This window comes from Aphelocoma coerulescens, chromosome 5 (assembly GCF_041296385.1).
Source record: "Aphelocoma coerulescens isolate FSJ_1873_10779 chromosome 5, UR_Acoe_1.0, whole genome shotgun sequence".
NCBI lineage: Eukaryota > Metazoa > Chordata > Aves > Passeriformes > Corvidae > Aphelocoma > Aphelocoma coerulescens.
The window spans coordinates 41,885,018-42,028,234 of record NC_091019.1 but is presented as its reverse complement, the minus strand read 5'-3'; the positions used below and the strand labels follow the sequence as shown (position 1 = coordinate 42,028,234).

Below are 143,217 nucleotides of genomic sequence, written 5' to 3'. Positions count from 1 at the left end.
TTGAGAGCAGGACCATAATTAGAGTATTTTTGCTGTTGTGCCTTTCAAAGGGAAAATGTAATAGGAGTGTACTGCCACACCACTATGGCCAAGTGCTCCTTTCAGTGGTTAGGATGGTTGTCTCCTGATTTTTTGACGTAGCTGGGGAAATGGTAGGAAGCTTGTGCTCCAACTGTGTTGATTTCTCTCTCAGATAAATGAAGAGCTGAATAATTTTTTGTAGACGCTTGGATGGTGAAGTCATGTGTAAATTTTGCAAGCTGAAAGTATATCAGTGCTTGAATGTGTAACACAGATCAGTTTATTTTTCGATTTATGCATTTTCCTCATACAACAGTCTCAAAATTTAAAAGAACTGAAATGCATTCTGAATTTTTCTGATGTAAAAGAGCACAAATTGCTTCAGAGATTTTTAGTTTGGACCGATTCAATTATTTTGGCTTAGTTTTGGCCTGTTTCTGATCAATTTAAATTTGATTTCAAATGAAGGAAGGGGACCCATATGCCTTTTGTTTAACTAGATAAACTGGTATGCCTTCTTGAGGAGGCAAAGCTCAGACAAGGAGATATTCTTCTGGATTGTAAGCACTCATGTCCTTCCTAAGGAAAGGCTTTCATCTATGGAAATATTTTAGTGAACTTCTGGTTCCAACCTCTCATTTATTTGAATGTAGAATTTTTTAAGATGGCAAGGACATTTAGAAATTACCTAGTCCAACATCTGCTTAAATAACTGCAAAGTTTTCTGATGCTGCTTTAGGCCTTTCCTTTATAGGAGATGGGGACACGAGAATTTCATGTTTTCCATTAAATTTGAGTGTCCACATTATTGCACAACAAGTATTGTTCATGTGCTTGGAATGACAGCATAGAATGAGATAACAGCTGATCAGCATCAAAGCTGCTTCCTCTCTTGTGTGGACAGAAACTACAGCTTCTAGAAGTCTAGTTAAGACGCATTTTCACAATGTGAAAAGGTAGCAAAATACCAAGTACTGTGAAAAATGAACCTTCTCAGTATGTTGAAGACCCTGGGGACCAGCTTCACTGCATTTGTTTGCTGGGTAGAGACATTGCTGGTATGTGCAGTAGCTCTCTGTAGAAGGAACCTAGCCCATTTTCAGAATATTATAGGAAAATACAATAAAAATATTTCTTTTTACTACTATCCACTTGGTAAGAGTAAGGAACATTTTTCATTTCATTCACTTACGATTCTAGTTTTCCTGTTTATTCAATTAAAACAGTAAGACCCCCTTTTATTTGTTAGCCTGTGTGTGGGCTGACAGGCATTATCTGTCCACAGAAAGTGGAAATTTGTATCCTGTTGTTCTTCTACAGATGACTGCAAAGAGATCGCATCTCTTCAGGCAGCAGCATTTATTATCATTTAAAGTTCAGTTTAAGCTGTGTAACTGAAGTAAAATCTGAACAAAACACAGAAATACTATATAGGTTTCAAATGTATTGACTGCAGTAATTCAGTAATAACTAAATACTTAAAGATCACTTATTTAAAGGTTTTTACTATCACAGATACTTCACGGTTGTGTGCCACACCTGGTTGTGACATGCTTTTATTAACCAGTCATTACTAAATATGTTGCTGTAATTATATGTTGGAATCAGTTCTCATCTTTATATGTCAATTGATAGAAACCAGTAAACAAGTAATAACCTTCTGTAGACTCATAAAAGCAGATATATTTAACTTTATTACTGTGTTGACAACCTTGTAAAACATGTCTAATTCTTAGGCTTGAAACTGTAAAGAACTTTCTGTAAAGAACTTTCAAGTGTTTGAATATCTGGTTGGTGTGGAAATAATTCAGTCTTCATAACAATATCTTTTTCATATGGTAATTATAAAAAGATCAGTCTGTTTATCAGTTAAAACTAATATTTTACAAAAGAAAAAATAACTTAGGTTTGTTTTTTTCCTTTACAGCTTTTGAAAAAGCTAAACTAAAACAAGAGAAGGCAAATGCTATAGAAGCTAGGAAAAAGGAGAAAGAAGATAAGGAAAAGAAGAGAGAAGAATTAAAGAAAATAGTGGAAGAAGAAAGGATGAAAAAGAAAGAAGAGAAAGAGAGACTCAAAATAGAAAAGGAAAAAGTAATGCACTTGAAGTATATGTGTTTCATATAGGAACAATATAATGGCTTTCTAATTTCCTTGTTTCTTAGTCGCTGTTTCGAGTTATTTGCCATTAATCATTTTCAATTCCTAGAAGTGCACTTCAAAGGAATAGGCAATTACAAGATTTTATTATGGGTTTGTGTTTCTGGATAACATTCTCTATAATTTTAGTTTACCAAAAGTTCATTTTGAATTTAAACTTACTTCTGAAGTAGTATGGTGGGTTTGGGTTTTTTTTGCTAATAATGCATAAAACTATTTGATTTGATGGTTGTCTTCTTTTTGAAGAATCTCTACTACATCAGACTGACAGCTTATCTGATGCTTGGGGATTTCTGTGTGCATTCTCTTTGGATGTAAATTGCTAAATAACTTTTTGTCAATTGAATATGAAGAAATTACATATTCTACTATATTTTACCACAGCCACATTCACTATCTTATTTTGATGGTCCTTCTGAGGCAACTTTCATAAATGCCATCTAATTTTTGATATTTTTTTCTTCAGCCACTTCCATTAAAAAGAAAACAAAACCCAAAACACCCCCCAACAAAAGCAACAACTAGTCCAACAAAGTATCACCACATTTAAATATTTTTGCCAGTATCATTTTATACAAAATAAAAATTAATAGATCACTCCATTCTAATTAAATGTAATGTTTTACTTTTCAGTGAGTTTGAATAGTAAGTGGTGCAGTTTTAGAAATTGCAATGGGGCTATGTAACGATATTTTATACACAATTGTGACTTTTTTTTCAGGAAAGAGAGAAGCTGCGTGAGGAAAAAAGAAAATATGTGGAATACCTTAAACAGTGGAGTAAGCCTAGAGAAGATATGGAGTGTGATGACCTTAAGGTATGATTAAATTTGGAATAGCTGAAGGTTGTAGTTTGCAGGGTCTCCAGATTGATTAGATTCCCTAATGCAGAGGCAAACCTAGATCTGATTGGAATGCTTCAGGCTGTGAGTCACCTGCAGTGTGTAATACTTATTTCCCAGTGGCAATGTTAATAGGATCATCTGCATCTGCATTTTCAACCTCCAGAAAAGCTTTTCAGGCTGTGCTCAGTCTACAGTGGAGTATTTCAAAGTGCTGGCATTACTGTGTGGTGGGTATTGAGTATACCTGATTGTTCTGTTAAATATACAAGATGAGCTCACTTAGAATAAATGTGACTTGCTTAAAAGATTTGAGTAATGAAAAAACTAAATTTTTGGCTGCAAAAGGTGGAAAAGACATTGGCTTGTTACTTCCTGTGGCATTCTTTCGATTTAAACTATAGCAGTATACTATGTATACTATAATATACTATATATATCATGTTTAATGAGCATCTTTCATGATGGTACTGGAAACCTGTAGAAAGTAACAAGAACTTGCTACTCAAGTAACTTAGGTTTCACCCAAGAATATAGTGTGGCTATACATAACAGAAGATCTTCCAGTGTTACACATTTATGTACACTTTATTTGGATTAATTTTGGCAGTAGATAGTGAAAGGAGGCAAATTGTCAGAAACACAAGGATGAGAGTTTGAGATACACAAGGAAATGTAACAGAAGTGCAAGGAGGGCAAGTGGAAGTAAAGGAGAGTGTTACATAAATTCAAGTGAAAGCACTGATTGGGAGGAATATGAGAGCTGTATATATTTGCAAGGAGAGCTGTATGACATTGAAGATGGGAGTGAAAACTTTTAGCTGTGTAGAAAGGGAAAGGAAGCTGAAGAAAGGGAAAAAGACCATTGCTGAAAGGAGAGCAAGCTGTGAAAACAGTGCTGCTGTGTTTCTACTGGAAAGAAAAAAGGAGAGGTGGAAAAGCAGTGTCATCATTACAGTGAGACACTGCTGCTCTACTCTGCCCACCCTACTCTGCCGGTGCAAGCCTCACCTTGAGTGCTGTGTGAGTTTCTGGGCACTACAATGTAAGAAAGACATTAAGCTATTTGAGAGTACCCAAAGGAGGGAAAAAAGGATGGTGAAGGGCCTGGAGGGGAAGCCATATAAGGAGCGGCTGGGGTCACTTGGTCTGTTCAGCCTGGAGGAGACTGAGGGGACACCTCATCACAGTCAACAGTTTCCTTGTGAGGGGAAAGGGAGGGGCAGACACTGATCTTTCTCGCTGTGGTGACCAATGATGGGACCCGAGGGAATGGCCTGAAGCTGTGTTAGGGGAGGTTTAGGTTGAATATTAGAAAAAGGTTCTTCACTCAGAGGGTGTTTAAGCACTGGAACAGGCTCCTAAGGGCAGTGGTCACAGCACCAAGCCTGACAGGGTTCAAGAAGCATTTGGACAATGCTCTCAGGCACATGGTGTGATTCGTTCTTTACATGGATGGTTTTGAAGAGATTCCCTTCTCTGGAAATCTATGAAACACCCTACTATGTTCTTCTGAAGCACAGTATTCAGCTTTCTTCTTTTTAATATTTGTAAACTACCACAGTTGTGGAAAGGAGACATCATTCTGAAAATTGTTCAACTATGTCTGCTAAGAAACAGGAAGTGAAGACAAATCTTAAAAGAGTTACATGAATATACAGTAATTTCAAAATCAAACTTGATGTTAGGCACTGTCATCTGTGATTTGGAGGTGGTGTCTCTGTTAAGTGGTCTTGTTATATATGGTTACATCAGCTCCCTTTAACATGTCTTCAGCTGCCGTAAGTGCCTTACAAATGCAATAAACCCAGTACCAGAACACACAGTTGTTAGACATGATCTTGCATATCCTAGTATTAGAAGGGCGTGTTTTACGTGAATGTGTTGGGTTTTTGTTTGCTTGTCTTTGCGAGCAATCATAAGTAATTTTTAAGAGTATGTTTATTTTTGCTTGTCTGGACAGTTCAGGAAGCTGAAATTCAAAACTCTTGTGAAATAATACAGGTATAAAGCAAAAATCTCAACAGCCCATGTTATTAAGTTGTGGCAGGATTAACTTCATTTAATAAAGATACAAACTTTGTGGACGTGAATAAACTTCTTTTTGAAAATTTTACATTCAAGTTGCATGCTCGTTGGTTTCCAAAGTTAGTACTATCACCACTGTTACCATGATAAATGATTATGTGTCCTGTGGGACTCTTTTTAGTAAAATGTAAAGAAATTCAACAAATACATTCCTTAGAATAATAGACTCTTTGGTTTTAATCACTTGTGTGCTCTGCAGAAACCAAGTACTATATTAAGTGGTCCCATTTGGTTTGCAGGAACTTCCCATTCCAATGCCAGTGAAGACGAGACTTCCTCCTGAGATCTTCGGTGATGCTCTGATGGTTTTGGAGTTTTTACATGCTTTTGGGGAGCTTTTTGATCTTCAAGATGAATTTCCTGAAGGAGTGACTTTAGGCAAGTTGTCATTTATGTGGCAAGATGCCCCATTTTGATGGTTTCCCTTCTACCAACCAACCAAACATTTTAAGTACACACAAGTACCACTGCTAGAGAATTTTCTGTGTGGCTTTAATCTGTCAGTGCTAACACATGCACATCAATCCAGTTTTCAGTTCACGGTCAGCTCCATGGGGTTTGTAAAATGAAAATTAATTTTGGTGTACAAGTTGTTACTCACCAAAATATCTACTTGTACTTTTTTTCTTGCAGTTGTATATTAAGAAAACGATGTTTTGTCAGCACACTTTCTGACACCATCATTTTAGGAATATATGCAGTAAATTATGTAAAAGTAACTTAATTATCATACCTGAAGGAAAAAAAATGTTTTCATTTTTCAGTACATAATTTTTTTTCCAACTTCGCGGCAAAAGTGACGCTTCTTAAACTTTATTCACAGAGGTTTTAGAGGAAGCTCTTGTAGGAAATGACACTGAAGGCCCACTATGTGAATTGCTGTTTTTCTTCCTGACTGCCATCTTTCAGGCAATGGCCGAAGAGGAAGAGGAAGTGGCCAAAGAGCAAATAGCTGATGCTGAGACCAAAGGTCAGATCCTTAATTTTACTGCTGAAAAGCTGAAATTGCACTGGAATTAACTTTAAGCTGCATGATTTACGGCATTCCTTTGTTACCCTTGCCTTATTATGCATGGATATTATATGTAAATGGGATTTTTTTTTCTCTTTTATCTGAAATTAAAGCCTTAAACTGGGCATGGACCACAGGGTCTGCAGGGAGTAGAGAAAAAGGAAGCTCATTGTTACTATGATTGTATCCAGCAAAGCATAATAAGCTTTTAACAGCATTGCTTGTGTTTCGGAGGTGCAGGGAAGCATCTTTACCTTCCTCCTCTTCCTCCAGCACTGTTATGTGTTTCTCCTGAGGGTCAGGAAACAACTAATTTTCCTAAGTCTTCTCAAGGTATCTGTATCTATAAAAAAATCTGTACCTAACTAGATTAAAAACTAAAACTCGCCAGCACAACTATAATGGAGAATGGAATATTCATTGTCCTTCAAGACTTGAAGGTATGCATCCACAGCTCCTGGATACTACCATGTGTGTTCTTTCAGTAAAGAGTCTCACAGTCACTCTGACTTTGGTCTTTGCTCTAAGGCTGATGATACGCCCATTTTCAGAGGCATTCGGTGTGTACCCACCACTGATCAGAAGGAAGCGCAGGCTTTGTTCAAATTTGTGGTCCTGTGTTTATGGGTTGCCAGATTGCTGACTAAAGGAGAAGCTTTGACCCATCCTACTAGCCTTTATTTCATTAGAGGTAGATAGATGCATAAGAGCACTCCCTGTTTGAGGTCGAGTGAATTCCATGGTGCCCCTACAAGCCAGATGTGGGTGCTATCTTCAGTAACAGAGGCTGCTCGTGGTAGTTGAATAAAGTTACAGATTTGATACGTTGTTAGTAAATTTAGACTGTATTTTAATTACTGTTGAATTTAGCAATTAAGCTATATTTGTTAACTGCTGAGAATATTGCCTTGGCAGTACAAGCAAGGATTCCATTATCAGGTAATCATAGAATAGTTGATTAGATTCTGTATTCGTATGGCTGATCAGAAAAAACATAATGTAACTTTCTTATTTTAATTTGACTTCATGGGACTGCCATGTGCAAAAGTCTGCCATTTTCTTTGTCATTTAGCCGAGTGTGGGTAAGGCACTTCATTTCTTATGTTTTACTTACCTCAAAACTTTCATTTCTTGTCACTCTTGTTTAGACATCTTCTTTCCCATAAAAGAATTACACGGTCTTGGCTTTGTAATTCTGGCTAACCAAACTAGCAGTAGTCAGCATGTTTGCTCAGTTAAATTCTGTACAGGCAGCATTTCTGCAACAGAGAACACCGTGGATGTGTGGTTTTGGAGTGTACAGTACTTTCTCAAACTGTGTTATATAGTTAGAGTGAGAGGGGAGGTGCAGAGATTGATTTTGCAGTGTCTGGGTGACAGTTTTCAAGCAACATTAATCATCATAGGGGACTGTTGTGGATTTGCGTTTTATGCAGTCTTTGTGTTTGTGGTTTTATTTTGACTTGGTGACTTTAACTGCTTGATAATTTGGATTTAAATAAAGTGAAATTGTTGAAACAGCATACAGTGCTGAAAATACTCTGTCAACCCTCTGGAGAAACCTGTAAGTGCTGAGGAAACCTTTGTTTAAGAAAAAGGAATTTGCTGTTTCTCCCTTTCACTTCCCTGCTTTCCTGGTCAGTTTGCTTATGTATGGTGATCATTAAGTGCAGGTGCTTGGTTTGGTGAAATATGATTTATTTGTAATGTCTTAGTAATTGTGTTTGTGCAGAACAGGCTGTATCGAAGTTACAGATAGAAAGTATAAAGTGAATGGTGATAGCCAGTATCAAAATATGTGATTGGTTTGAGTTATGCTTCCTAAAAACAAAATTATGATAAGAAAAACAGTTCATTTGAGGAAAGGAAATACAGGTGTTCTTGCATTGCTGCTTGTCTGCGCTTTCGAGCGTGTTCCTGGATTTGCTTTTGCTGCCTTTTATGTTGCCATTGTGCATGTTTTGTGTGTTGCGGTTGCTTTAACAGCTGATATGGTGTTCTTACTATATATAGCATGTGATGCATGTCCTTAGCTTTTAGCTGGATTTTTTTTAGTTGCATTTAAAGATCTGTAAATTTTCATTTGGATGTTGAATTGAGTTTTGAATACATTGATGCATCTGTAAATATCATCCCTCTTTTTGCTTTGTCTGCAACTCTTAAAACACAGCTTCCTTTCCTCCCCTCCACAGTACAAGTTTTAATTTGCACTAGAATAAAGTGTTTATTTCCTTAAAGATTTAACAGAGGCTTTGGATGAAGATGCAGACCCCACAAAATCTGCACTGTCTGCAGTTGCAACTTTGGCAGCTGCATGGCCCCAGTTACATCAGGGTATGTGTGGGTTTCACTTCTTGTTTTGTTACTTTTATTATTTTCCTCTGTATTTAAAGCACTGTTTTTATATTTATGTACATTTAAATGTCTATATAAAATGACTGTTCATTCTTCTCAACTGTAGGCTGCAATTTGAAAAACTTGGATCTCGATAGCTGCACTCTTTCTGAGATTCTCAGACTTCACATTCTAGCGTCAGGTGCTGATATAACATCAGCCAATGCAAAATACCGTTACCAGAAACGAGGAGGGTTTGATACTACTGATGATGCTTGCATGGAGCTGAGATTAAGTAATCCTGGTCTCTTGAAGAAACTTTCAAGTACCTCAGTATATGATTTGTTGCCAGGTAATAAAAGACAATACATGTTAGAGATTATTAGATTGCTCATTAAGGGATCAAGTTTGCAACTGCTTCAGACCAGTAATGGTCAAAATTTACTGTATCATAGAATAATTGAGTTTGGAAAGGATCTCTGGGGATCATATGTAGACCAGCAGTCATCCCCTATGCTTCAGTTCCGACAAACACATCCCACCCCATCAGAGATTGCAGAGCTAGGCAGTCTCATTACTTCTGAGTAGCTTTCTTTTCATCCCATTTTAAAAGTGTTGGTGTTACTTGCAGAAGGGGATCTCCCTGGAGGAAGAACTGAAGTGTTTGATTCAGCCCCTGCTTTTTTCCCCCTGTTCTTATTTGGTCTTTTGTTCACTATTTGGAAATGGGGAAAAATTTCTGTCTACTGTTCCTTTATCTCTGTTTTGAAGATAATACTGCATTTTACTACTTCTTTTGGTGGCAAAAGTTAATAAATTAAAAATAAAGGCTTGTGTCTGAGCAAAGCAGATATGCTTTCAGGAAATGTCTCTGCAAGTGCAGCTGGTGCACTACAAATGTTTGTTCACTTGTTCTTGAGTGAGAACAAATCCAGTCTGGAGTCTGTAGGAGTTAGGCTTATTATCAATTGTATCAATAGCGAAATATAAACATTGGTCCAAATTTTATTAGGAGAAAAGATGAAGATCCTTCATGCTCTCTGTGGGAAACTTCTGACTCTCGTCTCCACTCGGGATTTCATTGAGGACTCTGTTGATGTGCTACGACAAGCAAAACAGGAGTTCCGGGAATTAAAGGCAGAACAGCATCGCAAAGAACGAGAGGCAGCAGCAGCAAGGTAGAACTAGGATATGGAAAACTAAATTTTGGTGCTGCAAGTGAGATTAACTCCTCAGTTGCAGAAGGCATATGAGAAACAATAGTAATGTTTCTGTTCTGTGCTGGTTTCCTGGGACTGTAGACAGGAGTGAAACAGTTATGCTAAATGTTGTGTTTTCCCATGTTGCTGCTATTTTTGGATGATGTTTTAATATAAAAGAAAAAAGATGTAGATAGATCAGATAGCAGATTAATTGCAACTAGTTTTCTTTGTCCTTCTTACTATTAGGATACGTAAGAAAAGAGAAGAAAGGTTAAAAGAACAAGAGTTAAAAATGAAAGAGAAACAAGAAAAGCTGAAGGAAGAGGAGCAAAGAATTCCTGCTGTAGAAATATCTGTTGGGTATGATACATAGTATTACTGTTACATAGATCATAGAGCACTTTTACAGCTTCATGGCCAGACCCCACATGTGTAGTTTCATTGACTTGATCATATACAGAGGTATGTTTTAAGTACATAGTCCTTATTGTTGATTTTATTTTTCTTTATAGTGCTGTAGAATTGGTTTATGAAAGTGATTTATTTTTAAAATCAACTTGTGTTATACTCGTAATTCTGTTGAAAGCTTGACAAGAGAAAATTGTAATATCTAGGTTTTTTTGCGTTGATTTGTCTTGCATTGATTTCACTTCTCTAAATATCTTCATACAGACCATTATAGTTCATTTTTGAGGAATTGATCTGATCTCAGCTAGATAGTACTAACCTCATGTAAAGATTTATTAATCAAATTTAATAGCATTTTTTAAAAAAATGCTGTGTTGTGCCAGGTGATCTCCATACAACCAGAGGGTTTTTGTTATGTTAATAAAACTGTATGGGCTCAGGTGGTAAGATTCAGGCATATGCAGCTGTATATGATTCCAGGAAGAAAATCAAACAACACTAAATCTTTGCCTGCATGACGAAGATTGTTAGGTAAATAAATCTGCTTGTAAAGGGTGAGCATGGGCCAAAGATGGATTTGTGCTATGCTTTGGAAATTATAATAAAGAAAAAAAATAGTTGCCCTGTAAAAACTGCCTGTGTTTTCTGAAGGTTTTAACTTATATTTGCTAGATGAGGCAAAAATGTGTTATCAAGCATTTTACAGAATGGTATACATTTTGGGGAGGAAACCTTTCTTAGACATGAAAAAAATTTATATCTATAGAAGTACACTAAGATGTCTCCAAAAATGACCTGATTATAATAATACTCTTCAAATGAAAGGGTACCAAAGAGCAGGTTTTAGTCTTTAATACAGAACTTCACATTTACAGTTCAGTGGATTTCTTTTGGGCTTTAATATAGCCCGTGACTTACAGTTTATTTTTTAAAAGCAGTATAGGTATTTTACTAGCTTAAGTACTTGGGAGAGAAAAGTACTCTTTGTGTCAAAGATGCCATATTTTACTGTGTATTTTTCATCATTTAGCTTACATTGCACGGTTGGTTAGTGAGTCAGCTTTTGTTTATTTTGTTGTGTCAGGGAGGAGGAACGGGAAGACCTCGATACTAGTACAGAGAGCAAAGAGATGGAACGTAAAGAGCAAGACATGGACACAGTCACAGAGGATGAAGAAGAGCTGGGACCAAACAAAAGGCGACGAAGAGGTAATGCTATAATGAATTTGTTTGCATACCTGTATACCTGCATGCATGCACCTGGCAAGCTCTTGTGTTTTATAGTAAAAGTATCAATCTTTGCTGTAATTAGTTTTTAAGGAAAAATACCCACACTCGAACATGATCATAATGGGCTGTTCAGTACATTGAGCCAACCTGGTGTAGTTCTTACGGTCCAGCTCTATGTTCTTCCACACTTCTATTTTTTCTTGTCTTCCATACTTGTTGTGTGGATTCCTCTTTTTTCTAAAAAATGTTAGGATGTTGCCTAACAAACCATTACAGGTACTTGCCCTTATAGAGACTGTTGTAGGAGTTTCATCTAATAGGAGTTGGTGTAGGTTTGATACATTGTTTTAATATATATATATTTTTTTTAGTAAACTGCAAAACCAACTGGTATTTCAAAAGAAAATGTTAGATCAGGCATTTGGGTGTAGTTTGCCTTTGCTAATGAAGCAGCGTGCCTCCTATGCAAGAATAAAATCAGACTTATGTCTAGATTTAATTTCCTCAGCAGTGTGCTAGTAGGAGCTGCAGTGCAGTAAATGGTGCAGCCTGCTGTTCCTAACAAAACATAGATGTCACCACAGGAGGATGAATTGTTGATGGCTTTGGGCTGCTAGCTCATCTCTCTTTCTGCTGGGAAGGCTTTGTGCTGGCATCTTTGCCAGTGAAAGTACTGGATGATTGTAGACTTAAGTTGAGAACTTGTGCAGTTCCTAGCAGTACCTGGGATGGAAATTCTGAGTCATCCAGTAATACAGATTTACATGTTTATTACAGCTTTGTCATGAGATCCTAAACAGAATTTCAGGTTTCTCAAATACCCATGTTTGAGCCGTTGTGACTGGATGACAAAGAAGTGTTTTTATTTCATTCCTACAACTAGGGAATTGAAGGTCACACTGGAAACATGTAGAACTTGAATGTTGACAGCACATTTCAGGTTGCATGTATCAATTGTGAGACATACTATTGTAGATGACTACCAGGACGTAATACTTTGTTAAACTAAAGACGGGAGCTTGTACAAATTGAGGGGGGGAAATAATAGTTAATACACTTAAAAATTTAAGTGGTCAAGTAAGATACCTGAGTTTGCCATGAGAGCTGTTATGTAGAGATTCTGGTCTTTTTGAGACTTTTGGGGTTTTAAGATCTCATCATTTTGAGTATGATAAATTAAGTCTAACTCATAGCTTGTATTCAATAGTGAAATTGCTAGAATTTTACTTTATCATCATAAGATGTTTCTATAATATATTTTTGAGTTCTTAAAATTTTGGTTCTTTTTGTATGATATTGAAGATGACAGTGTCAGTAAATGAGACTTAGTCTAGTTTCTGCAAAGTGAAGGTGTATTTAAAGTGGCTACCTATTCAGTCAAGGGAATGGGGGTTAATCACTTGAGTTTTTCTTTAATAAAACCAGTATTGTCTCTTGACTGAGCTGATGGTCTTTGACGGTGTAAATCTAGATAACCAGAAAGGGACCAAACTAAAATTTGCTCTTTATTTGAGTTTTTGCTTTAAAAAAAAAAAAAAGTTGTAAATTAATTGCTATCATACTTCTTCTTTTAACTTTAGGAAGGAAAGGGCAAAATGGATATAAAGAATTTACAAGACAAGAAGAGACCACTTGTGAAAAGAGTGAACCCCTTACTGCTGAAGATGAAGAAGCTTTAAAACAGGAACAGCAAAAGAAAGAGAAGGAACTGTTAGAAAAGATTCAGAATGCAACAGCCTGCACAAATATCACCCCGTTAGGTCGTGACCGTCTGTACCGACGCTACTGGATTTTCCCTTCTGTTCCTGGATTGTTCGTAGAGGAGGACTATTCTGGTCTCACAGAAGACATGTTGTTGCCTCGAACCTCTTCCTTTCAGAATAGTGGACAGTCTTGCACAAATGAACCTCAGGTATTCAGTAAAACTGGAGAGTCTTTGAAATCCTCTGAATCTACCTCCAATATTGACCAAGATTCACACACCAGTGTTGTCGTAGAGGTGCCAAGGCCAGTATACAAACCAAACCGTTGGTGCTTTTACAGTTCTCGGGAACAACTGGACCAACTCCTAGAGGCTCTCAATTCCCGAGGACATAGGGAGAGTGCCTTAAAAGAAACTCTTTTACAAGAGAAAAGTAGAATATATGAACAACTAAGCAGTTTTCCTGTGGAGAAATTCCATATTCCAGGTACATGAAAGGGTCTTAATTTGCTTCTACAGATATAAGTTCTATGTAATAGTATAGAAACCTCTAATTCTAAGATCTAAGAATTATTCTTTAGCTTTCTTTCACTCGATGGAAAACATGTTTGGTTTTTTTCCTTCTTTCCTTTTTTTTTTTCCCCCCACCACTTTGTGGTATTTTCTGGTTTCTCATGCTAAAAAAAAAAAGCAGTGATTTGTCTGTTACCTTACTGCTTAGTAAACTGGGATTGGCTTTTAAACAAACAACTTTAGGAAGTAATTTTAGCTTTGGAAAAAGATTAATTGGGGAATAAAATTTAATATGAGCTAAAAAGTAGCGTAGCTGCGTTGGTTGTTACACGGATTAACTTCAGTGCAGTGGCTTTTTGTGATGTTACTCTTTTCTGGGTTTTTTTTTCCCTTTTCTTGCTTTGGCAGACACTCAGGACAGAAGGAAACAGCAGGATAGCAGATGTTTTTATGGGTTTTTAAACATAGGAGTGTACTGAAAACCATCCTAGACCTAGGATTCAGGGTTTTTTTCCATTTTCTCCTAGCCAAATATTTTGCAATTTATTGGCAAGGCGTTGGCTCCCATCACTGATACAATTTTACACATACAAGCTTACAGCTGGCTTATTTATGGTGTGTTGGTGGGTAGAGAATATTACCAAGGTGAGACTCCCTTGGGTAATGTTTAAGAAATTGCATTTTGTTTTTAATTGTGACAAATTACCATGAGGATTTTGGGTTATCTGTATTGGGACAAAGGAAAATTATTCAGAGCAGACACAAATTCTGTTTTCCTGAAGTGTATATGGTAGGACATGCTGTGGGCACATCAGATACTGCTAAATTTATAACTGACCTACCATTTCTTTTGGTGGAAACTAGCAGAGGACAGAGGTTTTGTGTAGTAATTAAGCTATATTTTGAGCCCTTTCTTCTATATTTGGGGTTTTTTTTGTGAGAAAATCTCCATCATCTTCTGATACATTTGAGTTTCTATGTATGGTTCCTTATTTTCTTAATTGCTGCACCTTTATCTGTATTTTGTGTGTTGCTTTCTGATGTGAAGCAACTTGATTTCCACAGTCATAGGTTTTTCTTCAGTTTCAATGTTAGAATTGTAGAATAACATTGGAAAAAAAAAAAAAAAGGCAGCTTTGAACTTCACTTTAATAGAGATCATGGAAATTCAGATGCAGTGGTCCAGTACCAGTGGTGCCACCACTGTGTGATAAGCAGGAATAATAGCCACATGTAGATGTGCTTGGTTGGGAGTTTTTTTGCTGTGGACTCCAGATGCTGCCCTATTATCTTCACTCAAATGACTTGCAGGACTAGAGGGATTCTCCTGCACTGCAGGCTGTGCTTCTGCCTTTTCCAGTTCCCGCTCAAAAGAGCATGGAAATAAAATTGATATGTGCTGTTAACTTGATTTTATTCCAGTATCCACTAACTTTTCCTTGTCAATTGTTTGAAAAGCAGTTGCTGCTTTTCTGATTCTGCTCAAGAAAGAATACTGCATTTTTTCTTTGCTTTTAAACTAGAAAGGACATTTCCCACATCCAGGCATTAGAGTCTACATTTTGAGAGTATTTGCGTTATTACTTTCAGTTACACGGAATTGTTTCAGCAATTGAGAGCACCTTAGGAATTCATTCTGTGCTTTCTTAACAACAGCTTTATGGTATGGTATTTATTCAATACCTCTTAAATTCTTGCATGTACCTTCTCATCACTGCACTCAAAGGTTTTAAGGTAAATCCTGTGAACAAAAATGTTCACCACCTATGCAGACTTGCAAGCACTAATTTAGAATTTGGGCAAACTTTCAGCTCTTTACTGTGGCTTTTGAGTTTTTGCATGAACTTTGAGTTCTCTTAGGAAGAGGTTTTTACTTGACAGCCTGTCATCAGCTCTCGCCTTGTTTTCATAAATTATTGTGATATCTTGCTCATTTTCCGCCTGCGTTTAATTAGAGGACACAGTCAGTCTCGTCTGTGCCTGTATCATTATTTCTTTTTGTTTTAAGGTTACGTTTTTAAATGAGATTTTGTCTTGTCTCATTCCGTTAGGTTTTATGATTTTCAGTTGCACATGCTTACTGTAAGTGTTTCTATGGTAAAGATACATGCAGGAAAGACAGTTGAAGAGTTCTCTTGTAAGAGCTATCAAGTAATAGAAATGTGACTATTTTCTTTTTTGTTTTTTCTTCTTGCACTTAGAGCAGGGGTGGTGTTACTTACCTACTACTTTCAAAAGAATTTTAAGACAAAAGAACTACTTCTAAATTAGTGAGGATTTCTCTCATGTTGTTACGAGTGGATGCCAATCTATTGGTCATCTCTTGAAAGAATACCCTGCTTGGTTGAATCGGATGGGTTAGTTGGTACAGATTGGTGTTGGCAGCTTGCTACAGGAAGGGAATTTTGAACCCATGAATTCAGCTTGCTCTGGCTTGTACTGTTGTTTCCTCTGCCAACAGCTGCTTTAAAAGAACAAAATCTACTGACACCAGATTACTTGCTGTTCTTGCAGAAAAACCTCAGAGTGACATCAGACCTCCTGTAGGACGGGGAAGGATGCAGAATATCCACGATGGATCTCACCTACCTGCAGAGAAGCAGCTTGAACTGAGACTTAGAGACTTCCTTTTGGACATTGAAGACAGAATCTACCAAGGAACATTGGGGGCTATTAAGGTATTTGTAAATGGTAGCATGTAGGAACACAGTGGTGCCGTCAAGTCTGTAACTTAAATGAGAACTCTTGAATGCTGTGGTTTTACTAAAAGCATAATTAAATTAAATGTAGACAGTAATGGGTACTAAAAGTTTGTGTCCTTTGATTCTTTAGAAACCTCAAATTTGTATGTTTGCTTCAGGTTACAGACAGACAGGCTTGGAGAGCAGCCTTAGAGCATGGACGATATGAGTTTCTGAATGATGAAAACAAAGAAAATGGTATTATTAAAACTGTGAATGAAGAACCTGAAGAAATGGAAACTGATGATCAAGATAAGTTCATTGTGAAAGACAGGTAAGAGCTATAGCTTAAATAATGGTTCTTCTCTTTGAGTTTTATAGCAGTGCTCTGGTTTTGTTTGGTTGGGGGTTTTTTGACCTTCAAATTATTATTACCCTCAAATTCTTCCACATGGTGATTTTTAAGATTATGAATCTTAAAATGTGAGATTTTGCATTGGTTTATAGTCTCTAAATGATGCTGTTCTATTACCATGTAAGACTAAGGCACCAATTTTTACAACTTTCAGTATTCAGATATTACACTGTTCAAAGTGAACATTAATTATCAAAGAAGGAACATGTGGATTCATTTTAAAATAATTTTAAGTGCAGGGAAAAATTAAACTGGCAATTGATGTTTTGTTTTCCAGAAGAACCCCCCTCCAAAAACCCCCCAAACCAAAAAAACCTCGCACAAACAAAAAAACCTCCAACATGACACAAAACCAAAAACCACCAAACAAAACAACAAAACAAAAACTCCAATTTCTGAAATGAGTAGTAGTGTTGAAAAGGAAAAATGGTAATAGCACCATGTCGCTGGTTGAACTGGCCAGTGTACCTCACGAGTCACAGTAAGAACCACCAGGGCAACAGGCCATGGTCTGGAATAACTTTAAGCATGGCAGCGAAATGGAGATGTGATCTTACAAGTTTAGGAATGATAATACTTCTATAGAGCAAGCTGCAACATAGTAGAAGAAAGGAAACCTCAAATCCTACAGTGTTGTAGCTGTTTTGTGGTGTTCTGTTTGGTTTTTAAACAAAGACTTGAGACAGATGTGGGTCTCTGATACCAGTTCACGTTGTAAATCGAACTTCAGAAATCACAGAAATGGTGAAGATTTCCAAATTCTTAATTCTCAGAAGTTATATACCTCTTAGAAATAAAGGTCCACCTTAATACAGTTAATACATACAAAATTGTATGTCTTGATAGGTTGTGAATCTTGAAATACTTCAGGAAAAAAGATTCATTCAAGACAATTATTGTACTAACATACTGTTTGCCTTATGTATTTTGTGAGGCTTTCTGCTGTTAGACTTTTATAAAAGCCATATTTCTGAGTGGACTAATGAGTGCTGTGTTGGATGTTGGGAATTTAAAGTTCTTCAAGTTGTTCTCCCATTTTATTTCAGTTCTTGTTCATCACTCTGAATTAGAATTTTCCTTTAAGACTATCTTTTGAATCAAAGTTCTCTGGTTGCATGCAAAATGGATGGGGTCATCCTTTATATTAATCACACAATTTACAGACGTTTGGTTCCTGAAAACCACAATAGAGAAATAATCCACTGTTTTAACTGAGAAGCTGAAATTTATGTTTCCACTTATGCTGGGTACTTGTTCAGTGCCACCTCTCAGCTCAACTGCAGAAGTTTGTAGCTTAATTTTTTTCCATTCGATACTGACTCCATCAGAGTTTCTGAATAAAGTCTACTCTAATAAAGTCTTGCATATTAAATCAGACTATGGAATTCTGAAATCATGTGACAGATTGCTTTTGATGCAGGGCTTTTTATCCATCTCAGAGCAAGTGACATCTCATTAAGACCTTGGAGTTTGACTAGTGAAATGTAAATAACTATGCAGCTTTCTTTCTGTTTGCTTTCAGGCTCTCAAAATGTGTGTGACTGCAAAATACAATGAACAGCTTTTAAGTGTGAAAAAAGAACAGGGACAACCAAAAGCATTGCTTATTCACGAGAAAAAAGCAGAATCCAGACAGTCTTAATTAGTTGTTTTTTTATAAACCCCAAGTAGAAATTGAATTTTATTTTCAGTGGTGTGAGTTGCTCTCGTACATGTTGCTTAATGCTTGTGGTTCAGAATGATTAACTACACTTTGAAATGACTACTTAGTCTTTTGGTCCTGTTTTATTGGAAAACTACCTCTTTGGTGCTTTGTTTGTTTGTGGGGTTGGTTTGATTGGTTTCAGGGGGTTTTTAGGTTTTTTCTTTATTGTTTGGGAGGTTTTTTTACCACCCTTACATAAGAAGTTAGTATTTTAGGGAGATCCTCCAAGGATGAGAACATACAAGTTAACAATTCTTGATTTACATTTTTAAATTACTTTGTTTTTGTTTTGTTTATTTCCTTTTCAAAAATCTTTTGAATTGTAGGGATCTGTGTACTTCTGCAAATGGATGTGTTCTAAAAGGCTACACTTCACCACTGAAAGTGTTTTCACCGATGAATGATTGGGACTATATTCTTCACTGAAATCTGTCATAATCTAGCTGATGGATGTTGCGTCAGATTTTCTGGAAACGTTAATAATTGTTTTGAAATTTGTCATCCACATTTCTTGCAATTTAGATAACTGTTACCTAAAGATGATTTATCTAGATGAACTAGGCTAACTGAGCAAACATAGGAACTGGGATAACTAATGTGTCATATCGGTTCATGTCCGTAATCCATGCCTGTACATGAAGTTAAAATAAGAAGCTGCTGTGGATACATATATGTGCAAGTATCTCTGGTGTTAAATTCAGAGCCAAAGATAATTTAATACATTTCTCTTTTAGACTTGTTGGGTTAAAAACCGAAGCTCCGAGTGCTGCATCAACAAGTACAAGTACTCCTCAGCCAGTCAGTAACGTGGTCCACTACTTGGCATCTGCACTGCTTCAGATAGAACAAGGAATTGAGCGGAGGTTTCTCAAGGCACCTCTTGGTAAGGCTCAGAATTGAAACTATGTCTCTAATCTTGTGTAAGGTTTTGTAACTAACAAACCAACCAAGCACATCCACCCCAATACTGCAGTAAAACCCCTACCGCGAACCCTCTTGTTTTTTTTGTAAGACTGGGTGCTTTAGAAGGAAAAAAGTTAACACATCCAAGTATATATGTATATATTAAAAATATATATATATAAAATGTATTAATTAACAGCAAATTTTACTCTTAAGTACATGCTTATTTAACATAGATTGTTTCAGTGAGTTTATGTGGCTGTACAGTTTTATTGATGCATTGGGAGACAAATTATGCCCTTAGGCAGAAATGATCAAGCTTTGTGGGGGAATACTATAATTCAGAATTACTGTTGAGGCTAGTTCTAGGTTGTAAAAATGTGTGCTGCTTTTTATACCATTTCAGTAAAAGCAACATAGGCCTGGTGTATCTGGATCACCTTGTTCAGCAATAACAGAATACTTATAGTAAGTGTAGGAAAGATTTACATTGCAAACTTTAAGATTCTTAGGTTTTGCATTTGTACTGTAAAACTTGGAAATAAAAGGTTGCAAGAAAAATTTAAACCAAAGCAGGATTATAGCTTGACTTTGACACATATTCCTTACTTGGCTTCCTCTGATGGGGCTCCAGATGTGAGAGAGAGGGTCCAAAGTGCATAAAGTCACTTTGTTTTCCTGTGATCCCTCAGGTCTGGATTCCTTAGAATCCTTTTACAGCTCAGAAGTGGAGTTGTATCTTAGAGAAATGTGTAAAGGTGGTTCCTACTTCCCAACGTGGCTGTCTTGGTCAGATTTCCTGTCTGGATGGCACACTGGGGATGAGCTGTGCTCTGTGCTTGCCGGGCTGCTTTACCTCTCAGCTCTGGTTTGTCAGCACAGCGCACTCCAGGATCCTCCAGAGCACCAACTGCTACACACCCTGGTAGACTGATACTCTCCTCTCATAATCTCTGTGTATAAAATCCTTATGCTCTGGCAGACTCTGCCGTAGTAGTTGAAGACGAAGATGCAGGTTTTGGTGCATTAACACAAGATATTAGTGCCCTGTGGCGCAGTTGACCTGAAGTTGTTTCTGCATTTTGGCAGCTCCTGCATGTGGAGCCTGCTGTCTGGGTATCAGTTGCCACTGAAGATGAGTTTGTGCCAGATCTGTGCCAGAGACTGACACATGGGCATGGGTTCCCTTCCACAAGCTTTTGATACCGGTGTGATGACCTCTAGAAGAGGGAAGTGCAGCAAATGGTTGAGATGAAAGGGGAGAGCACAGGAATAGTTTAAACCGCAGCTGTTTAAAAGCTTTACTTGGCTTAGTGTTTGGTCAACTCAGATATGTGTGCAGTTTCTAAGCCAGGCATGATACAGCTTATTTCCTGCTATATGACTAGATTTGCAACCTGTGCAACAGTTAACTGACAGTACCTCTAGCATTTGTCCTACTTTTCATATACAAGTTGTAAATACGTTGTTCATTATATGCCTCCATTTCCACCCGGGGTGTGAGAGTGTTTTGCCAACAGCCCCTTTCTGCCAGTTGTAAGTTCACTATTCCCCTAAGGGGAAAAACATGGTTATTAGAGGTTATGGCCATTGATCATGGATCCTGAGTTAGAGGAAAAACACTAAAAGAAGAAAAATGTCCTAGAAGTATTGGAGAGAAAGTTTCTGTGTCTTTTTTTTGGTAGTTTCAACTCTACCATAACCTTATGTTGTTTCGTGTTTTTGCCTTACCTTTGGAATGATGGTGTTTTGTTTTTTTTTAACTTGGAAATTCTGTTCTCTCTTAGGTGTTTTATACTGAGTGACAGAGGGAGTATATAAGGAAAGCAAATGTACATGTTTTGCATGTCTTAAATCTCTGATGTTTGTTTACTGTAGTGTGCCCGTGCATCTCTTCTGCTGTGAAAAAATGCTACTGCTCTAAGATTACAGTAATGTATAGAATAACCTACATCGCTGAGGAGCAGGAAGGATCCCAGGTGTCCTCTGCTCTGGCTTACTGCCCTAACCATTAAGCAACGGTGTTGGGTTCCCTCTTCCTTTTTGGTGCCAAATACCTCATGTTTTCAGTTTCGTAATGGGCTACTTTTAGCAGGAGGTGAATCTGAATGAAGGCAAGATTGCATATGTGTAACAGACAAAGAAAAGTTCTCTACTGAGCTTGGCAAGGAGGTGTTTATAGTGCTACTAAACCATTTAATGAAAAGTGGATGCTTTGTTTTCAGGACTGTCATGTGCTCAGAGCTGTGATGCATCTTCTTCCTGACCCCTCTAGAGTATGGCCATCATTATTCTTATGATAGAAATTAGCTATAAGTTTGTAACCACTAGTTTGAGGAGTTACTGGCTTTGACTGTTCCTATATAGATTACTGTGTCTCTGCAGCATTTTCTTTTTTTTTCTAACAGGAGGGGTGTTTTTTTAATAGTTGTTCCCGTTACATAAGGGACCCAGCTCCTAGACAAAGTGCCTTGCCATATCTGTTTCTAATGTTAAATCTGAAAATCACAACTTTTTGGCTGATTGAGTTACCGTTGAAGCAAAAATATTGGAAGTCAAGGAAGTGCTAGGAGTTCTGTTTTGGTAGCAGTACAAGGGAAAACTTGCATTAAAAAGAGTGCCCCCGCATTTCTGCTTTAAACCTCACTGAAAATGCTCTGTCTTTGTCATTGTTTCAGTTCTTGTTTTCACTGCAAAGTTTCTTTGCCCTCTCCATCCCCCCCTTTTACTCTACTCTGTTCCTGTTAGAGAATGGAGCCATACTTAACAATTTTTAGTTTTCATTTATGGCTGCTAGTCCTAAAGCCAGCACACTGAAATTCCCTGCAGTCACTGGCAGGTTTATGCCGGTGGCCTCCAGGGTGCAGAGCAGACAAAGGGACCCGGCACAGCAATAAAAGGACCAGCTGCTCCTCCCAGCTCCGTTTTTGTTTGAGGCTCTATCAGGCTGCCAAGAGCCTTGCTGGTGATTCTGATAGGTTTAGAGTTGAGGTGCATACCTAATGTTCAAGTGGAAGAGCAAGAAAAGACTGACAGAGAAGATAGTGATGTGAAAGGAGATCTGGAAACCCCAGAAATGGCCCCCTCGGCCTCTCAGAGCTGCTAGATGCCCACTAATCTTCTGTTGTCTGGTGATTAAATGTAACATGATTTGAATTGTATGCATTTCTTAATTTTGAACTGTCTTTTAGAAATCCTTTCATTAAATATTTAATATTATTATGAAAATTTGGTTTTTCTTCCTTCAGTGCAGCCCAAGGTAATGTTTGGGAAGAGTCATGGAAAGGAGGGGGTGCAGTTGCAGTACATTGTTTTCCTGCAAAACTTTTGGAGTTAAGATGTAAAAAAGCCTTTTTCTTTTTTAAATAGTTGTTTGAAGGAAACTCTGAAGTGCTGCTTCTAAGAAAAAAATGGTTTGGGAAAGAAGAAATACAAGCAGTTTTTGTTATGAATTTTGTTTCTTTTGTGATATAAATTTACTTTTCCTTACATTTCAAAATACTTTGTAGTGCAGTAATAGGTCTCATCATTCCTTTTACAAAGATGTGAAAGTTGAGGTATAAAATGATGAAGTGATTTGATTGCCCTGGAGTTCAGTGAGGCATCCATAAAAAAAGTCTGCCTTCTGTACTAGTTCAGGACTTCAGTCATTTAAGCATCCTTCAGATTTCCTTGCAAAAGGTTGGATTCTAATTCATGGGAGCACCTTTGAGACTGATGGCGGGAACCATTTGCCTACTTTGTAACTTGTGCCACGCACTCCTTGCGAGACAAAAAACCCCAAACTAACTTTTTTTTGCTCGTTTTTGCTTGTCTTTATTCCATTCCTTTCTTTTTAGATTTTGATTATCTTTGTTTCCTCTACTCCCAAAGTTGTTTCCTTTCATATTTATAATTGCCCTCATAATAGTGTTAGACATCTCCCAGCAGTATCCTGGGATTAGTGTATGCACATGCTTTGTTCTCATGCTTTCATTACTTCCCTGCAGTTTCATGAGCAGAGGCAGCAAAGGTGGAAATGGGCTTTTTTTATGATGAAGAATTTTTGTTTACTCTTCAGAGAAGACAGTCAAGGAGGGTGCCTTGTAGTTGGAGCAGATGAGGTTAACTATGGCTCTTCCTTCTTGGGAGGTTAATTTAATCATTTTAATGCTCAAGAACACTCCTGCACAAAAATACCCAAAGTGTGTTGTTTCAGGTGGACAGATGAACTAATTCTCTTGGTCCTTGAGAATTGTGCCCATAACCTGGCTACATTTTTTGAGATGTGAGGAGGTTTGTGGTAGCACAGACCAGACAAACTGTTTGCTGAGAGAGAAACCTGTGGTTAGTGTCTGCTCCTGTGGCCATTTTACCAGAGATGGACAGAAAGGTAAGGCAGGGTAGGCTTCAGAGCTTTCAGTTCAAGCCTTCTGTTTGTAGTGGGAGTCAAAGTAGATACTGGGATGTGCAATTCCTCCATGCACAGTACTGTCCTACCCTTCACTGTGTGCACATATTAGAATCACTGTTCAAGTCACATTTTTAGACTACACAAGTGTAGAATATAAAAATTAATTAAAAAATAATCTGCCATGCTTCAAAAAGGTGTTTGAAATAACTCTATGAATTTAATGTTAGGTAATGCAGAAGATGATGAAAGGCACCACTGGGGGTATAAAAGGAGGAAGAGAGTGAAAGACAAGACTAGTCAGAGAGATGGTAAATTTTAAATGTTATTTTGTATTGCTAAGAATTAGAAAGCATTGAATATTTTATCAGGGGTTATTTTTATTGTTTTTTATTTAATTAATTTTGTAGCCAGTTCCTTACAGTGAAGGAATTGTGGTATTGAAGACAAAGGTTTAAACATGGGTACTGAAACAATACAGCTCAAATATTTAAAACTTAGAAAAAGGTTTCTGCAACCAGAAATAAAGAACTGTATTTTCTTTTTATCACTTGGGGACCAAAATCTGCATGTTCACATAATCCTGGGGTTTTTTTTCCCCTTCCTTTTAATGTCCCCATTTTTTCTGAAACTTACAGCATTGTGCAACTGCATATCCTTTCTAGAAACACTAGAATGGAAAACCCTTCCCTGAACTCAATTAGCTATTGATAGATGAGTGCATAGATCTGTCAAATGACTTCATTTGCATTGTAGCAAGGCTTGGAGGACTTAGCTGACAGAAGGGTATCCCACTGTGCAGTGTAGAGCTGCTCAGACACAAAGGAAGAGGCCATTTCTCCCTCCAAGTTAACAATGTAAATGAGAAAGATGATGGATGGAAGAAAAATGTGTTATTCTTATTTTACAAATTGGGATCTGAAACAGTGAGTGTTGTTTGGCTTGTTTGTTTCAGCAGCAGGACATGCTGAAGCAGGTTGTGGCCAGTGATTTTCATCTCTACTTGCTCTGCAAATTTGCGGTTGCAGTGTATTTGTTGTGTTGCGTGATGAACTATATTGGTGAACCAATCCAGGCTGAAAATAACCTCCAAATAAAAGTAATAATGCTCAAGCTGCCATTGTTATCAAAAGAAATGCTTGCCAAACTACATATGTGCTTAAGATAAAGTTCTTTGTAAGAGTTACAGTACAAACCTGATTTAAGTGGTTTTAATTTTCTTACTGAATTTTTTAAAAAATCCATGGAGATATACTGCAGTGCTGTGAAAAGGACCTTGTCCACTGTCTTCGGAAGACTGAACTTAACACAGGAAGCCTAAGGACTAAGTAATAGGAAATGTTAGGAAATACAGGTTTGCAGTTCAGGAGTGGCTGTATTTTTTTGATGAAGCTGTATTGCCTGTTTATCCTCTGCCTTCTCCCATCACTTCTCTTGTGCTGCTTGCTGCTAATGCAAATGTATGCAAGATTAGACAAATCCTGGCAGCCCGTTGATGAGAAGGCAGAAGGACCTTGCCAGGAGAGCAATTAGTCTCATTTTTGTTCTTTTTTTGTTTGTTATTAGATATTTTCTCTTCTTATTCCTGAGAATAAATCATTTGGCAGACAGGTGCATCACAGGCCATTCGTGTGCCCACTGTCAGTAGTGCAGCAGGCAGGGTGGCATTTTATACTAGAGTGCATTAATCAGCTGAGATCACGCAGTAGTAGCTGGACTGTCACTTTTAGAAGGGAGGTCTGCGGACGTTTCCATAATCAAAAGCACTCTTGTATTGTCTCTTCCTGTCCTCAGACCTTCTTACTTTAAAATGCAAGAAATAACTTTCAGCTTCAATAAAGAAATTAGCTTTCTGCTCAGCAGCAGCAATGCAGGGTGTCATTTATACCTTCTTTTTTCTCTTGGGTCCTCAAACAGCCTCTTTGCTTCTCTAGTTCCCAGCTGCCCATTCCCATTCAGTACTGTCCCCCTTGCTATTCAGTCTGTGTGTTTGTTTGTGTGGCCACTTCCATGGCCTGGATTGCAAACCAAAACTATTTGAAAATGCCATCTAATTTCCAACTATTCCCCCCTACCATTTATTTCTAACATCATTAGGAACCCAGGTGTTACTTGGTTTCACACTTGCATACCACAGATTCCTGTATGCTACATTGCTTAAAAGGTATTAAGGAAACAGTTATATTTCATCCAGGTCCGTCACCCAACCTGGTCAGCCACACAGAGATGCAGGTGCTTGTGAAGGCAGAGTGCAGGGCAGGAATGAAGGCACTGAGGCATGGGCAGAGGGCTGAAAGGCTCTCTGGTAGACTGTACTGGAGCGAGTGTGGGTGAAAAGTGCCCTTCAAGCTGTTTCTTGCCAGTGAAGTTTCAGGTACTTTTCTTTAAACACTTGGGGATTTCCAAATGTAAAATACAAAGGCAGGTAAATTGTACATGTGATCATTTTTTCATAATCTTAAGTAATCTTTTATATTTTATAAATTAAACCAAATTGTTAGGTTTCCAGTTTGATATCAGAGTTTACTGTCTTATTCATGACCTATGTATGTACAAGTTCTAAGTTGAATAGGTATTGAAGAGTAAAATCTTAAAGCTATAGCCTCTTGGAAACTATGGAGAAAATACTCCAGTATTGAAGAGATAAGACAAAGGTTGAAATATTACCCCAGTTTGCTACTGCTGTCTGCTTGACAGTCACAGTATTAACTCCATATTCTAGAATAACCTGGATCTTTGAAAAAGAAGTTTGATAATTCTGTGGGGGTTTGTCATTTTTCTTATTTTTTTAAATCCCCTTCTTCAATGGAAGATGCCAGTGATGGTGGACGGTCCTATAAAACAGTTCTGGATCGCTGGAGAGAGTCACTTCTTTCTTCTACCAGCTTGTCCCAAGTCTTCCTTCATCTGTCTACATTGGATCGAAGTGTCATCTGGTCCAAGTCCATCCTCAATGCTCGCTGCAAAGTGTGTCGGAAGAAAGGCGATGCAGAAAGCATGGTGCTGTGTGATGGCTGTGATCGAGGATATCATACCCACTGCATCAGGCCCAAGCTGAAGGTATCTCAGGAAAAAGAAGTGCTTCCTTTTTACACAGAACTTGAATAGTTCTTATAACTTAACTGCATATTGCTAATGCTTTTTCTCTCCTTTTCCCCTTCTGTTTCTAGGTCATTCCTGAAGGAGATTGGTTTTGCCCGGAGTGCCGACCAAAACAGCGCTCTAGACGCCTTTCCTCCAGACAGAGACCTTCTGTGGAAAGTGATGAAGAGACTGCTGAACAACTAGAAGGGGAAGAAGAGGCAGACTATGATGAGATGGGACAAAGTGAGGAGGAGCATTATGAAGAAGAGCAAGATGAGGAGGATGAATCTCAAGAGGAGGAAGAGATAAGGTAAATAGACTTTAAAATACCACCTTGATCATTATGTGGAGTAATTGCTCACATAAACATGTCTCTTGGAGCTCTAGTTTGAAAAAGATGTTTATTTTTAGACAAACGGCAGCTCTTACGAATTTGGCTCTTACCAAAGATTTAATTCTGACAAAAGCTTGGGCTCCTGGACTTAGGCCCACTTTTCAGGATAAAAATTCCAACTTTGGATGTATGGGTGAGAGAAGGCCATCAGAGCTGCAGTTCTGTACAGCTACTGTTTGAATGTAAAGTGGAGAGGGTTTCAAACAGTGAAGGTTTTCTGGAGAAACCCTGGAGTTAGTTTTGTCCAGTTTTGAATTTTGGAGGACTAGATGCATACTGTATTAGAACATTAGAGAAAGCAATCCATCGGAGGCCATGTGGCATTGGGAAGGCTTGAGGACTAATGCAGTAGCTGTTTGAAAAAGGCCAACAAACAAACCACACCACCCTTACCCCCTGAAAAAGCCCCCTAAAGCCGTAACAGTACCAAAACAAACAAAACCCGAACAAACAACCCAAAAAAAATCCTTGAAAAACAACCAACCAAGAAACCCTACACAATCAACTAAATAATACAGAGTGATCATTTCAGTAAAAATTTTATTTGATACACATGCCAGCAACATAAAAATTGAAGGAAACTTTTCTGATCTCAGTATTTTTCTTCTTTTTGGTACAGTCTTCTGAACTGACTGAAGCAAGTTATTTGCAGCTCTGACAGTTGAAATGCAGTAGTTGGAGAGAATGTGCATAACCTTGAGAAATAAATTTATCTTTGGGATCTTCTCTCTCCCCTGTAAAGGAAGGGGAGTCTTGAGTATTAGTTATAAACCCTGACCAGAGCATAACTCTTATATGTATCATTTTACAACTGCAGTTTATTTATGCGGCTGATAATAATGTTCAGAAATCCTAATAGTTAACACTTGCTGTGAGAAAGAACTGATTTAAAGAAATTTATAGCTGGTGCTCCAGTTAATGTATTCTGTTGCATAAGCTGCAAAGGTGATCAGAATTCTGAGCATTTCTTTAAGGTATGTACACCACATAATACTTAATTAAGAGACCCCAGAGCGGTATTTAAGGTAATGGTGACTATGGGTGATGGGTAATAACGGGTGACTGCATCAGGTTACAAGCCAGCTCCTTACCAGTTCAACCTTGAATGGCTGGGTTTCTTAAATGCTGAATTAGAAAACTGAGGGAAAAGAGACGAGTGGAATTTTGGAATAAATAAACGTAACTGTTCACTTTGCAGCCCATCAAAGCAAGGAAGATCCCAGGTCAAGTTTCCATTAAAAATGAGAGCAGCCAAACTCAACAATCCGTTCTCAAGTCAGAACAGCCAGCGTCAGGCAAGATACGCTTCTCGGAGCCAGCAAATTGAGTCTTCATCAAAAATTACCAGAAGGGGTTTGAGAAACATAAAATCAGCCTCTTCAGCAGTGACAAAGCCTACTTTAAAACTTAATAGCCGGACCACTCGTCAGAGCCAAAGTTCATTACAAGCAGATGTTTTTGTGGAGTTACTTGGTCCTCGAAGAAGACGAAGAGGAAGAAAGAGTGCTGATAACACACTGGAAAACAGCCCTTCCAACTCCCTTGGATTTAGAATTGTTGATACAGCAGACTCCAGTGAACGGCTTAGGAAGTTTCCAGTTTCTGCTTCAAAGCTTTCTCTTCCTGTTGCTGAACCCAAGAGAAGAGGCAGAAAACGACAATCCACAGGTTAGAGAAACGTGTTTATCACAGCAAAATCCATGTTCTGTTCCTTGCTAAAATATTTGTGTGGTAGAGCAAGGAGACTAGAAGTGGTGGTTGAAGGCAGTTCCAATGAGAGTTTTTCTTTTGCAGTGACAGAAGTGAAAAAAAATTCTTTGATATTAAAAAAAAAATTCAGCCGTCTGAGATTTATCATATCCATATTTGAAATTTCATATTTGCACACAATATGCTCTATAATAAGTGGATAGAAAATTTGAAAATGCTTTAACCCACACAAATGCAAATATTTACTCATAGCTTTTCGGTTTTGTTTTATTAAAGAATTAAACAGTGAAGAACACAGATAAAGGCAAGTTAGTGAAATTGGGAATATACACATGCAATGAGAAACTGCTGCCAGTAGAAAAATGTTGTCTGTCTGGTACAGGGCCAACAGTGTCCTTGCTTGTTAAGGCCATAGTTTGATGGTAAGGAAGTACTTGGAAAGATACAATAACCTTTTAAAAACAAAAAGGACCCAGTGCACGAGACTGAAGAGTGTAAAAGAGCTTGCACTCCAGTGTGGCAGCCTTGTATTCTGCACCATTTCTGTCCGTCACCATTCAGAATTTCTGAGCTTTTCCTTTAACCACCCTGCTGACTACTCTTGAAAGCAGATAAAACCACTCTGAATAGAGGTTTTGTGAAAGTAAAAGTTATGAGCAGGCAGCTTATTCTGGTTTTTCTCTAATAGGGCTTTTCTTCAAGTGTTTAACAAATTGTTTTAAGATTGAATTCAGTGGAAAAAAATCATTTCCAAAATTAATGCAATGGAGGAGGCACCCAGCTAAGTCCTGGTACTTAGAATTTTGTATGACAAGAGAGACATTTTAGTAGTAAGACACAAGACTGGAGTATAGTTAATACTTTAGGCCAAACTACATGCCTTGTGCTTTTAAACTGTAGTTTTAGTACCCCAAAATAATGGTGTTTCACTTTCTAAAAATTTTTTTAAGATTTTGTCAGGCTTTAATTTCTATCTGGTGGGGTGTTTGGTTGGTTTTTTTTCCAGAATCTCCTCCGATACTGAACAGGAGAAGTTCAGGACGTCAGGGGGGAGTCCACGAACTCTCAGCTTTTGAGCAACTCATAGTGGAACTGGTACGACATGATGACAGCTGGCCTTTCATGAAACTGGTTTCCAAAATCCAGGTAACTGACAGAACTGTAGAGGAAATAGTAATGGCTGAGAGTCCTGCCTGCTGCCAGTAAACCTTGGGAATTTATAGCATGGTCCCAACAGGGGGATAGAGCTAAGCAATGGGATGCAGGAGAACTCGTGCATTTCAGTTCAGGTATTTGGTGCCAGCAATAACTTCTACAGTTGATACAGTATCGGGAAAATTTTAAATATGCTTTTCATTGGGCATTTAAAAATGTGAAATGCTTTGGTTTGAAAAAAACCCAACCAACAAGTACAGCACAGGACTGCTAAAGGTAAGCTTGTGGTTATTAATTAATTAGTTGAATTAATCTTTAATTTATGCAAAGACATTCTGAGAACAGACCTGCGATAAATAATAAGATACAAACAACTTCATGCTGATGTTAACTGTAATGCAGTAAAAAGATGATTTTGTTGCTTCATTCTGAATTTCCCTCTTGTTTATTCAAAATACTGCATGATAAAGTGGGTACCCCAAAGTAAGTGCTGCTCCAGAGGTTTTTACTACAATAAAAGTTCCCAAAGCTGCTTTCTGCAGGCTCCACTGGCTTGTCAGTTGTAAGGCACTGCTGGAACTATCCAACCCTGTCAAAGTGCCTGTCTTTTCCAAGCCCTCTGGGGCAACTCTGCACAGACATTTTTGGTGATCTAGAGTTTGGTGTTTAAGTGCTCTGTTAAAATGATCAGTGATAACTGTTTAATGAAGATCTGAAACTCTGAATTCAGAGTCATAAATAGTTGGAAGGATTAATCTGTCTGGATAAAGAGAATGATGTACAAATGTAGAATGAAAGAAGTAAGCATAGAGGAGGAGGACAGGAATTTTGAATGAAATGGGAGATTAGTGATTGCCTACTCTAGAGTATTGGAATTATGTTGGGAAAGGCGAGAATCTGGTGAATGCAAGGAAAGATGGAGAATTCAACTTAATTTTGATCCTGAAACTAAACTGCTAGAATTCAGTGCATTCTGGTTTGCCTGAATCAATCACTAAGAGATAGTCTCTGTATAGTTGGAAAGAATAACCCATACCTGACCCAAACTTTCTTCATCATGATAGAAATTTTGGTTTAAACTTTCAGCTGCCTTTAAGACAATGTAAAGAATACATCTAATGGTCAGTGCAGAGCAAGCCAGAAAGAATGACTTTTGTTTTTAGTAATTGCATAAATGGCACTTCTAAAGGGAAAGGAATGAAAAATGTCAATTTCATTCTGTTTCTCTACTCGTTCTTCCTTTAGGTTTATTTGCAGGTTGCACTTGATCTGTAGTAAAATTACAGGCCATAACCAAAACCTTGGTTTTAAAACATACATGATGGTGCATGTGGGTATCTTTCCTTGGAGGGGGGAAGTCACATTTGGATCAGATACCTTTTTCTTTTTCTTCCACCACCTCACTTTGTGAGACAGTCACCCTAGACTTGGTGCTGACTGGAATTCAAAATTGGAGCCAAGTGATCAGTACACTTAAAGGTTAGGCAGTCCTTTTCTCCCCTCACTCTTGATCACGTAGATGTTGTTCTGGAGTGGCAGTTTATCTCTGGTACTTGCGTACAATCTCCTGCTTGCTCCAGAAAAGTTCACTACCTTCTCTTCAACACAAGTAGATGGAATCTCAGAATTCTGAATGAATAGTGGTGGAGTCAAAATGGTTATTACTCAGGATTAAAGAGCTTTTAACATTGTAATATAGTACAGGAAAAATAAATTTAAAATATTGGAAATAATTTTTGTACTTGACAGGTGGGAATGGATGGAACAGCATAGTGCTTATCTGTTCAAGCAATTTTCATACAGTTGTTCACAGGGCATTTAGGAGTAGATTTATTCATTTAATTTCTGGCTAATGTTTGTTGTAGTCTGCTACTTGGATGATACAAAAAAAGGAAAAAGCAGTGCCTGAAAACTAGTATTCAATTCAGGAAATGAAGGTAGTTGTGTAGGACTCCTCTGTTTATTTAAAAATAAAACATAAATGCTTTTTGCTGATACATGATTTCCTTAATAGGCAGAATTTAAGCTTCCATTTGTTTGTCCATGAATCTTTTTGTTTGGATTTTTTTTTAGGTACCAGACTACTATGATATCATCAAAAAACCTATTGCCTTAAATATAATCCGTGAAAAAGTGAATAAATGTGAATATAAGTTAGCATGTAAGTATTATTTGTTGAAAGGGGTATATTGTACCATGTTCTCTCACTTTAAATTCTTGTCCTAAAATAGAACTGTGTCAGATGATTAGAAAGCTGAAATTGTGTTTGGTTTGGGGTTTTGTGGTGTGTTTTGGTTTTTTTAAAAGAGCAGTTACTAATTTTTTTTTAAATAAGATCTGTTAAACATAGATCCTTCACTACTAACATACATGATGGGTAGGTAAAAAATGGGCAGCTATGAAACTTCTAGTAATTTCTCAAGCCTTTGATGTCAATGAGTGACACTGATGAAATAATTAGAGAAGGTACTGGTGTTCCTGTCTGATTTGTGTTTCCTGTACTGATAATCAGAGAAATTTAAGAATGTTTACATGGCACAGCACCGATACAATGATACAAACTCGATGCCCGTGAAGACATTTTTGTGTCGCAGCTCTGTGTGGGATCACTGTACTAATTTACTGATGTCATACTGCTTTATCACACTGCTGTCTGATGACTTGAGACATGCTAAATTAATTTATTTTATTCACTAGCTGAATTCATTGAAGATATTGAGCTGATGTTTTCAAACTGCTTTGAATACAACCCTCGTAACACAAGTGAAGCAAAAGCTGGAACTAGACTTCAAGCTTTCTTCCACATTCAGGCTCAAAAGCTTGGACTTCCAATCACATCTGGTAATGTGGACCACACCGCTCCCGTGGCAAAGAAGTCACGAATCTAACCTCTGCCTTCCAAAGGATTTTTTGAGGGAATTTATTACATTCATTAAAATGGATTGTTAAATTGCGCAGTCGTCATGTCTATTTAAAGCAATAACAACTGTTTAACCACCTTGAAGTGTGGCCTGCACTATATTCTCAATATAATATTAAGCACTCAGGAGAATGTAGGAAAGATTACCTTTGCTACAGTTTTATTCAGTGTCTAATAATTTTGATAGATGTACTGGATACAGTACTGGTTTACAGAGGTTTTGTACATTTTTAATACGTTCATGTGTCCAGATATCTTCCAGAAGTACTTTGTTTTTTCCTGCACAAAATAACCTTGTTTCATCCTCTAGATTTTGTGGGAGCTGTGGTATTGAGGGCTTTATCAACTCAGAGAAAATCTTCTGCTGTAGCACAGTTGAAGAAACTGTGTGTGTTTTTAAAACTTGTTTGAGCATATCTTCTCAACACTAATGAGTACAACTGCATATCTTTTCAAGTACTGTACCAGTGCTGGCTGGAGGTATTCGGTCTGAGTTTATTAAGTAGATATTTATTTAGCATTCAAAGTAATTTGTGAATTTGTTTTGTATTTATAAAATTTGTACTTGGGGCAAAAAAAAAAGCCCCATAACTTTTTTAATTTTGGGGGGTGGGGTTTTGTTTGTTTGTTTGTTTGTTTATTCCCCTCTGACTTGATGATCAATCAATAAATACTTTCTTGTGTCCCTGGCAGTTCTTCTAGCAATGAGTAAATTTGCAGGACTGTACTCTTAAATTACTACATACAACTTTGGAAGTGTACAAATAAAATGACACATTTTTTCAAAGTATGTTGAGCTTGGACTTCCTCTTGAGTTGTACTGCTACACCACCTTCCCATTAACTTATGAGGACAGTCTGCTGGGGGCATCACAGCAGAATCTGGTTCCAGTATGAGTACCCCAACCAGCACTTTGGGCAGCTGTAACCACTGTGATACCTGGCCTCTAGGGATGCAAGTGTCCATCAGTATGTACAGAGTAACTTAAGTAGTGTAAGTTATGTGAATCTTTAATTTGGATCTCTTACCGTGTAAAACCTCACAGATTTGTTCAGTTGACCAGTAGTTTCTTTAAGCTATCCTTACTATCCTTGATAGTTTTACTTTCAGTATTTATTAATTTAAATTTATTAAGCTCAGTTTGAGTCAATATCTTTGAATCAGTCCTGCCCTCTTGGAGATATGCCACACTCTGCGCAAAAAGTATGGAACAAAGTTTGGGGGATAGGAGAGAGAGGTAGGAAAAACTGAAACATGAGGCTTGCTGCTGCAGCATCTTTTCCCCCTGTGTTTATGCAGCTTGTGTTAAAGGGTTAAAACCTGAATATGCTCCTAACAATTGCTTGCTATGTAGTTGTGGGCTTTTTTTGGCCGCTGTAGTGCTTACCTTGCCTTAGAGGTGCGTAAGAATGGGCATTCCCTTGAGCCTAGGGAATGGGTGGCAGTGGATAGGAGACTGACCAGTTCAAAGTGTTGCAATTGTGGGTTGGGGATTTTTTAAAATAATTAAAATCCAAGAATAAGAATGGGGAGGGATGTTGGTCAGAAATGTCTGCTGATACTTCAGAGTTTCTGTGGAAGTTTTCCTGTTAAGAGCTGACCTCTCTGTCCAGATTAGAGACATTTTTTTGTTCCCACAAAAGAAATGCTCCCAGTAAAGAATGCTAAATTCTGTAAGGAATATGAGCAGCAGCAGACTTTTTTACAGGGTATAGTTGTACTTGATACCCCTGCATCTGTCCAGTCCTGAGAGGCTGTGAAAGTCCTGCCTAGCAGGTTGTGTGAACAGTTGTGCTTGTTCTTGTTCACATGAATAATCCCCATTGACTTGAATGTGAATACATTTTGAGGAGGGGCATGGTGAGCCGAATAAGTCTATCTGTGGCAGATGCAATTTAAATCATTTCTGTCCCAAACCTACTCCCAGCTGTTCATTCCTATCACTCTCTTTACAAGGTTATTTCCTTCAATAGCATCCCCTCAACAATGCAACTATAATTTTGAGTTTGGATAGAGCAAGTGGGAATAGTCCAACCCCTATCTGTGCTTATTACAATGGTGTTTGTGTGCTTGTGCTGAGCAAAGTTATAAATTTCCCATTAAGTTTGCAAGCCTAAGGCCTCACTTATATAGACTGAAGGTGAAATACAGGAGGTAGTATTGTGCTTTGAACAGCTGTGCTTAAAATACTCCTGTCTGCCCTATGTGCGGTTCAGATCTAACTCTCCGTGGCTTTAGTGGTGCTTGCAGGGCATGAACCAAGTTCCTCAAAGCAAGACTGCCTGAGCTGGTACTTTCTTTGAAGCTTTTTCAGTGATCCTTTTTCTGAGCTATGTCAGGATGTCTTTTTTATGGCCTTTGGAAAGAGGGCAGTTACTTCTATCTCCCTCCTTGTCTTAGGGGCTGAAATATTCATGCTCCTCATCCATCTTTTCCCCCTAACAAATGTGTGTGTTACTATGATCAGCCATCCCACCTGATCTTACCACCAGGGTAAGGCCTGTACAGTATCTGTCAGGGGCTCCAAGCAAAAGCTTTTCACAAAGCTGTCAAAATGAATAGGGCAAACAGCTTCGTCTTGGATTCAAACTAGTGAGGCTCTACCAGGCTTTTAAAGAAAACAGGCAGTAGGCTTCCTTGAGCTTCAAGTGCAACACCTGTCCTCTAAGCATTTTAACAAGCTGCAACAGTGAAAGTCTTGCCCTTCTTGGTAGCTCCAATAGATCTTAGCCCTGGCATGTATCGAGATACTGCTATACCAACTGGTATAGCAGTATCTGTGCAAATTCTGCCCCTTTCATTCATGTCAGAGCTGAGTAACTGCCCTAGGCAATTTCTTCTGATGTTTTTTGTACATAACTCTTTAATAGCCATGGAATCAGTCCCTTTGGGCTCCCAACCCAAAGGATTCTCTTGTCCAGGAAACACCAACATTTCCTCAAAGACAACTTGCTCACCTCCTGGCCACCACAGGCTCCCAAAGATTTAGAAGACCAATCCTTACAGTAACTGCTGGTATTAGAAGCAGCCCTTCCTACCCAAGCAGGATGAGGTCACAGGAGAAGGCCTCTTCAAATGCTGGCTGTAGCCTTCTGTGGTGGCTGCAGTCAAGCTGGTACTGGCTGTTCATGTTTAGGTGTCAACACCAGTGTAGCTAGGACTTGTATCAAGTCCTTTCACCTGTATTAGGAGGCAGGTGGTCACCTTAACTGGCATATCCAGTGTCAGATTCACCTGCTGGAAGTCTAATTTCTGGAAGCCTGTAACAATGCTGGAAAACTTCTGTTTGGTTTGGTCTGGCAGCTCACATGATAGATGTGAGCTAGCACTCTTCTTTGTAAGGGGTTTGAGCTGGGGCCAGTGCCCCAGTACCCACTGCTGGATGCCTCTTTTGTGGAGGGGTGAGGTTTTAAGTACTTAGGAGAGAGCGCTTAAATGTTAGTATTAATAATAAAGAAATATGATCTTAGCATCATCTTAGCAAATGTGGGAATTAGAAACCAGTAAGTAGCAGCTGGAAACCTATATAGTTATAGGGGGCAGACCCTGAACAGCCCCACTCCACTTGCTGCAGTCACCAGCTGCCCCACACTCAGCCATCCCTGCATCTATCACAGTCCAGAAGTGAAGAGTCTTCCATGGACACATGCAGGGAGCAGGTCTCCGGGGACGCCAGACTGCACCGGAGTCCTGCCCAACACCATATTTCTGCTGCACTGGTAATCTAGTGCTTTAGGATTTAGGAGATTACACTTGTGGTTTATGAATCATTGATGTAGCCACTGAATTAACCCTTACCCTGCAGCAATCTTGTCTCTTCCAAGTTTTATCTGTTTGTATTCAATAAATAATATCTAGCACTGGTCATGTTACCTGTTGTTCATCACTGTCATAACTGATCGCAGCAATTCTAGATAATGCTTCTTGAGGCTACCAAGGATTGTTTCTACCCTGCAAGAGCCTTCTCACGCTAAAGAAATTGCCAGATTTTTTTGTACAGCATTTGGCTGTAAATCCAGGAGATCTTTCCCTTGCACTGCTAAACTGCCTTGATCTTCACAACAGTGACACAGTCTAGTTCTGCAGAGGTGCTCCTGGTGCTTTATGCAGCTTGCTGCAAGGGGATATTCTGAGATTTCTCAGCCTGCTACCAAGTGATGTATTCTTCCTCCTCCCCTTCATCAGCTACCTACTCCCCTTAATTTGGTGCTTCCTTAGACAGTGCTCTGCTAAAACCTTGCCTTTGAAGTGCTCGACTGTGTATGTGTCCAGTATCAGGCCTGTGTAAAAACCTCTCAGAGAATCTCCAGTTACCACCAATAAGAAAGCTTCCCATTTTGGGGCACTTGGGTTTGAAGATGATGTCTGGATTAAGACTGATGCAAAAGGTAAAATAACTTGTGCTGCAAATCAGAAGAATTATAAAGACAGGTTAGTAAACTGATTACCTTGTTTCCCAGTAGGGATGCTGATGTAGCACTATCCCTAAAATATGTTTGTGCATTTGGGGATATATGTGTATGTACTTGGGCAAAGTTTGGGATTTTTAACTGCTCTAAGTCACTGACTATTAAAACAATGGTTATCATTCATGAATCATTCATTCATAGAACTCAGAGAATGGCTTGGGTTAGAAGGGACCTCAAAATCATCTTGTTCCAACCTAGCTGCCATGGGCAGTGACACCTTTCACTAGATCAGGATGCTCAGAACCCCATCCAACCTGGCCTTGAACATTCCAGGGAACACTGCCACAACTTTTCTGGACAACATGTTCCAGTGCCTCACCAACCTCACAGTGAAGAATTGCTTCCTCTTACGTAACCTAAACCTGCCCTCTGGCAGTGGGAAGCCATTCCCCCTTGTCCTGTCACTCCATGCCCTTCTAAAAAGGCACTCTCCAGCTTTCTTGTAGGCTCCCTTCAGGTAATGGAAGGCGTTTTGGAGTGCCTTAAAATGCACATCAATACAAGCTACACGTGAAATGTTGTCAGGGCAGAAAGCCACCGACTGCATGTGTTTTCCAAAAAGTGCACTGAGGCCAACTTTAGGTTTGTTTCTTTACTGTAATGTATCAGTTTCCTGGGTTTGCAGTGCTTCTTTCCTGGAAAATTGCTGAAATTATTTTAAATATATTTTCTTCGGTGCAACACAATCCTTAAATTTTTTTAGGTATGAAAGAAGGAAAAAAAGTGTTTCCTGTGTCTCCAAAGACAGGGCTGTATCAGCCACTGCCCTGCAAGAGGCTCTGGGTATGGCCAGCAGCCGGCCAGGCTGGAGGTGCTCAGCCCACGAAATATCCCACAGCCTTTGCCAGAGGGGGGAGAAGGCAGCAAGCTCCAGCATTCCGCCTGTGCCTCCCTGCTTGCTCACAGCGTTTATCCAGCTGTTCAGGTCACTCGCTTTTGATGAGAGAAATGTTTGATTGGGCCAAGTTTCCTACAAGGATGTTACATGACAGCATTCTCTCCAAAATGCTGGCCAATGGCCATGGAAGATCAGCTTTCACTTCTTTCTTCTCTGCTGTTGTTCGTCTTTTTCCTTAGATTGATTTCAAAGAAAGGGTCTTTATTTGACTAACAGAGTGCTGCTGCACCAGCATCGTGTCACAGCATTGTGGTCTAGAGTTATTCTGGTGCTTGTGCTGCCTGCTTTAACCAAGCCATGTGGAGGGACTGAAAATGGCATGCTTGTCCCATAATTTCCCTGTAACAAAGTTAGAAGGAATCCTCAACAGGATAACACACAGTCCAACTTCAGCTTTGTCAATTTGCTAGTCTTATCTTACCAATTTATTTAGGATTTATATTGATAGTTCCTAGGTTAACAGTCCTATAAGAATGTATATTATAGTCTATGTACTTTCCAATTTTTCTCCATCGCATGCCCTACAGATGAAATTAGCTTGAAGAGGAAAGGAATGAAGAGACAGGCAGTGCTGTGGCTCAGCTGCTGTGAATCCTGTGTTCAAAACGGCAGAAATGGGAGCCAGGATGCTAAAATGTTTGGGGTTTGGGCGGCAGTTCTGCATTTGACTCTGGGCAGTGTGGGGCTTCATAGTTGCCTTTCGTGAGCATTCCTGTGCAGATCCCACCATCAGTCACATGCTGGGCTCTGCAGTCCTGGCACAGCTTGTGAGCGCTGCTGTCACCAGAGGACACTTCTGCACTGACCGACAGGTCCCACAATCCAGCAATGGTTATAAATATTCCTGTGCCTCAATCATCCTAAAGCCCATCCTCAACCACCAGAAAGTGATCTCAACTCATGTATTTAGCATGTTAGGCTTAGCTAATGTTTTATTTTTAGATTGTCTGAAAAAGAAAAACTTAGGGGTTTTGAAAGGCACTATCAACTTCGTAAGCATCATGTCTTCTGAGGGGGCTTTGAAATGCTTGAATGGATTTAGACTGTGCATTTTTTGTTTTCATAGTTGTTGCTTTTAAGAGGTTTCTTAGAACCAATCCTTGGGTTCAACTTTCATCAAACAGAATTTCCTTTCATTCAGATGCAATGCTGCAAACTGAGTCCAAGATCTGTCTGGAGCAATTTTAAGAGTATTAAAACTCCAGAACCAAAAGTGTCTGTCCTCTTTTTCTTGTCTGACCTTTACAACTTCCAATCTAAACAGTCCATATGAATTAATCTCCACCATTTTAACACTTTTGTCATGGCTTCATCTATCTCCTGGAGAGTATTTGATTCTTTGCTGGTGATTCTTTCCTGTATTTAAAAGATGTCTCCTTAAATCAGACCTGCAATGTCATAGAAGTGCTGATCATGATTAGAAACAGTCCATTTTCCAAGGACCTTATTCCAACATGATGACATAACCCCAGCAGGAAAAAAAGCCCAGAGCAATGAAGGTTAGTAGCAGAATCAGGCCAAGCCTGGAAGACTTGGGATTAATGCCTGAAATCTGTGTACAATCTGTGTATAGTGCTGCTTTGCACTTGTCCAGGCATAGAAAAACAACGATTCCTTGTGCTACCAGGAACCCTGGCTGTCTCAGGGAGCCCATCTTTTGGGGGGCTTTTCTGTAAAAAATAACAAAGTTGAATCATTATACACCTTATGTGTCAGCCAGCCCCAGCAACCTGAAGGTCTGCATGCACCTATCCTAAAGGGAAAGAGTTTTTGGAAACCATCGCCACCTTTTCCTGGAGGTGCATCAGTTAAATTGTGCCATCTGCTGAGATGGCTGACTGTGTCCTGACTTCTGGCACTTGTCCTGTAAACCAGGCTGAAGCTGTTCAAGACGTGACTCTTTCCAGCTGTCATGCTCGTCTGCTGAGAGGAGTTGCTGCTCTGTGGCTCAACAAGTTTTCAGAAACCTAGACAAGGTTAACTCAGTGTTAGGAGAGTTGTAGATATGCACTTTGGTAACATTGCTGTTGTCCTTACTCCTTCTTTGTGTAAGATCTATTATATTTAGATATTAGATATAATATGTAATGTAATATAATTAATGTAATATTGTGAGCAAAGAACCAACTGTTGAGCCACAACACAGGGTAAGTAAAGAAACCTCACTTTTATCTCTGTTCTGATTTTTAAAAGAAACAAAAACTGCTTCTGTGCTGTGGTAACTCTACTGAAATCCTAGCACAAGACGCAGCAGAATTTGACTTTCTAAGCTTGGGGAGAGAAACTTGGAGACTCCCAGCATATGGACTATCACTCAAGTTGTAAGACGTGGGGAAAGTGTAAAAATTGCTGAGTGCTGTCGATGCATGTGCATAGCAAAAGGACACTGCAGCAGTTAGGCACATTTTGCAGGGCATACAGAAATTACAAAGGCTGGCAGGATAAACAGTAGTTATTTCTTCTAGTGCTACAAATGTACAAACCTTTGTGAAAGTCGAATATGTGCTAAGTATGTAAAGAGCGAAGTTTCCCTGTATTTTTAGACTTTAGGGGATTTTTTTGGTTTTTTCCGCCATTATTTTCTGTTTCGCTCACAGGAGGAATTTTTATTTCCTTTTTTTTTTTTTTTTTTTTTTTTTTTTTCCGCTGTGTTTAAATGCCATCCCTAACATGATGTCATTACAAGACATAGCATTTTAATTAAATCTCTCTTTCGCTGTCCATTGGCAGGGCCGTGGCTGCCCGGCGTTGTGATTCAGTGGCACGTGTGAGTTACCAGCACGGCGGGAGAGGGGGAATTCCACCCTGCCCCGAAAAACATGTGGCTGCTGCTCCTCGAGCATCCTTGCTGGGCTTACGCTGCTGCCGCTTCCAGCTGCCTCCTTCTGCCTGCTCTTCTGGCATACGGCCATCAGGTCAACTCGTCCAGGGAACGCGGATGGTTGACGAGCTTTGCGGGGGGGGGGGAGGGGGGGGAGGGAAGAGGGGAGAAAAGGAGCTTTTCCTCAGCCGCATCCCTGCACGGCCTAAAAAGAGCCTTCCCCACTTGGCAGAGGAAGAGGTTGCTTTACCCAAGTGAAGCATGACAGCCCTCAGGCCGGCATCGCCGCCGGGGGACCGCGCACCCCGCCTCTCGCAGCGCATCCCCGCGCTGCGGCCGGAGGGGCGGAGCGGGAGGCTCCCGGAGCCCCGGGTGGTGGCTGGGGAAGGCGGCGGGCAGGCAGGCAGCGCTCCCACGCCGGGGGCAGCAGCTGGCGGGCCGGGGCTGTGAGGCGGCGGCAGCGGGAGCAGCCGGGCCGTGACTCACCCGAGGAATGTCCTGGCACGGGCGGCCGCGGCTCCCGGTGAAGGTGACGCAACGCGCTCGGCTCGCCCCGTCCCCGCCGCGGGCAGAGCCCACCAGGCGTGACCGACTCCTCGGGAGCCCGCAGCCCTGCCCAAGCCATGCCAAGTGGAACGATAGCTCGGAGCCCCAGAGGGATTTTGGGACAGTACCGGTGGACGAGGCTGCTTAAACCAGCAGAAGTGATCCGTGGAAAAGGGGTAGTGGAGTCTGGAGCTTCCCTTATGGGGCTTGCTGGGGATCCGTGCCTCACACTAGCACAGGCATCCTGCCCCTCGCTTCAGGCTCCTGGAATCAGCTCACAGGGAGGCACTTCAAATCTTGCTAACTTGCAGCAAAATCGTGCCAGGATCCACAACTTAAGAGTCAAATATATTTACTGTATTTTTTTGTAAAGGAATGTATCTGCAGTGTAAGGAGAGAGAAAAACTCAGAGTTAGCATTTCACGGGTTTTCTCCAATACTCTCTTACATTACCAAAAGTTAGACTTTGTCTGGCATTCTTTGCATTCCCACTGAAAATACAGAACTGTTAGAGGGAAACTTGGTATTTTGCAGGGGTAAACAGGGCATCAAAGGGGAAAAAGAAGTGCCCTGAGCAACAGATCTCATCAAAAGCAGTTTCCTATGGATTTCTCTCCCTTGACAGGTTGATTTTTTGAACTAAATGGTATTAAGACTCTGTTATTTCAGTGTGCATCTATGCAAGTTTCTCTGCTTTACCCTTCTCTCTGCTTAGTCCTCTTCTTGAAGGTAATCTGGCTACATCATAAGAACTCTGATGTCTCCTAGCAGAAACAAACAGGTTCCTGAATTGAACTGGTAGACATATAGCCCCACTTTCTTCTATCTCAAATGAAATATTTTATAAAATTTAATTACTTAATTAAGGATCTTATTTACTTTTGTGACCTCTATTCTGTCAGATTTAACTCAAGCTAACAAGTTAAAAAGTCACTGAGACAAGGACTAGCACGAGTGAGAGAGGGGATGCCTGAGGAGGCCAAGCAGAGGCCCTGCTTCCATGGGAAATGAAGCTGGAATGGTAACACTGAGTTCAACGAGGATGACAGAGAAGCAAATAGGATGCACAGCATACTAAAGGAAAGGACTGTGATACCAAAGAGCTTCAATGCATAAGGCAGCTTAGTCCATTATAATAATTTCTCACTAATGAGCATCCAGGAGTTGAATCCAAACAAACAGTGCCTCCTGCTTCACGGTGAGTCATTGCTTCCATCCACGGAGGGTGAGGGGAGGCTTGGAGGGCTTCCTCAGAGGCATGCACTCCACAGAGGGTATCATTCACAAAGCTTTTAGTGCTGCTGCTGCTGGGCTCTCTGAATCATTGGGCTATTTCGGTGGTGCCTGGTGGGATGCAGGTCTTGTGGCATAGGGTAGTGAAACTCGATGCTTCCTGAGTGCAGTGAGATGCCGAAGTAGGAAGCAGCTTTGTCTGAGTGTGCTCCAGCAATAAGATTTGCTTGGTCATTATTGCTTTTGCCTGGATACTGGCCATTTCTGTGGCCTCTAAAGTTCACCACTGGGCTCTATCACAAGTTCTTCCTCTGATTACTGCAGTCACCAGGAGTTCAAAATTAATTTCCTTGAAAATAAGAAGCTCCTTTCTGTTTACCTGTGACCTGTTTTTCATCTCTAAGAAACGCTCTCAAATTCTGGTAAACTCATTTCTGTCTCAGAGATTTCTGTAAAGTCAGAAAATATTCCTTCAGCCTGTGCTGCTTCTGTACTCTGATGGCTGCCAAGTACCAGTCAGTGATGTGCAGCAGCAGCAGCTCTTAGTGCCTGGGTACCTCAAGTATGCACCTTGTGAGGTGAAGAGAGTAGCAAGCACTTCTGATTCATTATTCAGTTTCCATGGTGTTAAAAACAGAGGGTGAGTCATGCACAGTTTTGGAGTTGTCATCCCTGGAGCACCTATCCAGCCACGCAGCTCTGGAGCTGGTAACTCCCCACCTTTCATTTTAGGAGCCTGGGATATGCAGTGCAGAGGCCCCATGTGGGTGGCTGAGGGTGCTCTGCAAGGGCATGAGATTAGGGCACTCACACACGGCAGACTCGTGGTCTTGTGCGCATGTTAGGAGAAGTTTGCTGAGCCCACGGCAGTGACTGTGGTCAGCGGCTCTGGAGGATGTACTGTGCACGGGCACAGCTACACCTGCTTGCCGAGGTGAAGGAACTCCAGGCTGCCATTTGCCTCCTGACATTGTGTACGGCTGCAAGGACCTCTGTCTGGGACACTGAGCAGAACATGACACAGCAGGCCATGACACAGCATGCCAGTCTGGGACACACAGCATGCCATGACAGCATGGCTGCAGTGCCATGAAGGCTGTTTTGGCATACATTAACCTATCCTGACGATGAGGATCTGAAACCACTTAACTCCACCCCAGCCCATGACATTGCCCAAGAGCAGCAGGTGCCCGGGAATGGGGCTGTCAAGACATTCACATGGACTTACGTTGATTTAAGCCAACCATAAACTGCGTCTTGACAGTTACCCAGTTTAGGATTTCAGCTATTAATTCCCTTAACAATTTTGACCTCTCCTAACTAGTCACTTGTTTGAAAAAAAGACAGCATTTATTGTATTTGAAAACTGAATTGGATAATGGAGGATTCTTTGAATGCAAATATGCAATAAAGGTACTCCTTCCTGAATCCCACGGTGCTGGCACTTGAACAGGCAGTAAGAGTAACCGAGTGGCCATCATCTGGAAAAAAAAAAAATTTGAGTCTAACAGAGCTCAGTGGCAGCAGGAAGTCCTGGATGTGTGTCTGTAAGGAGCTGAGGCGTAAATATAGCTCCAGATTAGTGATTTCAAGGCTAATGGATCGAATTTTGAATATTGATGAATGCAAATCAGTCTTGAATTCCGCAGCCAGAGGGCAGGATGTAACTCAAAAAGGATATTGGAAACATAGTGTCTCATCTAGTCAACATGGTAATGTATAGTAATGCAGCAAAGGGGGGGGGAACACCAACACACCCCTCACACAATGCAGTATGAATGTGTGTGTGTGTATATATATATATATATCTAAAACACACAGATGTATCTAATACACATACATGCGTGGACTAACACTGGCTAGCCAGCTTCCACCACCATACTAGTGGCAATTCAAACGTTTTGGGGAGAGAGAGCTAGCTGGTCACAACGCACGCTGGAGACTCACAGGTACAGCTGCTTGCAGCCCTGAATGTTTAGGATTTCTTCGTTTTCAAACACACCACTTCAGGGCGAACAGGACTGAGAATCCTCTTGTCCACTTGGATGGGCTAGAGGTAAAATGCTCTGTGTTTGTTATCCTGTGCCTCAAGCTCTGTCCAGCTCAGTATGGAACAGCACAACACTGTTGGGAGAGTTATCCTTCCTTGTTTTCCTGTAAGTCATTTTCCCATCTTTTAATGCTGCATCTTCCGCCCTATGTGCTGTGTCCCGCCCCACTGTCTGAGCAGCTCTTCCAAGACCGCAGAAAGAGCAGTCTTTGTGCCAAGCCCCTTTGTGCCCAGGGCCTTTCCCTACAGAGCCCGGGGCAGCCGGGGCAGCCGCGGCAGCAGCACAGATCCTCTTAGAGCGGGGGCAAGGCGGCGTGGCACACGGCAGCGACACAATGCCGCCTGTGCCGGCTCGTGGGGCGTGACCGAGCAGCCTGACAGCGCCTGGCCACGAACCGCGAACAGCGGGCAAACCCTTTAGAGAAGGAGAAAGCGCCTCGGCCAGGGAAGCAGCGCCGGGCAGGCGGTGCGGGCCAGGGCGGGCAGCGGGGGCCGCCATCGCGCCCCGGCCTGACGCTCGTGCTCCGAGCCCAGCGAGGGGCTGCACTGCCCCCTCAGCAGCCAGCCAGCCACCGCCGGCGCCGGCCGAGGGGCCGCCCGGGGCTGCGGGGCCCAAGCCAGTCCAGCCCCGGGCAGCGCTGACGCTGCCTCCGCCCGGCAGACGACCGGGCCCCGCCGCCTGCGGGCCCTGCCCCGGGGGGCCGGCCCAGCGCGGCCCGGCGGCGGCACGTGGTGGCGGCGCGGCCCATGTGACCGGCCCTCCCCGGCCGCCGCGGCTCATCCCCCGCCCGGCCGAGTCCCCGCCCGCCTCGCCCCCAGCGCAGCGCAGCGCTCTCTGCGTGCAGCAGCCCCGCACCGCAGGCAGCCGCCGCCGCCCCGGGACCCGGCGCCATGGTAAGGGCGGCGCGGTGCCGCCGGCCGGGGAGGGCGGTGCGGGCGGCTTGCGCGGCCCAGCGGAGCCGAGCGAGGCTGAGCAGAGCAGGCCCGGCCCGGCCCGGCCCGGCCCGGCGCGGCCCTGCGGCCTCCGGCGGCCATTTTAGTCTAATTTTAGCCGGGTGCGGGGGGAAGGGGCCGCGGGAGCGGCCGCGGGGCAGCTGCGGGCGGTGGGGCTGGGCCCGGGGCCGGGGCCGGGGCCGGGCGCGCGGCGCAGCGCTCCCTGCGGCACCGCCCGGGCGTGCGAGCACCCCACGGTGCGGCGAGGGGCGGCGGGCGCGGGGAGAGAGGTCCCGCACTCCTCCCGAGGAGCCGCCGTGGCGGCCGCCTGGTGCCCGGGCCCGAGGGGCGGCCGGGAGCGGCCGTGTTGGGAGCGCTGGGGCCGGGGCGGGGTGTCGGAGCGCAGGGCCGGAGGGCGCGGGGCGGCGGGATTCCCTCCGTCCCCGCGAACAAAGCGGGGAGAGGGGCCGGCGGCGTCCCGGGGACAAAGCCGGCGGCTCCCTGCGAGCCGCGCACCTGCCTTTCCTCCCCGGGCAGCCTGCGCTGGCAGCGCCCGCCTCGGCAGAAATAATTGCTGGACCGAGAGCAAGGGCGCTGCAGATGGGCTGAGCTCGCTTGCTCACTCGCAGTGGGGTTTGCTAAATTATTTTCATTTTGCCTTGAGCTCCCCGGTTGCCCTGCCGGCGTTTTGTTTCCTTGCTGCTTTAGGCTCGTGTTTTGAACGGCTTGCGAGCCTTATGGGCAGCTGTACGGTTGTAATTGGTATTTTTATATGAACGAACAGCAGTCAAACAATACTCCCGCAGCAGCATGAAGTAAAATTCGGGAGTTCTTAAGGCGCGGTGTTGAAGCTGACACAATGCAGAAAACATTTCTGCTGCTTGTAGAGCCTTACCTCACCCAACAAAATGAGAGTCATGACAGTGCTGGATATGAGCTGCTGCTGCAGTGTTTGTTCTATGAAAAAAACCCAAACCAACAAAAAACAACTCACCAAAACCCCACCCTCTCCTATCCCAACCGAAAATTACAAAGTTCTCTCCTATGTTCAGTTTCTACCCCCTCATCACTCCCTCTTCCCCTCCCCCCAAATAAGCCAAATGCATGATAAGGTAAACTGTTTGAGTAGTACAGTTGTGTGACTAGTTGTATGAAACTGCTATTCAGAACTTCAGCAGAAGATGCTGAGATCTACAAGAAGAAACTACTGATTTTACGCCTCCTTTATATCTTCTGCTCCAGTCCCACAAATATTATTAAATTCATAGTGTGATCAGGTTGAGTATAGTATTTTTATTCTTATGGGGGCAGGCAGACTTCTTTATCTAGCACTGTGGGCTATCATCTTTTTCTAGTGAGTGTTAATTTTTGCTGTTCAAATTATTCCTTTGATCTCATTTTACAGGCTTCTGGAGTAACAGTGAATGATGAAGTCATAAAGGTTTTTAATGACATGAAAGTAAGGAAATCTTCAACCCCAGAAGAGATTAAAAAAAGAAAGAAAGCTGTTCTCTTCTGCTTAAGTGATGACAAAAAACAAATAATTGTAGAGGAGTCAAAGCAGATATTGGTTGGTGACATTGGTGATACTGTGGAGGACCCCTATACAGCCTTTGTGAAGTTGCTACCTTTGAATGATTGCCGATACGCTTTGTATGATGCCACATATGAGACAAAGGAATCTAAGAAAGAAGACCTGGTATTTATATTCTGGTGTGTGAAAGCAAAGCTTGCTGTTAAAATTGAATATTCTGGAGCTACCACTGGAAGATTTAATAACTGTTCTGTTGTGGCTTTCTTTTTTCTTAAAGGGCTCCTGAAAGTGCACCTTTAAAAAGCAAGATGATCTACGCAAGCTCTAAAGATGCCATTAAAAAGAAATTTACAGGTATAGACCTGAAAATGTTTTTCTCGTTAATTACAATGCCATTTAGATGTTGAGGTTCTCACAAGCATATTGTCCATCTGTCTTTCAGGTATTAAACATGAGTGGCAAGTAAATGGTTTGGATGATATTAAGGACCGTTCAACACTTGGAGAGAAATTGGGAGGCAACGTGGTAGTTTCACTTGAAGGAAAACCCTTATAAAAAGACAGACAAGTGCCATCTGGATCTAAGGAGCTTCCATTTCTGCAGCTCGTTCAATTGGAATAGTATTAGTCTCCCCATCCCCTCCCCTCCTCAAAAAATAAGACCCTTCCCCACCGCCCTGAAGGAGATGTCATTGTTAAGCAGTCTACCAGTGATTGCCATTAGACTGTTTAATCCTGGTAGTTTTATGTAGGATTCAAGGAATGCTTTCACGTCATACTCTTGGCCAAAACTGGCGTTGCAGGCATTCCTTGCAACATGTACAATGAATGTGATAGTTAATGTAAATAGTCTAGCAGACAGCAAAGGGTAAGCTAATTGAATGCCTTGAAAGTATTGTCCTCTGGTCGGATGGTAGACTCTCTACAGTATTACTTAACAGTTGCACTTGATTGCAGTTCCATGAGGCTCTTGTGCATTCATACACCTCACCTGCCTTGACAAGCCTATTTTTGTGACATGGCAGCACACAACACTATGCATTTAAAGCACTTTTTTGTAATATGTTTGACCCGCCCCCCCCAAGGAATGCCAATTAAGTTGCTGTAACTGTGTCATCAAATTATTGTAGTACCTCAGTTTCATTCCTGTTACATGCATATCTTTATTAAATGAAGTAGCTGTTACGATGCCTTTCGTTTTCCATTGAATGTACACTACTGAACAGGAGTAGAAGTTCTCCGTTTACCAAGTGAGTCTTGAAACACTAAAGTTTTGTAAAAACATCAGTCATAGTGGCAATTTCTGTATTTAAAAAGAGCCTTAAATGGAACATTGTTTTTTGAGATCAAAAACTGGCCACGTTGCAATAAAACTTGTGGCTTATTACAGAATGTTGCCTTGTTTTCATTGGAAAATATAGTTTTAAAGTGTTTAAGCATATTTCAAATAACTTCTGTGGAAAGTATTGTAAAGGTAAACAATCATTAATCTCATCTTCAATAATGCAAGTTTTTAATACTGACTTAGGCACTGCTTTACAATACTTTGTGGCTCTGTTCTGGCCGTTGAATAAAGGACCTGCTCCTAATTTACCGTAAAGTAAAGAAGCTACCACTACTGGAGACCATTAGTTCCATGAAACACTTGTGTCAGAAACTTAAAAATACAAAGTAATTAACCATGCAGTGTGTTTCATACCTGAATGTTCTTAAAGTTCTACATGCCAGAGTGAAACCTTGCACAAGTTTTTACAGCTCGCGTCTCTCTCGGTAAGGTGATGTGTAATGGCAGTTACAAGCAGAATATGAAGCTGGGAAATAATTTTTGTTTCTCGAGTGTTGCAGTTAGACCGACTCAGTACAAGAATTAGCCTAAATGAACTGTTCTACTTGTTAGCTTCTATGTAAATAGAACTGGAAAGTGTTTGCCACTACTGAGGCTTGCATAGAGGACGTGTTTTGGCTGGGAGCCAAATAATGCTCTCCTTATAGAGAATTTGATCTGCTCTGTGTGAGCAATCCTCCGTTAGCCAGAGCTATTTATGGCAAACACATGCTTTTGTATCTTGTCATCGTTATCCAGAAATGGCAAAACTGGACATGATTCTCCTGGTATGCATAAAGGAGCGCTGTTAGGCAGCCACTGGCAGCTGAACTGTACATGCTGCTAGAAGGAATGCTCTTTTATCATTACCTTATTTTAAAAAGTTGGTGGACTAAAACTGTGGGGCTTTTAAATACAGGCTCTTAATGTTAAGTCCATAGCCCTTTTTCAACAAGGAAGGAGATAATAATCCAAGTACTTGCTCTTCTTTTTTTCCTGCAATAGTTTAAGTAACCTAGTGGTACTGTGTTTAGGCTCTCTTGTCCTGTAGAACTTTAAGACTTTATTTCAGGCTTCTGGCTGTCCCTATGACTTGCACACCTCATTGTGTTAGCTGTTCTATGTAGACTAAACTTTATTAGAATTTAACTAAAAAGGCATGATGACCACTGACTTACTAAGTGTATTAATGAGTCTTGGTTTTGTTCTACAAAACTCTCCTTTCAGGTACCTTTTAAGGTTGCGAAGTAACTGATGGTATGCATGTTGTCTAGATTAAAAAAAACCCACAACTTTTTATTCCTCAAAATAGTCTATTTCTGATCATTCATGTTGTATGCAAAGCCCAGTTTAATGTAAAGATCTTTGTGCTTTATGTTTGACTTGAGTTCGGTACAGTAAAATGAAATTAACTTTTAACTGATTTTTCACAAGGAATAAATTGTTTCTTTAGAAAAAGCCAAAATGGAAAATGTTAAATTTTAATAAACCATTTGAATTTTCATTTTAGACAGTAAACTTTTTTTAAGGAGTACCGTGTTTAAATTTATTGTTTGTCTCTGCTGCAGTCTAGAAAAATGTCTGTGGCTTCTTAGTTGAATATTATAGGTTCCTTTTTTTTTTTTTTTTTTAACTAGCTTAGGTGTATATTCACTCAGTCCAACTAGCTATGAAATTGAAGCACAAACTGTATTTATGTAAGATTCCTACCAAATTAAAGTTTTGGATCCAAAAGGATCAGCCTGCCTTCAGTTTGTTCTTGAAATGAATGACTGACTGACTGATGTGAGGTCCAATTCAGATGGCTTGCTTTTAAAAAAAAAAAAAACAAAAAAACAAAAACCAATAAAGTGCTACAGAACTGTTACTGTTTAAATTATAAAACAAATGAGAGACAGCTGGCATCTGTTCCAAAATGGTTTGTCAGCTGTTGTTTTCTGTCATTATGCAAAATGGTGAGGGCCTCATTGTGATCGAGAAGGGGAGGAAAATCCTCTCAAGTTGAATATCTTCTGTGTATCTCTGTGTAGATGTGACTTTTGGATATCTTGGCTTCAGTTATTTTATTGATAAAGAAATGTTAAATAAATTTTTCATGAGAGTAGCTTGTGCAGAAATGGCATTTTTCTTCTAAAAAAATACTTCAAAGCCAGCAGTTTTGTTTGATTTGGTAAATCCTGGAAGAGGTATAGATAAATGGATTTGAATTCTCTGAAAAGGGAAATCAATCCAAGACTAGAGTGTGTAAGTGAGGTTTATATTTTTGGTGTGATATTAGAAGTGCAAAGCTTAAATTTATATGGACTTGAGTGTAAAAATCACTTGTAGTTCAGATCATGAAGTGGAGTTTGAGTATGCTCAGTTAAAACCCAAAGTGTTTCTTTAAGTTGGAAGAGTTTTCCTGCTCTACCGTTCCCTCGGAACGAGTGATGGAATACAGCAATTGCCACAATTTGATAATAAGCTTTACTCTCTTATGCCAATTCCAGTATAAACCAAATTTTCATGTCTGCCTATTTTTTATAAACTTCTGTAAGTCCCCTTTAGTTTGTGGTGGTGAGTTAATGATTGTAGAGTGAAAACACGGCACTAATGGTGGATCAAAGATCATCAATGTAGCACCTGTCTCTGAGTATTGAATTTCTTTGAAATATTTCTGATTTTGAAAACCTGGTATAAATAAAATTAATTTAAATGTCTTCAGTTGTTGAGTTTGTTTGTGTGCTAGACAGCACCTACACTAATCACTATGTTGTGGTCTTTGGACTGGGAGCAGCCCAGATACTGTGAAAGGAGTAGTAGTGGAATACCTGGGTTTTTCTAACAGGTTTCATCTGCTACCTCTTCAGTTCAATATCCAACTGCAGCAAAAGCCAGCACCAGTTGCTCTGGAGATGCATATAAAGAAATTTTTAGTGGGTTGGTTCTAGATAACCTTTTGCTTTTGTTGGATCCCAGCTGATGTGTTCAGAAAGTTAGATGGATTTTATATAGCAAACGTAGCAAAGAAAGTACATTTACACTGGCAAGTCATTTCTAATACAGGGAAGAAAGTGAATGGATGCAGTGTGAAAAAGTTGACTCCATGAAGAAAGATCAAAATATTATCATTTTGGTACCAATGACATCTCTCTTGTTAATATAAAATTTCTTGGATCTAGGAATATGTTATCTGGAAGAGTTAATTTTGTAAACAAAGAACTGTCAAGAAACAGCTTCATTGGATTCTCTTCAGAAGGCAGACTTTTACAATGTACACTAACAAACCCTTTACTGTTTACCTAACATAAGCCTTCTCTGTGGCTGTGGGGAACATACATGAGAATATGCATTTTAAAAAAGAATTAAAGGTCTCATTCTGAAGTTTTTTTAATAAAAACTACTGTTTAGTTAAAAAATGTTCTATTCTTACTAAATTCATATCCAGTGCTTGACCCTATTGTATTTGGACATTCCTCTGCCTCACCTCCCATGCTGTTAAATCTACAATAATCTCCATACATCTTACTCTTCCTTACATTACTTATCGATGCATTGTACTAGTAACATCTGAAAAATAAATACAACAGTAAAAATGAAATCTTTTCATAGGCAGTTCAAACGGGTGACATAATTCATGTTCGTTTGATGATTTCATAGAATTGTCTTTTTACATTGTAGAGCTTAGAGAAAAAATGTGCTAATTGGAGGTACTGAAAGTAATTTTGACATTCCTAAGATTCTGTGATTGTCTTTTTAACTCCTCATTGTAGGTTAATGTTTCTGTTGTCAGCTTTGCTTCATAGTTACTTAGAAAACTAAAGATTGGAAAAGAAACTTGAAGGTGCTGCTGATTATTTTCAGAAGTTTCTAAATGCCAGTTCAGACTATAATATACAAACTTCAATTTCCCACAGCTAGCCTGATTTTTATTCTCGTGTGTGTAGGCTTAGAAATGTATGTGTAACTGTAATTATGCCTCTCGTCTTCCACTTCTTTATTTTTAAAAACAGCTGTGTCACTGCAAATCCCTACCATCTGCCCACCGTCTTCTGTAAAGGTTTACAGACAATCTCCACTTGTACCTTTTAGTATGTATTTTCCCCCTCTCTTGTTTGTTATTGTAGGAGTTTGATTTAGAAAAACTAGCCACTGTAATACTGCGCTCCTCAAAAGCTTTTCTATTATGCAGAAAGTTAAAAGCATCAGTTAAGTCTCTGGTGAGCACAGCTGCAGGGTGTACATTGGCTTGAAAAAAGAGATGTGATTTTGAGAACCAGTTTAGAGAGCCTTATTTGTGTCTGCTTCCTCTTAGTGGCAGCACTGCTTTCATCTGTGACCTTCTATTAAAGCTGATGTGAGAGCTAAGCTTTTCTTCCATTTTGGCTGTTTCAACAGAAAATGGAATGTGCTTGTAGCAAACAAGGTGTAGAGAAGCAGAGAAGGTTTAGAAGCAGCAGTTTTTCATGGAGACCTGTACATCTGGTGGGGGGGAAAGGGTTACAGCAGAGGATTTGTTTCCTTTTAATTTCAGTAGGAGCTTGCAGCTGTAATGACTAGGCTTATGTTATCTTTTGCTCTGCCTGAACATAACTGATTCCGCAGTCTCAACTGTCTCAATGCTTTCATGCAATAATGAAATGTGAACACGCAGCTCTTTATCAGTGAAATGTGGTTTACTCCTACAGAAGTGAAGCCCTGCTACAACAGTGCTCTTGGTTAGCCATGTCATGTGGAGAGATGCACCTAAGCTGCATTTGAACAGTCCTTTAAAAATGTGTGGGTTTTGATTACACCAAATACAATAATTAAGCTATTACATGGGGACTGAGGATGAGCGGGTGAAGTTCTTAATTGGGTGACAAATATAATTCATGGTCATGTTTTTGAACCTTAGCCCTGTTATTTAAGTGTGATTTAAAGATGAAACACTTCCCGGTCCACAGAATTCATTGCCTGCCTAAATTCTTTTAAGAAGCAGTAGCATAATTTTAGCTCTTCACTGAATATACTGATGTAGAATCTGTCACCTGAGGGTTTTTAGTTGTCTGCTTGACTAATTCCTTTTGTAGTACTGCATTATTTCTCTGCATCCACGCTTCAAAATCAGTTCCCAGAACTCTCCTTCCAAGTAACCAGAATTCCTAAACAATATTTATTCTGTGTGACTAAAGTAGAAAGGCATCTTGTAGAACACCCATAGGAAACAAATGCATGGTATTAGTCTGCGTGGCCACTGAACATGTTTGGCCCTGCATGCCGTCTCTGACTGTTGGGGTATTCTGATGAAAGGTCAGCTCATTCAGGTTTGCGTGGAATAGCCCAACACAGAAAATCTGTGGAAACAGGAAAGAATGTTTTAATTTTGCTCAGATAAAGACTTTATGAGCTGGGTGTGACAACCACTTTTTAATTTTTCCTTTTTACCTGTCCTGACAAAAACACCTGGCTTTGATTCTAGACAGTTTTATCAATTTAGTTCGACAGGTGCAATGGTTGGAAATATCTTCAGGACAAGCTATATTTAGATATATAACCTTTTGATAATTCTGGCAGTTGCTTTGATCTCATTATTTTAATTCAGTCCCTTCAACTCCATTACAATTTTAACTGCCTAGAGTTCAGCATTGCCAATGTGATCTCGTAACACAGCTTGAGGAACACTTAAAAGTAGTCATCATCAAAATTATTAATAATATAAATCCATTTTATTTATTTATTTTATTGAGCTAGTCTCAGTTTTGCAATGAGGATGACAACTCTCTTAAAGTTAGGGGGTCTTCCAGGGAGTTCCTGGCTGAACACCTGCCATAGATCTTTGTGTAGATTGAAGAAGTGTTGGAGCATTTGTATCGGAGCAGTTTGCTTTGCTTTCTTGCATAGCTGGATGAATTTCCTCTCCTGGAAGATGTTGAGGTCACTGTGGTATCAATGTTTAAAGTATTTCACCTTCTATTTCTGAATGGAGTGGACGGATTGCAATTACAGCTTTTTCTTAGGGTAATACAGTCGAGGATCACAGCTATGAATTTCATTTTTTTCTTGATTACCAGAAGGGAGAAAAGAATGTGTCTCATCCCACTGCGTAGCATAAGGCCAAAATTCAGCACTGAAATTACATGCAGGCATCATAACCTGCAGGAACAAAATGTGACCTTGTCAAATGAGTTGTGCACGGTCCTGGAAAACTCCAGAAAAGAGCTAAGGTAAGAGAAATACAAAGTTGGGATACTTCAGTAACTGCTTTGTGCACTTCAGATTCAAGAAGCATATGGCCGGCTCTGTGTTTATCTGCAGTTACTTCGTGCACAAAGTAATAATGACACATAAATATATATTTAACACTAATAGTAATTCAGAATGTTATGTTAATTTAACAGCTGTTTTCTATGGAAAATAGTGAGATTGTACCTGGTTTTTTTTTTTTTTTTTGTTTTGTTTTGTTTTGTTTTTGTTTTTGTTTTTGTTTTAAGCAATGGTGTTACTAACCAGTTTTTCTGCTGAAATAGCAAACTGTGGAAATGTGAGAAGAGTTATTTCTCTTTGCATTGGCATCTTATGTTGTGTGCAAATACAGATCCTCTCAGTTTCTTCTTAAAATAGTGTTTGGATAACATTCTGTGGTTAATGGACAAGAATATAGGATTTTTGTAAGCCACATTTTATAGCATTAATGTGAACATGCACATGTTTTTTGAGCTATGAGATAAAAACTTTTAATTACAAAAGAGCATTTTTTGTGAGAAAAAATTAGTAACTTTTTAAAGCTTTTATTTTCCTCTGCTATCAGTTTACTTTTTATTCCTTAAGTTACCCATTGGGATTTGGGGTTTTTTTTTGTTAGTTTTTTGGTTTTGGTGGTCTCACTTTCCCCACACTGCATCATGTTTCAGCCTAATACAGACTGTATTAAATTGTTATCAAAGGAAGAAGGTATCATGTATGTAACATATACAGTTTCTGTAGGAAAGAGTAAACTCTTTTCTTGACCCAGTTTTATGGGGCTATTTCTTTCTACAGAGATGGGATCACAGTTAAGGAAGAGGGACAAATGGGTTTGCTGAGAGTATTTAGGAGCACTCAGTGGGAATAAGATTATTATTGTAGTGCTTAATCCTAAAATAATCATATACCATCTCATCAACCTTGCATCAGCATCTGAGAGAGATGAATATTCTAGCTACTTTGTGATATTTGTCTGAGATCATTTTCTATTACTATAAACTTGGAGCTCTCCAGATAAATATAGAATATTTCTACCTGTGATCAATGTTTTGATGTTTTCACAAATATATGTTGTGTCTTTTAAAAGATTATTTCCAACTAGTGGAAATGTATTTCTGAACAAATACATGTTTTATGGGTCTGAAAATTAAAATGAAGGTTATAGAAGCAACCACTTCACTTAATCTTTTTGGGGGAATTCCTATAATGTTATCAGGGTTGCTTTTCCGTCTATTGGGCACAGTATGAAAGAATGCACAGAAAGGGGCTGTTATGGTAACATAGTATCTGTCATCAATGACATTAAATTCATTTAATGGTAGTGAAGTTACAAGTCATGCTGAATGTAAAAGGAATAGAAACTATTCTCAGATTAGAATTTGTCATTTTCATAGACAGTAACATTTAGTTCCCTTTGAACAGGTATAAGTGTCCTGCCGTGTCTGTTTCCTTAAAGATGAAAATGACAAACCCAAGCCTTTCCCCTGCCTTTGATTTGCTCTAAATGTCCCATCTCCTCCTCCAAAGCATTTTCCCTCTTTCACCCTACATGCAGATATTGCTCACTTGCTGCCTCTAATCCTCTTATTTACCTCAGTTACCTCAGTTTCACTTCCTTTCATCACCTTTCCTCTCCCTGCTAGTTCTGATTTTCCTCTGGTTCGGTTCCTTCATATTAGAAGTCTTTACCATAAACAAAGAGTGCAAACAAGAAAAAAATTCCACACAAGCCCCACCACTTTTGATCCATTTACTGTTTTCTTTTATTAAAAATATGAATCTTTATGAAGAAATTATTCAAAGTGTAAACCTGACTACAGTTTACCAAAGTGTCAAACAGTTTGAAGTAATCTCTTGAGATGTTTGAACAGTTCCATTCTGTCCACGGGATTTAACTCAGAAATCCAGACTCCACCACTTAGATGGGAAATTGCCATATTGGGTTATTTTATGCTCTCCTCAGTGCCAGAAGCATGAACTCTCCTTTTTTTTTGCAATCATTAAAGCATCTGATTTCAGCTGTTAATTTCCACGAAAGTGGTTAAGTACTTACAGTGTGAGGAAATGCTACAGATGCATGAATTTATGATATATTGAAAACCGAAGCTGTAGAAATAGTGTGAAATAAACTGTGTATCAAGACAGAAGCTGGAAGTTAATTGCACAGCTCACTGGTTCATTGCCAAATGCACTGGTTCCTAGTAAAATCAAGAAAAACTCAGTATTATAAAACATATAGAAAACTGCTACAAGAATTAGAGCCCATATTACATCTTAAAAAAGTTAGATTCAATAAATTTTGAAGTAACCTTTTGTATAATCAGAAATTATATTAATACAATACCTTCTAAGAGTTTTAATCTGCTTCCTTTTCTGCAACCTTGTATTAGGCTTATTCATCTCCTTGGGCTTTTCTCTGCAGTCAGGAGCCTAGAAATTGACAGCATTGCAGTAAGGATTTATTTCCTTTTCCTGATCTTAAAAAGAAAGGAAAAATGTCTGATGAAGACATATGAAGTAGGGCCATCTGAGGGTGCTATTTGACAATATAATGAAGGCACTCCAATGGCACGAGTGGGATAAGAGGGGGATTCCTGCAGATGCTGGGCTGAATGCCCCCTCTCTTTTCTGGTGCTTATATCTGCCTGATCAGGCAGTGAATTTAGGAACCTGCACTCCTCACTTACTTTGGAAAAGCTTTTTCTTTTGCTTGTTTAGGGAGACACAATGCCTGAAATGTTTCAGATGTTTCTGAGAATTGCCTCGGTCAGCAGCTGGTATGCAGGGTGTCCGTGGAGGAGCTAAACTTAGTGTTCATTGAGGGGCTGGAGCGTGTCCAGAGAAGGGCAGTGGAGCTGGTGAAGGGTCCTGAGCACAAGTCTGATGAGAAGCTGCTGAGGGAGCTGGGGTTGTTCAGCGTGGAGAAAAGGAGGCTCAGGGGAGACCTTATCACTCTCAATAAGTACCTGAAAGGAGGTTGTAGCCAGGTGGGAGTGGGTCTCTTCTCCCTAGTAGCAGGACTAGAGGAAATGACCTCAGGTTGCAGCAGGGGAGGTTTAGATTGGATATTTTGAAAACTTTCTTCACCAAAAGGGTTGGCAAGCACTTGAACACAGTGCCCAGGGAAGTGGTGGGGTCACCATCCCTGGAGGTATTTGGAAGATGTGTAGATTTGGTAGTTGGGGATGTGGTTTAATGGTTTAGTGGTGGGCTTGACATCGCTGGGTTAATGGCTGGAATCAATGATTTTAATCCCTTCCAACTCAGCATATTCCATGATTCTAGAAATGATTTTATGATTCATGACAGCCACCATGCTCCTGCATGTTGCTCAGTGTATTTCCAGGTGATACCAGGCTCCTGTGTTACATGTATCTTGTACAGTAAGTCCAGTGCTTCCAGGAAGAATTGGACATTCTCTGTCCGTGTATCACACAGCTGATGTGTACACTCACAAGGTATTTAACAAAGATCAGAAGCACCAGATATTTGGGTCTCTGGTAGGTAATGAATGATTCTGACATTGTCATGTTGTGTCTTTGCGGGCAAACTTAAGGCAAAACTCTGGAAAGTCCAATGATCACTGGCATCTCAGCTTCTTGCTATGCACATACTTTAAACTGTGTACTCTTCAGCACTCTGACTCCTGTAGAGCAGTGGTGAAATCCAGTCCATCAACTCTCAGCTGGTGATCATCCATCACAAGACATGTAAAGGCATTTCGGTGTTTAATTGAAGGTGAAATTCGGAGTTACACTACATCAGACATGTGCATTCCTGACTCCAGCTCTTGCTTCCTCCCTTTACTCCTTTTAACAGTGTTCCGACCACCCTTCCCCCATGAAGATCCATGATTTGAATTAACTGAATTCCTCAGATTCTGAAGTTCTGACTACAAGCTTTCAGAGACTGGGAATCCTGCCATGCCATAGTATTCTGAAGGGTGTAGGCAAGCATGCTCTGTGTCCAGCACAGTCACCAAACTTTGAATATCTAAGGGCTAGCACTTCTAGAGAGTTTGGGTTTTGCTTTGTTAATTTAATTAGTGAGAAAATCTTTGTTTTTTCAGCTTCATCTTCCTGTTAGCATTCCAGGTGAATTCAATCTAGTGGTGTTTTAAGTGGAAAAGTAAATTAGGAATTTACTGTAGACTAATTAGAAAACAAAAACAGTAGGCAAAATAGCTGACCTGATGTGTATTTGGAATTCAACCAGTGCATGTATATGCTAAATATCTATGAAGTTGGAGGGAGTTTTTGTCAGGATTGGTGTAATCCAGGCATAATTAGGTGTAGCTCCATTAAAATCAGCAGTTAGAAATGCATATTATAAGTTCATTACTGTCTGGCATCATTAGAACAGCATGGTGTGATGTTAATGGCAGCAGGGAAATGTGCTGGGTGTACAGTAGATGAAGTCAAACATTTTACCAGCATTATGCATATTTCAGGGCATGCAACACAGATTTGCAGTTTTAGACAACAAAGATGAAGAATCCAGACTAAAAAATGATGGGTCTCAATATATACAAGAAATGCAGGCATGGTTCTTTTCATCAAAGAGTTATTCTAAATATACATTATTAATTTAACCTAATAGCACTCACTTTTTAAATGTACCAAGTGCAATGATAAATGCTGTTGTTTTGTCATGTGGCCACTTATACCTATTACAGCCTTTTTGGATCAGCAGCTATATACTGTCTCTTTATGTTCTTTGTATGTCCACAGAAGAACTCCTCATTTTTGTAAATTTAAGTTCAGAAAACAGTATTAACATCCGGGGCCATTTGTAAGGCAGAATCTGGACTCTCCTGTCCCAGTCTACCCAGTGGCCCAGTGTAGTAAGGGCACTTTAAATGTGACTAGCACAAACTGACAGCACTAGATTCAGCAGAAACAATGCACAGCCCAGTCTTATTGCCATATTAATTAATAAATGGGTGAATTCCCTCCATTTCTTATACAAAACTGTAAGAAAAAACATTAGAAAATCTGCCCATTATGGAAGAAACCTGAATTCATCTCTCTTGTGACTAGTTATGGTTCTAATTGACATGTTAGTGCCCTAACTAGGTCTGAAGACTCCAGTCTCTGTTTGCACTGCAGGTAAGGGGTTTCACTGGTGTTCCTGTGTGACAGCCTGGTCTGATGGTCAAGACTCACCCTTTGATACTGCCAAGGTACAAATCAGTGCTTTAACACACCCTCGCATTGAATGCAGCATAACTTCACATCTTGAAGGACACTGGTTATTGGTATCTTGCTTGCCTGGTTTCTGCCTCCAGAACTGTTCAAATATTCTGTTAGTAAGAGATTAGGGAGCAATCATCTAGAAATCAGACACACTGATGTCTGTATCATTGTGGTGATGATGTAACATCATATCTAGCTCACATTGCACTTCGTAGATTCAGCTCTTAGAGATCATAACATGAGCATCTCCACATCTAACACATGCCTTACTCATGTAATTTGTCTGTTTAGTACTTCTCTTTAATAAGCCAGGTGGGTTTTTTTGAAGAATCAGATTCAGTTGTCAGAACAATTCTTTATTTGTTTTGATGACTTAACATCACTGTGAGTTTAATTTAATTCCTTCAGGAATCATCTCCTGATCACTGTCTTTGATCAGAGGTAAACGTGTTTTTCTCAGGCTAAGCTCCAATGATGAGATGCCAAGACATATTTCCATGCACTCACAATCTGGGAAGTGAGACAGGCATCCCTGTAAGTTATTTCTTTAAAAATCAGTTACTGCTGTAAACACAGTGCTCTCCATGTTGCCAGGGCTTGCAGAATGGACTCACTGAACAGGTCAAAGCTGCTTGGTTCACTTCTTCTCACATGGGAATTGATTGGTCTTGTTCATTGCTGAAGGATAGGGCTGCCACAGCCAAAGGTACACAGGTTCACAAAGGCACCCATATTCCAGCCATATGGTGTTCCACAGCACCCAAAATGTCTGCAAGTCTCACCCTAGAGCTCCATACCTGCAGATGTGGTACAGGTCAGGACTCCATGCAGTGCATGTGAAAGTCTGCACATTGTTTTTCTATGCAAATCTGCCTGACAGAGAATAGAGAAACTGGTCCCATCCAGTGGGGCTTTCATTCCAATCACTGGCTATTGCCTGCAATCAACCATATTGCCGCTCTTCTTCTGCCCTCCCTCAAATGTAACAAGTGCAACTTAAATTTTTTTACTTTCTACTGCTACAATGGAGATGATGTTCCAGAATCCTGCTTTGATGCCTTGAGGCCTTATTTTAATACCAGCCTAAATATATTCTCGGGCATTTTGTTTTGCACCTGTATTGTTCTTTATCTACAATACCCTTCTCTTCCCCCCCTTTTTTTTATCCTCTGATGTTATATTCCCTTCTTTTACATGTTCATACCGAGACAGTTCCAGTAAGATAGCCTTCTTCATCCCCTTCATTGTTCTAGCAGCACCTCTTGGTACTTGGTCCAGTCTGAATCTATCTTTCCAGGACACATTTGACCAGGCCTTAACACTATAGGTCATGAAGATATTAATGCATTGCTTTCTCTGCATCACAGGATCTTGTGCCTTTTTCCACAGAAGTCTGATTATATCATGTGACTGTATGTCTAATTATTTTTTCTCCTCTGCTCTTACAGAAAATTTTTTTGGTCCATTAAGACTATCACTTTGAATTATTCACTAAAAATTCCATCCAGTTGCTGTTACTGCCGTCCTTGAGGTCGTGAAGGTCTTCCTGTGTGATACTCCAATCCTCTTCTGTATCAGAGGTACCCTCCAGTTTTTTGTTTTAGCAGATTTCACTTGCTCATTTACCTCCTATTTTTTGTGCCAAGGTCATTAATGAGAAGATTAAATAAGATTGTTCCCAAAGTGAATCTAGGAAACTCCATTTATAATTCCCCTTTCTCCTGACAGAAGACTCTTCTTTGGTCAGTTTCTTATATACTTTACAGTTCGTATGTTAGTCTTGATTTTCATCTTAATTAATATTATACAAAATACCTTCAGGAGTCCAGCAAGATCAAGTCTATAGTCTATCTCTGTAAAGAACACAAAATCATATTATTAAATAAATATATCAGACAAGTCTAGAATAACTTATCTGTGACAAGTGGGTACTTTTATCCTACTTCTGATACTTCTTTATCTTTTATTATATTTCCCTTCCAAATGTGTCATAAAATCCTGATCATTATTCAGCTCAGAGATACATGCTTTGGCAGCTGCCTAGTTCATTTATTCTCTTTCTTGGTTAAGTCTGAAAACTAATATTAAGAGATTGAGATCTCACTTTTATTGTTAATAAATTAAGCCTCAAATATTTGGTGCTTCATTCAAAATAAAAATGCTAGAATTAGAACATATTAAATTATTTTCTAATATTTTGTTAATAATTATTAAACAGTGTTTAATAATTAAACAGTGTCTCAGAAATGTACAAGGAGGGGAAATATGAAAACAATGAAACAGCTATAAATGTTATTGTGGATGGCATTCACAAATTCTGTAAACATCATATAGCCAGCTTTCAATTAAGGAGCTGTTATCTCACTGTGGAGCCCTACATGACTGCCTTGTCACCCAATATGAATCAATCAGACTCAGCTGTGACATTGCACATCCTTAAAATAAATTTCAGCATTGATGTGTTTTAGATTCAGAACCAGATGTAAACTGCAGGTGACCCAAAGAGGAGGGGGTTAGAAGAATCGGTAGAACGTTAGGATGGGACTTAAGCTGAAAATGTGTAGATTTAACAAAGAGCCTTACTGAACCTGATCGAACCTTACTTGTTCTTGTAATTTGATTTAGTTCATCACAAAGTTTACAAGTCACACAATCACATCTCAAAAGCAGCCAAAACATTTTATGATTCATGTGGAAATACGAGACCTGTGTACTGTAGGGCATTGGTTCAGAGGCACTGGAGAGGGAAGAGCGTCACCTAATGAATCATCAGTATGGCACATTTTAGTGTTCCTTCCCATAAGCCTGTCTCACAGGTACTGACTTGGTGTAACTCAGTTTTGCTTTGTCTGCAGGATTCAATACAATATTGTACCACTACAGAACACTGGTGTGTTTTATGGATCTGAAATGAATGTGCACACTGAGATAAAGTAGTCATGATTAAGCAAAATTTTTAGCTGTTGGTGGCTCAGAGCTGATTCTCTGACTATATGCCTGGGACACGGGATTACATGAAGTCCAGAGCTAAGAAAAACCAGCCCAGACTGGAGGGGGAATCCATTGCCAGGACATATTACTGTAACTCCTCAGTCTTCAGTGCTACAGCTTGGTGATTATTTGAGATGTAAAAAAAGAAATACAGCAAATAAAATGTTTCTGTGAGAAGTGAAAGGCAAAATTTAACCAAAACTTTTATTTGGTACATTTGCAAATGAACTTTACACTGGTTTGTAAAGGCCTGCCTTTGTCCTAAGTACTGATTCTCTGGGTGGGGAGAACTCAAAGTTTGAATTCCAAGAATAGCATTGCCTTAAATGCTGGGAAATAAGCTGCATTGCAGGTTTGGTAAATCTGAAGGTTTTGTTCAGCCACTTAGTCATAGCTGCCCCCTCAAGCAAGAGATAAAAAAAGGACATATTTTTGAGAAGGTGGGACTAGAACAAATATAATGACCTGAAACTGCATGGGTCCTTTGTGTTTTATAAAAGAAGCAGACATAAAAGATTTCCTATTGTAGAGTATTATAAAATAACTGGAGCCCATAAACTGTACATAATGATTTTGACTTCGTGTAATCAGCAAAGCTCCATTGACTTTAATGGAAAAACATTGATTTGCACTAGCAGAAGAGCTGAGAGGAAGGAGGTCCATTACTGATTGTCTTATTAATGTGGGTAATATTCCTGAGATAGTTCTCAAAAATAGAAATTATTGAGAATTTATGTTTCTCTTGTAGCTCCATTCTGCAGGTCCTTACACTTTCAGTGCCAAAGCTGTAACAGTACTACTGCACAAAGTGCAAGGAACACATTCCAGAGGGGAGTCTGAATTTATCGCCTTTTTTTTCCCTGATCTGTTTGAGGATCCCTCACAAGTCCTGAGGCACAGCTCCCCTCTCCAACTGCTGGTATGTACTGCTTTGTGCACTTGTACAGTGTCTACTCTTATCTCAACCCAGTGTTTTTACCTTTTTCTGATTCTCCTCCTGATCCCACTGGGGTGGGGAGGGGGGAGTGAGTGAGCAGAGAGGGGTACCTGAGAATTCAGCAGCAATGAACAGGACACTCAACTCCTTGCCTTTTTCATGGAGTCAAACATTGCCATGATTGAAGATTTTTTTGGAGTCCATGTTATTTCATGCATCACCAGGATTTGGCCCTACATGTGATGGTTACTGTGATAATTGTGGACAGATCTGGATATAGCAGTTAGGATAACACAGCTGATATTCCCAAACCCAAACTAATGTTCTGGATTTGGTTTTGTAGCTTGGGAAAAAGAGACCTTCATCCCAGTGGGAGGACTGGCAACATTTCCTAGGCTGGTTCAATTTCTGTTTGCAGAGCCACCCATGTGGCTTTGGCCACATGAAAAATTCTCAGTGAGGCTGGTTCACCATCAAATCCACCCACTCAGATGCAAAAGTCTGTAAGTCAAAAGGCATTAACGTGGAAAAAGAACAAAACAAACTAAAAGCACCGGTGCTTTCCTTCCTTCCCTCCAACACACATAATCCAGCTGAGACAAAAAGCATCTGTAACACTGCTCGGTTCTTCTCTGAAGAGCTGATCCTGGAGCTGCTCATTACAAGTATCTCTCTGTCTGACCACGTGCAGTACAAGTCAGGGGCTTAAATACCAAACATTTCAGTTCCCCACATCGCAACACAAGACTTGTGCTCAAATACACAATTACAGTTTTGATTTCTACATACAAATACATAACCTCTCATAACATTGTATTATTTTTGCCTTGACATCAGGACTATTGCAACTCAATAAAGTGCTAATGGAAACCCTAATGTTATTTCATTAACTTTCATTCCAGATTATAGCCTGTCCTGGACAACATCATAAAGTTGTGCTGGCTAGAGGCTGATGGACAAGTGCTTTTGTTATCTTCAGCCATGCATGCTTTGTGCAGACCTCCCTTGTCATGAAAGCTATCCCAGCTGGATTTGTGCTGAGATGGGCTCTATGTTTGCCTGATGACACATCCTGTCCATCAGTGAAAACCACTGCACTATTCTGAAACACCACAGTAGGAGCTGTGCAAATTTTTCCTGGTGTGCTTACTGGATTTTCACAGTAGGGTACTTTACTGTAACATTCCTGAAGTGCAGGTTGAAGTAATGTGTTAGCAATGCCACAAGAGGTTTCCTGATTGGTTTGAGCCAACCTAAAACTTCACTGCTGCTAAAAAGCACTGTGCTACCCTTAATACTCTCCTTATGTTCTTATTGTACTACCTCAAGTGAAGCTGGTCCTGCAAGATAAACAGGTAAATTGGATCAGCTGGAGTCAGTGATGACAATGAGCTTAATCCCATCTGCACTCTTGCTTGTTTTACAACAGCATCTCCAGATCGAGAGAACTGGCCTGTCTGGAAGCATGGGCTGCAGCTCAAGTGCTGGTGGTCACACTGTGGGAATCACTCAGTGCAGCTATTATGATCGACCTGCACATCTTGGCTGCTTGCAGTGAGCACCATCAGTCGAGTCAAGCTGTTTTAGGAGATGCTAACTCAAAAGCAGACAGCTGGAAGTAAAACTGCAGTGAAGCAAAACAGTGAGTGCTTTCTGTGGCTGCACTTTAACCCATGCCTCTTACTGCAACTGGGTGTCCAACATAATTTAAAATTAACAATCATCTGCATCTCCACAGCTGTTAAGTCAGAAAAAGAGAACAAAGAAGGTGATTGGTTGGACAGCCAATGTCTACATGGCCCAATTTTTTCTTTTCTGACTATCCCTAATGCCTCTGGCTCTGCAGATACTACATAGAAAGGAACAATACATAGAATTTGGATGCAGCATAGGATTATTTTTTTTGACTGGACCTCTGAGCAAGCAGGAGTTTGAGACCATAAACGAAACATAGGATGTGTCTTAGGGTGGCTACTCCCATGCAGCTGTGCTGTAATATGAATGTCACAACACATCTACCTGGAGATGGAAGCAGCTTTGCTTTTGAGTCAGCTATCATCACACTTGAAGAGCTGTTCCTGGCTATTAAATAATGCCTCAGATGATGGTTGGTTTAATGCTGCTTGATGGAATCTATCAAACTAAGCTTTTTCTCTGGTAAACGTCAGGAGTAATGTGTTCGGGTTTTTTTCTTGATTTATCTTTGATGATTTTGAATGAGACCACTTTGGTCAGAACAGCTTTAGAATGCTGGTCAGGTAAGGCTCACCTGATATGTGCAGAAGACAAAGAACACACAGTTAGTGTTTGGCCAGCTTGTGAATGTTGCCTCAAACAGAACGTGTTAATGGTCATCACATCTTCTCACGCTGCAAGTGATGCCCTACTACTACTGACTTTCAGAGGAACCACTGGGAGACATCCAAGGTTTTCAGAGGAGAACTCAGAAGAGTGTCTCTTTCGAGGGTGCAACAGTGAAAAACAAGTGACCAAGAAGCCAGTGAGGAGAAGAATAGGAGAACAGAAGACTGAATCTAAGACCGAGAGTAAGAAGAGACAAAAATGGAATGAGCTGATTACACAGAGGACCTAAAGGTTTGGGACTGAGGGGAAAGTAGTCATTTTGCAATAAGCTGGAGAGAACAGACAGCTGCCCTCAGTCGAGACCAAAGGAAATTTGGGTATGGAATGGGGTGGTCCAACAAAGAGAAAGGAAGAGACAGATTAGAAGGAGAATAAGATATTAGAAAGGAAAAATGCTAAATATTAAATAAGAGGGGAAAATAATCAAAAAGAAAACCAAAAAGTATTAGGATAAAAGGAGATAACAGGGAGCAAAAGACTAATAGTCCCCAACAATTCTGATATATACTGAATTATGCAGAAAGCATCATTCAGTCTGTTCTGACAAAATAAGCAGCACTGTGCAGTGCTTCCTGATACCCACTATTGTACCAGTGACAAGACATGACAAGAGCTGCTTTGTCTTCCCTGCCTGGTGCTGCCCTGCTGGGGCAGAGCTGGCCTTTGAGGAATGACGTGCATGAGGTCAGTGTTAGCAAATCTGCTTTTTATCCTTCTTGGTCCCACTTTCATCAATAAGGCCTTATTTATACTGAGGGGTTTCTTTTTCTATTTTACTATTGCCTAGCTGTGACAAGCAGTACTGTAAATGGTCTTCTGGTATTTTTACCTCAGACTCATCTCAACATCTGACATGAAAAGAATAATGACACTGCTTTGGAGAAGTCTCCCATAGTGCTTTTACCATTGCAGATGATTTACAGAGTTAAGACTACTGTGAGGCTGGTATCTCAAAGCATTCTTATTGCCCTCCACAGTGCATGGATTAAACCAGGCAGCTCTAAAATTAAAAACCTGAGAACCAACATGGGAAAAGATTTTCCCTAGTTTCAGCTGTCATGTCACCAAAAAGGTTTTTCTATTATAATAATAAATGTTATTACAATAAAGAATTAAAGAATTTTGTTCTAGTATTTAGTACAAGTAAAACCCTTAGTGTGGAGCAAAGGTGAGGCTGGTCCTGCAAGATAAACAGGTGAGATTCTGGCTTTCTCTGAAAAAAAAAGACATATTAAGAATGAGGAATTGGGAAGAATGATCAAAAAGGATTCTCTCAGAATATTCTCTGAAGTACTCCACATTTCAAGTGATTTATAAAGAAGGGACTGGAGTTTAGGAAAAGAGATGAGTTCAATTGCTTTAAATCCAGAGTAGGCAGCTGAAATGCTGATCAGTCTGTGACTTGTTTATAAACATTTCTATGCATCCCTGTGAACCAGGGAGGAGACAACTTCTTTATCGGCTCTTTCCTAGACAATCCTATAGGAGCTATGGGAGATGCAGTCTACTTTTGCATCCATTTGTAATGAAGAATTTGTGCAGAGCAGTGATTGCCTACAATCTGTTATAGGAATATGATGATTAATTTAATAACAGTATGCAATCCAAAGAAGAAAAAAAACTGTCAAAAGGTTCAGAGCTCAGAATAAGTGAGTTTTACCTGTGTGTACTGCATAATATATTTTTCCCCTTATAGCTTCTTGGTGGTAGTTCATGGCACTGGTGAAAAATGAAGCTTTAGACAGTTCAACTTTCTTCATCAGTGTAGCTGTATATGGACATCAAGTCATTCATGGCAGACAAAGACAGTGTCTATACTGCCATGTAAATGAATTTTAAAAAGAAAGAATTTGGTTCTTTCCAGGGGAGGAAGTGTGATGAATTGCATTACAATATATCTGCATACATATAGTCAGCATCTTGCACAAGGAGGCCAGGTTTTTTAAAACTGCAGAGCGAGCCTTTTCTGGGTCCCTGCAGTCTGAATAGAAACCCACACATACTTATTATTTGCATATGTCCCCATTATGCTTTGGAATTCACAGAAAGCTATTCCACACTGAGAAACAGATATTTTTTTTCTTTTCTTATGGAAATTACTGTTCCTCAGAGTGTCTAGAAGTTACTGAGCTGTACTAAGCTATGTTTTTCTTTCTTCTCTATAATATTATAGATTTTTCCCTGTCTGTTCTTTTAATCCTACATATCACATCCACTTTGTGTTTCTAAGGAAATATGATCAGTTTGATAGTAATTTTTTTCTGTAATGTGATCTATCTCCATAACAGGTAAGAAGCCTTTATTGCTAACTGAGCTTTTTAGACAGGTTTTATAATAAGGTTTTGAAGCCTTTTTCTCATTCAGCCTTAACCTTCTGAGAACATTACAATTAAAACCCCAGTTTTCCACAGAAACAAAAGGTAAATATTGATTAATCTTTCACAAAATGTAATTATCTGCTCTGTCACAAAAAAGAAAAAAAGCACCACCATAAAGCTTTAATGATATGGTTCCTTAATGCAGTTTCAGTTAGCATCAGTAAAGAAAATTTTAAGTAAGTATGTAAGGGAATGAAGTATTCTCATCTCAAAGACAAAACGAAAGGAGGAATCAATCTGTTACTGAGATACAAGAAAGCTGGTCCTTAGGACCACAGTTTGACTGCAAGGTGCCGTATTTGAGCTTCACATGAACAATACTTGAGGTAGTTTGAAGGAAACTTTGAGTAATTAGGTTTAGAGAGGGAAGTCGAGAAACATCTCAAAAAAGAAAAAAGTGCATGAAAAATAGTTCCTCACACTTAAAAAAAAATATGTTTCAGCTAATGAAATACCAGAACTACAGTTCCTGCCTATATCAAACTCTTGCATCCATTGAATCACTCCATGATGAGTCATCCAGTACCGATAGTACTGTATGACATGATGCCATGGAGTGAGAAGCCTTTAGATCTCCCCAGTGATCCTCTGATAAAAGCCAAATATTTCTTAAATTGTATGGCTTCTGATTTCCCAGGGATAACACTCTCAGACACAAAGGAAATGTTATTGGTTGGATAAACCTCGGCCGAAAAGAATTCCGAAATATATGGATATAGCACCATCTACTGACATTATGGGTCTTTGCAGGTGGATGTTTTTTAAAAATCGTAAGACCTACGGGTTACAATAGCGCAGCAGCGTTCCCCTAACTTACAAGGGATCGGTTCCTCTTTCTATTCACAGCTCTGTAAACTCAAGATAATGCTGATCCTTGCCTCAAGGGTTTAGCAGCTGAAAATGAGACTGAGAAAACATGGTATATGAATAGAAAAAAATGAGGAAAAAAGGGAGGGAAAATGGTACCAAAAATGAGTAGCTGAATGAGTCAAAATGCGTTCTGGAGCAAAAGTAGGATGTTGCTAGCAAAAGGAATAATTTCTCAAGATGTCATTTGAAAGCCCCAAGACTTTCTTTTGGTTTTGAAGTGCATTCTCCTTTAGGCCATTCATACAGTTTATCTGAGTCAGTGCAACTCACTGTTAAAAGAGTTTCCCCCTCCTTTATCCCATGTAATTTTTCTGCTGGTGAGACAGGCTGACAGGAATAGGGGCCTGCTTGAAGACTGGAGTTGGTGTAGACAACCAGGTGTGTGGAGGAGGGTAGGAATGCGGTCATACCGAAGCGCTGTCAGATTGCCTCAGTTACAACTTGTAATTTCATTCTTCCTCAGTTATATTTAGTTCATTGACTTGATTTATTATTGCTATGTAGACATAGAAAAGAGTGTGCAAACAGCCAAGATGGAAACTCGTTAGGTGGGGTGAGCTCCACTGTCAAAGAAAACTGATCCTGGAGCTGCAGAGCAGGTTTATTGGGTCTTGACAGAAGAGCAGTGAGAAGTTCGTCTCCTGCCAGAATGCTCTTCTCCCACCTCCCAGCCAGGGTGAAACCATGGCATATACGATCTGTCTCAGCTGCTGAAGCAGAAACAGCCACAACATGCATTACTCTGCCAGCAGGGAGGAGCATGGAGAGAAAAGTAGGGCAAGACATGGACCTGGGATAAGTTGATCAGGGCAGGACAAAAGATTAATACTTTTGCTGTCGACTTTTGGTATCAACTTTTAGAACCATAGCACTGCTGCTGTTTTGGAATATCATAGAATCACAGAATCATAGAATGGTCTGGGTTGGAAGGGACCTTAAAGATCAACTAGTTTGAAAGCCCCTGCTGTGGACAGGGACACTTTTCACTAGACCAGGTTCTTCATGAGCCTCTGTGCCATCCAAAACATGACCAGACTGCTCCCAGAGTCACAGTGGAAAGCTATATAACCTTATATTTTTGTAAATGCAACTGAGATAGTCATACTGCTAGATTGATTCATACCAGTCAGCTGATCTACTTAGCACTCCCCCATAAGAAAAAATCATGTCATTATTCCTTGTGAAGCACTTCCTCAATTGTTTGACCTGTATTCTTTGGACCTAATAAAGTGTATTGGAGTAAATAATAAATATTAAAAAAGCAAACTCAATCTGTGACCAATTTTTTTTCCATAAAAACAGATGTTTGCTGAGTGGAATGGTATATGACACTGAATCCAGACTGCGCACAGAACAGGATGCTAATGCAGGTGAACCCCCAAAAATCAGTTTCCTGTGGGACTTTTTCTTTACCCCTTCAGCATGACAAAGTTGGTGTTTAACCACAGGTCATATACTCTTTTCTCCTAACCTCATAAAATATTTTTATTTCTCTCGAACTCAGTATTAAGTCAGTATTTTGGATGATGTTGCACATGTCTGTATCAAAACAGAAACAGGCTGCATACATGAAAATTGTTTAAAGAACAGCTTTTAAAATTATTTACAAGATGTATACTCAAATACCTTTCTCCATACTAAGAACAATTTCCAAGAAACGATTTCCTTTTCTGAATTCCAAAGCACACCTCTAAACCGTAGAGAGTTCAGAAACCATTATCTTCACTTATCTTGAGGCTACACGAACACCATTTCCCAAGGTGCAGTTTCCTGATGAGCTTAAGTCCACCTAAATATTCGGTGCTGCTGTGGCAGGCAGTGTTCCTGTCCCACTCGTGCTCGTGTAACTAACTATGGACTTGGCTAGGGAGCCAGCTAGGATGGAAACTACGAATTTGTTGCACGATTAATTCGCAGGTCGGATGTGCCCTCCTCCGTGTGAGTGCAGGCCCACGGGAGTGCTGATGTCCACACCTGCCCGCATCCCTCGGCAACACCGAGATCGCAGTATGCTGACCGTGAAGCCCCACCCTGAGGCTGTTTCTTGGCCGTTCTAGCTCTGATTCACACAAAAATGCAGTCTCGGGCATGGACTCCCCCCACGCTTACATCCGGTTTAGTGTGCGGATGCTGACCTTCTCCACTATCATATCGGCATTTAAAGGCTCCGTTCTTTACTGTGAAATAGGCAGATGTCAATCTTAAATCACGTAACTGCCCATAAATCAAAGCCATATTATAAGCCTCTTAATTTCTCGCGCTCTCATTGCACAGTTTCACACCCAGGTTTGCCCAAACGTGCGAAGCCCATCTCCCGCACGAACGCCGGGAAGCAGCGCAGGACAGCGCAGCGCAGGACAGCGCGGCGGCCCTGGTCGGCGGACGGAGCTGCGGGGCACGGCGCTGCCCGCTGGGCACACCCCCGGAGGCTCGGCGTGCTGCTCTCGCCGCGTTCCACCGAACAAAGCCGCTCCCCCGCGCACGGGGCACGCCCAGCGCCCTCAACACCCGCTCCCCGGCGCTCGCACGGCAGCAGCGCGCCGCTGCCACACACACAACCGCCGCCCTGCCCGGAGCCGGCCCCGCTCCCCTCCCCGCCCTCGCCCGCAGCCGCCGCCGAAGCACCGCCCGGCGCCCTCCCCTCCCTTCCCCTCCCTCCCCTCAGCGGCCGCACCCCCGCGACAGGAGCCGCTCGCCGCTGCTGCCGCCGCCGCCCCGCCCCGTCCCGCCCCGCGCGCCGCAGCTCCGCCCGGCCGCGGCTCCGGCGGGCGCAGAGCGCCGCGAGCAGCCATGATGGTGGGTCCGGGGCGGCCGCGGAGCCGGGCCGGGGCGGGGCGGGGCGGGCGGCGCGGCCGGGCACTCACTAACCTGTGCGCTTTGTCTCCCCTCACCCTCCCTGCCGCCGGCCGTGCCCCTCCGCGCCCCCCGCCCCCGCCGCCGCCTCGCCCCCAAGCAGGAAGGCTCGGACGACGGCCCAGATTTCCTCTCGGAGGAGGACCGAGGTGTAAGTGCTGCGGGGAGGCGTCGGGACCCCGGGGCCTGGGGCTGGGCGTGGGGGGGACAGGGTCGGCCTCTCTTCAGGGGCTTCCGGGCGCTGTTGGCCCGAGCCCGCCGCGTGGGTGCCGGAGGGAGGCGGGTTGCCGGGCGGCGAGCGTCCGGGCTGTCTGTCTGTCTGTCTGTCTGTCCGTCCGTCCGTCCGTCCGTCCGTCCGCCGGGATCTGCTCCTGGCACAGTCTCCCGCTGATATCGGCGTCTGTGTGCGTGTGCTCTTCATTATTCTGTCACCTAAGTTTTGGAAGGACAGTTCTCTCATGCTGTCGTTGGAATAGCTTGGGAGGGGTTGTGCCCCGGCCCCCTCCCGCTGCACACGCCCGGCGGGGCCGGTCCTGCCCAGGTTGACCAACCCTGGGGAGCACCAGGTTCCATCGCCAGCCGCCATCCAAGGCCTGGGAGATGCAGTCCTGCTCTCCCTTCTCCCTTCAGGCCCGAGGGGCTCTCCCGTAGATAACAATGGGACACTTACATTGCAGACACATGCTGCATAATAAACTCTTTATTGGAAAGAAGTTCTGTTGTTGGGACAGGATGCCACAATTATGTTTCTTACTGAGAAGACCTTTTTCTCTGCCCTCCTGTTTCTGCCCTTAGTTTCTCTTCTGACTGCTGTATCCGTATTTCTTTAATTTGCTTGCCTCTCTTAAGCAACAAATCAGCTAATCTAGTATAATTTAGTCAGACTGATTACTCCTGTCACTTAGTATCTTGAGAAAGACCAACTGTGAGCAAGGTAGGTGAGCAGCTTCAGGGTCACTTGGGTTCCCTTGGCTGTTGGTGGTTATTGAAGTGACTGTATACAGTATATTACTAAAAATACAAAAATCTGAGAAACACTGTGATGGTATAATGTTTTATCATGCGCACCACAGTCAGGTGTTAAATTCAGTGCATTTTATGTTCCAGTTTATGACCAGAAATTTAAAAAGGCATTCTAATATTGTATCAGGCCAATTCTAGCCACTGTAAAGCTTTTGTCTTTATGTATACAGCTACTTTACTAAGAATATTGAATAAAAGAGGAGGTAGAAATCGTTGTTGTCCTTTGAGTATCTTCAGAACAAGGACTGCAGAGCTTACTGTGGAATTTTAACTACATTGGTATTTTACATAGGTTGTCCCTGGTACTTAGGAACGGCCTTTGATGCGCACAGTTAAGTTGCCTTTACTGAAGGTGCAGGTAGAACATAATGCAGATCTCACCTCGTGTGAAACTTGTTTGTTTGGCTGGTTATTAACCCTCTAAGGCTGCAGGTCGTTAAGAGTTCACAAGGTAATTTGAAAACCTTAAGAAATCTCTTAGCAGTCTTGTTTGTACTGTTGCACAATCTACCATCTCAGTTGGCCAAGTGTGGTCTTTTTTTTTCTGTCCTGCATCTTCATCCAGTACTGAGGAATTAAACTAGGACAGTGTCCTTATCGTTTCCCTAATTTTTTTTAGGGTTTCTTATTTCCAATCACTGGTCACTGTGGGGCTTTAATTTTTTCTGTTCTGTGTAAATCCCTGGGGTTAAAACACAGGTTGTTATCTGCATGATTTTGTTTGTGATATGGGAAATTAATCAGAAGCAATATGGCAGTCTGTTCATGAATGGATTTGCTGTGCTTTAATCTTCAAAACTGTAGTACTTTTTTTTCTTACTAGTAAAAATAAACATCTTTTCATAACATGATTCCCTAGTTCTGATTTGTTGTCTTCCTGTCTTTGCAATTAAATAACGAGTAGGTCAAGCCTTTATTTGAAAGCATGGATGGCAACTTCTGGTTGGAGCAATTGAGCTTTTAGTTTTGAAAAGCAATATTCTTGCCTCTGTTGAATTCAGATACTGCTGTGACAACTGTACTTTTAATGCTGCAGGAATTTGTTGGTTACAGTTGTGTTAAGTTTAACCTTGGGGTGATGGGATGAAAGAGGGCTGGAATTTATGCTGATGCCACACTGAAGAGTAATTCTCAAACAATTGTGTTACACCATATGGAGCCTTTTCTGGAGAACTGTAAAACAGAGTACTGAGAATCATCTTTGAGGAAGTAGCAGTGGGTGGTCTGTAGAAGGAACTTATTATAAATGGTCTGCTTAAAATCAACTTGTGGGAATTGCTTTTCTGAATTTCCCTTAGGAAGACAGGATTGAGTTTGCTTGGTGTAACTTGGGTCCTGTTGAGATTTTTGTGCTCTCTCTGACATAAACAATACATGCTCTGAAAAGTGGTGTAGTATTGCTCCATTAGTACTGTCTTGTGTATCGTATATCTATATAATCTTTAGCTGGCTTGGCTAACACTCATTCAGAGGAAATGAGCTATCCTATAGAACAGGTCTGCTGGAAACTTAATGCTGTGAAAGCTTTTGTTGTAAAGGTATTCTTCGTCCCCTTACTCTGTGTATTTATCTGCCTATAAAGAACCAGCTGAAGAAGGGGTCCTTCTACTCTAACATTTTTGGAAGAGCTCAGAGCATGGACATTACTGTTAATGGATGACATTACCTAGGAACATAATACTTGGTTGTTTCCCTTGTCTCTACCAGATTCCACCCATTATCATTTGAAGTTTAATTGATCCTTAAGCAAGAGCTTAGATGTTAAATCCTCTCCTTGCATTGTGTTGTCTTTTAGTACTGTAACATCGCTTGGCCTGGGTTTGGCTTCTGGTGTTTTCTAGACCCTTTGAATAGAACAGGGACTTTCTTGGTATGGCATAGGAAACTGTAAAGTAACAAAATTAAATCAGTTTTTGTTTTGCAAATTGTTCAGCATGGATGTAGATTACATATCTAAGCATAAAATTATTACATGATGTTGTATGTATTAGACTTGGAGGGGGCAAGATAAAAAGGGACTATCCTATCTATATTTTCTGTAATTTAAGGTACTTTCATTTCAGTTTTCTTCGGTATCAGACTTCTTTTATTTTTTCATTTTCTCCTTCCTTTGTGACCATCCATTGGTGGCAGTTTTATTTTGGAACTAGTGACACAGAGTTTGTTTAAGTTTGTGATGTGATGATGTTGTTTGTGAATTCAATTTCCAGTAATGCAAAGTGAATTGTTGTGTGACACGAATACATTTAAATTCCTTCAACTTTCTGATTGTCTTTGACACCTTTCATAAATGCTGCATTACCATTGCAGATGAAAACGTTCCCCGTTGGCAGTCAGGCTACACAGCATAATTTAACATACGATTAAACTCTTCAAAACTCTTACAAACTTGGTATAAATTAAACAAATAGTCCTGTATAGTTGTATGTCATAGGCAAAGTCATAGGTAGTTCTTAATCTTAGCACAGATAGGGCTTTTGTATCTGAAGTTGTGAATAGTGCATATAGATCAGGCTGCACTGCACTGGATATGGTCTAATGACAAACTTTATCAGCTGTTATACCAAATTTTAGAATTTTACATAGTACCACTTTGAAAAAAAAAAAAAAAAAGAGTTGGAAAAGTATTTTGGTAGAAATATTTGTGACCTGTGAAAGAATGCAAAAATACCATTTAGATAGTCCAGATTATTTGCTGAGATTACTCAGTCTGTTAACATATGCTGGGGGGACCGGAGAAAAACAAACAGTACCCCAGACAGTGTTACCACAAAAACCTTTTTACACGCTGAAAAATGTGGTGTCATGACATAAGGGAGACATTGGTATGTCATTATATTTTTCTTTCCTAAATTAGATGGTAAGCACATTGGAAACTCAGTAGGAGCTTGGAGGTTCTGCCTCTGAGAAGTGATCTGCAAGGAGCCATTGCATGATAATATGCCTTTGTGTGAAGCAGTGACCCCCTAAACCTTGGGAAAACAAAACAAAAGGCAATGCCTGAATCACATGTGTGAATATGTTACTGTGCAGTCATTTTAATGATTTCCAACTTCACTGTAAGGAAAAGCTATTACTACTTGTGTAAGAGCTATTGAACTGTTATATTTTGCTAGCCTTAGCACAATATGCTAGACTGCATGATTTTGGTTTACTTTAATACACTAATTCTAAGATTCATGAGTCTGGTTGCTGCTACTTAGGCAAGAGTTGTCCGTGCATCGAGGTTAACAGCAAGACTACAGTAGGATCTGGCCACTGTGATTTAAGATAAAGGTAATTTATGGAAAACAAGATTTGGCAGTTGTTGCTTTTGTCCTAGTGCTTTTCCAGTGCCTCACAGCATTACCTTCAAAATCTGCTCATATGTAACCTCTGTACTATGTGTTGTGGATATTTAAAGCATTTTTGTACTTAAGTATGGACTTAAAAATGCAATCCTGAAAAAAATTAATGGAGAAAAAGTCCAAATCTCTGTATGGTAAAGCTTTTTTTATACTGTAGAATGGGATATTTGTAGAAAAAATACAGCATCAAAGAAAACACTGTGTCTCAGTAAAAAGTATGCCTTGTGAGAGTGATGTTGAAATATTTTTTGACAATGTGATTGGAAAAGATTTCAGAGTTAGCCTTAGTGCTTGTAAAAACATTCCAAATGTCTGTTGGTCATGATGATGAAATTGTCATGAGACTAATTCCTCTAGAACAAGGGTGCAAGAGCAAGGGGACTTGAATTTCCAGTTGGGGTCTTGATGAGGTTAGTTACACCAAGTACTGTTGAATGAAGCCTTTGGTCCAGTTACTGCCAAATATTGTGGTGCTCAGATAATATTGCAGTTTTGCTATATTTGATCATTGTCTCTTTTTTTTTTTTTCAATGTGACTTTGGAATTATTTTGTGAAAGAGTTCAGGTTTCTTGTCTTGTAGAAAAAATATGTGTATTCCTTGCACTTTTGCCATTTCTCATGCTCATTTTGAAGACATCAAAGTCTTTGGTTTGAGTTTTTTGCTTTGAGCTTTTTCAGAAAAATATTTCCAAGAAGACTTAGTTCTGTGAAGTTTAGGATTTTTTTTATGCTTTTTCATTATATGATGAGAGATGTTGAACAGAAGAATAGTGGAAGACAGTATGAGTAAATCAGGTCAATAACAGCTCTTGCTTCTTTGAAATACAGAACCACTTTTCTCCTTAAAAGTACCTTTCCAACTGTTAATATCTTTATAATTACCTTTACAAGTATATTTACTTAGGACAGGTTGTCAGTTCAGAGGAGTGGGGAGAATAAAGAGAAAAATCTACCAAACTTGTTGCTATCTGTAAATGTACTTTGTCTTGAGCATCTCAATTACTAGCAGGTTAACAATGTACAGAAATTAAGTTAGTGCACTAACACGGAGTAAAGGAGCTTATTGTTTGTATGGTCATTTGTGCAATGAGAAGTACTATTGGATTTCCTTTTTCTGCTGGAAAGAATCTTTTAATGTTGGGGGGTTTTGTGATCTGTCTTCAGCAGTGCAAGATCAGGGTTCATTTCAAAGGAAGAATAATAATGGAAATATAGTTTACCTTTTTTTTTTTTAAATTTTAAGCTAAATATATTTTTCTTTCTTTAGCTTAGAGCAATAAATGTAGATCTCCAGACTGATGCTGCTCTGCAAGTGGATATCTCAGATGCACTCAGTGAGAGGGATAAAGTGAAATTCACAGTCCATACAAAGGTAAAAACCTGGGTTTGTACATGCAACAGTTGTTAATTATATACAAAAGAGAGTTTGCTTAAACTGTTTATTGAAACAACGTGTAACACAGTCCAGAGGAAATGAGAAAGTAGAATTATTCCTGTTTAAGAGGCTGTGTAGCTACAGTTCATAAGAAAAAGATGACTAAGAGCTAAAGAACTGTTTAGAAGAAAGTTATGTTCATTTTATTTTTGCACTGATGTATTGTCATGTCATTCTCATGCTTATTCATTAGCCTGTTTGCAGGTAGAATCTTTATTAGACATGATTATACTTCAGTATAGTTTTTAAAATTAGATTAGATTTTATTATAGTTTCAGGTTCTAAGAACATATGTTGTAATTGTTGTACATTCAGGGATCATTTTTAATTACTATTGTTCATGGCTTTTTTTTAGATTTGAATGTTTATTGATTGTAGAGTGACAGAATAATTAAAGTTGAATAAAATATCTGGACATCATTAAATCCTATCCCCTCCCTCACTCTCACCATTAAATTAGAGTGTGTGAGAGCACATTGCTCAGGATTTGTCCATTTGGGTTTTGATTACAGAATCATAGAATCACTTAGGTTGGAAAAGACCTCTAAGATTGAGTCCAACCATTAATCCAGCGCTGCTGAGTCCACCATTAAACCATGTCCCTAAGTGCCACATCTACACGTGTTTTAAATACCTCCAGGGATGGTCACTCAACCATTGCCCTGGGCAGCCCCTTCTAAAACTTGACAACCCTTCTGGTGAAGAAATTTTTTTAATATCCAATCTAAATCTCCCCTTGTGCAACTTGAGGCCATTTCCTCTTGTCCCGTCACCTGTTACTTGACAGGGGAGACCAGCCCCCAGCTGGCTACAGCCTCATATCAGATACTTGTAGAGAGTGGTATGGTCACCCCTGATTTTTCTCCAGACTAAACATCACCAGCTCCCTCAGCTGCTCCTCATCAGATTTGTGCTCCAGACCCTTCACCAGCTCCTCTGTACTTCTCTGGACATGCTCCAGCGCCTCTGTGTCTTACCTGTTGTGAGGGACCCAGACCTGGACTCGAGGTGTGGCCTCACCAGTGTCCAGTACAGAGGAACTGTGACTTCCTTGGTCCTGGCATACTATTTCTGATACAAGTCAGGATGCCATTGGCCTTCTTGGCCACCTGGGCACATGCTGGATCATGTCCAGCCACTGTTGACCAGGTTCTTTTCCGCTGGGCAGCTTTCCAGCTGCTCTGCCCCAAGCCTGTCACACTCTCTGGGGTTGTGACCCAAGTGCAGGACCTGGCTCTTCACCTTGTTGAATCTCCTGCAATTGCCCATGGATCCAGCTGGTCCAGATCCTTCTGCAGATCCTTCCTGCCCTTCAGCAGATCAACACCTCCTCCCAACTTCAATCTGCAGATTGACTAAGGGGCACTTGATTGCCTCATCCGAATCATTGATAAAGATGATTGCCTCATCCGAATCATTGATAAAGATACTAAACAGATTAAATTGATAAAAATATTAGAGGTGTCTATGAGAGCAGACACTCCACAACCTCTTTGGGCAAACATGCCAGTTGATTGTTGCACTAATTTAGATGAGGGTACTTACTGTGGTATGAATTTTTGGGGACATTTTTGTTGTTCCTTCAAGTTTTTTTCTCATATATTAATGAAAAACATTGTGGGTTTCTGTTGTGGTTTTCTTCCTTCCTACCTCCTTCCCCCCCATAATTCTACCTCCTTTTACCCTTCCAGAGTTCCTTACCAAATTTCAAACAAAATGAATTTTCTGTTGTCCGGCAACATGAAGAGTTTATTTGGCTTCATGATTCTTTTGTTGAGAATGAGGACTACGCTGGCTATATTGTAAGTACTGATATTCTTTTGGTTTATATGTGCTGTTTTCTGTGGGCTGTATCAAAACTGCTTGAGACTGCTTTTAAATGCAGTGGAAACAGCAGGTGTTCATTCTGTATAAAATCAGATCAGCTTCTCTAATACTTAATTTTGTGCAATTACACAAAATTAATGGTTGAAGCAAGCTTGGAAGAAAGCTACTGTAGCTGTCATACTTTCTTGCCTTTTACTCCTAAGGAATGAGTAGTTTAATTTGTCTCCAAGTGTATTTTTATGCCACCGTGTTAAAAGTGTGGGAGAGAGTTGAACTGTGTGACTTGGTGGTATTGTTTTTGCAAGCTAATGTTTAACTTAGTTACAAGTTTCATGTTGCCTGTGTTTTAGCTGGAATGGCAGAGTGAAGTAACTAGACTTTTTGAGTTCTCATTATAAAGATCAGAATCATTTTTCCATAAATAAGAGGAAGGAAAAAACAGTTTAAATACCATGTGGAACTACAGGGAACCTCAATGTGTAGTAACTTATGGTTTGAAGTTTATTTCAGGCCTTCCAGGAACAGAGGTTTCAAAAGAGGCACTGTATGATAGTGCATATTAAAAATGGTGCTGCTCTTCATATGTTAATTGCAAATAGGAGTATTTGTCATCTTGGTATGAAAGTTATTCATTTTGTGTTGGGGGGGGTGTTTGCTGATTCAGAGCATAAACAGATATTTCTAATTGATTAGTGGGTACATTATAATGAGTATAATCTGTGATGTGTCATACTATTCTTGAGCTAGTCTTTTCTTAGTCAGAAAAGCTATTTGAAGTGATTAGACCTTCAGTGTGGTAATAACTAGTTTCAAATGGTTGACCATCTAGATAATGGATTTTTTTGTTTTTTGTAAGTGTTAATATAATGGGCCAGTATCGGTAAACTAAAATTTAAACTTAGTTTAACTTTGTTCTGTGTTCCTTTCCTGACAGCAATTCAGGATTAGTTTGACTGTGGTGTTTTCTCTTTCAGTGTTAATATACTGTATTATAAAATTAACCTAGAGACTTGTTGACTAGGGGCTTTGTTATTTAAACACGTCTTTAATGTCAGCAGTGCTGCAAGAAAGAGCTAGTGTCTGCAAACAATAGGGAATGGTTTTCTTGGTTTAAAGTTTTGGGGAGTTATAAATGGATGATGTGAAAACAATTGTGGAATTCTTTTTTTTCTTTAAACAAGAAGTAATCCTTACCAACTAAGCTAAACCAAAACTAATTAAAAAATAATTACTTCAAGTTTAATTCATTGTCATGGGAAATGAAGTATTATTTGGTTTCTGTTGTAATTAAACTGAAGCCATTAGTTAATACTCCAGTAATCTTCAAGGACACTTGACCGAAATTGGTGTAGTAATGCCGTGTGTATAACTCGTGAAAGAGAGACTTCATCCAGAAATGCTGTAATGAATGATGAAAGAGAGAAACATGTACTAAAAAGCTGCAGGCAGTCTACAGTTCCTGTACTGTGAATGGGCGTTGTTTGACTGAGAAAATGAGAACTTAAAAAAAATTGGATTCAATTCCAGATTCCACCAGCACCACCCAGGCCTGACTTTGATGCCTCCAGGGAGAAACTGCAGAAACTTGGAGAAGGGGAAGGATCAATGACTAAAGAAGAATTCACCAAGATGAAACAAGAACTGGAAGCGTATGTAGACTTTATTACTACTTTATTTATTTATTTATATTCCAAAACTTCTAATGCTGTTTACTGTCCCATGTTTCCAATTTCACTGTAATGGTTCTCTGTGAAATACAGACTTGAGAATCCAGCTGCTATGTAAACAGGGTTAATCTTAGTGATCATGATCAGTGCCATTAGGAAAATTGTAGAAATAATTTCATGGAAGATCTTCTGAAACAGGAAATACATCAGCTTGTTCTTGAGCATTCTTTTATAAGAAATAAAGTACTTAGATGCTTTTCTTCACAGAAAATCTGCAAAGGGAGGAGATAACCTCTTTTTTAGTTCTGGTGTTCCACATTTTATAAGCATAATGAGACTTCAAGGTTATACATGTAGTGATTGGAAGTAGGGAGTTGTGCATGTGGTTGGTACTGTAAACATGGATGCCAACCTTCTGTTCCCCAAGAAATACGAAGATTACTAGAAAATTCCTTTTTTGACACTTTAAAAAAATTTTTTTGCACAAGGAGAATATACTTCCTGAAAATACTATTTTCCCTTAATATGAATTTAATTTATATTGAAATATCTGCTCTGAAGCTTCTTGTTCCATATGGAGTTACACAGTGAAGTTTCTCCTTGCTTCGTCCATTTTATGATGCATTCACTTCTTTGATCTTTTTCCTGTCATTGGTTTCAGTTTTCAAGTGTATATTTACGCTGCTTCTAGACTGCTTCTATCAAGAGCTCTGAATTGGCAAGAAAAGTACATAGAACTGTTAGAACTGCTGCTTTCTCTCCGAACTTCAGCTGCTGTGAGCAAATGTCTTAAAAAGCTCTGTATTAGTGATATGTACAGCATAATTTATAGCAGAGTAGATATACACTTCATATGCAGAAAACTGGAAATGAGCAAAACACTATAGATTTTAAAGAATCTGGTTTTCCAGCGGCCCTGATCATGATTCTCTTGTGGTCTGGTTAGGGGTTGGATAACACAGAAAACTTTGGGTTTCTTCTACTGCCACCTCCATCCTCTGCATCCTCCTTTTTTGTCTTCACTGAATGACTACTACTCTCACTGAGATCAAACATCTCCCAACACTGGCCCTGCTGGTTTGCTGGTATGTAAATCTTAAACTCCTTGCACATAGTGGAAGGAAAAGCGTTGATTATAATTTTACTGTTTGACCTCAGAATGGGAAAAAGAGCCCTTTCCTCATTTTTAGATGAGTTGCATCTTACTGAATTTGCAAAGCACAATGAATTCTAGCAAACTGGTATTGGTAAGAGTGCCTTCCTCTTAATTAAATTGCAAGTGAGTGATTGCTTTGAAGCTGAGTTGGCTGAACTGGGCAACTGTGTGATTATTATGGTTAAATGTGATTTTTTTGTTGTACCTACCAAATGCAGCTCTTAATTTCACTTTTAGAACACAAAGTGAGACATCAATGTAAGCTTTGGCTCAAAAAGGCTAGGTGCTTTAACATGAAATAAAAGACTGGCTAATCAGCTAACAAAACTATATGAACTATATAAATAAGTAAGGAGGGTGCAAATGGGCAAGGGGATGGAGATGGGGAGGAAGGAATTTGCACATCAATACGTAGTGCCTAGGGACTGTAGTCTGTACCTCAGTTTCTTGATTTTTGGGGTGCTGGGGAAAGGACAATGAAATGAGGTTACAGTTTCAGCAAACCAGCATCTGTTAGCTAACCATAAAAATTAGAGTATCTTTGTTGACTCTTCATTAAAAGTCTCTCTGTAATGTGTTTGGGCTTCAAATTTCTCCCTAGTATTAACATTGTACTATTTATTTATGTGTCTGTCAAACATTGGAGTGATAAACTCCATTATATCAGCTTGTAATTTTGTAACCTTACTGAGGATCTCTTAAAGCTGCTCACTAGGTTTATCTCAAACTTAATTGCTTCATACGAAATTCTTATGTCTGTCTTATTTCTTGTTTTTAGTGAATATTTGGCAATATTCAAGAAGACAGTTGCAATGCATGAAGTGTTTTTGTGTCGCGTGGCAGCACATCCTATTTTGAGAAAGGACTTAAATTTCCATGTATTCTTGGAATATAATCAGGATGTGAGTATTGAAAACTGAATTGCTGGTGAGAGAAATCAAGATGTACTTTTATGGTAGGATGGAAAATTGATTAAGAGGGAATTACCTCCTGGAGGAAATTACATCAGTTCCTTCATGCCAGACATATTTGTATTGTAAAAGTTAGAAATTAATTTAGTCTGTAGGAGTTCATTTTCTGCCACCTGGGGAACCAAATGCACTATATGCTCTAACCTCGGCATCAAAAATATTACTGGAAATCCAGTATATTTTGGATTGAAAAGCTGAGCTTTTGGGTGATTTCACATGACAGTATACTTTTCCACTCTTTGAATTTTCTTTTTTTTTTTTTTTTTTTTTTTTGCTATGAGGAAGAATTGTGCAACAAAATGGGACACTAAATTTTAGGATTTGGAACTGTGGTATAAATTCTGTTGCTAACTAGAGAGAATTTCTAATGAAATGTTGTGATAAATAAAACCTTTTTGTTAATGATGGAAATGAAAATGTGGTTAATTTTTTTCTAAGTGTTGGACTAGTGTGGCTCTCCATATGTAAATACTGAATTGAGATAATGGAGAGTACTTTTGGATTCGTAACTCTTTGGTGTTGGAGTTAGTGGTTGCTCGTATTCTGCAAAGAGTTTCAGTTACTTTTTAAAATTGCGGAATCAACACTGAATGAAAGAAATTATTACAAAGACTGGCTCAACTGCATACATACTTAGTTCAAAATGTGTTACAGAGGTTCCTCTGTTGCTTGATGTAGAAATGCTTACAGATTCAGGCACTCAAAACTGGGTGAAGTTAGATGGACAGGAGGAGTGTGAGGAGGCTTAAACCAGCATTATCCTCTGGAAGTCGAAGATCTGCCATTCACCGAAGAGTGAAACATGGTTCTATTAACTATAGTTACATCAACTCAGCTATACTGTGCATGATAAATAGTGTGTTACTGATAACTGAAATGTACACTCTGTACATTTGGTACTGTCTGTAGGTGCTAGAATGTTGCTGATTTTTTTTTTTTTTTTTTTTTTGCCTAGAATAGTATTTTAGGTGATGAACAATCTAGTAAATGAGGTAGTCTTCATTCTGGATGCAAGGTGCCCTGTCCCCATTAGTGTAGAGTGTAAGAGTGAATAGAGAGCAGGAAAGTTGCTTTAGGTGTAGCAAGTAGGGGTATGTAATTCTGTTGGGTTTTTTTTAAAGCCTGTATTGCCTCCAGAAAATGACTGAACTTGATAAATTAATTTGTTTTTCAGTTGAGTGTTCGTGGGAAAAATAAGAAAGAGAAACTTGAAGACTTCTTCAAAAATATGGTTAAGTCAGCAGATGGTGTCATTGTTTCAGGAGTAAAGGTGATTACTGCTTAACATAGCAAGATTTAAAATGTATTAACATTGTTGTTGTCTTTTTTAATGAAGCAGAATTTTACATAGGTACAAAAATGGGATTTTTATAGTGATGTCTAACTTAAGAATTAGTGGCAGACCATGGGTGAGAACTTGTGGACTGGATGCAAAATAATTGAGAGCTTTCTTGTGGGATTGAGAGCTTTCTTGTGGGCTTTCAGTACTCTTTCTCCTGTTCTGTGAAATTAAGCTTTTTTTTTTTTTTTAATGAACATAGATAATTGATAATCTGGTTGGATTTTTTTGTTCAGGCCTGCCATTTTATGTAGTGGAAAGGAGAACTAGGTGTGACAACTGCTTCAGTCCAGAAGTTACTAATTGAGTGAATTTTCCCAGTCTTGTAGAATCCTTTTACTATTTCAAGGCTAGGAGCAGCAGTAGAGGTTATATGATTTTTCCCAGTAGATGTAAGAATGTAACTGAGGGGGGGGGGGAAAGAAAAAAATGCAATTTAGTTTTCACTTTTCCAAAAGCTACAAGATTGCTTTTATAACAAACAGAAGTTCTGCAGAGGATAATTTTTAATTTCTTTTCTTTCTAGTGGTAATAGCAATTTTTACAAGAGTTAAAAGTTTCTAGGTTCAAAGTCTTGGTTTTTGAAACTGCTGGAAAGTGGATATAACCATGGATTAAATATGACTTGGAGAAAAAAAAAAGTCCAAATAACTACTACATTCATAAGAACATTGTTCAAAGCCCATGCTGTAGGCTATTTCGTGGTATTGAGCATCTGTGTTATTTTAGAGGGTTTTTAAATATAAGTATTAAACCAATTATGTCAAGTTATAATACAGAAAATACTAACAATTACCTGTGTTTACCAAATTGACAGAAGTGTGTCATTAAGATCAGTGTTCTGAGCTAGGAGTTCAAATAATCTCATCTGAGACCACAGCTTCTGTACTGCTGGGTGACTTTCATCCCCTCTCCCCTTTTTCTAGGTAGATATTTTTTTAAATTAAGTACTTGACATGTATTCTATTTTTCTGTCACCCTTGGTGACCCTTTGATGTTCCTTCATGTTTAGTAACATAGACCTTTAGGATGCTTGTTGCAAATTCTTAGTTCTTACTAAATTCTTAATAAAACTTAAGATCATTATATAAGTGGAGAAGAAATCAGTTTACGTAAATGGTGTTTTAGACAATAAAAATAGCTGCATTTCCTGTCATAGCAACAGTGAAATGTGCAAATTTACTCTGCAATTGCTCTGTAGAGAGTGAGTGAAATCCTGTTTTTTCAATTGTTCTCTTTTTTTTGTAGGATGTGGATGACTTCTTTGAACATGAGAGAACATTCCTTGTAGAATATCACAATCGAGTCAAAGATGCCTCTGCCAAATCTGATAAAATGACGAGATCACATAAAAGTGAGGTTTTTTCCAGGGTGAAAATAGTTGTGGTTAAAGTGTACAGAAGTTGTTCATGAGGAGAAGTAATTTTTAGTTTTCTTCTTGCATGTGAAAAGTGAATTCATTTCTCCAAGAGTAGCCTTCAGAGTCTAAAGAAGTTCAGTCTGACTTTCTAAGTTTAGGCTTTGCTGCAGTACACTATATGGAGTAAGAACAGCCTGGTGCAACACTGAGGATACCTTGATTCTTCATGCTGTCTGCTTGAAAAGAAGTACACTTTAAGTATTAATATTCTGTTGAAGTCTGACTTAGTCATTTATGTGTAGAGGTGGGTAGTATGGCAGTACCTGTGATTTTACACCTAGTGAAGTTGTTATTGACTGGATGTGGTTGATTCCACCAAATGCAATCTCTTGGCACACTGGGCATGGCATTACCTTGCTAACTAAGTACCTTTGCTTGTAGCAAACTCCTGTCTGGGCCATTATTCTAGACTAGATTTCCATTTTTTAGTTGTTTAGATTGGAGGCTGGAATGTGTACATTCAGTAGCCTGGTTTGCAGGACCCCTTTTCATACTGAGACAAGATTTTCCACTTGCGTGTTGATTTGTCTTTGTGAGCTCAGTACTAGCTAATGTGATTTCTGAAAGCTCTAGATGGTCTTCCCAAGTGCAGTTCATTTATTTGAGAAAATGAAAAACCTTGGGGTTAGGACTATTGTGTTTGATTTAGGATTACTGTGTTTTGAGAAGCTCAGAAAAAAATACCTATATTGCCCTTGATTATAAGTTTTTGTGCCTAGATAAATCAAAATTGATCTTCCAGATTCTGTCTGCTTCCTCAAAGTTTGGGTCTGATTTACAGATACTGTCTTTGCTGTCTAAAGTAATATAGTTTGCACAAGACAAGGTCACAAACGTTTTATGAATCTCCATTGATAAGATCTCTAAAGTGGAGTTTGAATGAGACATTAAACCAAGGATTTTCTGAGTTCTTCAGATGCTTCTCTTGCTGTTGTATGAAGACTGAGTCTTTTGTAGTTTTAATATCTATGGTAGGAGATGGAAAGAGTCAGTTATGGCTCAGTGAACTACTAAGGGGCCCTGTGTCTGCATTCAGTACCCACCTGAAGTGGTTTCTGGTGTTTTTGGTTGCTTTCCTAAAATGAGAACTGAACTTCCTTCATAGTAATGAAGTGCCAAGATTTATTTACAGAGTAAGAATGGCTTTTACATTGTTTGTAGAACCAAGAAAATCCTTTGAAATGAGGTTGTAGAGGATCTGACGGGAAAGGATTGATCAAACTCATGACAAAGCTTCATTGGTTTCCGGGCTTGAATCACATAGGATGTTTATTGACAACTTTTACCAAACTGTGAATTGGGACAAATGGCACCTTTGGAAATTCTGGCTAGAGGAGTAGAGCAATGACCTGGGAAACCTGTTTTGGAAATGGGTAATCTGTAGTTTATGGATTACCTGATCAACAGAGAGGTGCAGGGCTTGAAATTACACTGACTTACTATTTCCAGCAGAAAATATATTTTTATGTTGAAATGGGAGGAGTAGAAGGGGAGATTAATAGCTTCCTAATACCATTCTTCACTGTAACCAATTGCACTGATGACATGTGGAGTAATGAATTGCATGGAAGTTGACCCACTCAATCTCTTAAGGTTGTGTTATCAAAAAAAAAAAAAATCTGCTTAAAGGCATATAAACTTCAGAAATAACAAGCAAATGTATTTTCCTGTTCATTGCTTGGATCTGTTGGTTTTCATCATTCATTGATTTAATACTTAAAGCTCTTGAATAAAAGAAAGAAGAGGAATGAGATAGTAAAACAAGTGCTTGTTTGTTTTTCTAGATGTGGCGGATGACTATAATAGAATTGGTTCTTCATTATATGCATTAGGAACGCAGGACTCCACAGACATATGCAAGTAAGATATTGTTAATAACCTGTGGGGTAATTTGCTATGTAGCAGTCTTCATGGTGACCTGCTGAGATTCGTAGCTCTTGTTAGGAGAAACAGCTGTAAGAAATTCTGGTTATCACATTAAGATATTTGCTTCTCTAGTATTTCCTTTCTTTAGTAGGCTGCACTTAATAATTTTGCTTTAATATTTGTCTGTAAAAAATGCTGTTTTCTACAGTCTGTAGAAAATTACACAGATGAGATGGAAAAGTCCTTATTGAATAAGAAAAAACCACAACTGTTCACCATTTTTTTAAAATGTTACAAATGCTTTTTACATGTGCAGCAGGTGCAGGTCTCAGTTGGAGTATATGGATTTTTTTAAGTGTACCAACATCTTGAAGAACAGTTGTGCTGTTCTGGCAACTTTACTGCCCTTAAGAAAATAAAGCAATCTACAGAGATCCCCAGAACTTTGAAAATAGCAGGGGGTCTCTATGTACAGATGTTTGTCCTTTAATCTTTCAGATTTGCTTGAAGATGAAGTCTGGTGTATCTGAAAATAAAACTTAGTTAACTAGCTTAAAGATGTCAGTGCTTATCAACATACACACATAGTTCATTTGTGTGATGTTGGTGTCCGTGTGACGACAGGTAGGACATGAATGTATTAACTTATTAATTTACCTGAATTACAGTAATATACGTCCAAATGTGGTGACAGCTTATATACCAGATACTTTGATAATAGTATTGATATTTGATGCAGTCTGTTAGGGTCTGTCAGAAATCACATCTGTCTTCTGTCAAAATAGTATAATTTGATTGTAATTCAGTCTGCTGTAAGACTGAAGCCTTGTATTGTCTCCTGCAATGGAGATGTTGTGACACTGTTGCTCAGCATCCCTGAATTCCAAGTAGGACATACGTCATGTTTACTGGGTGAAGAAAAGTACATTCAAATTTATGTAAAGCACACTTATAATAGTGTAAGACCATTGACCAGGGTGCTCGTGTTTGGGGTTTAATTCACAGAAGCATAAAGAATCCTTGAGGAGCTGAGCAATTATTCTTTACTTTAAAATATCCATCAGTTATGCTTTGTTTGTCATTTGCCTTTCTTACATTGCACAGTTCCCACATGTTTGAAGTTTTAAACTAGTATGTTCTCTGAGTTTTTCGATTATAATTCTAAGAAGTGCTTTTGCAGTCTTTATTGCCAGATGCAGACTATAGTGTGAGTTCTAGAAAGTAATTAGACTGTTTAAAACAACGTTGTAATATGAGCTGTTTCCTTTGCACAGGTTTTTTCTGAAGGTGTCAGAGTTATTTGACAAAACAAGGGTATGTACTATGGAACAGACCACGTGTGCCAACAAGGCATTAATATGTGGATTAATATGTGAGCTTCTAGATGGAGCGTTTAAGCAATGTGTAGTATGGAATGAGAAAGCGTAAGATTTCAGTCATGTGTTTTGTAAAATGATTGAACCTTAGGACTCTTCGGTTGACTAAACATTTCTAGGCAGTCTCCTGTAATACCCTTGTAAAGCTGCTGTTCCTCTAAATTGCATAGAGATCTTCCATACTTGTTACTGGGAATCACAGAACATGTTATGGATAAAAGAAATGAAGAAATGTAATCCTTTATCCAAAAAAATGGTGGCCATGCTGCTTTTTTTCTGGAGCCAAGATCGGTTTCTGCAATTATTTGAGTCAGAAGTAGAATTGCTTATGCTTCTAATCAGTTTTTCAAATCTTTCTTCTTTTGCCTTACTTGTTTAGCTTGGTAGAGAGAAGATGTGTGCCATGTATCAGGAAAACTTTCAAATGAAAAAAGTGTGTATTTCCTAAACTGACAATTGTATCTGCATAAATACATACTTGAAAGAAAATTAACAGAATTACTTGCTTCGACTCAAAATGTTGCGTTTTAGAAATTATTTTTTTAAAAATTAGGGTTTAAATAATGCATTTGCAGACTCTATTTCTAATCTGTTTCAAATACAAGCAAATTAGTTTATAGGTTTTTTAGACCATTTAGTGCATGCAACTACACAATTAGTCTGCAAAGGTGCCTTAAAAATTTGTTTTCCTTTGATTTCAACAACAACATAAAACTACTTGTGCAACTGTTAATATAAGTTTGTTTCTCTGCATTTTTTCTAGCATATGATAAATATAATTGCTATTGGAAAAAAAGCAGTGTTTAATGTAGAAAGCCAGTTGTCAATTACTGCTCAGAGAGTAGCTTATTGCTTACATTTTAATACAAAATCCTAATACTGCTTCTCATTTTGCATCTTTTAAGTATCCTGTCATTAATGCCTGATCTTAGTTTTTGAAAAAGGCTATCTGTCGTGTACTGTATATTTTACACTGAATTTGTATATACAAAAGAATATCCAAAGTTTGGATGTTTTAAGTTGATCCTTTTGCTTACTGTTTTTTTTGCTTGGTGGTGGTGTTTTGTTTTGTTTTTCCAGAAAATAGAGGCTCGGGTATCTGCTGATGAAGATCTTAAACTTTCTGATCTTCTGAAATACTACCTTAGGGAATCTCAAGCTGCTAAGGTGAATTTACAGGTTTTTGTTCAGTGTTTCTTTTACGCTGTGTTTCTTTAACGTAAAAAAAAGAGTGAGAGAGAGAGAAAGTGGTAAGAGATCATCAACTCACAATATAGATAGATTAAAATGCTGCCCCCCCTAGCCTGCAATTTCTCCCTTAGCTGTTGAACCTGTCCTGATGCATATAAGGAGTAACAAAGCGGACTGACTGTGTGGAACTGGGTGAGCCACTCGTCAAGGCCACATCATGCAGTAATGAAACACAGTGGAAGGGCTGTTTTGTGTGTTTGCAGTGTGTTCGGTGCTTGTAATTGCAAGCAGTTCTGCTTTTCTTTAAATAATAAAATTGGGCATTCCATATAATCTACTAGTGCTGATACAAAAATGCATGCGCTGAATTTGATATTCTGTGCTTACAGAAAATTTCATTCTTACTGTTGTTTGATGTGACGTGATTAAATAATGTCACAGAATGAGCAAGCATTTGACAGAAAATGTCTGTAGTAAGATCACAAACTGTTGCACCAAAAATGTTGCTACTGTTTCTTGGGCTCTGTGTGTATTTCAAATGCATAATCTAAATGTAGTTTGTTTCTAATCTAAGAAGCTGTGAAATTTCCCATGATTTGCCTTCTTTGGCTTTCTGGAGTTTGATCTAAGCCATCTGTTGTTGCTAGCCTCTGTCAGACAAGATGGAGACCAGACAGTATTATGTTGTGGATCTGATCTAGTATAGACATTCCTGTGCCTTGCAGAATGAAGTAAAGTGAATGCAAATAATTTAGTAAGAACTTAAATACAGCAAGAAGGACTAATATTAATTTGATTTTTTAATTATATGGAATATAGTAAAATCCTTGGGTAGAGTCTTATAAACTCCATATAACCTTTGTTTTTTTAATAGGATCTCCTATATAGAAGATCTAGGTCACTAGTGGATTATGAAAATGCTAATAAGGCATTGGATAAAGCAAGAGCAAAAAATAAAGATGTGCTGCAAGCTGAAACTACTCAGCAAATATGCTGTCAGAAATTTGAGAAAATTTCTGAATCAGCAAAACAAGGTATTTGGGTGGTCCTTGATCCTATGTTACTACTTTTAATTTAACATATTTTAGTATGTTCTTAATAAGAATTAATGTAATTAATGAAAATAGGTTTTTGAACTGTTTCTTAAGCAGGAATATTATCTTTTAATGATTATTTACTTATTTTAGAATGTTCAAATTATATTTTTCTTTGGCTCCTCATAGCTCTGATAGGCAGAGCGAAGTCTAAGTTCAAATTACTTGTTAAGCTTTTTTTTCACATACATAAGCTAGGATACAAAATGGTAACTGCTAGCAGTAATAGCAAACAAATACTTTAAAGTGTTGTTAAAATTCCCCTTTTGGTTTTATGCTTTCTTCTGTGGAGGCACCAGTCTGTCACAGATATGATACTACATTAGAGAAGGGAGAAATAATGAAATGAGATTTCACTGAATTACGAGTTAATAGAGAAAAGGAACATTATTTACATGTTACTTTTCTTCTGGAAACTTGCTGTCTTTTTTAGGTTAATACTTCAGTGAGTTAGTAGTGATTTGTGGCAGATCTGTTCAAGGTTTAAACACCATGCTCTTTTGTTTTTATCACTGAAGAGTTGTTTGAGGCTGTAAATCTGGTTGATGATTCCTGTAAATGAGACAGTGGAGAATGAGTGATCCTGTTAGCCACAAAGGTATATGCAGAAAGCGCACTGTTGTTCTTCCTAGTTTTAGTTTAGTGTATTCCTTAAAGACTTCCATGTATCACCCTTGAAAGAACAGTGCAGATGGAATAAGAGAAATAAATGTTAAAAGCATTCACGTGGCAGTCTTTTTTCAAAAGAGCTTTTTGTCCTCAAAAGGTTCCTAGAGGTGAGGAACTGCAGTGATGGTTTGCTTTCTTCCAACCGTGTAGCAGCATTTTTGAGCCCAGAATGTGCTGAGATTAAACTCAAGATTTTTCTTTTTTCCTTCTCTCACCCTTTACCTATTCCATCCTGAAGGAATGTCTGTTAATCACTGAGGTCACTAGCAGGGATACTGTTATTGAGTCTGTTTCTATTTTCTATAGAACTGATAGACTTTAAGACAAGAAGAGTTGCAGCCTTCAGAAAAAATCTGGTGGAACTAGCAGAACTGGAATTAAAGCATGCTAAGGTAATTATGATCCTCTTTGGCCTATATTTCAAGTGATTTTGAATATTATATGCTTGATTAACCAAAATGACTACATTTGTTGTATGATATTTCACATTCAGGAAGGGGAATTTTAAGTTAAGCATTGTTCAGAAAGGTGAACTTTCTTTAATAACAGAGAAGACAAAAAAGTACAGGTGGAGTGTCTCTCTGAGAGATTGGTATGCTTGAGGTGCCTTTGGAAAATGCATATCCTGGAAGAAAATTTTGCCTTCGGTTTTATGTTTATTTGGCTGTTTGATATTTATGTCTGCAGAGTTTGAAAACTTGCCTATTTTTAAAATTTCATCTCACCATTTCACTTAGGAAGTGGTTTCTCCTGTTATCCAGATTTTGGGACTTGATGTATAGGATATTAAGCATGAGATCACACTGGCCTGTCTGGTATGATGAGTATGCTTTTTGAGCCTTTTTGCCTTTAAACTCTAAACCATTAACAAAAGAGGCATGGTGCAGATAGCCTTTCCAGGAAAATAAATTTTTGTAGGAAAATAACTTTTAAGGGTCCTGTATTATCCTTAAATTTCACAATGTATTTGATTTCATGGACAAGTACAACACTGTTATTTGAACAGTCTTATATCTGGAGGCAGTTTTCTTTTAAAAATTAGTTCTTTAGCATTTCTCTTCAGATCTGAAACTGGATTGGTTAGGAAGCTATGAATTAACTCAGAATATATCTGTTGAAAGGACTTGTTAAGAGGTATATTGCTGCTTTACTCTCTTTTCAGTAGTGTTGATGGTGTCATTCTTCATTCCCCTAAACCTATTGCTTGTAAAACTAATGCACTGTAAAAAAGGTTTTTTGGGGGGACTTTTTAAAAAAAATCTTTGTAGGTATAAGTTCAGCTTAATGAAATATTTATATATTGCTGGTAAAGCAATCAGCAGTGTATGGAACGCATGACTCCTTTTTAAGATGAACAGTCCTTACTTTAAATAGTCCTAACAGTCTTACTGGAAACAGTTCTTATTGATTTGCCATGTTGTGCTTTAGTAAGGGAATGAATCCACACTGCTTCTGTCCTGCTTCAATCATTGACTCTTCATCATCTCATGTAACTGACCCTTGCTGAAGTCTCCACATGGCTTGAAGTGGAATTCTTAGACAATGTCTCTGTCTTCTAAAGTATCCTTAAAGAATCACTTCTTTTAACTATACAAGTCACAATCTTGGAGTAATATTCTCTTGAATTTTGACAACTAGTAAGTGTGGAATGCAGGTGGAAGATGCCTAATTTCTGTAGCTTTCAACTTGATGTGTACTTCCTATGTCCTTAGTGTATCTGGAAGTGCTTTAGTTTTTTAGCTTGAGTTTGTTGTCACAGCTTGTGTTTAACGTGCATTTCTTTGGACAGTCTGTCTGTGACTTACCTTGTCTTAGTAAATTTGCTAACAAGGAGTCCATAAAGCTGTAATAGAAGCTTTAAATTGTAGTTCTGTTTTTGAAGATGAATTGTTTTTGCTGACCCTTTTCACCTACTTCATCATGGAACAACAACATTCACTAGGCAGTTTTGAATCTTTAAAGCTTTACAATAATCAAAGGTCATTTTGACTAAGAGTGACAAATCTTGAAATGTTAACAAATACTGTAACCTGTTGAATAAAAGGATGTTTTGTTTCTCACTAGGTTTGAAAGTTCTCTTTTCTCAATGCCACTGTTTCATATTTAAAATAAGCTAAGCTACTACAGGTGGATCAGTTTGGTTACTGTGTTTTTCTTTCTGTGAATTCTGAGTTAGATTATTACAGAATTTACAAGTACAGTAGATTGCATTTTTCAACATTATATAATGGGGAATGTTCTTATTAGTGCTGTAACTAAGGTATTTGAAGAGAGCCTTATGGATAGGTTTTTATTAGTCTGTACAGAATATTGAAGGATGAAATGGTTTGGTGGACACTTTCTGAGTTAGTTCCATAAAAGGAAGAAAGAAGATATTAAGACTTGTTTGTTGGGGTTTTTTTGATGTAATATTGTGCCCTGATGTGGGAAGACCAATATTAGGGGAATATGAATGAAATGAAATCATGAACAATGCTTCCATTTCAAGGACTAGGTAGCCCTGTTTTTGACTGGGCTAACCTGGGCTGTTTCTAGATCACTAATTCGTCTTGGAGTACAGTCAGAAGAGGACTAGTAGAAGCAAAAAAGAAAGCTGTTTTTCATGTAGGCAGTCACTTAATTACATCAGATCGAAAGCCCCCTGCTTTTAGGTTCTGGGCAAAATACTTTGCCTGATGCTGTGGCAGTCCCTGTCTCTGTGTTTTCGCACCTACTGGAGGCAGGCATGTGAAGTTTTAGTAGCAGCAAAATGGCAATTGCTTGGTCAGTTGTGTGTGGAGCACAGTGCCTGACAAACTTTGCAACATGACCTGTTACCTAAGTCTAAGTGTTTGCTTCTGGCAAAAATGCTAAGTGGGGAAGAGGTCTGGGGACAATGGAAACCCACTGCTGCAGGCTTTTACTAGAAGTCTTCTATTGTGGGTTTTCTTTTTCTGTAATGAGTGCCTCCAGACTAGATGCTATGCAGATGGATCTGTCTCTGAATCAGTCTAGCCATGTGTCTTCTGGCCTCGGAGCTGCCTCACACAAAAAACATGGAGGTGAAATACGATGTAGCATTGGGTGCTGAAAACTCACTTGAGAGGCTGTCTTTTGGAGGAATTCAGACACAGTGAAGGCTGCTGCTTGACTTGCTGTTTGAAGTTACTTGCTCTGTGTGGAAAGAAAAACACAAATCCCAAAATACAGAGGTGGCTGCACAGAAGTCAGAGTAACCAAAGAATTGAGAGAAGGTTCTGAGGCACAGCTCACATTTTGTGAGCTATACCTGCCTGTAGCTCTAGAAGACTCGAGGGCAATAGGGAAATAAACTTTCAGTAAATCAGGGACACTGTATAAACAAATCCTAAGTAAACCCTTTCTGCCCAGTTACATTTATACTACTTCCCTATAAAATAATTCTTGGAAGTATTGCTACTATCCTCTTAACCTTTTGGTTTGCAACTCAAGACTTTTGAAAAAGCTAAAAATCAACTGTGGGTTGAGTTTAAGTTGATGAAAGGGCAGACTGTTGCCAGGAAGGATGATGATGCATGATTCTTCCTTTCCCTTACGTTGGCACAATTATGTGTGCAGCTGCATAGTACAAAGAAGCTTAAAGTTGCTCTGGGTTTTCCTAAGCTTTACTTTGTCTTGTTTTCACGACATCCTTTGTATCAAAACACACAGTTTTGGCTGGGAGGGTCTGGCAGTAAAAGAGAGCTGCCTTCTTAGCAGCAGCATGTACCCTAGATTTATTTAGAATAGCTGCCAAACTGAAGCTTTAGATTGTCATTGGTCTCTGACCTACACTAAACATACTGATGTTTCTTTTTCTGTGGCCATTCTGGCTGTTTATCTCCCTAGGTAATGCTTTAGCTTCTGTTTTGCTAGCTTTGTGTTTCTTCATGACTTCATGCAGCTGTAACTAATGTAAGACCTGAATAAGTGTTTGACCATTTTGGTGCAAAAGCTGCATTTGGTGTATTGTTCAGTATTTTAAATGGTTGGATTTTGAGGTATTCCTGTGTGGGATTTAATGTTCAAGAAGGGCAGTTTGATAGCTGGTGAAACTGCTAAGGTTATAATCATATACTTAGAGCACTCATAGCCTTGGCTGTACTTTTGGAATCTTTTGACATATGGATTGTAACTGAGTAAGATAGCCACTTCCTTCATATAAATAAAAAGAAACATATCTTTTCCACAAATACTAATATATACACTCTTGCCTCTATGGTTTTTTTGGAAAAATAATTTCTTGTGTTATTAGCAACAGATGTCTGTTTGGAACTGACAGAACAAGGAAGTAAGCAAAATGCAGTACTAAGGGATTTGATGAAATGTTTTGTCAGTAATTCTTTCTTTCCTGAAAAGGATGTTTCTGTCACTGTGGTTCTGCCAATAATTTTAGTATCTACAGCTTAGGAGTGTGAGCTGGCAAGAAACACTTTTCTGAATCTGAATGTATAGGACTTTTTCAAGCTGTGCTGATGTAAGTCAAGTATGTCAGATACTGCAGCCACAAAGAGTAATGGCTCACAGCTTCTATTGTCCTTGATTTATTATAATTTAAATAAGGTGGTTCTTGTGAATTTTGTAAATCTGATCTAACGAAAATGAATTATGTGCTTATTTGGAAAAATTTAGTAGACTGGCTGGCTTAGTGTGGAAATGACTGAGGTGTAAAGGATGTTGTGGTGGTTTAACCTCAGCTGGCAACTAAAAATCAGAAAAGTGAGAAAACTTGTGGGTTGAGTTAAAGACAATTTGACAGGGAAAGCAAAAACCGTGCACACAAGCAAAGCTAAGCAAGGACTTTATTCAATGCTTCCCATAGGCAAGGCAGGTCGTTTAGCCATCTCCAGGAGAGCAGGGCTCCATTATGTAGAACAGTGACTTGAGAAGACAACACTCTGAATGCCTCCCTCTTCCTTCTTATTTCCCCCACCTTATATACCAAGCGTGATGTCATATGGTTTGGAATATCCCTTTGATCACTGGGGGTCAGCTGTCCTAGCTGTGCCCCCTCCCATGCACCCCCAGCCACTTTTCCAGTGTGCCAGTACAAGGAGCAGAAAAGGCCGAGTAAGAGCTGCTTGGCAATAATGACATCACCTCTATATTATCAACACCATTTTCAGCACAAATCCAAAACACATCCCCATATTAGCCACTGAGAAGAAAATCAACTCTACCACAGCCAAAACCAGCACAGATGTCTTGGTAACATCTTTTTTTTTTTTTTAGAGTGCTACATAATGGCCTGTAAATTACAAATATACTTCATGCTTCTGTAATAAGATGGCCAAAAGAGTATTGTCCCACTTCAGTTATAGGTAACTTGTGCAGTCCATAAGTATAGAAGTCAGATTGAAGTATTCCATTTGAAGACTGAAGACTTCAGACTGAAGTATTCTTTTCAATTCATTAGTTCATTACAGTCAATAATCAGCTTTTCAGTAACAGAGACCTTAGATTTATGAGTCCTGTATACCCCAAAGATGGGCCACCAAGTCCCCATGTATCTTGCTTTTATATAGAACTTATTAATGTCACCGAATTACAAGCCATCTAAAAAATAGCTTGTGACTGTCCTCTGCCATTGTAGACATGGAAAGACAAAAAAGCTGCTGAAGTTGTTACTGAAATTGCTGCCTTCTGGATAAGACTGAGAAGGATTTAGTAGGCCTAACTGGGAATCTGCTTTCAAACCTTTAAATCAGTTAATTGCTTAATCTGGATTATAAGAACCCAAATGGGGCATAGAATTATGATTTACCTTTTGGGGCTGAGGGATGAATGTCCTGCTTATCTATCACAGGTCACTTGGAGTGCTTCTAACTGAAAAAATTACAAATTCTTAAGGACTTCTGTGGACTGTTTATGAAAGGCATGCAAATCACAGCTACTTATGTGCTTTGGTGTGTCTGAAGTTTTCTTTATATGTTTCCTTTTTGATGCAAATTTTTTTTTAGAAGTCAGTAGTTCCTTCTGTGTTCATAACTGGGCATTCAGACTGCTTTGTTCCTGCATTTTATCTGAACCTGATATGAATTACTCTTAACACTGTCAACAGCCCAACATTTTTTTCTTACATAGAGATTTAAGATTTGGGAACAAATCTAGTACAGGTATTTCATAGTGAATAGCTAGTAGTTTTAAGTGATGGAAGCATAAATGAATGCACATATGAATACTGGGCTGTTTTGGGTTTGTGTGGTAGTTTTTTTTCCTGCAAAGTAAATTCTGGCTTGTTAGTCACATTTGCTAAATTCACAAGGGTATCAGTTCTGTAGATTCATTCAGATACCTGAAAATCAGTCTGTATATTTCTATGGTAGAGTCAGAATGCTTTAAATAAGATTAAAAACTGTGTTTGGAAGGAAGGCCAGAGCTTGGCTTAGAGTTGAGTTAATGTTCTGATAATCACTTCTAATGGCTAAACTCAACTTTGATGGCTCAATCACCTGGCTAAGCATGTAAATCACTCTGCTGTCTTTCTAACAAGGCCTCCTCCTTGAACACAGCTGTCAGCTCTGATGGCTGCTATAAGCGAGGAGATCCTGAGTGCTATAAATTGTTTAATACTTGTCAATGAATACAGTATTCAGTGAAACACATGAATACTTAGGCTTTGGGAGTCTCATTCTAGAGACAGAGTAATGGTACTTTTATATAAAAAAAATTTAACTTTGCAACTGTGAATTTCATTGCTGAGGGTGCTCTGCAGTGAATAGGTTTTGTGGCCAGACTAGACCTCTAGGAAGAAACATGAAAGGCATTAAGTGCTTATTTTTGAATCTCAAATTGGCTCTGTTAATTTCCATGACACGATATTCCTACATTAAAAAAAAAGTCTTTTAATATAAAAGTTACATATATTTTCCCATAAGTTTAAATCCTGTCTGTTCTTTTTTAGTGGTGTCATTGCTATTTAAAAAACATTGTTCTGTTACAAGCATAAAAGAAAGAAGACAAATGTGGTGATATTTTTCTTTATTTTTCCAGGGTAACTTACAACTTCTGCAGAGCTGCCTGGCAGTGTTAAATGGTGACACATAAGCTACGTTCCGTCCTCCCACTAACAAGGGCTGCCCTCCTCTGGATTTTGTTTTCATGACTTTAAATAGGCATTTACAGTTCCCTGGAGAAAACATTTGACAAAGTGCACATAAGCAAGCTTCTTCTTTCAAAAGAATTAAACACCTGAAAGTAGCTCCAGACTATATGAACGGCATACTTGTTATACATACATATTCATGTTTATTTAATCATTATATGCTTTCATTGTTCAGAAACCAAATGCTCGGGTTTTGTGAAAATAGCCAATATAATAATGTTCATGTTACAAATATTATGATACGGCTGCAATCTTATTTACCTTTGTAAGTAATTTCTGAAGTTCGCCATTTGAAGCACATTGTTCAAATGGCCTAAATATTACCATTAGATATTTGAATATTGTTACTATAATGACATTGTATACACTGTCTTAGTTTTTTTCCATGTACTTATATCAAAAAACTTATCTTTTTTTCAATTGTGAACATTTCTTAGAAATTTTGGAGAACTTTGTGTAACCTTTATAACTATGATTTAAAAAAAAAAGCAGATGCATTAGTATGTTTGCCTTAACTTGTAGACTAATCCAATTATTGTAAAATAAACCATGAAATCAGTGATTTTTCTAAAATCATGAAGACACTGTATCATCTATAAGCTTAGTACTTTCTAGTAAATTAGATTAATTTGTTTTTTTCTCAATTCACCATGTAAAAACCATTGACTAAGTATTGGATTGGTCTGACACTACTTGCCCCACTTTTTCACTTGCATTCTCAGGTTTTATCTGTTTCTCTGTGACTTTCCAGTCCAGTGTACCTAAATTGTTTTGAGCTTAGTGGCTGACTCTGCAATTTCTTTGGCAGAAATATATTTGAGAGAACCTCTAGGGTTTCTTCCCGGAAAGGGAGTAGCAGAAGGGAGTTCAGAAGGTGCATAAACTATCAGTGAAAAGTAATAGTGCCCCACTGTGATACAGATAAAACATTTTGCTTCAGGAAAAAAATGAAGGTATCCCCTATAAAGGAATGTGTGAAAAGAATCTCATTCTGCTAACTGGACTTAAGACATAGAGCTGTGAATCCAGTATCATTAGTTGTAATGATGGGTCTCTCTTACTTGAACCATGAACCTTTTTCAGAGGTGCTGTTATGTTGTGTAATTTCAGGATGTCATAAAATTAGGCTTGACTTGATGAATCGTTCTTCACAGTGGGATTGCTGCTTTGTAAGTGTTTGTAGGCCTTCAGTGGAGCATCGAATTTTGGGTGAATGGTATGGTTGGAACTGCAGATCAGTGTAAGTCAGTGTCTCTGTGATTACAGATGCCCTGTACTGCCACACACAGGTGCGTGGTTTGTTTTGTTTTCCTCAAATCGGGTGCATTGCAGTGTAGTATACTTACCCTGCTGCCTTGCACATTAAAACACTGCAGAGGCAGAGAACTTTGCATTGTGCGTTTATTTGTGTACTCATCGCCTCAGGCTTCCATGACCAGTGCCCAGTGGCTCTTGGCAACTTACCTAGTACAGAGAGTATTCCCAGCAATCCCTACTACAATACTGTGCTGTTATCTTCAGATATAACAGGTATAATTCCTAAGGAACTCATCTATAAATAGACTATAAGGGACAAAGATGACCATGTATATACAGTTAACAATATTGTAAATATTTTAAGTAGGATGTGGGAACAGTTTTTAGATTAGTCCTCGCTGTTGAGTGTTACTAAATCATTAAATTTTTTCCAAGCCTCTTGGTATTGGGTGTGTCTCTTAAAGCTGTAACTCTGGAAAAAAGTGCTTAAAACGTCACCCGAGGACTTGCAGCTCCAAGGAGAAAGCGGAGAAGACCCGCCTGCCCGGTGCTCGCTGCAGAACGGCTCGGCAGCCGCGGGGGCCCAGCTCTGCCCCGGCCCTTGGCGGCGGGGGCGCCTTTCCCGGGCGGGGCGGGGCGGGGCGGGGCTCGGCCGCCGGAAGCCGCGGGGGCGCCCGGAAGGGGCTGGGCTGCGGCGGCGGGCGAGCGGCGGCGACGCGGCCATGAGCCGCCTGCGGGAAGAGGACGATCCGTACGTGGTGGAGGAGCCCAGCGACGAGGAGCGAGCGCTCAGCAGGTGCTTGGAGCTGCCGGCCGGGGGGTGGGCTCGGGCCGGCGGCGGCGGGCCCCGCTCGCTGCCTGGCGTGTCCTGGCCCGGGCGCGGAGCGACGCTGGCGGTGCCAAGCCATGGGTGCCGCGGCTTTCGCCCGACCCTAGGTGCCGGCCCCGGGCTGCCTGCGAAGTGCAGGAGGATCGGCCTCGCACCAGCCGTGGCGATTTCCTTGAAACCGGCGTATTTATATTCCTGACCGCACAGCTTCCTGTGCGGAGCGAGAGTTGCAGGGGATCGCGGCAGGCCGCACGCAGTCGGCTGAAGCTCCTTTGCGTTTAAACTGGAGTTTTAATATCACTAAGCTAATAAAGTGTTTTAATATGCACATTGCCAATAAACGTACGAATAAATGCTTTCCAGTGCCCCCACACAATTCAGATATTCGTTCTCCAAGTGACTATGTCCACGTTTTAGCACATTCGTAATAATTAGGTGTGTAACACTTAAATGTTTGTAGCTCAGAGGATGAGGTGGATGTGCTCCTACATGGCACTCCTGACCAGAAGCGGAAGCTGATACGGGAGTGCCTGACTGGGGAGAGCGAGTCTTCCAGTGATGATGAGTTCCAAAAGGAGATGGAAGCAGAACTGAACACCACCATGAAGACTATGGAAGGCAAATGGAAATCACCAGAAACGGGTAAATCACGCTTAACATCTGGTTGCATATGAAATAATGAATTATGTCTTAGTGGCCAAATCATCTTTAGGTTTTGGTTGTGCAGTTGAGAGTACATAGCAATATTTACACCACCACATCCATACAGCACAAAAATAGGAGTTCTGTTGCAGAGTGGCTGTGACTGCTTGGCAGTTTATCTAGGTCTTTTTTGAATTTCTGTGGCCCTGAAATTTTCGGAGACTTTTTTTAGTGAATTTTATTGTAATCAAAGTTATTGTAATGTGCTTCTTTCATGTGAGTAAAGATGTCTTGTGTGTATTATGTAGGGCAGAGACAGGCATATTTAATGTAGTGTCCTCTGTGTCTAAAGGAATGTTGGGAGAAACTTTCCATCAAACTGTACCTGAGGTTCAACTTCAAGGGAGGGGGAGCAGCTTTGCTCTGAGAATGGCTATAAATGAAGGAACACAAGTGATGTGAATGACAAGGGTGTGGGAATAATTTGGGAGAGCTGTTACTTAACACACCCAGGTAGAACAGCGCACTCTGGACAGAGTAACTTGAAAGGAAAGGTTTGTTCTGGGCTACATACTTCCTGTCATTTTAGTGGAGTGTTCTTACCACTTCTGATTTCACTTGTAGGTACTTCCTCAGGTACTGGGCTGACTGGATCTGCCAGCACTTCAAAATACTATGATGACATTTATTTTGATTCTGATTCAGAGGATGAAGATAAAATAGGTAAATGATAGAGGCGAGAGGAGGGCATCTTTATAGTACCACTCACTCTCTCAGATCCTGTAAAATCCTCTTGGGGGTGTCACGAGGCTGTTTTCGAAGGCAGCATTTTGCAGGGTAATTACCAGCCTGTATGATCTCAGTGTAGTTCCTGCAGTTTTATTATGTATCCCAGTGTAATGCTTTGGTGTTATGCACTTGGAGGAGCGATGAGCCAGGCCTTTAAGTTTTATTTTAGATTTATTGCAAGGATGGAAAATGGAAATTGGAAATTGTATCTTTTGATAATTTGTGTCTGATGGTTGTAACACATTCTTGCACAAATTTTTCAGATACACAGGATATCCGTAAAAACAGAAAACATCAGCAACGTCGGATTCTTTCCAATGATGAGCTGCTGTATGACCCAGAAGAAGACAGTAGAGACCAAGAGTGGGTAGATTCACAGAGGAGAGGGTAAGCAACCATAAATACTTGAATTGTAAGATGCTTAACATCAACTGAAAATTTTAAATGAAAACAGTAAATATAGAGAAAAAGCCAATGCTGTCAAGTCCATGCAGTGGAACTATTTTTTATATATAACTTACAGCATAGGAAACTTAAAAGCCTGTAAAATGTTTTAGGTATATGTAACAGAGTCTTCAAAACTATACAAAACTTCAAAACTTTTAAAATCAGGATTTCCAAATTCTGTAAGCCAGTTTTGTCTGTAGATCTCATCAAACAACCATGCTATGAATTAAAATATTGCAAGATAATTTGATTGCTGATTAATATCTGTTTCTGATAAATACTGTATTTCCAGTTTTGGAAAACTCTGAATTTAGCAAGCCACAGAATGTTCAGAAAAAACAGGAACAATACAAAGCTGCTTTAGTGACGGTGTTTTGAAGGTTGAAGTAGAAAAATGTTTGTTTCACCAGAGGTAAAATTTTCCACATAAATATATTGCATAAGATGATGTATGTTGCCTGCAGAGATCACACTTGAGACACCTGCCTTATCAAAGGAGAGGGTTATTAGGCACAAATTCTCATGCCAGATGTATTTGTCTCACCAAATGAAAATACTCTGTAAATGAAATGATACTGGTATGTTTTCCCCTCACCTTATCATTTATGTTCTTTGGGTTAATGAAAAAGGGGTCCAGATGGAGCCAAGTATTAATTGGTGTACTTTAATGCAAAGAAAAGTTTGACAGTTGAATTGATATGACCAACAGCAAGGGCATGTCATTGCACTTTTTGTCTCCCCTTCCTCCTCTCTCGAATTGGTAGGTACCGTAACCAGAGAAGAGCACCGCAGCAGCGGCAGGCAAAACCTGCACCTGTTCCAAATAGCGATGCTGTTCTGAATTGCCCTGCTTGCATGACAACATTATGCCTGGACTGCCAGAGGTAACAACAGTGAACAATAAGGGGTCTTTTTGTAATGTTTTTTTCGGTGGTAGTAGTAGTATTAGTTTATTCAATTTGATCATGGATTTTTATCAATCCCGTCATGCAAGGTGGCCCTAATAAAGAGAAGGCAGGTAGATGTGAATCAGAGTTAGGGTTGGATGCTGGTTTGTAAGAATGATGATCAGTTTAACCTGCAGTGTGGAGATGTGGAAGAATAGGGTGGAACATTAGCATAGTGAAGAAGGTAAATTTTTCAAAAAAATAATAACCATGGAGACTCAACAGGCATTTTAGGTAGATTGGGGTTTTTAGAGATACTTACCTATATATATTTTGGCTTGATGTTTAGAGGCATAAAACTATTCCAGGTTATTTTTTGTCTAAAAGTGCCTTGTTAAAGGAGGATTAAGCAAAATAAAGATAGTGTATTCTTACTTGGTTTGAGTCTTAGTAGTTACATTTAAAAGTGTTTTGAGTGTAGTTACATTTAAAACTGCCAGGAAGGTATTTAGGTGAGAATCCACAGTGTGTTTTGCCAGTCTTCAGTGTCTGACTGCATTGCAGGCCTGGTTAGTGCTGCTAACCTGTGCTAAGGAAAGGACTCTAGAACGGGGAGTAAAGTAGAAAGAAATCTTCTGAAATGAGGAATAAACTACCTGTCATTCAGTATTTTTGGTGATTGAGGATGAAATTCCACAGCAGCCTAAAATCATCTAAGTACTGGTCCTGTTTTTTGCTTTGCTGGCTCTGGTACTTCTTGACCCTGTTCTATAGTTAAGTATTTCAGTTTGCTAAGCTGACAGAAAACTCCCTATTTTTATTGTCAGACTGGTCTTTCCTGGGTTTAATCAACTGAAGTAGCTCAGCACAGTGTCATACAAGCAGTAAGCCAGCAGAATTTGAGACTGGACTTCTGTAGCCACTGTTATGTTGGTTTAGGCTGCTGTAAAGTTGCAGCCTGAGGGACATAGCATTAAATTGACCTACAGCACTGAATTTTGCTACATACTCCAGATATACAGTTGTTAAGGCTGATGACAGCTGAAATTTTGTTTTATGTTTTATTATAGACATGCATCTTCTAATGTGATGTGTCAATGTTATTATTCATAAATAAGGAATTTCAGACTTGCACAACATTTTAGGATGTCAGTGCCAGTAGTTGAGTCATTTGCACTCACAGCTTCCTGATCTTTTGCCTAATATCAGCTATATGTAGCAATGCATAATTCTGCAGTACCAATACCATTGTACTCCAGGGTGTTTCTTTCAGCAACAGCCAGTATTTTTTTAAAATGCCTTAAAAAAAACCAACAGATGGCTGCAATTCTATGTTTTTATTATTTTTGTAGCTGTGACTTCTGTTTATAAAATTCCTATTTATTTGGCTTTCAGCCCTTTGGCATGTTACTTCCTATCTTTAATCCCATTTTCAATGGTGATAACAGATTTCTTGGAAGCAGAGTTGTGTATGGTATGACTTGCATTTTCTTCCCTTCTCCATAGACATGAATCTTACAAAACACAGTACAGAGCAATGTTTGTGATGAACTGTGTTGTTAACAAAGAGGAAATACTGAAATACAAAAAGAAGGTAAAGAGAAGTAAGAAAATGAAGCACAGCAAAGAAATTGGCTCTATACAATCAAATCAAGAAGAAGAGGAAGTTTATCATCCGGTATTATGTACTGAATGTTCAACTGAAGTAGCAGTAATGGATAAAGATGAAGTTTTTCACTTCTTCAATGTTCTGGCCAGCCACTCCTAATGTGCAAATGCCAGGGGAAAAATCCTGTGGTGTTTTTAAGAGCATGGGAAGTGTTAGAAATGCAGGCACGCTAGCCTTTTTAAAATGTGGTCTTGTAAATGTACACTATCATCTGAGAACTTTATAATGGTTGGACTTTTTGCAAAGTTTATAAAGGGCATACAGTTAACTGTGTATATTTGAGAGCAATATTCTTTCCCACCATCAGGCAGTTGCATTATTGGGGATTAAAAATTTTGTAAATACTATGTAAGATCTGTATATTATGATCATTCCCTGTATATATACAATCCATTCATTATCTCAGTGTGTATTAGAACTGCTTCTTGGAATAAATACTTTATAGTAACTGATTTTCCACAGCTGCATTGGTTATATTTATAGCAAGGGATATACAGCTTTCAGTCAGGATGTTTGATGTGCTTAGGCTGTTGTTCTTGGTAGATTTGCACACATGTAATCTGTGTTATGGTTTTACCCCAGCTGGCAACTAAGCCACACAGCTGCTTGCTCACTCCCCCTACCCCCTCCCCCAGCGGGGAGGAAAATTTGGACCTGAAAACCCATGGCAAGAGGAGCCCACACTAGAGCAGGTGTTCTGGTAGAACTTGTGACCCTGTCGTGGACCCATGTTGGAGCAGGCTGTACCTAAAGGACTGCACTTCGTAGAAAAATGACCTACATAGGAGCAGTTTGGGAAGAACTGTTGCCTGTGGGATGGACTCCTGTTAGAGAAGTTTGTGGAGTACTGTCTCCTGTGGAAGGTACTCCACACTGGAGCAGGGGAAGGACTTCTCCTGGTGCAGCGGCAGGTGATGAACTGACCATAACCTCCATTTCCTGTCCCCTTGCACTGCTGGTGGGGGAGGAAGTAGAGCCCAAGAAGGAGGGAGAGTTGGGGGAAAATGTTTTTAAGATTTATTGTATTTCTCATTATCCTGCTCTGATTTTGTTAGTAATAAGTCCAGTTAATATCCCCAAGTTCAGTGTGTTTTGCCCATGATGGTATTTGGTGAGTGAGCTCTCCCAATCCTTAACTCATGAACCTTTTTCTGTATTTCCCCTGTGCATATGCAGAGGGGAATAACAGAGCAGCTTTGGTGGGTGCCTGATGTCCAGCCAGGGTCAACCCACTGCAACAACACAACTGCTTACCATCTGCTGACTGCCAGCCAGCTTGTCCCTGAACAGCAATCATGTGCCTTCCAGGTAACTCTCCCAGTTTACAAACTGGCATGATATTCTAGGGTATGGAATATCCCTTTGGCCAATTTGGTCACTTGTCCTGGCCATGCTCCCTCCCAGTTTTTTGTGGAGCTCCTCATTGGCAGAGCATGAGACACTGAAAAGTCCTTGACTTACCCTATGTACCACCTAGTGTTTTGCCAGTGAGTAGGGTCAGAGACACAGACACAAACCAACACCAACTTAAGGAATAGTGTAAATTACTATAATGCAAAACTGCAAAGAATCACAAAAGCATAGACTAAGCAATGCACATAATCCTTAACAAACAATTACATAAGGATAAGCAATGCACCATATTGTTACTACGAAAGAATGCCTAGAGTGATTTAAGAAAGATACATCACCAGTTACCCTAATACTTGACCATCATCCAAGCCCTCAAAACATCAACTGTGGGGCAAAGGACTGGAGAACCAGGCCCAGTAATGGAACTCCAGCGGTGTGTCCACCTTGCAGGCCACGAGGCTCCCCCAGTTTAACTGTGACAGTAGCCCAGATTTTGTACTGTTAAACAAACAAGCTGACATAATTTCTAATTTCATTCTTCTGTTTGCTTTCCCCTAAAGCCCCACCAGGGCTTCAGGAGGAACCAAGGGAGTTGTCTTTGACCCTATACCCCTCTAGTAAGGCCAGATGTGGCCTTACCTGGTTCCTAGATATGGAAAGGTAAATAAATGTTTTGCCAATAAATGAGTACATATAACAATACTTTGTTAATGAGCAAATATATATATAACATTTGGTTGGAATGTTCATCTAGAGGTTAACTTTGGCTCAGGGCCTGTTGTTTGGGCCTTAGTACTTCATTTAGCAACAACCAAAACACCAGGGTGTTCATGAGAACATTATTCCAATACTAAATCCAAGCTACTGACAAGAATATGAACTCCGTCCCAGCCAAAACCAGGACACTCTCATAGATTGTAATGATATTTGGATTTTTGGTTCATTAAGCTCTCAAAAAATTGAAGCTTTCCTTTATACAGAGTGGAAGATGAGCTTACATTGATTTTGCTGGCATGGACTGTTCTGCCACTGATCATGTAAATCAACATATTAATGCTCAGCAATACAGCTAAATGTTGTACATGTAAATATGTATATGAAGAAAGTACTGGACTTTATTGTCCTTTTTTCTTATGATGATACATTTTAAGAAGAAATTTACAGTCAGATCTATTACCATAGAACTAGTTTGTATGCTTTTTCTGTTTCTTTAGTAGATTTACAGCTTCTTTATGGAAGCACAAAGAGCTTCTGCTACTTGGTATTTATGTTTATGAAGCCACTGTATTGTTAATACTGGATCTTCCCCATCTTCATTCAGGTGTGTGCCCAAGAGGTGAACTCTTGTTTTTTATTAGTAATTAACATCTCTTTGTAGCCTGATTTGTTTTTTCACTCTACTTTGAACAAGGGTCTGTCCGGAAAAAAAAAATCTCATCTTTGTGTTTTTTCTCGTAATAGTACTGGGAGTAACTGGTTATATGTGCGTTGAGGAATTGTCAGAAATATTTGAACTTAGGAGATAGGAACCTGAATAGCATCTTTTGTGCCTTAGATTATAATAAAATCTTCTAACTCTTTTGTTACCTTTTGTAGTCCCTGGTGTGGTATTTTACTAATCCACACATACTCATTCTATGCTGTTACATGAGATTAGGAAGAAATAAACATCCTGGTTCTTCTGTCAGGATTACATGAAAAAAGCACTGAATTACTATTATCAAATCAGCAGAAACTTAGCCTCTGCCTAATGAAGTAGAGAACTATTGATGCAGCTGCTGAACACGTGGTTGGTCAGTATGATGTGCCTTCCTCTGCATATGCAACCTATGAACAAAATGGAGCTCTACTGGTTCTGAGGCTTGGGGTATGCGTGAGACAAGATTTCAATCTCATCTTTGCTACCTACATTCAGACTCATTAGTGAAGTATCTAACTTGCAGTATCAGCTGTGGGATCATCAGAAGTGGGATAAATTCTTACTGTGTGCCACGAGTCAAGAGGTGTATACAGGAAATTTTGAATGTATCAAGAGCTGTTTCTTGGTAGAACTGTGGAGGAACACATGTAATAGGGAGTATGGTCTGTGCTCTAGAGCATGCTGGCCTCAATTTAGCTCTCTTCACATTCCAGGTGAAACACAAAGGCTGTCTGTAGTGTCAGGTTAAGGATGTTTGCACTGACCTGCTGGAAACATGAGCACGTGAGAATGTAGTTCACGGGCTCAAGTGTCAATGCAGGTGGTATCACAAAAATCAGTTACGTGATGACAGTCCGTAAGCGGGGGTACAATGGAGCTGGTGAAGGAGGGGAAACTATAGAGGAATAATGTCCATTTCCTTAAGGGGCTAACTAGCAAAAAAACTCTGATGAGTATTCACCATACCAAAAAAGGGGCTGCCTACCTGGTAGGTTAGGGCAGATGTAGTACATTTCGAAGCTGGCATGCCTCTAGGCATTACCTTTCCTCTCATCCCAGGTCCTTTCTTGCTGCTGCAAGCGTTTTGCTTCCCTTACCACTTGAATTGCACAGCGTCTTGTTAGGAATCACAGGAACAGAGAGGACTGGACCTGTTTGCTCCATGTTGATAATGTTCTTGCAGCTTTGAATGGGAGTAATGCTTTGCTTGTGCTGAATACCCCATTTGTCCTTGAACTTTGGACATGTTTATACAGAAAGGCGCCTTTCCTGATTACCACCATGTGCTCAAGCAGCATCACCAACACGGCACTCCTCTAACAGCAATTGCAACAAGTAACAGCAGACTTGGATAGTGGCAACAGTTCCCATAGGCATTGTGTAGGAGTGTTAACTGAATGCTCTCATTTTCCCTTGTGTTGAAATAAAACTGCGCAGATAAGGTGTGTCTAAACGTCTTCAGGGTGAATTAAATCCCATTTCAGATTCCTGAAATAGTACACAAAATCGTACAGTCTTAAGTTTTGCCAGCTGCTTTTCTTTTTCACAGTTATCTCCTGGTCCTGTGGTTGTATTTTGCAGCTGTGTAAGTAACTCATATGTGCATTCTCCTGTGGTTGTATTTCCTTATTTTTTATTGGATAAATAGTACAGGTGAAGGTAGGGGTGGGATGGCTACAAGGACAGAATCACATTGCTCAGTGACATAACTGCAAATTGATTTACTAAGCAGAGTAAGTATAGTGGGTCAATTCCAGTTTCTAATCTATCTGTGTACACTTGGAATGTGTGGTCTGGACCAGTGGCCTGGCCCCAGTGCCTGGAAGTTGCAACACATGCTCAGCTCATTTAAGGCCTGATGATTGTGTACATCCCCTTCCAGCGGGCTTTCAACACCTGCCTTCTAGAGTGCCAGCATAAACTGCCAAGGGCCTTCCTAATCACCAAGTTCCGAACCAGTCTCTGGGAATTTCTCTTAGGCTAAATAGCAGTCAGGGCAGGGGTGTCCCATACCCTCTGGTTTCTGTCTCCGAGTGCCTTAGGGTAGTGCAAAGTTAGGAACAGTCACAGTAAACAGCTGACTTATCACCTCTTTGTTTTTCCTATTCATATGGATTAATCTCGCCAGAGCTGGCCGATCTTAAGGTCGCATTTATCCGAGCCACGTTTTTAGGTGGGTTTTATCCTCCGACAATTGAACGAAACTGAAGACTCGTGCAGATAATTTTTAACATGCCTCCCTTAGGCCCTGCCAAGCACAGGCTTTGACTCTTCCGTGATTCCCAGAACGTCAATTTAGATTAAACAGGATGAGAGAAAGTAGGTTGCAGCACCATCTCCTCGGTGTGACTCGGGCCGGGAGGTTACCAGGTTCAGGTCAGCCGTATAATTTAATCAGCTCGGGCCCGATGTCGGCGTTCAGCGGGGAGAGCCGGGGAAGCGGTGTGTGCCCCCGCCCGTGCCCTGCCGTGCTCCCCGGCTCTGGGAGCGCCCGGAGCACGCCGTGCCGACCCCACAGGCCGCGGCGCCTCCTTGCCGGTGGCCGCGGCCGCCCGGGCACAGGGCGGGGCTGGGGGAGGGCGGTCCCGGCTGCCCCGCCCCCGTCTCTGCTCGGCCTGGGCCCGGCGCGGGGCCGCTGGCGGGCGGGGGAGCGCCATGGCGCTGGGCTCGGCGTGGAAGCAGATGTCGTGGCTGTACTACCAGTACCTGCTGGTCACCGCGCTCTACATGCTGGAGCCCTGGGAGCGCACCGTCTTCAGTATCCTTCTGCCGGCCGGGCCTGACGGGGGGGGGAGGGGGGGATTTGCGGGGCCGGGGGCTCTACCCCTTTCCTGTCGCGCTGTGTCCGGCGGTGGCTCCGGGGCTGCCCCAAGGCCTCCGGGCGGGTGTGGCGGCTCCGCCGGCCCTGCGCGGGGCTCGGGGAGCGCCCGGGCCGTGGTCGTGCTGAGGGCGCTGCCGCCGGCGGGGCTTGCTGGGGGTGGAGGAGAGTCGGGCCGGGAGGGGAGGGAAGCCGAGCCGAGCCGAGCCGGCCTGAGGCGCCGAGCGCGGCCAGAGGGGCGGCTGTGTCCGCTTGGGACCGAGGCTTGACCCCACCTTGCTGGCGGGGACTCAGCTCCTCACCCTCCCAAACTTACATGCTGCCCGAGCTGGGAATGAGCCTCACTCTGCTGTTTTCGCATGCTGTGTCCGGGCGCCTGGCAGCCTAGTCCGTTTCTCCTCCGGTATAAGTTTTTATCTCTAGAGTTGTGGTAGTTCTGTCTCTTGCACTGAAAACCCGAGCTTTCTGTTAAGAATAAGTGTCTTTAATGATTTCTTTTGTGTTTTTGCCTCGAGGAAAGTAAATGTGCACGCTGCAAAACCTGGGAAGCCTAGGGTTTCATGCTGCTTTGTCACATAGCTTTTATTACATGGGTATTTAATCCTCGAGCTGGTAAATTTGCTTGGCTGTTTCAGAGTGGAAGAACTTGATAGATGCTCATGTAAAGGCATCTGTATAAACACTATTTATAGGTTTTCTTCTTTACCTGGCCCTTTTGTACAGGCAGTGCATTTTCTTAAGTATCGCTATGGCATTACAAGTATTTTTCTCTGAAGTGTGACTGTTTTGATCTTGACTTAAAATGATGTCTCAATACGAATGACCCTGAGACATCTCCAGTTAATGCTGAGAGGCGGATAGAGAAATTAATTGAAACATTAACATAGGGAAGGGTATAAGCAGTAGCAAGAATCTGCTTTTGCTGAGATTCTGCTCAGTTTTTTAAAGAAACTCACATTTGTTGCATAAAAGTGGTTGCCCAAGTTACAGTGCTGTGGTCAGTCTTTTTTTTTTTTCCTGTGCCAAGTCAGTAGAAATGGAGATGACTGGAAAAGAGAAATACAACGTTTTTATAGACTTACTGTGCACAATTGTTCAGGTAGAGGTTCTTCTGTTGTATTCCTTGTTAACATACCTTCTTCCTTTTATGCCATGCCTGTGTTATTGAGGAAACCTAATTTTTGTTTGCCCTGCAGTTATATTAATCATGATTATTTTTTTTTCCTTTTTGCCTTGTGCAAAATATTTAAGTAAATGAAAGTGTGTACATGTTTACTTTCATAAAATGCTCATATTGTAATTGCCACATAGTGTACAAATGTAAGGAGTGGCACAAGTATCACTTCTGATCTCAGATCACCAAAAATGTTTTTTGTCCTCAAAGTGGATGCTTTGGCTGTAGGTGGTCCATGTCTGCCAGGTGCTGTATGGATGCAGTGCAGACACAGTGGCCTTGGGAACTAATGGTGTGTGGCTGTGCTGTGTGTCACGCTGCTGCCTGTGCTCCAGTATCAGAAGTGAGCACTGATAGGGAAATGTGGATTTATGAGTTGACCTTCATTTTAGTACCTCTTGCTGTATAATCTTCTGGGACTATAAATACACCAAGCAGCTCTAAAAGGCACACCTCATACCTCTGCTCTGCCGTGGGTGAGTCGGTCATAGAGCGCTTGTTATGCTCGTGCTGTGGAGACTTGATTTCAGGAAAGCGCAGAGTGTGCGCAGCTCCTCTGGTTTCACCTGTGGAAACCGAGTACTGCTGTCTGTCTTATCATACTTGTTAATCTCCAGTGTGTTTTATAGTGTTTCTGGCTAAGTTTACTGAATCTCTGCAGGTAGTTGGATGAAATCAACAGTTTTTTATTAATTTTGAGTACTTCCGAATTTCTGAAACCTTAAGCTTTCTGAAACCATAATCTTTCAGTAATCTGATGCCGGAATTTGTTTAGATAAAGCTTCAAGAGCCCCTAGAGCTTGACGAAAATACAGCTGTACATATACTTTATAAGCTATTGTCTCAGTTCTCTATATAAATTTTACAAAAGTTCCCTGTTAGGAGTTCAACTAATAAAGTGGTCATCTGAAGATTTTTTAGCTGATAGCTTCATGTGAAGTTTATTTTGCATTGTAATCTGCTATAGTAAAGTACTAATGACTGCGTTTAAGTACACACCTTGACTCAAAGTTCTGCTGATGCTCTGAGGCTTTGTGAGTGAAGTAGTTAAAAAACATCCAATGCTGTCTGCTTAAAAAGGTCATCCACAAATAAGAATGGTATTATTCAGTAAATACTGATTTACTTATAAAGTAATTTACTGAGTAAGTAAACTACTTATTCAGTAAATACTCATATTATTGTAGTTTTGTTTTGTTTTGGATTTTTGTGGTGGTTGACTTTTTTCTGCTTGGCTGAATGGGGCTGGCTTCTGCAAGGCTTGCTCAACATCTAAGAAGATGAATGTGAAAACGTGTATTTTCTCAGTGCCCGCTTTCTGTTCTCCCTCACACTTCCCATGGTCTGGCCTGTCCTCTTGTGTCACTGACAAGGCAGTGGATAACTTGCAAGGCATCCTTTGCAATTCAGCTGATTGCTTCTACTGGCATTCTGGTTTTCAGTGTTCAGTAGGTTCTTCTGTGGCTTATAATTGCCGAATACAGTTGATCTTGTTGTTTCAGAAACGTAATAAGATAGTAACCACTAAGTTTTAATGCTATAGTTTGTGATGTCTTGTGCAGTTTCTATTTCAAGTGCTTTTTTCCTCAACTGTAATTCAGATTCCATGTTAGTTTCCATTGTTGGAATGGCACTGTACACAGGCTATGTGTTCATGCCTCAGCACATCATGGCAATATTGCACTACTTTGAAATTGTGCAGTGATGAAGAACATATTTTCAAGAAGTAACTGGGCTTTGAAATCTGGTCTACAAAGAAGAATGAACCTCTTAGTTTTAACAAGATTTCTACTGATGTCCAAAAGACACAATTATGACACTGAAGACTAGGAAATGAGATATGTAGAGCAGGGACGTGAGATGTCCCCTGTGTTGTGTTCATTCCCTTTAATTTTACAAGATACGCCCTTGTATAGTAGTTTTGTCTACTTTAACATTGTGATTGTACTTTGATATCAGTATTTTCTTAACTTTGTGACAGTTTCAATATTGCACTGTGAAAGCTTTTCTTAATTGTAATTTTGAGTAAATCTTAATTGCCTTCTATTTTTAATCCGAAAGTCATCTTATTAAATGGGGCTTAAAGCTTTTGCTATTGTATGGTATGTATTTGCCTGGATATTTCTATTAATGCTTTTTGTAAGAAAATACATCTAGATTCATATTAGAGACATGGATATATTCATCTAATGCTATTTACAAAAGTTAGTTTGTATGACTGAACTCAGGTGTACTGTTTGCTGTCCAAACTTTGTTCAACAGTATATTTGTGCATATCACCTAAATTTGGAATTGGCAGTTATTTCAAGTTTCTGTATTCTACCTGTTGGAGGAGGGAGGGGGAGATGAGGCATTCAAGCAGAGTGAAGACTGCATTTGTTATGTTTGAAGTAGTGCTGTGGTCCTGGGCTCTATCTGGGTGGGAGGAGAAATGGACTTTCCTTTACTGGTATTGGCCCACATAAGGCTTTGGGATAGCACTTTAAATCAACCCTGTTTTTCTAGCTACCAATTTAATTGTACTTTTACAGGATGCTTTATTATGTTCCAATAGCTATGGTTTCTGCTGATTTTCACTCAACAGTTTAACTATGTCTAGGTTTTCAAGGGGTTTTCTATTGCTGCTAATGTTCCAAACATGTTTTCGCTACAAATGACCAAAACATAGGGGTTTCAATGGACTTGAGTTACAATTACAGCAATAAGTAGCTGAATATTTGGCTGAAGTCCTGTCTTTTTTTTAATAGGGATTTTTTTCAGTTTTGTATTCTGAAATGTAAGATGGTGACAACTTAACTTTCCTAAGTGGACAATTTTTTTGTTGTTGTTGTTTAAAAAATAAAAGTTAAAAAGCAGAGCTTTGATGCAGAACTTTCCTGGAGAAGTTAATGTGTTTCCGAGTGCTGCTTGCTTTTCTCAGAACTTTCCAAAAGTGATACTTGACCAAAGAACTGTGATTTTAATGGTCCAGTAATAATAGGTACTGTTATGTCTTTTATGCAACGTCTGTTGACATCAGAAATTGTAGATGTCCAGTATCTATAGAGATATTGTCTTTAATTTTCTCAAAGGTGTATTAATGAGAAGAGAGTGTTTTTCCCTGTATTTAAAAACTTCATATGTATTCGATTAAAAACCCTGTTGTTTTGGGAACTAAAAACAGTGAGCCTTAAACTTCTTAGATGAACCTGAAGTTGGTAGGAGTCTCCCTCTAATTCAGTGCTTTCACTTAGTAATAACTGGCCAACAAAACATGGGTAGGTTTTTGGGATTGTGTTTTTTGTTATTTTTTTTGGTGGTGTTTTATTGTGGTTTTATTTTAATGTATCCAGAGTTGTATGTGAGCGTTTTAAGTGTATATATGGAGATAATGCTAAGTTAATGTACTCTTTTGGAAGTAACATAGCATAAGTCCAGTCTCCCTGTGGATTAAATCGATACTTGATTGTGATGTTTCTTTGCAAACTACTACCATGATTGATAACCTCTTTCTCAGCAGTAGATATGTTACTTGTATGAGGGTGAGAAAATCCCTTCAGTGTGGTGGCATTAGAAATGTTAAGCATGATTTTTAATTGTGAAAGGTTTTATAAAAGGGCTTTGATATACTGACTTTTATTAGCTGTCTGCTTTTTGTTGAGGAAAAAAAGAGTAACCACTAATTTCCAATTATTTGTGTTATGTTGGCTTGATTGATACCATACTTGAATTCAATTTGCTAATTTGAGTAGTCTTTTTCAGTATTTCTTTTAGTATAAATCAAGAATCTTATAGTCTTGGATAGTTCTTTTTAGATTCTGAATACTTTGTGAAAGATGGAGTACTTTCATTAATAAAATACAATGTGTTACTAAAGTTTAAATTTCTAGAAGAAAGTTTTTGCTGTGTGTCATTTTGTTAAGGTTGAGCTAGTGAAGAGATGGTTCAAGTGGTGATTATTACAAAGCAGAGCTTTCTTTTTTAAAGTAAGGGTATAGGTAGGGATTTAATTAATCATTACATTTGAATCATAATAAATGAATCATAAGGCTACCAAGTTGTTTTCCCACTGCAATCTGCCTTATTGTCTTATTAGTTGGGGGATCATGTCCTTTATGATAGAACCATAAGCTTTCTCTGCAAGCTGGAGGTCGAAGGTGCTTCAAATATCATTTGGAGGCAGCTGGTCAATTATGCTTTTGTTCAAACATGTTGATAACAATTGAGGCATTAGTAATTTAGATGAAATTGGAAAAAAACATTTGTGATAAATGAGAAAAAAAAAGGCCTGAGAGACCTGCCAAGTGGCTGTATGTTAATCTTTTAATAGTAATAGCTCTTGGGGTTTAGATTGTATCATTAGAAATAAGCATTTAAAAATGCATTAGGTGTGTCATATAGCAGAACGGATAATTCCAGTTCCTGCCAGGCAGACTGAGCTGGGATGACTTGCTGTGCTGGAGGCCCTGGGGCTCCCAGAGCCAGCTCTGCAGAGGCTCCTTGGCTCCTCCAGGGCTGGGTACTGTGGAATTACTTATTAAAAACCTTTGCAGAAGGAGCTGCTCTAACCAAAACAGGCATTGTATTGCAGGATGTCAGGCTGGAGCCAGAAACAGATCCAGGGCCTGTGTGGTATATGTATGGCTTGAATCAGTTTTATCTTTTTATATACATATGCACGCACATACTCTGGTCTTTAAATGTGTGTGTGTATATATATAAATACAGTTTATTTCTTGTAAAAAATTATTACATAGCAATTAGTTTGGAGACAGAGGCTGTGGGGTTTCTTTTCTGGTTTCTTAACAACCCTATGAAGGAGAACACCAGAGAATCTTGAAGTGAGACTTCCTTGACAAAATTTTGCAATAAATATATTTGTATATCCATCAATATTAAAAATAAATAGGTGTGAAAGGAGCATAGCACTGTAAAGAGAAATATTGTGTGATAGATGGGCACTGTGTTACTGCAGATTGGCTCCAGCTGGTGTGGTGTGAAGCATTGCCATTTTCCATTCAGGTGAAGAAATGAAGTGTGCATTATAAATGCTGAAGAAGGGGTACTTGTTGTTGACTAACACAAATAAAGGTTATATTGGGGTGAAGAGACACAACTTGAAGAGATTGGATACCATGGGCTGTGCACAAAGCTGTGGACAGAGCAGCCATCCTCTAAAATACCAGAGCAGTGGAGTCTGGAATTGGCACCCCAATAAAGGTTTTCAGTGCCAGAAGTTCCTTGCACGTGGTTATTTGCTCATGTTTTCTACAACTGCTATCGTGGGAAGACAGTTTTTCCCTTCTTGCTGACATGTTTTCCTGATACCAGTGTGGTGCTTTTATCCTCCCCCCCCCCCCGACAAAAAGAAACCAAAACTTTTATGCATTGTTTCTCTATTTGATCTGCTAGGTCAGCCTTAAACAGCCATCATCAAATAGCTACTGCCTTTTCTGCCTTTTGTTTGTGTAGTGATGATTTAAGAAGAAAATCTGGCATCATAGTCCAGAGCTGGATCTGCCCTCTCCTTGTAATGGAGAGAGATGAAACTCTAGGTCTGATCTAGATTCCAGTATGGGATTTGGGCAGAAACTCCTCTGCTTTTCATAACCTTCAGTGCATCACCACTAGATCCTCAATCCATCTTAACTAGCATTGCATGATTGAATACTAAGAAGTTATGAAGAACTTTCCCTGAGAGTTTAACTGGACAAGAGTTGAACAGGCCTTGATATAAACCCAAGTCAAACACTCCAATTTCTAAAGTAAAAGATCTGTCACACAGTTGGAACTAATAGGTGATCAACACCTTGATAATCGTGTCTGATGTATCTGGTTTGTATTTATGCAGGTGGAGTTGTCTCGGCATGTCTTGCATTTTGTGTTCTCTGCAATTTGAGATAGCATGTCTCAGGCCCAGATTTTACAATGACAAGAGATGCACTACAAAACCCCCAAAACAACTTCTTTGGGAAAAAAATTGTCATGGCAATGATTGATATTATTTGTCTTTTCTGTGAAATTTGTTTGTGTCTACTGAGGCAGAAAGGGCAAGTAGTTATGATTACATTGGAATTTAAACCAAAAATCTTGTTGCCAAGGTTTATGTTCTTTCCCACTTCTGTAACTGGCTGTTGTCCTCTCTTCCTTCAAGATGTTTTTGCTGCAGATACTTCAAAAAGGAAGAAATGAATGCCTCAGAACACTTTGCTCTGTGTTGCTATTTAATACACACTGGTAAGGTTACAAAATTCTGGAAGATGTCTCTGAATAATATTTTTGCTGGAACAATAGGATTGTCCTATCAGTTCATCTGAGGCATGCATGCACTCTTAATTTGAATATCTAGTTAGTATCTAGGTGCCAGGCTACTGACAGCTTATTATTGTGCTCATCTTATGTCACCACCTCTAAGCATTTTTGAGAGAAAGCCTCCTGTGCCACATCCCAGAAGCCAAGAAGTTTATATGCTTGCTTAGGTAATACTTCCTGAATTTTAGTCAGAGTTAGCAAATAGTTCCCAAACTCAGGATAGAATTGGGTGGTGATTATATGAAGTGGGGTATGTTTTGTTGTTACACTTGTTTAAAAGAAAAAAATCTTCAAAACCCCTTCTGTGTTGTAGAGTATTTCAGTAGGTTGGTCAAAAAAGTAGTGCTCAGCTCAGTGTGACTGAGGATGAAATGTGCAGTCTGTTTGTCTTAGACCACAAAGAGGGACTACTGAACTCTTGGTTTTCTAATCAAATGGAAAGGTGGACTTCACTGGAAAGGGATCAAGGGATCTGTACCCAGAGAATAAGAGACAACGTCTGTGGGTGTGAGGCTTTCTGGGTCAGGACACAGCTGCAGGATGTGCCTGCACTATGTGATGGTGCCTAATGCTGAGATCAGAAGTACCTTGCAGAAGGACTTGTGCCACTTCTCTGCATTTCCTTGAAAAGAGAGTTATATTAAACTATGCTTACATTGAAAAAATTTCAAGTGTTAGTGAGGAATCATGAAGAAGTTGAAGTAAAGCATGCCAGCTCTGGTCTCTGCTTTGTGCTGCGTGGTGTGAAGCAGACAGCCGTTAGGTATCCGCATGACATCTTGGGTTTCCGTACTACCTCTGCTCAATGATGTGCACATGTGAGCACAAATGTTCTGTCTTGTGCCTTTTGAAAAATCATAAGGCTTGTTTAGAAGAGTGACAAGTGTAGTTCAGGTCTTTTGTTCCTCCTTTGCCTGGTGACTGCAGTCTGGGGAGCAGGTGCTACACTGATTGGTAATCTCTAATTTGATAGATGATGGTGATATTCATTCCTTTTGAAGCCAACATATTATGTATCCCATATATATATATATATGGGATATACCAATGATTTGGATGTCTTTACCTGCTGCAAGAAGCAGTCTTGCTGGAAAACCCTCTTTTGTCTGACATTTCAGCAACGTTGGAACTCTCCATAAAACTACTGATAAACCCTTTGCCTTGTGTGTTAGACTGGTTTCAACCACTGGAGGCTTTCTTAAATAGTTTCAGGCCTAGACAGGACAGTAGACATAAGAGGCAACAGGCATAAGAGAAACAGAAATCCATCCATGTCCATTTTATTTCACCTGCGGAGTTACCAGGTGTGTTTTGACAGTTGGAGATTGGAGTAACCAAGGTAAAGCACTGAATTACACTAACAAAGAAAAACAAGACTTGGAAAGTAACAGTTGTGATGCTGTGTTGAGGCTTTGCTCAGATGTCTGGCATGTGCACGTGAATTATTTTTTTATTTTTTTATTTTTTTAAAAAAGGCTTACTTATATAAGCAAGACAAGAATAAGTTCTAGTGAACTAGAAGACCAAAAAAGAAGTGGCAATAAGTAAGGACAGGCTATAAAGCATATGTGTAAAAGCATTGGTTAGACAACCAGATGGCCTTATAAGCTTGAATTACTTGTTATGTCAGTTGGGGCAGTGGTGGATATTCTCATAAGTTGACTTTAGAATGGCTTCTGACACATTCTTCCCCAGTGTTTGCATATGGACCAGAGGAACTATGAGTAAAGTGAATGGGCTGGTTGGTGGCTTGAACTGGATGGATCACTGTACTCTCATCAGTTGCTCAATGTTAATTTGTGAAGTGGCTAAAAGTGGAGTACCCTGTAAGGTGATACTGGGGCTGATGTTCAGTATCTTCATAGCTGACCCTAATTATTAGACAATGTTCCTCTATGGGGAAGAGAATTAATATACTGCAAGATAGAGCCTGGGTTCAGCATCTGGCTGACAGAAACTTCACGCTGTTTGACAAGAAGTGCAAAACTCTCAGCTTTGCTGAGAGAGATCCTGGGAATCAGTGGTATGTGCTGAACGTTAGCCAACAGTGAATTCACAACATAAATATGGCAGCTTGGATGCCAGCCTATGGTAGGAGAATGTGGCCACCAAATGGAGGGAAATTATTGTCCTCATCATGCTGCTGAAGCAGCTGCTGCAATACTGTGTCTGGTTTTGCACTCTTTGATTCCAGAAGGATGGTAAGAAACTATCCAGAAGAGACTATATAGTTAGGAGTTAGGAACAGGTTAGGAGTTAGGAACAGGGTTCCTACAGCACTTGTGAAACCTTTATCCTTGAAGGTTTTCAAGACTTCTCTGGACAAAGCCATGACTAACCTGATTCAAACTAGTGTTGGTGTTAGTCCTGCTTTTAGTGGGAGGCTGGACTAGGTGATCTCAGGAAACACCTTTGAAACAGCTTTTCTATTGTTCTTTAAAGACCAAGGAAAATGTCAGGTGAAGGAGTGTGAGAAAAAAATTTACATGGATCATAACAGCAACTGAAGCAGTAGGCATTAGGAGAATGATACAGAATCCAAAGTGTTAGAAACTCGTAGGATGACAGAGTGAAAGTATAGGGAAGGTGCTGAGATGACAGTGGTGACATGATTCCAAGATGATCTTTGCAGCAACACTGCATTTCCCTCAATGCTATTTTTAGTCAATAAAACATTACAGTTAGACTGAAACCAACAGAACAAACTTCACTGTTTTCTGAGCTTGAAATGAGAAAAAAAAATCAAGAGAGGCATCTGCTGCAATATTTTGCAAGTATGTTTCCTGTAAAACTGAACAGCTTGCAAGCTGAGCAGAGTTATTTACCTTTTAATGGTCTCTGTTTTCAGAACAGGTGTCTCATGGACTTGCCCTGTACTTTGTTATTATTTTTGCCTTGGAATATGTGTCCTGAGTTGTCTTCTGGGCTTAAACATTGATTCATCCTTACTCATATTTGAGGACTTTTGTATTTGAGTCTTGAATGACTCTGCTGTTAAGAAATCAAAATATTTCCTCTTATTTTCTGTATAGTATTGTTTATGGAAGAGAATAAAAAGAAGAATCTAATTTCCACTGATTCAGTTTGAGGCTTTTCCGTGTGGAACTTGAAAATGGCTTATTTTTGGGAGCTTGTTCTTCTCATGAAAGGCCCCAAACTGTAAACCAGGGAAAACAAGCTTGTTTTGCAGTAAGTATTTATGGAGTAATTTTTTCTTTAGGTTATTATAGAATTGCTATTAATGTTCTTTTGTGAATTCCTGAATGATATGTGGTTAAGAATTGTTAAAAAGGAATGCTCTGTTGTCTCCCAGCCCTGGATCTTCCTTAGCAAGAAAAAAAGTACCTTGTAAAGAACTTTTTTATTGTAGGGGTCAGAACACTTTAAAAATGCCACTTAGATGCCTTCTGTCAGAAAGTAGCCCTTTATTTTTTGTCCTTTTGCAGTAGCTGAAAAGAGAGAGAGCTTTTCTTCTTGCTAGAGCTGATTTTTAGCTTCTTTGGACTATAAGGTCTCAGAGATCTTGGCAAAAATGAGGATCCCTGTAACCTGAATTCCTCCCATCTCTATGTCCAGTCTAATGGGTACGGGATGTGGTTACCCTTTCTAGTTGAAGTTAATGTCAGCTTTACTTAGGTAGCTAAAATGCAGGTCACTCACCTGGGGGAAACCCAGCTTCCAGTCATTGCTTTCACATCCAAGTAAATTTAGGAGAGTATCAGGGAGACTGTAGCATCCCTCTTAGCATGTGTCCAGGTTAGGTGACCACACTGTGTTTGGCCTCAAGTACATTGGCTTCCAAGTTTTCTTTACACCTGATTGAAAATTTCATTCTGGGAATGAGACAGATTTTTCCATTGGCAACTCAGTTGATATACCTCAGGGCACCTTTACCTGATCCCTGTAATTCTCCTGGCAACAACAGGACTAAATTCAGTGACTTGTTTTGAATGACAGCACTCCAGGAATTAGTCCTCACCTCTACAGTGTGGGGTGAAGCTTGTGAAAATAATCCCTGCTCTCCATTTAATTAGCCTGTTTGTCATACCATCTTGATGTACCAGTATAACAAGCCAGGATGTCAAGTGGATTAAAAACATCAAACAACTGCTATGCTTCTAAATGATCCGTAAGTCTAAGGTTTCTAGTCAAAACAACCTCCCAAAGCCATCAGCAAATGACAACCCTGCAAGAATTACTCCTTAACAAGGGTGCTGTCAAGTGAGCTGTGGAGTTTACACTAGTGAAAAGCAAATGGCACCTGTCTATCTGCAAGTGGCTGATTCCCCAGCTGCTCCCAGCTGTGTGCTTTTTCAGAGCTCTGTTCCAATTAGAGATTAATTTTGGGGACTGCTAGCACAGAAAAATGCAGTGCATGGTTTTGAAGAGAAGGGAGTCTATTTTCATGATCAGCGGGGTCTTCTATAGTTTTGGAAGCTAAAAAGTGGTCTGATTGTTCTTGTCCTTATGTGTCTTTTCATGATGCTTTTGTATGTGTCATATGCTTGTGCAAATAAAGAAACAAACCAGGTAATCTCTTGTGAGGTGGGTTGTCGAAACTGAAGGGTGATGATGGTGAGGGTTCGGTCGGGCCCGGCTGGAGATGGACGGATGGAGTGAGACGAGAGATCTCTATAAGCAGGTCTTTGGAGCATGCAGTTTATTGCAAAGGGCGTGGGTACAGGGGCACTGCTTAGAGCTGCCAGCTGCAGCTCCAAGCAGGCCCAAGGTGTAGGAGAGAGAGAGAGATGAATCAAGAGTGCTAGAGCAAGAGGCTAAGAGCTAAGAGAGTAAAGAGCAAGAGAGTTACTAAGAGGAGAGCTGAATTAAGAAGAGAAGAGAGTTACTAAGAGCGTTACTAAGAGAGCGAGGTCCTTGTTACAATACAATAAATCATCTTCTGTAGTGAATATTCTAATTCTCACTAGCCAATCTAATACAAGGTACAAATCCTATAGCATTTACATACAGCCTATAAGAGTTATTACATTACCATAGAGTGTTACATTTTAACTTCTAAAAACTACTCCTTGGACCCCTTCTGCTGAGCTAGTAGGGTCTGCTCTGACCCTTGGACCTGTCTGCAAGCAGAGGGTATTGTTCAATCAAGAGGGGATTACCTTCAGCCGGCTATACCATTGTTTTCTAGTTGTTCAGTAACTAAGACTCTATATCTCAAAGATGGCCTTCATTTCGATGTTGCTCACAGTTTTTATATTCCCAGAATCTTTTGTTAGGCAATCATATTTATAAGGCTTTCCTGTTTCATCTTCCCCAACAGTGGGTTTACTACCCTTCCAGTTTTAATGATTTTCCTTATTTCTAACCATAATCCTGCTTTTCCTTAAGCTTAGTGCTATGTGTCTTGTCTACCATGTGCAAAGATGTGTGATCTTTTGCAACAAGTTTTTATATACGTCAAGGCAGGAGGGACAAGGGAGGAAATTAATAATCTTCCATAAGATAAATTGCCTCAAATATTTTCTGAAACTGGATATTACTTCATCTGAGGCCTTCTCAGTGCCTCAAGTGAAGTAGACAAATTGTATCCTGAAAACCACATGAAAAAATCCTGTTCATACATCCCTGTCCAATGTTTCTCTTTTCACAATGGCATTATATTGAGTTGTGTTTTGTTTGGTATCTGCTGCCTTCCCTTCCTCTTAATAGCTGTTACATTGCCAGCCATTTCCTGTCCCAAAGTCATTAATTTGGGAGTTATTATGAAAATACAGTGCTTGACGTTAATTCCTGCTTGGTTTGTGTCCTTTTTCCTTTTCCTGACTGCTTTCCAGTTTGTTTATGTTGAATTCTGTTTGCCATCCATTGTACTTGCAGTTTTCCCTACTTTCTCATGTGCAGATTTAATAAGGTTGTTTATTCTATTGTCCAAATTATTAGTGAAAGCACTGAATGAAGCTGAAGTGGTGCAGTTTTCCATGAAATATCCACCTCAATGCATTTTCCTTTTTTGAAAGGGAACCACAGATAATTACCCCTTAGGAATAGTGTCTGATGACTTTTGCAGGCATCCTATGGTGATTTGATCTAACCTTTGCTTCTGCAGCTTACTTACTTACAAGTTTGTCATACTGGGTAATGTCAAAGGCCTTTACTGAAAGTGAGCTTTGACATTGATTTCTTCTTCCTTGTCCACAAGGCCTGTTGGTCTCTTGTGGAAGGAAAGTAGATTGGTTTGGTATCATTTGTTCCCTACCATTCATCTGCTTTAGTACCTTTGGTGGGTTTACAGATGGTATGATTTATTCCAGTAGTTTTCTGGTAATTGAGCATGACAGGTTTTTAATTTTCAGCTCCTCTTTTTTTTCCCCTTGTTAGAGGTGCTGTAGATCTTCTGCCTTCTAGAAACTGCCTATGAGTTCCTCAGGATGACTACCAACACTTCCTCTGGGTTTTTATTATTATCCTAGAACAGACAACATCATGCTCTACCAATATGAAAAAGGATGGCCAAGTTACCATAACCTATTGTTCTTATTGGGGATTTTGACATTAAGTGTTGTGGACTTGTGTAATTTTTTAATATTTTTCTTTTTTGAATTCCTAAGCTAAATTTCCTATTCTTCTAGCTGCCAGAGTATATATGTTAATGTTCCTTCTTAGTTGCATCTCACTTTGTCTTACCATTCCTGATTTTGTCACTAGGCACTCCTACTATTCTTTTACATTCATCTTTAACTAAGACCTAGATTGTTTTCTGTATATTTCCCTGTTTTTATCGGAGCTGAATAAAGAGCGTTGGTGTAATTTCTTTGAGGAACTGGCACCCTAATTCCTCCTTTATGTTTGATTTTTTTTTTTAATTTCCTAAATACAGAATATGAGTTTGTAACAGGCTTCTTTCTTTAAATGTACCTTGTATTGAAGGTAATTTTCTTAATTCCTTTTACTCAACCTTCCAAAGGATCAGTCAGTCTATCATTCCTTGGTTGCTGTCACTTTTGCTTTCCCAGGTGATCCCTCCTTATATGTTAGCACCAGATCTAGCAAGGCTTCCTCATGTTCCTCTACCTTACATGTCAGAAATAATTTCTGTTATCACCATCCACAGGGATGTGTCCTTCTGTGCTCCCTTCCCATGTTGATATGGCTGGTTCTCCATTCTCTGAAATGGAGAGCAGAGCTTTGTGTACTGAGGCTGGGAAAATCATCAGATTGTCATCAAAACTTGAAAAGCCAAAAAATTCCACAGAAACCCTTGGTGGTTTTGTGATGCTCACTGCTGAAAGTCCCCCCTTTTTCCTAAAAGAAACTGAGCAGGGACAGAGAAAACGGTACTGTAGGGTATACAGATCGTAGCAGCAGACGATAATTTAGTGACTCTTCTTGTTCTTTAGGTTTTATTTAAATTCTACCTGGGGAAAATACGTCGTAGCCTGTTTTGAAGCTCTGCTGAAGCCAGGAGGGTACAGCCTGTCACTTCGGGTGCTTCTAAGGAAGGGCGCAGCCGTTGCGCCCTCGGCTCCTGTGTCTGTACGCGCGGCTGCCGCAGGTGCGGTGCCTCGGCTGCCTCTGCTCTGCCTTGGACCTCTGCCAGCCCCATGCCTTAATGGTGATGGCACAGCAACAAGATGCAAGTAGAAGACAGGCCTCTGGTTGTCTTGAGCCAATGCTCTTATTTCTCTTGTTCTGCTCAATTTCCTAGTTGTCTTCAGATAGAGCAGGGCTTAGGGTAACTCTGCTGTTAGAGTAGCAATTAACTTGGCCGAAATGCCGAGGAATCCCAGCCCTGTTCAAGTCAGTGGGATTGCTATCACTGATGTGCCAGGATTTCATCTCAGTGCGTCTGGACTGTTGGGAGAAACTGTGCTACTTTGCTGTATTCCATGCTGAGTGCAGTGTATTTAGCACTTATTTATTCTCCCTTTGTAAGTGGTTACTTAAAATTCAAACCTTAAGCCAACTAAATCCATTGTAGTGAAGCTGAATATTTGTGAGAAATAAGTGAAAGTCTATTCTCAAAGCATTAACACTTGTATTTTCCTTGCACTGAGTGTAAACGCTTCTGTAAAGTGAAGGTAGCGCTGGTGGAGGGTGCCGATTTGAAGGCTTTAAAGCTGGAGATCTCTATATTCAGGGCAAATCAGCTGGGAACTTCTGATGCAAGATCCTTGGCTGAACAATTCAGCTCTGCACAGGGCTGAGAACTTCAGGTAGCCTGAGCTGACTGCAGTAGAGCAAATGGTTCAGTCTGTGGCAGCACAGAGCAGTTCCATGAGATTTTTTTTACCTTATTGCTTATAGTTAGGTACACTGAACTTCAATGAAGAATAAAATTAAAATATCCTTTCTGGTGAGAGTCCATTTGCTGTACTTCATAAGGAGTATATCTCTGGCAAGCTGCCTAAACAGCTTCCCACAATTTAGATTGCACTTTAGGCCGTTCTTGGGGAGTTGTGTGGAAAAGGCTTCTCGCCTTTCCTGAGATGGTGTTCAAGTAGGGCTTACATCCATAAGCTTTATGATACTGTTTCAGACCTCTCAAAGCCATACGAAACTCCACCTTATCCTTAGTTAATGCCTCACTCACCCTTCCTTAATTTGGGCATTTGCACCGCCACTTCCATGCTGCACCACGGGTGATGGTGCTACCCCACCTGAACCCTGCAGTGCAACCCAAATGTGAGGGGTGGGACTGGGGCGGCCCTGGAAAACTGGGGACAAAGATTCCTACTGCTTGTCTTCTGCACATTGATTTCCACTAGTTTTAGCACAGAGCTTGGCAGCAGCTGAGGAAGTGGAAGGTAATCAGGGATAACTGAGAAGAAAAATGATCAGATTTTTAATTCATGCAGACCTATAGTGGTGCTAAACACAATCTCTTTTGACATAATGAAGGGCCAAATAGTGGGTAATCCAATCAAATTAATTTAATTAATTTAATTAATTAACCTTTTTCCCTGCATCTGGTAGGGTGATGGGATGATTCAAACCTGATTTGAAGTACAGGCCATTTTATATGATACAATATTGAAAAACTGGTGATAATCTGAAAGATGGGATTACCTGGTGTTGAATGTTTCTGTCTTCCTGAATGGAAGCACATCATTATGACAGTAACACTGGAAATAGTTTCAAAATTTTGATCATTAAATAATATTTTCATTATGAGCCACTATATATATACCATTGGTAATTGCAACAATTATCTGTGTCTGAAGTCAACAGTTCCTGTTCACAAAGTGTTTCTGAAGGGAGATGCAGCCTTCCAGAAGGCATTACTGATTCCTTTTGCCTAGAAACCCTTTCTGAAGGCCATGACCAAGGGGCAGCTGAGGAAATTGGTTAACTGGGTGTGCTGAGTTCGAGCCAACCCTCTGCTGGACAGGTTGTGCTAGACGGTTTGTGGGTTGTCCACAGTGGTATGATTTGCTTTGGGAACAGAAGGAACTGACCTTCTGTTTTATATTGACTTATCCCAGAGTCTGTGTCTATTTTGTTGGTGTTTTTTACTATGGTAATTAATTTCTGCATTCTGTAAGCATACTATTTCTATGCTATATCCTACCATACACACATTTGCTGCCACATACTGGCTGTCTTAGGTCTTTTTATGCACAAGAAGCTGAAATAACCCTTTTTCTACAGGATCTTCTTAGTTAGCCACCACCACCTTGCTGTCCCTGGCCAGCTTCAACTCCTATTTTGTTTTCTAGAACTGGCTTCTGAGGATCTTTGGGGACTGGGAAGTGTGGGGTTGGTGTCTGTGCCAGCACTGCAAGTCAGAACTGATGGCCTCAGAGCCAGACCTGTTGTGTTGTTTTCCTGACACTTGTGAAGGGTGGGAGGTGTGCTGCATAACAGGATGGTGACTTAGGTGTCTTTTTATTAAGGATCTAAGTATTTGTGGTCAAGCCTGGGCAAGTAGGCAGGAACGAGAACCTAGGTGACAGAACAAAAGCATGGAAGTACGTAACATTGCTTGGTAAGGAGGAGTATTGAGGTGAAGAGTAAATATCCTGGCTTCTGGACTGTGAGTTTAGGCAGGTGGTATTTGTACACTGTCTGTAATTGTGCTTTTATCACAGCCAGTGAAACCTCAGCAGGAGAATATGGAGCCAAGTAAAGGTCTGTGCTCTGAGGACGGTGGAGCTGAGTGAGGATGGCCTGTACCCACAAATGCACTCAGCTATTGAGCAGTGGCAGAAGCGTGCTCCATGTGTATTTTCTTCTGTGATGCACAGAGATCAGAAAGATTATGATTATTTTATGGCTTATGGGTTTAATGAAAGCTTTGATAAACCTGGTCTTTTTTATCCCCACTTAAAGCTGACTTTCTGTCATTTTTGGTTTGAAAAGAGTATCTGCATTGAAAAACCTGTTACAGGGGCACAAACCCATACTTTTAGGTGGTTGATATTTCAAGTCAAATATGGACATAGCTGCAGTTCTTAACGGTTTGAAGCTAAGGTTTGAAGCTAAGTTAAACATGGAATTCTTTCACATCTTTCTCCTTTTCTTGATCTGCCACGCAGTAAAAGGGAGACACAAGAATGACTATGCCTATGCACAGCACAGAAGAAAATACTCTGATCTCATCACCATCTCCATTTTGCAAATACATCTAGAGCATAGTAGTGACAAACTCTTATTTATCTGGTTACTAATTCCCCTTTGAAATATGTTACATGCCAGAGTTTATCTGGAGTCTCCAATGCCTCATTTTAGGTCCAAACAGACATTAATTAGAGACATTAAGCTCTCTGCTGCTCCTAAGCTTTTCATGCATCACAGCTGGAGTTTGTTTGTATTGCAACTCGGTGCCAAACAAGGCACACCCAAGTGCAGGCTCTGCACACAGTCAAAATCTTTAATAAACAAAGTGAGGTGAAGCCCATTCTTTATTTAAAAAAAAAGAAGAAAAAGGAGGGGGGAATCTTTTCAGTCTTGAAATACGGAAGTTTTTTTTGTTTGTTTTTGTTTGTTTATTTGTTTGTTTTTTGTTTGTTTTGGGGTTTTGTTTGTTTTTGTTTTGTTTTTGTTTTGTTGTTGTTTTTAATTTAATGATGTTTTGGAAGCAGAATTCTTACTTTTATGAAGATGAAAGTTGACGACTGCTCTTTTCTGTTGTCCTGCTTTTGTTCTGCTGTTGGCCCTCTTTCCCCTCTTTGCTCACTGTTTACACTTTCAGTTCCCAAGCTATTTTAAATTTATGCTCTTTCTGATTGTACTGAAAGTCTGTTTCCTAATTCATCCCATTTTCTAAGTGTTTGATTGGTTATACTTTTCCTTGTTTTGAGGCTATTGAGGCAAGGATAGTAATACTTTAGATTATGGATATCCTCTCAATATTTATTACCCTACTCTTCTGATTTTATTTGGTCTGTTTTTTAGCATACCCTACAACAAATAAAGCCCAGGACTTTAAGTTTTCTCAACATTTTGGTTTACACTTGTGTTTGCTGAAGGCGTTTTCATACAGTAGCTGTAGATATTTTGGTTAGAATAGAACTGTGGAGTGCTAGTTATAGATTATCTAGGAGCTCCCCTGGTGAGCCAGAGTCCATATGTTGTTTTGGCTTGGTTTGCCATAGAATTACTCCTGATTATTACTTAATGCCTTCTCCCAGCCAGAGCTTCTGGATATTAATAGAGGTCTAATTATTAATAATTGATATTATTAATTATAAGTAATAATTGTGAGGGAAATTGGAATTAATAATTGGGAATTGTCAGGGAAGGCTTGTACAACCAGGTTGCTGACTATTTTTATCAGAAGTGTTTGGTGTGGGGAAAGAACAAATACCCGCTTTTGTACTTTTCAAAAGTCCCTATAAATCTTACCTCCATGCTGAAATGTGGCAGAAGTAGGTGGTTCTACTGTGTCAGATGCATTTGCTGGCCACCAGCAGTGCAGGTCTGGCCCGGGTGTACTCCTACCACACCTCTAATTGTGCTGTGGTTTTATGTCTAATCTAGAAAGTATGTTACCTGTCTGCTTGATCAGAAGTGTTTCAGCTACTCTTGGGCAATACGTCCACATTAGTTATTGCAGATGGGACCAGTGAGTGACACTGTTCCACCCTGTGCTTTCGGTGCTGAGGTGACCTTGAGCAGACTGGCCAGTGCAGTCCCCTTTCATTGCATTTCTTCAGACAGTGTAATGATCAGTTTGCTAAGGGTCAAAGTCTGATGTAAGGGGGAGATAAATCTCACTTCTCTGCACGTTTGCAGGTTTTTAGTCAGTAAGTTGTTTGTTTTGATGAACAGACAAAGCAAAAAGAGAAAGGCAGTGTTAGGACAGCAAAATCTGAGTTCCACAGAAAAAGTTATGCTAGACATGGCTTTGCTTGTGTCCCATCCACGTGCAGGATCGGCAGCGTCCACTTTGTTGAACTAGACTGATGGCTGTCTGACCTGAGACATCACCAGTGCTGGTGATTTTGTAACATCCCTGCTCTGTCTATTCCCCTGCACAGGGGAATGTGAATTTGTTAAATAAATGAGTGGTTATTGATTAACAACCTTAATTAACTGACTGACTCTAGTCAGTCACTGACTCCATTGTCACTGTCCAACCTCCTCTTGGATTTTGTGATGGACATGGAGAGGTAAGCAGATGTGGGTGGTGCCATGCCTGAGCAGTGCTTACCTCTTGCAATCCCCAGGGACGGGTGCTGATGCTGCATGCAGGTGGCCTGACTGCGGTGCTCACAACTCTCTCAGCACTGCAAAGAGTAGGTTGAATCTGTGCTGGCCCATGATTGTAGATGGTTATTGCTTTCCAAATTTAATACTGAGGGGCAGCCAGCTCAGTAATGATGAACCTTGCAGCCTGTCATGGAGCCTGTGTTCTGGAGGCAGATAGACAACATGTGCAAACACTCGTTCCTTGTCAGCATAATAGCAATAATGGGATTACAATGTCAGCAATGCTAATTGATATTAAACCAAAGCCAGGTGTGTAAAATACAATGCAATAATCTAGAGCCAATTAAGATTTATTGTAAACTGGCAATGAATGTAGCTGCAAATTATTCAAAACCTCAAACTAGTTACTAGTCGGATTAGTTTGTTTGCATTAGTAGATCACTGTATGTATCAGGCTGGCATGAATAGACTAGTTTTGTCTGGAAAAACAAGCAGCGCTTTCCTAAATTTGTCTTTGGTTCTTGATTTGTTACTCTTGAATGAGACCCACCAATTTTCAAGATGGTTGAAAAATATGTATAACTTCCTTGGCAATTTCTCATATTGCCTAATTTTTACTTTGATTAGATGGTTTGTATTCAGACAAATCCCCATTCCTAGGCTGTACTGGATGTACAGGAAAATAAAAAGGGAGACAGTAATCCACAGCCTCTAAATGAGATTTATCTCATATAACACTTGAGATTTGAAATATACTGCTACTGTGGGATACTGAGTTTCTGACAGTTCTTGCTCTTTCCTATTTATATAAGTTGTCACCTTTCTGGTCCAGTTGCTAATTCAGTCACCTCACATAGTGCTACGGGACAGACCCATCTAAATTATGGTGGAAATGCTTAATTCCACTGTTTCAAGTTTAGCAACATCATGTTTCTGTCTCAGTCTCACTGACAGTTCATAAGGTTTCAAACCTTTTAAAATAGAGGATGACAGCTGTGACTTATGGCCAGTGTCTCTTGACATTTACCCTTGTGAGAAGATTTTTGTGACTCATTTGAGAACAGGCTGAGTTGCCTGATGTGCAGTCGCTGTACCTCTGAGAGTGAACCTTATCCCTCTCAAAATAGGTTTCTATACAAATTGTTCCTGTGAGAAGTGCCTCAGTGCTTGGGTGACTCAACAATGAAAATAGCAGTGGGTACAGAGCCCGCTCAACAGTAAGTGCCATAAAGACTGAACGTCTCTCTGCTGATATTCTGCCTCATGCTATTGCCAGGAAAGGGCTCCCTTGATAAAACTCCAGGAGACACCCGAACTATTACTTCTCAAAAATACGAGAGGCAGCTGTTTACCAATAGATTTATCTAGACTGCAATATGTGTCATTTCTTCAGAGTATCAACATGTCACAGTGAGCAAAATAAGAACAATTCATCTTTCCAAAGATATGCCAGAAACAGAAGAGCTTGCCCTTAAATGAGCACCTCTTACACTGAAGGTCAGCCTAAGTGTGTTAAGTCGTACAAGAGGTGAAACAGAGCTCTTCCTCATGTCGACACAGGCCACTTTTTGTCATTACAGCAAAAGTGAATCTTTTATGGTGAAGCAGTATAGGTGCTAGGCAGTTGTTTGGGCTGAGTGGTCATTGCAACTACCTAATGCTGTTTTTGCCTTGTTCAAATCCTGCAGTTTTATTTCCCTTTCCTCCCCTAAAAGTATTTGTTCTGACCTCAGGCTTCTGCTCATTACAGCTTCTGTCTCTTTGCTTATAAATCAAGCTCCATCACAAATATCTGCAGTTTTAATGCTGTGATGGTAGCACTCCTGACATGTTGTTATAGCAACAGTGCATACTGTATATCTCAGAATATCCCACCTTATATCACTGAAATGAAATATTTTGTGTTCTATCAGATACATAGAATCTGTGGGGTTTTAAAGGATATGTTGTAGCACCCATCTCCTTTCTTAGATAACAGCTCCATTTCCTTGCACTTGCTCTATCCTTCCTGGGTTTCTAATCAACCATAACATTTGTCCCAGAAACACTGCCAGCACTGATGTATCCCTTTTGTAATGGAGCGAGCAGAAATGTGTGTGTGCCTGTGGCAAAGAGAGGACAATCGATTTATACAGTGGCAGCAAAGGAGCCACTCTCTCCTGGAATAAATGTGTGTAAGAAAATAAATTAATGTTTGGAATTGAAATTGGGTGAGACCACAGGAAAAAAAAAAGCTTATTTCAGGGGAGGATGGGTTGCATGGCCCAAAGTTCACAATGTACTGTGAATTACTGGGATGAAGCAGGACCTCCAGTGCTCTGAGGAGGGAAGATGAGAGGAGGTCATACTGGTCCTTCCTGATTCTTCCCTGTCCTACCGTGAGAGACCTGAGGATTTGTTTCTGCTTAAGATCTTTTTTTCCCCCTGCAGCTGGGTAAGTCTCCTGGCTGTCAGTCCCGGCTCTGCTCAGCCCAACACAGCCCTCTGCTGTGAGCGAGTGGGAAGCCTAACAGCCTGGCTTCAGCTCATCTGCATGAGCCCGATTTTCAGATGCAGCTTTTAGGGATGTTGCCCACCTACTTTTCTTTTTTTACTGCAGGCTGGTATGTCATGTTTGCATATTAGTTCAATGCTACAAATGCTTTTCTTGGTTTGAAAATAAAAAGAATCCATAGATTCTCTCACAGATTTCACAGATGAACGTTGTCCCTGCTTCACCCCACCAAGAACCTCCACAAGGAGACCCTCAGCCCACACTTGTATGAGCACATGTAAAGGACATGGGGGCTGTTTTTACAGGTTCTATCGAAGTACTCTCAGGGAAAGGAGCTGGAGTTGCAAATGGGGTATTTCCGTTTACAGAAAAAGTGACTTGAATTGCTGCAGCTTCTGGCAGATGACACCTAGTGGAAGTACGACCTTCTCAATAGTTTTACCATTGACTGTGCTAATAAATAAATGGATTTACAAAGCCTTCCTTTGCGCCTGCCTCTGCATGTTCACTGACGAAGAGTGATCACCTCTGTATGTTTATGGGAATTTGCTGCAGCCTGTTTCTCATGGTGCCATATGACACCTTGTTTTCTCTATGGTGGCAAAAATAGAAAAGGATGAGTCTGGATAAGTTAATAGGCTAGAAGGCTTTTGAGTCCTTTGAAAAGGACATGCATGAATACCTCCTGCATGTGTTCTGCTTTTGCATGCTTGTAACACAGGGATTAGAAATCTGCAGCAAAGCAGGGGATGGACTAGATGACCTGCAGAGGGTCCCAATCAACCTCAGCACCTCTTTGTGTAAGATGCCTATTGCTAAAATCAACACAAAGTGATGGGGGGGTGGTTGGGGTATAATCTCATATACATGCAGGGCTGGGGGAGGAGGGTGAAACCAAAAAGGAGTGAAACTTCCCTTCTTTTTTGTTCGTTGCTTACGTTGATGTTATTAAACCAACCAATGTGTGCTCCTTGCAGAAACTGAGCACAGAATGGGAGACCCTGTTGTTAGAGAGAAATGAAGGGCTGGTTTCCAGCAAGGCATATACATAATAGTGCTTTCCCCTCTCCTGAACAACACATACAACTGTGCTTTCTTCCCAGTGCCTGTTTGAGGCATACTGAACTCTTCTGTAATTCACTTCAACTTGACATCTTTAAAAGGTCACACCAACAGCAGGCAGTTGTGTGAAACTGGCAGGTTTCGCATAGGATCAGCAGGGGTATTTCAGACTGGGCTGAAGAAGTGTTTGTAGGAATCTGATTACAAGTTTATGTGGAATTTGTTTATGTCATTCCAATGCTAGTATTTTTACTTTCACCGAGCATTGCAATAAAAAAAAAAACAACACCATAAGTTAAAAAAAAAAAAAAAAAGACTGCCACTAAAACCTCTGCAAAATAGGGGATATCAAGGATATCAAAACCTTGAATTATTTACTACCTGGGTAGTAAGTATATACTTTCCTCTTCATGGGCTTTGGTAGGTAGAAGGCTGTAGTAGCATGCAGTGTCTTCTCTCTGAATGACGCATGACAGTGTGGTCTGAGCAGCAGTGTGCAGGCTGCATGGGGCCCACGCACACTTCTGCCTGTTCTGTCACTCAGACACTGCCCACAAAGCCAGACTCCTGCTCTGGCACACACCCAGGCTAGAGCTTCATCTGCCACCTCTGCCAGTATAGGTGGTCAGGAGGTAGATGCTTCCACATCATCTGCAAACTGCTGTTGCTGTGTTTCCCAGTGGTGGGATAAATGCTGGAGCATCTTGGCAGGCTCTGTGAGGCTGTGTCTGAGGGAGGGAGAAGGTGCAGTGTCTAGATAGTGCTTGTGGCTGTAGGTGTGTGTGAGTCATGAAGACATGTTTGTGTCTGAGAATGGAGTTGTGGTTACAAGACCATTGCAGGGACAACCTGGAGCCACGTCTGCAGTGAGAAGGACTTGGCAGAGGTAGTACCCTGAGTATTCCAGCAGTATTACAGAGCTCTTGGACTAGAAAAAAATGGGTAACCACAGACCTGCAAAGACAGTGAAAGGTAAGCTGTCAAATGTAAGGTTCCCTGGGATCAGTTAATTAGTACTAACACATGACTGGTGGTGCCTTTGAATTTACATTCCAAATGGGTGCTGGGTTTAAGTCCTGCAGATAAGTCCCTTCTGCATTTCAGCCTGATCTCTACTTGTGCCTTGTGTTGCCTGCAATGGTTGGAAGGGCTCTGTAAGGTCTTCAGGCCTCCTCACTGATCTCAGTGGCACTGTACACTTGTAATATAGATGCCATTAGCATGATGCATAAAAAGACTTTGGAGACCCTTGATCTTATGAATTAATCTTTGCTCCAGCTAAAGGTGAACCTAAATTAGAACTTGGACTTTTAGTCCCTCTAAATTCAGGGGAAGTTTGAATTTTGGCATGAACTCTGGTGATGTGGTCTCATTTCCAATCCCATGATTTAGTAGGCTTGGAGTCCTAATTCTGTATCTCTCAAAAGTTTGATTTCCTTTGTGTGCCTGGCAATCTGGGCAATCACTGGATCTGTTTGTTTCACAGTCTTTTAAGGTGGTCAGTAACAAATGCTTTGGGCAAGATATAAGAAGCTCTGTAACTGAATGGCTCCCTAAGGCTCTTTTTGACCTTTGATTTAAAAGTTTAGATGTGGAGACTACATAGCTACATAGCCCTTGCTGCTCAGTGATTTTTTCATTGGAATCAGTGGAACCTTGATGGGTCTGTGGCTCTGCTCACTCAGCAGCCCATCCCCAGGACCTGCCTTGCTTGTTCTGTGCCCAAATTATTTCTGCATCCTGCTGTTAAACATCTAACATCAGTTTGCTTCAGCAACAATAGAGAAAAAATGTCTGAAAGTTAGTTTATAGAGGGAATGAATCTCAGGCATTGTTGCTTTTATTGCACATCTCTGTTGTGCATATGACTTTCAGCATCTTTATTGGTTTGTTATGTGGAGTAAGTTTCTGTGTGCATAACCCCTGGGGCATTTGACCCAATAATTGGACAGAGTTGTCTTGTGCATAACAAGAAACTGAAGAGAGTAATGATTTATTAGTTGCCCTACCACAATTTCAAATTTTATAACAATGATAGGAAATGTCGTGATTCTCTAAAACTGAACAAGAACTGAGAGCAGTTTTAGAATACATCAGACTGCAGTCAACAGATGCAATTTTTTCTGCTTTCCTCCCCAAAAAACTGCTGTTCAGCCTCATGCACATTTTAACAGGATAACTCCTTATATAAATAGAGCAGGCTAACAGCTGAACAATTTCTGGAAAGATTTAGCAAGTAAGATAAATACAAACCACCGATATTAATTCTCTGAATAACCTTATCCTAAGATCTGAATTACTTATGTTTCTGCTGTATTATTTTATTTAGGCGAGATCCACTTTTAATGCTTTGTATAGAGAGTATGTTGTCAGAAATTCTACTTATTGTTAATAAATACATGAAAAAAAAAGTTTCAACAAAAAACAGATTAAGCCAGGTTTCTTGGGAAATGCTATTAACTCCTGTCAACAACTGCTGTCTATTCATGCAAGATAATAGGTACCCTTCCTGGATTGTTTTTAACTTGCTTTGGATGTACATTTTGTGAAATAAGATGGAATTTCAGCTTGTGGCTGTAGGATATTATCTTTGTCTTTTTCAGCTTCTTTTTGCTTCAGTTATCATATTTCTTGTTGCTTTTATTAGGAGAACAATCAGACCGCTGGTTAAAACCAGACACGTGTTCCTGAATACCCGCTCACAGCTTGAGGGGAATCTAGCAGTGGTTTTGACAAGAAAGCCATTATTCATCATGCCTCATTTAGCAGGCATCAAATTTTACATTTTCCCTCTGCCAGCTATTCACTCTCCTGCCCCTTCTCATCAGTCAAATACAATTAGTATCACCTTAACTGACTGTTAACTTTGATTATCCAGTCTAGTACTATTACTAGTTTTGTTTCTTAACATTAGCAAACCATGCGTAATGATTTATAAGCCAGTTAAAACAGTGTTCCTGGCATGTCCATATACCTGAGTTTATATTTCTTATTTTTTTACCTCAAATGCCTTCCAGAGTAATTTCATATTACTGTGCTGTTTACTTATGCTTTGGCTCCCTACCAGCCTCAGTACTTCTGACTGTCTTTCACTGTGAATTGCTTTCTGCCATCAACTCTTCTGCACAACCTCTTGCTGACTGCTCTTCAAGGAAAGTTCTATAATTTTTCTTTTTTTTCTTTTTTTTTTTTTTCAATTTCATTATCCTTGTTGCTGGTATATCTTTCTTGGGAGTTTCTGAAGTGGACTCTGACCTCTAAAATAACATTGTCTTTGACATTTAGTCAGCCACTTGTACTATCTCAGTTTAACAGAGTCCTTCAGCTGGTGTTCCCCACTGCTCAGAAGCACCAAGGAAGGAGAGCTGTCAGTCTCAAGTAGATGGTTGCTGAGATTAAATTATTTTATTTGCTGGACCACCTGCTGTTAGCTGTTACTCTGCTTCTTCAAACACACATTTTTTTCTGTGTTTACCCTGAATGCTGGAGATGCTCCTGAGGTATCTGAGTAGCTGTTTGGCACAAATTGACTCTGAGAGATCATTGCTGGAAGCAAAAAAAATCAGATGTGGGAAAGGCCTGAAGGAGTGTTTGTGTTCCTCAGGCTGCAGCTGAAGTAGGGCTGGTCACAGTGATCTGCTTCCTTGCTCTCTGTCCCATGGCGACACCTTTTCTGTGCCTTACCTGGGTTTTAGAAGCAATGATTCCTGCTGTAACATGTAAATACTCAAAATACCCAAACCTAATTGTAAATCTAGGAAGAGCATTGAACTACCTCTGTTTGAATCACGATAGTCATCCAGCCGTCCTGGAATGAGTTTGTGTAGTTGTCATGGAGGACTCCAGTCAGGACCACTGGAGCTGTGTATTGATTTATTTGTCTGATACTTCTCAATCTGAACTCCACTTTGTCTTCTGCAGCTCACTTGCTGTGGGCTTGCAGGGTTTCATTATCCACTGTAGCACTGGTGGGAGCCCAGCAGGGAGGATTCCTCTGGCTCACACGTTTCTGTCTTCCACAGTTTTTGTGGCTGACTGACTGGCAGAAGTCACCTCTCTGCATTGTTACTGGTTTTATTGGCTCTTTAAAAAAAATTATTACTTTTTCATCCTGTTAATTTGTTCTATCAGGTATCTTCTTGTAACCACATACTAATGGGTGAAAAAGGCAAATTTCATTTCCTGCAGGAAAGTGGTATGCTGCTATGCTCATAAAACATGGGAGTAGCAATATCCTGTCCTCAAAGAAATGCATGTTCTAGAAACTTAAAAAGAAAGCTATGCTCCTGTGTCTGGTTTGAACATGGCTTAAACTGTCTGCAATGCATCTTGCACTAAATGACTAATTAATTGTTTTGTAATCAAAGTTTCTGAAACTTTCCCAGAACCATTGGAAAAGACAAATTATTTTGTGGAGATCTTGCATCTATATTTCCTCAGCTCATCTATCCTTTTGATGGCTACCAGATTTTTTATGACAGTAGTTTTTTACATATGAGAGGGGAAGTAATATTCAGGAAAACTTCTGAGATCTTATAGGTGGCTTTAAACACAACTATTAACATTAATTAATCCCTACAATCAAACATCAAAGTATTCATTAGAAGAAGAATTTGTTCCTTTCTCTTCAGTTTAAGCTTTAAGGATGTAGCTGGGCTTTCTTTTGTTCTTGTGGCCCAAGGAATATTTAAGTATTCCTTGGAAAAATAGAACAGCTTCCGTCTGGTGGTTTTGACACCATCCTGGCCCTAGATGCTGCACACCTGTGATGTGAGACATGTGAGTTTGAATTCACAAGGGACATGAGGGAAGCTGTACCAAAATCTCTCTTTGGTAGGTGTGACTTGTGGCCATGGTCCATCATAAAGGGTTAGCTCCTTAATGTAGGGGAGAGCTGAAGGTTGTGCATCCAGACCAGAGAGGGGCAGTGCTTCTTATAGCAGGTCTCTGGTTTAAACATGCAATTCTCTTTTGTATCTCCCACCTCATGACATCTACTTGCATGTCCATGCCCTGTACAAGGCAGAAGTTGTGGGGCTGTGGAACAGCACTGCTCTGCTTGAGCAGCACTTGGGCTCCTGGGCTCAGTACCTCCTTTTTAGACATAATTTGATATTTAGTGACAAAACTGTTTGAGCCAATATAAAACACAGAGAAAATCTGTGACTGTGCATGCTCTGGGGTAATGTGCATGCTCATGGCTCTGTTGAGCTTGTTATCAGACACCTAAAATAGCTGCAGATTTTCCAGGGAGGTGTGGAGACCTGCAGGGTCCCATTAATGCTTCATAGAATAATAGAATCATCAAGGTTGGAAGAGACCTTCAAGATCATCCAGTTCCTAACTAACATATTCTTGGTAATGTGTTGGCACTGGTCTGTCATCCATGCTGCAATTGCTTCTGCCCAGGCCAGCAGCACCTGGGCACCTGATTTAGGACTCCCAGTTCTGCAAGCTGGCAAAGTACCTAGGAGTGCTGGGAAACTAAGTATTGTATTTCCCAAATTCTTTGGTGAGTCAAGCTCAGAGATTCTTATCACTTGTGTATTTTAATTTCATAAATTTCTGGAGGCCAGAGGGAGGATCAGGATCTGACTGTTTAGATGTTACGCAGACATGTAGACATCTAGCCCTGAAGGTCTTTCAATCTACATACAAGAAGATTAAAGATTAGAGAAGCAGAAATATCATCAGGGACAATAATCAGATAATAAGTGGTAAATGTTGCATTAGTTCCACATTAGATTTTTCCCTTGTTTTTGTGTTAAGTTCCTTTACTCTTACCACCAAAGATAAGAGGTAAAGAAAGAAGAACTGATGCTTTCCACTCCTTTTAATATATCTCACCTATGGCAAAAGAGCAACTGGCATTTTTGTTGGTCTCTGGTTATTATGTTTAGGTTTGGGGTTTTAAAAATCAACATTTATTATTATTAAAATACTACCATCAATAATGTTATTTTTTCACTATTATGGTGCTCAGAATCTGCAGCGATAGGGGCCAAATTGGAAAGATGCTCTATAAGCAGAGGAATAAATCCACCTCCAGTTGGTTTAGCAGCCCTTATTCAGCTACTTACAAGAAAATGAAGATACTTTTTAGAGGAAAATAAAATTTTAGTAATTAAAGTATCATCTCCTTGAGGCCTAGCCTTCTTAAGGGACAGAAGAATATTGCTGTCAGGAAAAGTCTGTGTTTTCCAGCTTTATAGCTATGGAATGATTTTTATGCATAGACTAGTCAATATGCTTCTCTGAAGATTTTGTTTCACTTAAGTGAAGTATAGCAATCATCTGTCAATACTGAAGCCCTGTGTGAAAGGCAGTCAGTTTTCTTCCTATGTTCAGCTCTATCATGCTGCCTATAGCTCCAGTAGATTGCATTATTTGGCACACCTGTGAATTTAGCAAAGTGCAGTACATATGACAGGAGGCTTCAGTTAAGTTATATCAGCATCTGGCACTTGCCATGATGAGATGTAGGAGGATTGAAAGAAATCATAGTCCCATTGAAATCAGCAGTTACACTCACTGTACTCCAGTGAGGACAGGATTTCACGATGTGTATTGGTAAGGGCCTGTCCCTGGCTTCTCTTAAATGGTTCCACTTGCAGAAATTGTCTTTTATGTGCTAGGTGGAGAGGATCTTAAACATAATTTCAGTTTATTATTGCTCAGTGTTCTGCTGGGGAGTAAATCTAACCAATTTATATAATGACAAGGTCTCAAACACCAAACATGATTGGAACACAATCTTCAAGAAGTTAAAGGAAAGAAAAGTTTTCCTTCAAAAAACCGAGCATCGAGGAGGCTCAGTGATACAAATCCTTTTCCTGGTGCAGTTGAATACTGTGTAATCAGTGTCAGAACCAAAACTTTTGCCATTCACTTTTGTAAAGAACTGCAAAGGGCCCTAGATTTTCTCGTGTTTCTCTTGCTGGAGGCCCATGCTCCACATCCTGAGCCAGAATTTTGCTTGGCTCACCTGGAAGTCGCATGCCTAAAATGTTCTACAGGCTCATTCTTCAGCAGGGTCTGGCTTTGGGGAACACGGCTCTCTCGGGGCAGCTTGGAAAATGACTGCGTCTCCTCCCTGTTTTTCACAGCTGGCACTAGATGGTGCTGCGGCACCGGGCTTCGCTTCGGAACACTCCGGCAGCGTCAGCCTGCTGCTCTCTCCAGCGCATCCATCTCACGCTGAAACATGGGGACAGTAGAAAGACCCTTTTCTAATTCTAAACATGAGCAGTTTAGCGCAGGATCTGTTCCAAACCTGGACATCGTTCAGCCCAATCTACTTGTTTCCTTTTCTTTTGGAAATAGCTCTGCTCTTCCTGTAATTCCTTGGTCCATGTGGAGTATGTGGCAGGCATCAGAGACCTGAGGTTACTGCTAACCACAGTATCCCATTAATCTGTTCCTGTAATTCCCCATCTCCCTCCCTGCTCCGTATATGCTCCCATTTCTTAACTTAAATTTTCAAAACCCCTTTAAACCTGCTTTAAACAGATCTGCTTAAAGC

At 39.9% G+C, this 143,217-nt stretch overlaps 5 protein-coding genes across 9 annotated transcripts in view; all 5 read left to right on the top strand.

Moving 5' to 3' along the window:
• BAZ1A (bromodomain adjacent to zinc finger domain 1A) overlaps window positions 1–33,560 on the top strand; it is a 64,228-nt gene extending 30,668 nt beyond the window's left edge. For 3 of the 4 annotated variants that reach the window (XM_069017800.1, XM_069017802.1, XM_069017801.1), the window contains 19 exons: window positions 1,949–2,115; window positions 2,903–2,998; window positions 5,350–5,488; window positions 5,934–6,080; window positions 8,361–8,456; window positions 8,584–8,808; window positions 9,469–9,634; window positions 9,905–10,018; window positions 11,151–11,275; window positions 12,877–13,485; window positions 16,026–16,189; window positions 16,372–16,526; window positions 19,047–19,195; window positions 26,418–26,665; window positions 26,776–26,999; window positions 28,282–28,751; window positions 29,800–29,939; window positions 32,022–32,109; window positions 32,646–33,560. In XM_069017800.1, the coding sequence (XP_068873901.1) occupies window positions 1,949–2,115; window positions 2,903–2,998; window positions 5,350–5,488; window positions 5,934–6,080; window positions 8,361–8,456; window positions 8,584–8,808; window positions 9,469–9,634; window positions 9,905–10,018; window positions 11,151–11,275; window positions 12,877–13,485; window positions 16,026–16,189; window positions 16,372–16,526; window positions 19,047–19,195; window positions 26,418–26,665; window positions 26,776–26,999; window positions 28,282–28,751; window positions 29,800–29,939; window positions 32,022–32,109; window positions 32,646–32,836 (3,713 nt within the window). In that variant the 3' untranslated portion in view covers window positions 32,837–33,560. The remainder of the gene's footprint in view (window positions 1–1,948; window positions 2,116–2,902; window positions 2,999–5,349; window positions 5,489–5,933; window positions 6,081–8,360; window positions 8,457–8,583; window positions 8,809–9,468; window positions 9,635–9,904; window positions 10,019–11,150; window positions 11,276–12,876; window positions 13,486–16,025; window positions 16,190–16,371; window positions 16,527–19,046; window positions 19,196–26,417; window positions 26,666–26,775; window positions 27,000–28,281; window positions 28,752–29,799; window positions 29,940–32,021; window positions 32,110–32,645) is intronic. The other variant, XM_069017803.1, reaches the window with a different exon arrangement.
• Window positions 33,561–45,661: 12,101 nt separating this feature from the next.
• CFL2 (cofilin 2) lies at window positions 45,662–51,374 on the top strand. The gene is made up of 4 exons (XM_069017799.1): window positions 45,662–45,779; window positions 47,224–47,531; window positions 47,630–47,706; window positions 47,795–51,374. The coding sequence occupies exons 1-4, from the start codon at window positions 45,777–45,779 to the stop codon at window positions 47,905–47,907; spliced, it is 501 nt and encodes a 166-aa protein (XP_068873900.1). The 5' UTR covers window positions 45,662–45,776; the 3' UTR covers window positions 47,908–51,374.
• Window positions 51,375–72,355: 20,981 nt separating this feature from the next.
• SNX6 (sorting nexin 6) lies at window positions 72,356–100,524 on the top strand. 2 transcript variants are annotated; one of them, XM_069017798.1, is made up of 14 exons: window positions 72,356–72,410; window positions 72,571–72,618; window positions 78,106–78,210; window positions 79,965–80,075; window positions 81,628–81,749; window positions 83,702–83,825; window positions 85,069–85,164; window positions 86,482–86,587; window positions 88,438–88,513; window positions 89,794–89,833; window positions 90,976–91,062; window positions 91,961–92,120; window positions 93,156–93,241; window positions 99,840–100,524. In XM_069017798.1, exons 1-14 carry the CDS (start codon window positions 72,405–72,407, stop codon window positions 99,891–99,893), a joined length of 1,221 nt encoding a protein of 406 aa, XP_068873899.1. In that variant the 5' UTR covers window positions 72,356–72,404; the 3' UTR covers window positions 99,894–100,524. The 2 variants fall into 2 exon arrangements, with proteins under 2 accessions (XP_068873899.1, XP_068873898.1); XM_069017797.1 differs by having other exon boundaries at window positions 72,393–72,410; window positions 72,568–72,618.
• A 1,353-nt stretch (window positions 100,525–101,877) lies between these two features.
• Window positions 101,878–106,923, top strand: EAPP (E2F associated phosphoprotein). Its single transcript, XM_069017796.1, has 6 exons — window positions 101,878–102,004; window positions 102,498–102,679; window positions 103,304–103,402; window positions 103,732–103,855; window positions 104,680–104,799; window positions 106,309–106,923. Exons 1-6 carry the CDS (start codon window positions 101,931–101,933, stop codon window positions 106,568–106,570), a joined length of 861 nt encoding a protein of 286 aa, XP_068873897.1. The 5' UTR covers window positions 101,878–101,930; the 3' UTR covers window positions 106,571–106,923.
• Window positions 106,924–111,834: 4,911 nt separating this feature from the next.
• On the top strand, window positions 111,835–116,848 carry SPTSSA (serine palmitoyltransferase small subunit A). Its single transcript, XM_069017794.1, has 2 exons — window positions 111,835–112,002; window positions 114,838–116,848. The coding sequence occupies exons 1-2, from the start codon at window positions 111,900–111,902 to the stop codon at window positions 114,939–114,941; spliced, it is 207 nt and encodes a 68-aa protein (XP_068873895.1). The 5' UTR covers window positions 111,835–111,899; the 3' UTR covers window positions 114,942–116,848.
• The last annotated feature ends 26,369 nt before the right edge of the window (window positions 116,849–143,217 follow it).

Bases quoted from the DNA above. Each gene is read 5' to 3' on its own strand.
- CFL2 (XM_069017799.1), top strand. The intron at 47,532-47,629 runs GTGTGTGAAAGC...TTTTTCTTAAAG, and splicing joins GACCTGGTATTTATATTCTG to GGCTCCTGAAAGTGCACCTT. The intron at 47,707-47,794 runs GTATAGACCTGA...TCTGTCTTTCAG, and splicing joins CATTAAAAAGAAATTTACAG to GTATTAAACATGAGTGGCAA.
- SNX6 (XM_069017797.1), top strand. The intron at 91,063-91,960 runs GTGAATTTACAG...TTTTTTTAATAG, and splicing joins GGGAATCTCAAGCTGCTAAG to GATCTCCTATATAGAAGATC. The intron at 92,121-93,155 runs GTATTTGGGTGG...TATTTTCTATAG, and splicing joins TTCTGAATCAGCAAAACAAG to AACTGATAGACTTTAAGACA.
- EAPP (XM_069017796.1), top strand. From the start codon at position 101,931: ATGAGCCGCCTGCGGGAAGAGGACGATCCGTACGTGGTGGAGGAGCCC. The intron at 103,403-103,731 runs GTAAATGATAGA...CAAATTTTTCAG, and splicing joins AGAGGATGAAGATAAAATAG to ATACACAGGATATCCGTAAA. The intron at 103,856-104,679 runs GTAAGCAACCAT...TCGAATTGGTAG, and splicing joins GTAGATTCACAGAGGAGAGG to GTACCGTAACCAGAGAAGAG.
- SPTSSA (XM_069017794.1), top strand. From the start codon at position 111,900: ATGGCGCTGGGCTCGGCGTGGAAGCAGATGTCGTGGCTGTACTACCAG. The intron at 112,003-114,837 runs GTATCCTTCTGC...ACTGTAATTCAG, and splicing joins CTGGGAGCGCACCGTCTTCA to ATTCCATGTTAGTTTCCATT.